This window comes from Notechis scutatus, chromosome 2 (genome assembly GCF_049901735.1).
Source record: "Notechis scutatus isolate UNSWTSFEM ecotype Mainland chromosome 2, rNotScu1.2, whole genome shotgun sequence".
In the NCBI taxonomy this organism is placed as follows: domain Eukaryota; kingdom Metazoa; phylum Chordata; class Lepidosauria; order Squamata; family Elapidae; genus Notechis; species Notechis scutatus.
In genome coordinates, this window is record NC_142010.1 from 109,689,166 (window position 1) to 109,809,689 (window position 120,524).

A 120,524-nucleotide genomic window follows, 5' to 3' on the forward strand; every position below is an offset into this window, starting at 1 on the left:
AGTTAGTACCCACCCCTCTCCTAAAAGAATGAAATATTCTAGGAAATATTAAAAAGGCAGAATATTATATCTCCCTGGATGAGAAAAGGAGAAACATGCTCTTGGAAAGCAGCCCCCATCTTTGTTAATAGCCCCAGAAAGACTGGGCCATCTTATCTACAAGCCTTCAGTTCCAGGGTGATAGGATTAGCCTTCACTCAAGATCCAAATCAGGACAAAGCCATTGAGCCATAATAGGAATTGCCCAAAGCCCCTTCATTACATCACCCAGCATGATTCAACCAAGTTTGGGACACAGACAACCTCAGCTATGACTGCAAAGCCCCATGGAAGTCTGACTGCAGCCAATAGGAAACATTTCTTGCAAGGCCCAAGGAGGGTATAAATATATCTCACTCTCTACTCCATGTGGCCAGCTACCCAGGACTTCAAACCCATGTGGTCCTGTTCACCATTAAACCATCCTTCCAAGTAGTCTCTGTGTTTCCGGTGTCTTTCTCCCCACTTGGAATTGAACCCAGAAGGACATTTCTTCCAACGGAACTAATTATACATTACCCCAATCTGAATGGACAGTGTTCATGAACAATTCAACGATGGATTTCTCTGTACATTAAAACATTCCAAGCTGAGCATAATGGTAAGAGAAAACAATTACAGGGAAAAAATGTGTAGAACCACACTATGGTCCAAAGTGTTGCTTAAATAAAAATTATTTTGAAAGCCTTCTTGAATGCAACTTATCAGCAATGTTCCAGTATCTTTTCTAACTATTAGCAAACTCAAGTATAGAAATTGTGCTTGCTTCATCCTGGAGGTTTTTAAGAAGAGACTATCTGAAATGGCAGAGGGGCTTGAGCAGGGGGTTGGACTAGAAGACCTCCAAGGTCCCTTCCAGCTCTATTCTGATTGAGTTCATAGGCAACTTTTCTTCTAGTATCGCATCATTTCTTAGAAACATTTAGCTGCAGTCAGTATAGAACAAGCCAACCTGAATGCAATAAATAAATAAATAAATCAAAAGATACAAATCTGATTCCAGAGGTGGCAATATCCAAAAACCTGGAGGATGGGGTGGGAATTGGGACTTTCAATTCCTTGTTTTTATGTAAAAAAAAAAAAAAAGACAAGACCACTTTAATGATAAAATACTTGATCTCTAATACAGCAGCTTGCTTGCATTATTACACAGATTAAACATAATTCTAATTCTCAGAAATTCTGATTTTAAAAAAGTGCAGTTAGCCAGGTTTCCTAGAGAGAGCACCCTGGAGTCATGCATCTTGTTGGGTTGTGGTTTCCACTTATTTAGCATTGTAGTAGGAAGTGGTGACCCCTTTGGGGAAAGGATCTTTTGCTTTTTAATCAGGGCTATTATCAGCCTAATTATTACCACCTAATGAGAAGGAAGGACTCAGTGGGGAGGAACCTAATGCTGTGAAAGATTGAGGACAATAGAAGAAGGGGAGGACAGAGAATAAGGTGGCTGGATGGAGTCACTGAAGCAGTAGGTGTGAGCTTAAATGGACTTCAGAAGATGGTAGAGGACAGGAAGGCCTGGAGAACGTCCACGGGGTTGCGATGGGTTGGACACAACTTCGCAACTAACAATAAAATTATCAGCCTGAAAGGTATATTCCCAACACTTTGTTTTTTTTTGTGTTGAGCCCGTTCTAATTGTAATTTTTAATGTCCTGATTTTGGAATAGATTACGGTGAGAGGAAGACTGGGGGAGGGGGAGGGCTTGATTTCCTTCCCATAATACCAATGCTAAAATGCCTACCTAGATCATTCCCAATTGTTTTAAACATGATTGTTATCAATAGGTAACTATCACCATTTTCTGAATTTCATTTTCATCTTTTTATTCTAGTCTCTCCCACCTCCTCATTCTTGGGTCAACATATCAACATGGTTGCATTGTAGTAGACAGGACTCTTGATAACAACTTCCAGTTTCAGCAACTTTATTAGGGCACAAGCTTATGAGAGTTCACACATCATTTGAATGGGTTCAGTATGCTTGACGGGAAACATCTGAGAGAAAGAAGGGAAAGGGATAAGGAGATGAATGGCTAAAATTCTGTCTCCTTGATTGTTAATAACCTTCACTTTTCAACATTTGGAGCTTTGGACAGAAGAGATCAATTAAAAGCAGGCTTGATTGACACAGCGACACCCCAGGTTCAAAGGCATACAATATGAGCCTTGCCCAAGCTGCCTGTCCTAAACTTTGGAAAACCAAAAAGTATATGAAAAGCCAAGCTTAAAATTCTTCTAAAGATTTGTTTGGCTTTTAAGATACAAATCAATGAATCTTTATGGGCACATCAGGTGCACGATCTGCATCTAAAATGGGTGCCTGCTTTGAACCTCAGCTAGGATCTTTGACAGCAAGCACGTCAAGTACCATGAAGAAACGCAGAACGACATGAATATGGTTATTAGCCACCTGCCACCTTGAGATTGCATTCAGTTTCAGTGGGAGGGAAACACGCATACACAGCTCGGTGAAAAGTGTCAGCTTGTTGCCTATCCTTTTCTCCCCAAAGTTTTAAAAAATTGGAAGGGGCATTTTTTATTTATTTATTATCAATTTCAAGCAGCCGGGCTGGAACAACAACAGGATCCAGCTATCAAGTGATCTGATACATTGTGGTGGAGGAGATAAGAAAATAGCTAACTCCCTGCAGTTGCCCTCCTGCCTTCCTCTTCTCTCTTTTCTCCCTTTCATCTAGTTAGGTTTGTTCTTTATCATAATCGAGGAGGTATTCTGTGAAACTGGAACTAAAGTGTGGTGGGGGGATGGGGAGGTATGCCTGTTATCTACTGGAAAGAGAGGAAAGGTTGAAAACAAACTTTAAAAGTGCACTGGATTTCTGGCCAATTTGGAAAGTAAGAATAAAGCAACATTAATTCAATGCATGGTTGAAATGACTGACCAAATAATCAGACCTAAATTAGTATACCCCTCTTGATGGGAGTACCAGAGTTTCCCAATAAACATGTTTTAATATATAAAGGTCTGGCATTTTTATTTTCATCAGGAAAGGTCTCATTAAAGCTTTCCGCACAAGCGAAACTGCATGGCTTTTGAAGCCAAACTTTGGGATTCTGGATTGCACAACCTTGCTCACTTCTGTTTGTGACAGATAGATGCAAAGCTCTTTCAAGGTGAGCCGAAAAGCTAAGTTTGTCCAGCTGGACAAATTCAGCCAGGCAATGGGGAGAGTTAGAGAACTCACCCCATCTTTTACCCGAGAGAATTTGGAACAGAAAGTCTGCCAATCAGATTTTAAACTGCCACTCCCAGCTCCTAATGTCATCCATCTTTGCCAGAAAAACAGATTTCTGAAGGGGTCAGCCAATACAGCTTTTCCTTATCTGTGGTATTTCTTGAATTTGCTCCACTACTGTGACAGGCCCAAAACAACTGGCAGCCTTCAAAACATCCCAAGAGAAAGAAGGAAAAAGGCACGGGAGGAGGAGGGAGGAATAGGAAAAACTAAAGCTTCCATTCCTGTGGAAAAGGGATGAATCAAAAGGACACGTCAGAAATCAGGGAGCAAGAGATTCTCGTAATTAGAAGCTCAGTCACTTCTGCCCACAGATCATTTCAGCGCCTCCTGAGCATTGCGAATAAAAATGGAGGCTGGCCCTCCATGCACTTGATCTTTTCAAAAGCTGTAGGAAAGTAGAAGGAGCTCCTTCTGCCTCCAAAGCTGTCTGAAACTGACAACACTCTGATCCCTTTGCTCTCTGACAAGCAGAAGGTCAGGCTCCTGTCATTTTCCATCTTCTCCAGGGACAGCCGCTGCACAGGGCACACACTCAGGCTGCTTCTAAAAGGGATTAAAAAAAAACAAGGAAGCCACAGACAAAAAACAGGCGGGTAGGCAGGCAGAGCGGAGGAATACACAGGAACAGAGATGAGAGGCGAGAGGAATGGAGGGTGACAGATACGGACAAGGTCCTTAATTAAAAATCTACAGCAGGGAGCAAGTCAGTCAAACAGAGAAGGAAGATAAATTATGCGGGAAGCGGAATGGAACAAAACTAAGGGGAAACAGGCAGTGGCAGGGGATAGGAAAACGCTTGGGAGAAAAAGAGGTAGAGGATAAGATTAGCAACTATTGGCTTTAGTCTAGATGCCCACAGATTGAAGGTGGCCTCCCTGAGCGTGTAAAAATCCTGATTTGGTAAACGGAAAGCTACCGCTCTTGAGAATCTGTGCATAAGTTTAAGCTGAGGCTTAACAGTCAGTGGAAAAGGCCGCAAAAGGCCCTGGAAAGGAATTGGGAAGCCATTGTTTAAGTAGGACGGGGAGGACCTGTATCCTTTCAAACACAGATCGACAGCTCCCGTTGTCCTTACCATTGGCCAGCAGTCTATGGGTGCTAGGACTTCAGCAGCAGCAGCTGGAGGCTTCCTGTAAATCAGCCTAATTGCAATAAACACAAGGATCCCAGTCCCCAGCCATCAGGGAGTCTTTCACTTCTTAACATACAGGTTTTTATTTGCAGTACTGAGGATCAACATGGTGGTTCAGGATTTCAGCTGGATAATCTGGAGGTCTGAGCAAAGGCATCCATTGTGTGGAGGTAGCCAAGAAGGTAGCTACAGCCATGCAGTTGAAACCCTGCCTCTTTTTTTATGTCCACATATATGCAGTAGATACAAAAAAGGGACAGAGATGCAGGTGTGTTGTTGTAGATGCTACCTTGATTTATTTTCATCCCTTCCACAACCGCACCTGTTTCTGAAATTGCAAGAAACCCCCTCCTTGTAATCCTTAAAGCCTTCTCTTATCTCCCCACTAATCTTCATTGATTTAGTTGCCATAAATCAGCAGCAATGTTTCCAGACATTTTAGAAAAAACACAGTAAAACAACTGTGCCATGCTTGGGATCTGGAAAAAAAACCTCCTCAAAATTTTTATTTATTTGTTTGTTTGTTTGTTTGTTTGTTTATTGAATTTTTATTGCTGCCTATTCAAAAATAATCCCAGTCAAAAGAAAACAAGTAAAAGCCCATGTACTGTAGCTCTATATCCCAATCGCTTGCTATTACTCGCCTCTTTTTAGTGTCTCTTCCCCACTATGGCTCATAGATGTCAAAACATATGATTAATACAGCATTTCCTCAAGAAGCAGGGCAAGATAGAAAAGATCTAACTGCACATTTGTTTACAGACTCCAGATATTTCTTTGGCTCTGTGCAAATAATATGCTATTTCCAAGACAGCAACCAATTGCACAAGGTATTCTCAGATTGCAATCCTGAAAGGAAGCCTTCTGAGCATCAAAACACTACTCTTGCTATCTGGCAGTTTCTGCTCATTGAGAACCAAATGCCTGATGTGGCCATGGGAAAGAGAGAGAGGGGGGGGGAAGAGTGTTCAAAACCTCTGACACCAAAGCCTGTGTTAAGTGCCACAATATCTTTCTCTTTATCACCACTGACTCTAAGTGGCATACAAATTCAGAACAAATACTATGCCTAAAAATGAATTATACAAATTATATCAATTTACTGTACCCAAAAGAGAGAGAAATTTAAATTGGTCCAATGCTTCTCCGATTCAGCAAATTTAAAAAATGTGGACTTCAGCTCTCAGAATTCTCCAGCCAGCATGCTGGGAAACACCACACTAAGAAAACTAAGGGTGCATTCCTGCACAATGCCTAAAACATGGGCACATCACCAACTTATACCACACCCTGAGGGGAAAAGACAGATTTTGAAAGATCATTTCTAGGCCTGCAGACAGTGGTGGGATTCAAATAATTTAACAACCGGTTCTCTGCCTACACCCTGTTCTTCCAACAACCAGTTCACCAAACTGCTCAGAAACTTAACAACCGGTTCTCCCGAAGTGGTGTGAACTGGCTGAATCCCAGAGTCATGGCAGTCTGAGCGTCCAGGGAAAGAGTATTCCATAGGGCAGGAACCACAGCACTTCCTATCAGATTATGTTACTTATCTTTTTTGTTGGATTTAAAGGGACAGGCAGTAATGATGAAAGAAATTTGGCTCCTCAGATTTACAGATCCTATGGCATGAAAAGCTGTATAGGATAACCCACACCTTGAACTGCACACAGAAGCTCACTGACATAGCAGAGCTCTTGCATGAGCATATCAAGGTGCACACAAAACTGCTTGCATTGCTGCATTCTGGACCAAGCGAAGTTTCAAGCAGCCTTCAAGGCAGCCCCATATAGACATAACAATTAATATTTAAGATGATTAGAGCATGAATGACCATGAGTAAGAACTTGTGATCTCGGGAAAGGGTGATATTGCCAAACCAGATGAATCTTTGCAACCCCTTTCTGGTAGCTGTGATCCCCAAATGATACACCGGTTCTTTCTTGTCTCAGGTAATCTTATAATCCCAAAATTCCTAGGATAAGCAGCTCAACACTACAAAGGCATCCATACAAAGTTACTTTATTGGATTATATCAGGCATCCTCAAAGTATAACTCACAGTTATGCTGAGATTCATCTAATGTCCAATCTTTGCATTGTCATCTTCATAGTGTGAAAAGATAGTTATCTTCATCCCATAATGATACAGCAAGGGAAGACTCCAGCATGATGCTGGGGTCCAGGTAAGAATAACCAAAACTCCCCCAGCCCAACCAGAAGTCAATTCAGTGACCAATCAGAATTATAGATGTGACCACATGACATGAACTACATCTCCCATGAGGTATTAACTACATTTCCCATGAGGAATTCCCTTAAGGGGACAGCTCTCATTCCCAAACTAACTATATACTGCCTAACTAGCATACTGTCTAACCAGCACAGGTTCTGTATGGGAATGTAGCACTTATTAAGAACTAAAAATGGAAAATCACCAGGATCAGACTGATGCACCTATATCTGTTCATTCATGTCAAGGTTGAGCCTATTCCTCCTTGTACAGATATGAATAGCCTCCAATCATTAAAACTCCAGCTTGATAAATAGGATAGCAATCTATAAAAGTTCTCCCTTTTGATTTATCAGTTTCCCCAAAGTCTGAATTTCAAATAATAGAGATTATTATGCAAAGGCTAGGTTCTATCTCCAAAATATTTTCATAATGGAGATAATTGAGAATAGGAGCAAGGGCAGAGGGCAAATGAGTTAAAACCAAAAAGGAAGAATAATTCTTTCTTCAAAATCACATGCCTAGAACATCCTTTCCCATTCTTTGCACCACGGGCAAGCTTGACAATAGTTAATGGCACATTTGAAGAAACAAAATATAGAAATTTTTTGTCGGAAGACAAAAATCTCTTGTCCCAGTGACTAACACAGATTGGATCTTGCAACATTAGCCTGGGACACATATATTCGCCTTCATTCATGAAACAAAATATAGCTGGTAATTTTTGTCAAAGAGGTAAATTCCTATTTCCTTCAAGAGAAGACTGTTTTTTTTCCTGTTAGTATGAATTAACTTGCTGGATTGGATGGGGGAGAGGTCTAATGAAAACCAATTAATATTAAAACTTCTCATCTATCTTATTGTTACACTTGATCCATGGCTGATCAGGATAATACTTTTTCATATCATTCTTCCTCTTTTTCAGACATTGCCCTGATTTGATTGCAGTACACTTCTTCCTTCTTCTGGCAAGATACCCAACATACTTTGAAAAATAATTATTTTGCCATAGACCTCAGAGTTTCTAAAATATGCTATATTGCTATGGTGGTTGATAGCAAGGATTTCCTCTATTATTTCCAATTACTCTGAACTTTCTGAGGCTTTCGTAGACAGCCCGATGTATGTTATTATAAAGCATCCCAGCCTCTGAGATAATATTTCCTCCTGTGCTGAATAAAGTTTGTTGGCTGGGAATAATCAGACTCATTTGTTAAACTCTGTGTTTCCAAGAAGTCATTTATTTCTTCAACTCTATAATTGAGAGAGATATCTTTTTGTTTGTGTATGTGAGAGAGTAAACTTTCATATATTTATCAATTTCATTCACAGTTCATCTACCTTTGATAGTTATTTATACTCATCTAAATATATATGGCATATATGGAAAGGAATTCTAAACACTTTCTGAGGGGCTTCTCCCATTTATTCCTTGCTTATTTCATTATATTTACATCCAATTTTACTTTCAAAGAGTATAAGGCAAAACCATTTCCTCTGTCTTCCTTTTTATCTTCATAGCAACCCTATGATATAAGTTAGACCAGCATTTCTCAATGTTGGCAACTTTACAATGTGTGGACTTGAACTCTGAGAATTCTCCAGTCATCCTTGCTGAGAACTAAAGTCTCCACATCTTAAAGTTGCCAACATTGAGAAACACTGTGTTAGTCTGTTCAATGGTAACTAGATAAGTTTCCTGGTTGAACTTCTCACTATGCCAAGTCTTCTAAGGACAAAGTCTTCTTTAGCTGTGTCCGGAAGTAACAAAAACTTATTTAGCATGAGAAAAAACCCTTCCAAAGCAGCGTTTTGTGAGGTTTTTTTTTTTGTTAATACTATTTTATTACTATAACAACAGTTGCAATTGTACAATTGTGCTTCACTTGGTTTTTCAAGATAATTCAACATATCATTGCATGTGTTCACAAGTATTTGTTGATCTATTTATTGCACCTTGCTGATCAATTTTGAGCTACGCTATTAGTCTCTGACATCAGTCTGTGTTGCTAAGCCAATTCTATAGTATATTCAGCCTAAAAACCACTCCCATTTTACTGAAATTTGTTCTAACAGATTAAGTCAACTAGAATAGGTGATTTGACATGTAAAGTATATTCTAATTATTGTGAAAACAGCATGTTGACAGATATGCCAGACTATAGATCCATATTTCCATAAGGGAGAGGTGGATGTTTTGGGTCATATACTAAGCCAATTCGTCTGCTAAAAAAGGAAAATGTATGATCCTTTAAAAATTAGGAGAGAAAACTTCAGAGAAGTTTGTGGTTGAATGCTAGAATAAATTGGGATTTACCATGTCCCCAAGACCTCTCAATAGTTCAAGAAGTGGTAAGTCCAGGGAAATTGAAACTGATGTACTCTTATTTCAAAGAACAAGGCAAAAGTCTAACCAGGAGCTTTGGTGTTTTTTATGTTCTGCTTAATTCTAATGTTGTTATTACTTTATACAAGATAGTAAATTGAGTTTCCTATCAGTTCTCATTCAAACATTCAAATCTCAGATTGTACATGAAGATATTTTCTTTCTTTTAAATTTAGTGTAATGTGGACTATACAATATTTAGGACTCTTTTTAATTTCTTGCCAGAAAATCCAAGAAATTTGTAGCAGACTACTACCATCTTATGGAGCATTGCAATTTTTGTCAATTCTTTTAAGCCATTGCTTCCCCATGTTCTGGACAGCTATTAAAATTTATTTATTTTCTATACTGAATTCTTGCCTCTTAAATATTTTACATTTCATGATTTTTATATTTTCTTCTTTTAAAAAAGGTTTGTTTTGATCTCAGCTGTGTGGTGTATCTCTAAAGGAGGGACAGAAGGACTGAATCAGAGGGAGATTTCATTATCTTGCAGGGTGTTGTAAGTTACTGTAAGTGGTACTGCCCGGGATCATCCACTCTATCAAATGAGGAGCGTTAGATCTGGGTTTTCAGCTGCACCCAGTGATTTCAACAGCTTTAGACTGTTATGATGCATTCAGAAATCATCCTTGGACATGTCTATGGAGATTCTCAATCATCCAGATCATGGCTGTCCCAAAGGTGCTTTTCCAAAAAGCAGTTGGACTTTCTTGATTTTTCCTTGAAAATGTTTCACTTTTCATCCAAGAACTTCAGAATTGAAGAAGTTTCTTGGATGAGAAGTGAAACATTCAAAGGAAAAACCCAAGAAAGTCTAGTTGCCTTGGAAAAGCACCTTTGGGACATTCCTGGACATCATATTTAAAAATGAACATAATACAAAAAAAGAAAACAAAAATTAGAAATATAAAAAGCTAGCTACCTTATATGGAGTTAAGCCACTGATCCATCTAGCTCGGTAAAAACAAATGAGAAAATAAAGGGTCTGGATCAGACTTCTAACCAGGCCTGCTGATTTAGTCTAGATCCTAGCCAAATCTGGAAAGCAGGTGAGAATTCTGTCACCATCTTTTTCCACCAGCTGCTGTTCCATTAACTTGTCTAGTACCTTTTGAAAAATCATTTTATCTGGTGGAAATCACCAGATCTGATAATAGCTAGTTCTATAGTTTAGCTACATATTTTGCAAAGAAATATTTATATTTATCAGAAGAAACAATCAGACAAAAGAGGCAGGAGCATCCAACAGCTTAGCAGTTAAAAGAAGAAACTTAGGAAGGACCTGCCCCAATGAATCAAACAGTGAAAAGTGGCAACAGAAAATTTGTACCTTCAAACTTGCAAGATTCTGTTCATGTACATTTACAATAAAATGGATTTAGCTCATTTGGTTGTGTTTCCTGTCTGGTTTACCTGGGTGAGTTGACAATGACTTGTAAAAGCTTTGAAAAATGTTATAAGAAGACATTTTTTAAAAATGAAAAGAAAACAAATTCTAAGTCATTATCTAAAGAGATTAAATAATATTGCTAAAAATAAAAGGAAGGAATATAAAGTTGGTGTGTTTTATTTTATTTTAACATAAAATAACTGTGTTGTTGTTTTTGATAACCCTTAACAAACTTTTGCTGGTAGGATTGAAATGATGAAGTTTGTTTAAAGGTAAAAGATGATATAGGGAAAGAAAAAAATCATGTGTTGTATTTTAAGAGAAGGTGATAAATTACTAAAATTGTTTAAACTTCTTTGGAATTTGCCTTCTTGCAGCAGCCCCACTTTTTTTCCTATCAAATTTCATGGAGCAATCACTCTAAAATCTTTTCGCATTACCTTGTATTTATTTACATTAAATTGCATTTGCCATTTAAATCCTTTTCTGCCAAAGAGAATTTTGACAAAGGCTCTTTGAAAGTCCAAACATTCACTATCTTTTGAACTCTTGACACCCTATTGTATCTATGAGTATGTATGTCTCTCTGTGTGTATGTATGTATTTCTGTGTGTATGCACATGTACACCTATGCACATGTACACATAGACACAGTAAGCTACATGACTTATCATTTTGTTTCTCTCCTCAGTCCCTCTTCAAAATGTAGAGTTACATTGATTTTTCAGGTTTTGGATCAGATGCAGATCTAAAACAGAAGTCCTTTCTTTTAAAATCAGCATTTTATATTTAAGTGTTTGGAAATCCTTTGGGAGAAAGGATCTTTTGCTATTTAATCAGGGCTTTGTGATTTTAATCACCTTGGAAGGAATGTTCCCAGTACTTTTATTTCTTTGTGTTAAGCCCATTCTAATTGTAAATTTTAATGTCCTGTTTCTGGGGAAGACTAGGGTGGAAGGAAGACTTGTGGAGAGAAGGGGGGGGGGTTGATTTCCTCCCCACAATATCATTTAAGTATTGTGGGAAAGGAATCAAATATGGAGGTTTAATTCATCAATTTGATTCATCAATTCAACTCTTGTTACTTCTGGGTTTTTTACCCCTTTGATTCCTGTCCCATGATATCTGATGGCAATGGTTGTTCCTGTTTTGAGGCACAGTTGCTTATTTAGGGCTACCACACCTAGTCTAAAAATGTGGACAATCATGAAATGCAGAAAGTTTTGCAGAAGGTGCTACATTTTCGTGGCCCTCTACTGGTTGTGTGTATTTGTGCACCTCAGATAGACATGGAAGAGTAGCATCTAGAACTTTTGTTCCAGATGTAATCTGTTAGATAAAAGATCATTATGATTAGGCATGCCATAACTGGATGACAAGGAAGAATTTAGTTTTTCTGAATCTTTTTGCTGCCATTTAGTGACCCTCCTGATTTTGCAGTCCAGGTATCATATACTTATTTGTGATCCTGAGTTAAGTTACATTTTCAACTGGCAAGTTCTGGGAACTTCCATCCCAGCTGCCCCCCTTCAGCCCTGGGAAAAGTAAAAGTAAAATGCTTAAGCATTTACTTCCTTCTCAGAGCTCAGAAATACAGAACTTAAGAAATCTTGCCCAGGTCCTGAAACACAAGAAGGACCAGTGCAACCTTGCACTCTTGGGAAAGTCCCTTACTGAGGTCAAATCTCAGAAGTAAAAATGTAGGAGAACAGAGAACTCAACAATAGCAAAGACATCCAAATAGACAATAGCTAAATTAGATATTTACTACCTGCTTTCAGGACATGTTCAGAATACGTTTTATCTTTGATTTTGATTTTGATTTTGCACTAATCTCAGTTTTTATAGAAAGTGGAGGATAACTATAAAGCAGCCTCTTTGGGGAGACCAACTGTTGCTTTCTCCTACTAAGCAAAGTTCTCCATTTCGGATTCCTGAATCAGGGGTGGGATTCTACCAGTTCGCACCTATTTGGTAGAACCGGTTGTTAACATTCTAAGCAGTTTGGAGAACCGGTTGTTAGAAGAAATTACTGGCCTAATCCTGTAAGGAAAGCAGGAAGGAAACATTCTGGTGTTGCTTACAGAAACTGCCTCTCCGTTAACCCTTATTAATTCATGGCAGGACTAGACTTCCTGTCTCAGGAACTTCTCTGGAGGTTTTTTCCCCTCCTTTGCTGGTACTTTGCTTGTGTGGAGTGACCATTCAAAGTTACAATGGCACTGAAAAAAGTGACTTATGACTATTTTTCACACTTACAACTGTTGCAGGATCCCCGCAGTTATGAGAGGCCAGGCGAGGAGATGCGTGCCTCGATGTGAGTGATACTGAGTTGGCCATGCCCAGCCAATAACATGACCACCAAGCCACACCCACCAACTAAGCCATGCCCACAGAACCGGTTGTTAAAAAATTTGAATCTCACCCCTGTCCTGAATCTAGCTACAAATCAGAAATTATCCAGCAGTGAAGGTTTTTTGGGGGGGGAACAAAAGCTGAATTCTGTCTATTCAGGCCTTCCAGAATGAGATCCCCAGATTACAGAAGAAAGACAGTGTATATATTTTGATTGATGGGCAACCTGAATTTAGATAGATTCAGTTAGGGGCTCCTATAGTATGCTATATAGATGTTTCATCTGGGCAAGTGATCTGTTTTTCATTGAAAGGTCATTATGTGGAAGTTTAAAGAGATCAGGAATGTGTAAATTCATCTCTGTTCTGCTGCTCCCTCACACAAAGAATAGCAACATAGCCACCAGTTACATTGCTGATAAAATCCCCTCCCCAGGGAATTCAGAAGATTTGTGCTCAAAGGCACATGCCTTCCGAAAAGATAAGCACATATCATCTGCAACCTAGCAACACCCAAAAGGTTACCTAGGTAGAGTGATGACTATAAATCATCTTTGGAAATGGGGGTGAGGACGGCAGGGAGAGAGAACTGTTTTCATTCAAATTGTAGGAGTCAATGATCCTTTGGTTAATCACCTGGTCTTGTTGATCAAATGTTTACCATTTGAGTACCTTCTGCTGTTTACAAAGGTTAATCTAATCATGTGCTGTAGCAGACTTTCACCTTGATTCTCCTTCGTCCAGGGGTTTATAACTAACTCTTCAGCCTGCAGAATCGTCCGTTTCTAGACTAGAATGCTGTTTCCAAAGAACTGTACAACTGATCTAGAATTCATTTTGGTTCTTGAGATTCCTACTTAGCACTAGCTCGTATTTTTTTTCCTAGAGCTTCCCTCATGTTTTAAGATCCAGAGTTCTTGTCTCTTTGGCACTCTTGGTTGCTTTGTTACTGCAAGATATAAAGTATTTTCCATTGCTTTTCCTTGAAGAAGAGCCATTTAGTCTCAAAGCCAGATTTAATGGACCTAGGTCTAAGGTCTAAAGTACCTAAGGGGAAGGAAATATTACTACCTAAGAGTTAAGAGTGAATCTCAAGTTAAATGTAACTACTGGATAATTGCAGCTCTATTTTTATCAAAATGTTTGACCTTGCATAAGATTTGATTCTGAATTCAAGATTCTACTTGCACACAAGTAATCTTGCCCAACAGCTACTGGGAAATTTAATTTCTTTTGCAATCCATCTTTTTTAGGACAGGTAAGTAGATTTTATTCTTGTTCTCTTTCTTTGAAAATATTTAGTTTTATCTATTTGTACTCTTTCATTTTGGACTTGCTATATGTTTTCCTTGGTACTGAACAAAATATCAAACTGGTTTTTTTTAGGGCTACCTTCCCAGCCAAATTTGGCATCTATCATTCTCTCCAACGTTTCTTTCTTGGGTTATTTATAATTATCATGTCTATCCATGTGCTATCTATGAGCCTATAAAGAAGCCTCCCTCCCCTGTTTCTTGAGGTGTTGCTTCTCCATTTCATGTAATCCTGAGTCTATGAAAATCAAGCTAATGCTGTTGTGCCATATATAGGTGTGGTTGTATGTGGGAAATAAACCAATTTCCCTTTAAAATAAACATATGTATGGAGTGGGTGAACTTGTCATTGCAACGTTCAGTTTCCTTTGCACTCCCGTCTCTGAAAGTTTGCTGGTGAAGCCAAGTACCTAGGAAGCTTGCTCAGAAATAGCTTTGAGAGCATTTGTACCATAGAAAACAAGACAAGAATGTAATAAATGAACAGCGATTTCCTCATGTTGTGCAGATGTTTGGAACCATTCAGAGGTGGGCTTCACATAATTTAATTACCTAGCGCAGAACCAAAAATGTGAGCACATGCATGCATGCACACTTTGCATGCATGCACGCAGCTTTAAACACACGTTAATTTCCAACACACCTTCTCAGGCAGCCACGGTGAGTAGAATGGGCGAGGCGTGGAAATCAGAGCTGCGTGGGTGGGGTGTGCAAGCCAGAGAGTGAGATATATAGGATGGGACAGCACCGGAGCAAGGGGGCAGGCCCTGCTGGTGGTCGGAACTACTAGTACAGATGAAACGATTCGAATTGGCACCAGCCCATCTCTGGAACTATTATCCTGTCACTCAGAATGGAAACAATGGGAGTTTTCTTTCAATGCATCCAGAAGCTACCAAGTAACTATGGGGTTGGATAGGCCCTCCTTTCTTCATTTTCTTGAAGGAGTACAGGGACTCAGATGGAGAAGATATAATGATGTAGAGAGAAAGGATAAGGAAGACATTTCTTCAAAGATGCCTTCAGCTGAGTTCTAGAGTTACCAACTCTGGACAACAAAATCCAGGATAATAATGAAGTAACAGCAAAGAGGTTTAATGGCATTTAATGGCTATCTAATGGTGGTCCAGAGTTTTGCAACCTGGCTATTATATCCTATCTTGGCATTCCTTTGAAGGAAAAGTACACACTCTGCTAATTTGAGGGGGGAAAGCCCTAGAAAAATCAAAATAATCCTATTAGTTTCCCTAAATATTGAACTAGGGTTGGGGGAATCATTTTATCTCACAATAAGTAACAACATGTCACCCATAGCATGTGTCCTTTTGCCTTGTTTTTTTAATTGTATATTATAATTGTTCAGTACAGGTAGTCCTTGACTTACAACAGTTCGTTTAGGGATCATTCAAAGTTACAACATCACTTTAAAAAAAGTGACTTATGACCAGTTCTCACACTTACAACTGTTGCAGCATCCCCATGGTCATGTGATAAAAATTGAGACCCTTGGCAACTGACTCATATTTATGACGATTGCAGTGTCCTGGGATCACGTGATCCCTTTTTATGACCTTCTGACAAGCAAAGTCAATGGGGAAGCCAGAGTCACTTTACAGCCATGTTACTAACTTAACAACCACAGTGATTAACTTAGCAAAAAAGGGTCAAAATGGGGCAAAACAAATGTCTCACTTAGCAACAGACATTTTGGGCCCAATTGTGATCGTAAGTCGTAATTATAGCTCCAAAGAGGTGTTGCCAATCTGATTGTTTTTTGCTGCTGCTGTTGCTGTCTTGCAAAAGAAACCCGAGGAACGTGGAACTTGGCTTCTACTACTGGATGTTTGTTCTGTGGTCAAAGCCAGATTTTTTTTTCTTGCCCTCTCAGTATTCCAATCTGTTGTATCTTGAGTGTCATTTCAGAATCAGATTTCTCCTTTGGAAAAAAATATAAATAAAGCCTCCTCTCTTGTTCTGTACCAGCGTGATCGAAACTAGAAACTGACAGCCCATATTCAGCTTCTTAACAAATACATTCCATAGCACCCAAAGAAAAAGTATGAAAACAGGTCAGCGTCCAAAGCCTGAAGTAAACATACATTCATTGTAATTTTTTTCTATACCATCCCATTTGTTTTTATTGTTTTATTGTTCATTAAGAAGTAACGTTTATAATCTGTCACATAGGTATATTATAGCTTTATTCATAAATAGGTTACTGGAAATGAGCATCGGAAGGAACACAATATGCAAATATTATGCTTGAATTAAAATGAGCTGTGTTGGCACTCGATACTTGACGAGTGAGGCAGCTTATTCCACAAACATCTGAGTCCGTTTTTTGCTCATGACAATGAGAACTATTGAGCTAATGCACGCTATCACATGTTCAATTCATTCTGAAACCATAGTTCACATTCACATTCCCGCTTTTCCATGGGCTTCTAAGTCCTGGTGGGAAAACCTATTTGATTGGATCTCTTGAAATATCAAGGCTGTAATAAAGTAATTCTGACTCACAATGAAAGTTGGATATGTAAAAGATTTGACTTTAAATACAGCTTGATTTAAGTGTGATTACCGCACTTTATCCACAGAATGACTCTGAAAAGTGGGATGTACAATGAAACTGAAACAGGCTTTAGACTCAATAGTAATACGATAGTAATACGAAGCTACTTTATTCACCCAGCAATTTTGGTGCATTGAATATTTATTGGTAGCGATTGTTCTAAACATGAGCAAGTTTTCAGATTTTGCTCAATGGGTTCCTATCTGTTTTCTATTCCATTGGTTTCACCCAGCCTCCTATTTACTCTTTTAAAATGGATCCTTTGTAACTCAAGCAACACACCTCTTGGTAACTTATTTGGTATCTGGAAATGCAGCCCTTCCTTCTGTATAGAGATTCTGTATAGAATCTCAGATCTAAATGTCAGAAAGAGATGCAATGCTGGTCCTTAAACCACCCTGTAAACTTTTATTTTGATTTCAGTATTATTTAAGGATTAAAAATAATACTTTACATAAAACTATTTTTCCTTGAAATGCTTGGACTGGATCAGTTCCAGTTTGGAAATCATCCAGACCATTTGGATTTTTTTCTGGACACTCATGGAGTTGTTAAAATCATACAAGTATGATCCTGGATTACATCCCAATTGGAAACTTTTCATAAGTTTGACTTAAGAGTGCACAACTGCCCCCATTCCTACCCACCCCCACAAGTCTTGAGCCAAGAAGCCAAAAAGCAAATAGTAATCTTGAAGGGTGAGATGATTAAATACATAGGAAGTAATCATATCAACCATATTTAATTTTAATTATATTTAATCAGACCCAGCTTTTATCCTGCAGTGTTTTTTTTATCATGGCCTCCTTGACTTTGGAATGCAATCTTAGCATATCACTCAAAAGCTAAGGGCAGCCCTTCTCGGTCAGTGATTTGCTAATGAGATAAAATCTAGTTTTCAGTCCTGTACCTGATATAAATGTGTACAGTGCTTCCTAAATTTTGCTGTCCCTTTTTACAGTCATTCAGTCACAAGTCTGCCAAATGCCCTCCCTGTGCAAACTAATCTCCCTATAGTTTTTATTCTTACTACAGGCACATGTCTTTTTGGGGAAATTGCATTTTCCAGTTGTCAGGCACATAATCAGGCTCTCTCTGTGTTAAATTCATCACATAGGCATGTCATAAGCAAAACCACTAATATTTTAACCTTTTACTGTTTACACAATTTACATCTGACAATTTTTCAACATTCTGAAAACATGTTTGACTTCCTATACATCACTTTTTCATGAATACTTCCAGCACCATTCTTTGAGATGCTACTATATTCCCATGCAAATATCTCAAAATTTCTCTAGCAATCTCTCATTTCCACACCTTTGTTCTTAATTCTAGTCATTCTACTGAGCCCACTTCCTCTAATCCAAAAACATTTTTTTAAAAATATTTAAAACAACCTACCCTTTTCTGTTCTTTTAACAGTAGTCTGTGTTGACTACATTGTTTGCATCTATCTTTTCCTCTATGAAGAATTATACTGTACAACCTCTTTCTCTCTTCCTAATATTTTGCAGCAGTGTCTCTTTTATATGCATTTTCACATGTATCTTTTAATATGTATGGTTGCCACAATATAAAAAAGATGTTGAGGCTTTAGAAAGAGTGCAAACAAGAGCAACAAAGACAATTAAGGGACTGGGGGCTAAAACATATAAATAACAGTTGCAGGAATTGGATATGTCTAGTTTAATAAAAAGAAGGACTAGGGGTAACATGATAACCACATTAATATTTAAGGGTCTGCCACAAAGAAGACGGGGTCAACAACCTATTATCCAAAGCACCTGAAGACAGGACAAGAAGCAACTGATGGAAACTAATCAAGGAACAACTTGTCTCCAGAAATTATGAATTCTCCAGCACTGGAAACTTTAAGAAGAGATTGGATAACCATTTGAAATGATACAGGATTTCTTATCTGAGCAGGGGCTTGGACTAGAAGACCTCCAACATCCCTTGCAACTCTGTTATTTTTGTCATCCAAATAATGGATTACGTTTCCATATTTACTACTTACTATTACCATGGTTTACTATTCTACCAAATATTCTTTCTCATATTTTCATATTACTTGGTGACATTGGGTCCCAATAAGTGTTCCATGCCGCTCCCACATTTTCTTTCTCTACCTCTATTTTCTATTCATTCCAATGAGAGTTTAACTTAATATTTTTCCATATGACACTGGTTTTCTCCTCTTGCAGTGATTCTACTTTCAGCTAATTTTCCTTACTTCTTCCTCTTTACTCCTTGTACATTCTAAGTCACACTCTCCCATATTCCATGGTTATCTTCAAAGACAACCCAATAGATTTTGGAGACCTCTCACCTTCCACCATAGCTTTTGGTCAATCAAACTTTCAGGTAATATTTTTCAGTAACGTTGAGGGGACATAGACTACATTATCAGCCTCACCTGCATCTGCGCCACATGCATTATTCCCTGCTAATACGAAGATCAAAATATTCATATGAGTTCGATATCTCTCTGTTATTGGCAGCTCTTCAAATGGTGCAAATGCTAATACTACTTTTATTACCTCTGTTACAGCAACAGACTCTTACAAATCTGAATGTACTTCTCCCTTCCCTCCCTTTATTTTCCTGAGAATTTGGGAGAGTCTTGCCTGAGATGGTTACACAGGTTAAAGTTCTAGCTGTGACTCACTTGACTGTTATCTTGATAGCGGGTCTTCCTTCTGTTCCTCAAGGCTATTCCTTCTCCCCATTACAGTTATTCGTTAAAGTCAACTGATTTGGAGGAATTTGGGTGAAAAAAAATATTTGAATATTTTTTTTAATTAAAGCATTACCCAGTCAAAATATAAGGTGAAATTAGTCTTGTAACAAATCTATACTGACTTAATAATTATTGTGTTTTCAAGTCCCTGCAGATGAATCTCTACATCTAGAACCTTTCTAAATGTTGGTATCAGATTAACTGGCCATAATTCATCAGGTCCTTCTTTCCTGCCCCCCTTTAAATTTGTGATAATTTGTTATTATCATCATTGTTATTATCATAATTAGTCATCCTATCACTTTGTTCTTCCAATACCCTAGGATGCTATTCATCTAGCCTTGGAGGTTCAAACTCATTGAGTAAATAGTTATTACTATTTATCATGTTTCTTTGCAACTTCAAGCTTCAATGTGCCCCTTCAATCACCCTTATCTTCCCAATTTCATACAAAACATGCTGTGTTGTTTAAGAAGATTGAAACATCTGAATTATATTTATGATACAGATCTGTATCATTTTTTCTGCTAGTTTGGGCTGAATTTTTTGCTTCACTATTTAAATCCTTTGGGATCAGTTGAATTCTAGTGATGCAGTTCTTTATTAAGGCTGCATTAAGCGGCCTGCTAGTCCACTAGCCTATTTCTCCCAGAAGATTAATAAATGGGTAAGAATTTTCTTAGGAGCCAAAATGTGCTTTCAGTGCTTTGAGGGAAGAAACTATAACAAAATCTTAACAACCAGAATTTTTACATGTAACCCACAATATAACCAAAGGGTTGCCTCTTTTGAAAAAGTAGTGTATTTCATTTAAATACAGCAACACATCGTGTCCTTTGAGGTAAACTTTCTTGTAGTTTTCACAGTAATAGGATTTGTGTTTTGGAATGGATAGACATTTCAATGACTTCCAAGGGGAATAAGAACAAACAGAACTTGACAGAGTATTGATGAGAAATATTGGTGCTTCCTTGGAATAATCATGCCTGCAGTTTGGAAGGTGATGGTTCACCCATGCCTGCCCTCTTTGAAGAACAACATACAGAATGTCAATCCTGACACTCTTGCTGCCTAGACACTTAGCGAGGAACAGCCCTAGGAATAAAAAAAATAATTACTTTCAGGTTAGAAGGGGAGCTGTCCAGCAGGAAGCTCATTGGGGAAATTAATTTTATAAGGGCTTGATTCCCACTGAGCAAATTTTGTTCCTTCCCAGCTTGACACAAGGGCTCTGATCCACAACATTGTTTCTTTTGAAAGTAAGTTTCAAAGGTAGCATCTGCTGAAATGGTGGAATTCTTGGGCAGGATCAATGTTTTCCAACTCCTTTTGGTCCTCCTCCAACAGATGATTTGGCCAGGACTGTAACATATATAGCCTAATATTTATAAATGCAGAACTTATTTATTGGTCCTAGCCAAAAGCAAGTTTTGGTAATGCTGGCATGGAGTTCTGCGAGTTATAATCCCAAAACCTAGAAGGCATCAATTCTTGGAAAGCTAAATTAGGTCTGCATGTGCTTACACAAAAAGAGAGAAAGAAAAGGAGGGAGGGAGGGAGAGAAAAATGAATTACATTTCAGTATTTCTAATCCAAGTTGGAATAACAAACAAACACATTGAGCCAGCCAAAAATCTACTAGTATTCCCACAAAGCAACAATATTTGCTTTTAATCTATTCCTTCATTCTTGACTGAAAAAAACTATTTTATTTCCAATCTAAAAACCCAAAGGAGAGTTTTTAGCTAATACATTTCTTTCACAAGTGCTTTCAACCAGATTATTCCTCTAATATCTGATTTACAGATAAGGAAGTAAAAAACAAAACAAAACCAAGCCTTGTATAATTAGAAACATTCCTTCAGAGGAAAGATATAATTCAGATGGTGCAAAAGATAAACATTGATTCAAGAGTGTCTTTTTCCTCCCAGTTCTCCCTCCCTCAAAAATAAAAAGGAGGGGGGACCATGAAAGATAAGGATTTTTTTTTATTTTTATTTTTTGCTGCTGTTGATAAAAACAATCTAAGCAGATGTTGGCGGGTGGGAAGCCATAAAAAGATCATCTCAGCTAAGCCAGCTGTTGGGATAAGTTTAACTGTTCACTTCAGATGCTGCATTTTCTCCAACCCATTTGCAGATGCAGAAAACAGGGAAAGCACACAAGGCATAAAATAGTCAAAGCAGGAGCTTTTGACACTCATTTTCTCCCTCTCCCCCTCTCACTCACTCACCCACAAATGCACACACAGGAGAAGGAGGAGGAGGGAGGGGAGGAGAATGAAAAGTGAGCTCACATTCTCACATTGGTAAAGAGGCTGGTCTTGCAGTGCCTTTGAATATTCTACTTTTTGCCAGTTTCTCTTCCGAGTCATGCAGACACACACATGCTGAGCTGAAGGAAACCACAGCAATGGACTGCTCCAGAAGATCTGAAATCTGATCACACACCATCTCCCTCCCTAATTACCTCTATTACATATCTCGGTCTGTCTATATAGGAAGCCACTCAGACCTAAGGAACAAGGCAAGGGCAAGTATCAGCTACCCCATCACAACCCAACAGAGCACCTTCTCTCTTCTTGCTGGAAACACACACACACATACACACACACATACATACAGAAACAGACAAAACCCACAAAGCAACAGACTCACACATCTTTTTAATCTCTTGGCTTCCTTGGAAGATTTTGCTGGCTGTTTTTCATGGAGAAAGTCCAAGGAGAAAGGGAGATTGAGAGATGGGAAAGAAGCGAAGAGCTGTCAGATGCCGAAAGGAAGGTGATTCAAGAGACGTGGAACAGAGTCTATGCGAACTGCGAGGATGTTGGGGTCTCCATTCTGATCAGGTATTTACAATGACCACAAGAAGCCAAATTTTGGTTCAAGGGACCGGGTGGGAAGCCAGTAACTGTTTCCTTCGGTGGATTAGCTGTGATTGGGAATTATTGCATTGCATTTCGATTTTCAACAGTTTGAGTAGCAAAGAGAGGGGAAAATATGCTCTGTGTAGCTTAGTTGGTGGCAATCAATATTTCAGCCAGAAAGGTCATCTCATTCTTTGTGTACAACTGGGGGGATTTAGCAGGAAGGGATGGTTTTGGCTTAGCTCTTTGCTGATAGAAAAAGATATACATCATACTCCTGGATGAAACACTGCAACTTGCGAGCCAAGATAAATCCAAACAGGGCTGCTGAAGCTTGTCGGCACCATCTGCTCCTCAGCTGGGTGGCTGTATCAATGTAAAATAGGAGACTGAAGTTGTCTCCTGAGTCTGCCGTGAAGGTTAATAGCCAGGGGGTTGGTGTAAGGGAGGCAAACGGTGTCAGGTAAAGGATAATTGGATGCTTCACTCTGTTGGAAAGCTCTTGGCAAAATTGCCAGAGGGCAGTGGGTGGAGAGGGTTATGTAGGAATCTTAAGAAGGAAGTCAATGGCTAAGTTTACACAGGGCACTAAGCAATAATGTGGCTTGTTTAGCTTTGACATAGTTTGGAGTACAAGCCCAGCCTTCATGGCTTGAAAACCATGATTTCCAGCTTTGCATGTTGCATGGCTTCCTTACAAAAAAAAAAAAACATGATTCAAACCATGGATTACTGTGATGTGTGAATGTAGCCTATAGAATATGTCACCAGATAAGTGAAATGGAAAGCTAGTTTAAACTGAGCTGGCCTATGAGTAGGATGATTCTCCAGACTAATTTATTTTTCTATAGCCTACCGATCCTAAGTACTTTACTGGGCTCCACACACTACCAATAATCCTTTGAAGTACCCTGTGTAGAATGGCCATGTCTCTGTCAAAATTACCTTGAGAACTCAGAATCTTTTGGAGATGTGTGGAAGAGGTTCTTTTTACATTGGTAAAAGGAGTTTTTTGTTTTCCCCCCTAAATCAGAGTAAAAAGAGCTATGCAAAGAGAAAAAGACCAGGCTTTAAAAAAAATAGTCACTGAACTGATCTGGATTTGAAATGATTCCCAATTATAAATTAGGTTTGATTTGGTGGAGTGGGATTTGGACAGGAAAAATACATTTCCAATGTTATTGCTCCAATTTAATCCAAGACCTTTCACAATTCCCATTTTTAAGTTTAATAAACCTTAGTAACTCTAGCCATAGCTTTCAGCTATTATACAAAGTTTGACTTAGAGACTATCTAAACTGACATTCAAAGAGAAGTAAGATTCTTTCATTTATTTAACAAGCATATTCTCCAACAAACTGTTAGGTCAGTTTATAGCAACTTCTCAGAGTTCTGAGCAGGGAAAAATACCCTGCAGTCAGTCCAAGAATATCCAATTTAACTAGAGAGTAGAGAAGACTTTGGATTTTGCAAAAATGAGGACACCCACAAATGTAGTATGGTGGTATCTTCCCAGTTTTTCTTAAAGTTTTCCATCAGTTTTTCTGTGGAAAATTATACTGGTTTTGTTTTTCAGAAATTTTCCAAAAACTAATTGTTTGAAAGCTGTATAATGCAAATCTCATTGTCCGGTTGGGACAACGGCAGGATTGTCAGTCACATCTTTAGATATGTTTCAAGTAGATCCTTTCTGGGTAGGGAGAGTGGAATTGGAAGAATTCATTTTCTTACAAATCTTCTGCTTTCTGGGAAAAAAAATCTGAAGAATTTAACTTAAACCTAACATGTTTCATTCTCAGCTATTTTAAAACATGTTCTTTGGGTGGGGGGGAGAGATCTATTCCTCTTTTTAAATGCTTCTTGTATTCATTCCACAAAACATATTGAGCATCCCTTTTGATAGCGCTAAGATTTGCGTTTTAACCATGGCAAGGTAAGGCACATGTATCCCAGGATATTCCCTCAAACTTTAAGCAGCTGATCAAAATACTCAGAAAAGGAACCAACAGCCCATATGTGAACCTCTTGAATTCACACCAAAAGACTTTTTTCCCAATTGAATGGAACTTTTTATTTTTGAGTAGGGAATTGGGGTAAATAATCTATCAGGATCATTTTGTAGTGATTTTAATTTTAATTCCCCCGTGCTGAGTGATGCAGATCATGCAAGGGCATAATTTTCCCTTGATATGGCCCTAAATTTCAGGTCATGGTTCCATTTGTTTTTCTTGACTTAAATGTACAAAACTGTAATTTTTTCCATTTCTGTACTATGTTCCTCAATAAACCCTGATTGTCTAAATGGTTCTTTTCATAAGAATCACTTTATTGTTATTTGGAAATGTATTTTAACTATTATACATAGCTGCACAGAGAGAGAGAGAGAGAGAGAGAGAGAGAGAGAGAGAGAGAGAGAGAGAGAGAGAGAGAGAGAGAGAGGCTTACAATGTATTTACCAGGTAGAAGTACCCATTCAACTGGTTCTAAAAGTCAAAATATGTTATACGATAAAGATCCAGGATGTTATCTGATACTTTTCTTTATAAAATATCAATTTTAGGACGCTGGAACATAATTAACTTTCTTACACAGAGATATACTACATAATCACAGAAAAATTACAAAGATAAATTTGTACAGTTATCTATTTTTTAAAAATTTCCTAGACCATGACAATGTCCCATGATTGTCTTTTGATCCAAAAAGTACCAGGTTTCTGATCTCTATATTTCTGTCAAACATTCAGTTTCCACTGGACCAAAGGTCAACACAGATTATACAAAATGGAACTGGCAGGTCATCTTCAGACTATGGCATGACAGGCCAAAGTTAAAGACAGAGGAGAATGAATAAAACTAAACTATACTGAATGCTCTCTAGAGATGGGTATATATATATGTTCAGATTACTTCTTTGCTATGTGTCTTGAACAATAAGAGAGAATGAACTTTGCTGCCCTGTTAACATGGCCATCAATTCAGTTTTAAGGTTCTAAATCAGGGGTGTCCAACTTGAGCAACTTTAAAAACTTGTGGACTTCAACTCCCAGAATTCCTCACCCAGCCAGACATTTATATTCTAAATGAATAGTGGAAAGAACACAACAGAAGTAGGAAACCTGTCTTTCTGTTTTCAGACTTTTCTGTATGAGAAAGCAGATCTCAAGAAAAATGTCCACAGGGAATCAGAAATCTCTGCTCTTCTGAATTATTTTTGCCCTCACAGAAATATCTTGCATTAATTCCCCCCCCCACACACACACTTTTTTTCTGCAAATGACTAGGGTAGCATATGTGTCAACCCTTTACATATGCAAATATGTATGCTGATATTCTGCCTGTATCACTACTGCCATTCAATTTTGCTGCCTTGGTGTTAAATATAAGTTCATTTGGAGAAAGGGAAGAAAAACAAAGTTATTTCACCCAGTACATGCACCTAGTTTGTTCTGGAAAGGGCCAATTATACCTCAGAAGAAATTTATTGTTTTGCTTGATTGTGATATGTATTAAGCTTTGCCTATATATGGCTCAATTCAGTTCTGACCACATGTAGATACATTGGACAAACTTAGCTATTTGTGCATCAGTGAAACAAAATCTCCCTGGGACTAATACAGTGATGAACATCTGTATTCAAATCCCTAATTGCCTTTGGTTTTATTCCTTCTCTTTTGACTTCTCTTGAACAAGACTTCGTACCTCAGTCCGGCTTCTACTTATCTCCCTTCCCTACCCCACTCCCACCTGAAACCAGATATAAAGAATATTTGGATTGGGATAAGTACCCATTCCAGCAGCTAAAAAAATATCTTGATTTTTAAAAAGCTGGCAAATTTCTGTGGCATCGGTGACATGATTTGTCTGCCAAGCCAAGCCAACATAATAGAATATATGGATAGATTACAGTGCACAGTTATGAAGAACTGGCCCTGAATTCATTCTGTGCATGTACACAGTGACTGCAAAGTCATTACTCAGTGAAGGATGTCAAGGGCGGGCAGGAGGGAAAATGATAGAATCACTCCAGGGGAAGCAAAGAAGCCAGTACATAGAAAAACACCAGAGATTACCCTGTTTCTTACAGCCTGCAAGCCATGCTGAAATTAATTTCCAAGCAGGGCTCCAGAGTAGCCTGGAAAGATAAATGCTGTTTGGATTTTGCTCACCACATCTAAGCATGACGGATAAGCAGGGAAAAGTGGGAGGGAAAAAAGAAAAACTGAATCCGAATAAGCTGCCCTTCGTTTAGATTTCTGAAATACAAATTAGACATTTTTAAAAATAAACCTTCCCTCACACACACACACACACACACACCCATAGGAGTCAAGCAGCTCAATGGTATCTTTACCTTTAGCTCACACACAAACACACATGCATGCAAACACACTAAAAATAATTTTGAAAGTTAGCCATGCTATCTCTGGCTTTTTGTGCCAACAAGAAAACAGTTGCTAACCAGATTTCAGTACTGAAGAAAGTATAAAGTATTCAAAAAAGAATATTCTGCTTCCAAGGGGAAATTGTAAGAGCAACATGACAAAATAAGATCAATATTTTGGCCTTTCATTCAACTTCCTCCTCAGCCCCAATTTGAACCATAATTTGTTTTATCATCAGCTTTACCTCACGGATTTGTTGTGAGAAGAAAATGGGATAAGAGTTTGCTGTGGTCTGACGGCTGCTACAGAAATGCTACTGTGAATAATAAACCTTATCTTTGTTCAAACAGAGAAGTTTAGCTAATCCCGATTCCAAATACGTTTGTTCGAAATAGGAGTCAACAATAGCCGAAGAATAAAATACCAAGGAATTAAATATGTATGCTTCTCACAACAACCATTTTATCAGTTGTAAGAGTAGGTTTTTGCATTTAGCCATTTCAGAATAATATGCCATCCCACACTGGCTGTATATTATGTGAATAATATATAACTGAAGATAAAGTATGAAAAAAGCAATATATAGTGGATGATTAACAATCCAAGTTCAACTATGTAATGGACAGGGTGGGGAAAGAGAAAGAGAGAAAGAGAGGAGTCTGAGACTAATTATTAGTGAAAATTTGCTATTAAATCAATGATACCTAAAAGGCAGGAATTCCATCTCCAAAACATCATGTGGGCAAATAGATAGTCTTGCTACGCTGTACAGAGAAGAAACCTTGACAGGAAGGCAGAAATTGTTTTTGGATTAATATACATAAGAGTTTTGTTTTGTTTTTTTAAAAAAAGATTGCCTTTAGCAGAGAATGTGTTGGTCCAATATGTTGAGGTGGTACTGGGCAAGACAACTGCAGTGTTACCTTGGTATTCAGCTGCTTTGAAACTGATCAGATTTGATACTTGATGTATTTTGACATAAAAAAATTTGTCCCGGTACTCATCGTTTGTTTGGTACCCAACATACAAGCTAGAACTTGTAGATGTGTCAACTGCCTTGTGATTCCCTATATTATTCCTTATAGGAAAAAATTGTTTGTACTCAATGTTTTTGATACTAATCATGTCTCCCAGAACCAATTAACGAGTATCGAGGTATCACTGAAATTAGCTGTGTAGCAGTTTTCATGTTTTCCTTTCTTCATGTCTCTTTCACAAGAATATTAAGTATATTTATTTCAGACTAAATAATCTTAATAAAGTAATGTTTTGGAAGAAGATATAAGGTTAATTGTTCTGAGGTAAACTCCAAACTTTATTCCATACTTCAGTGACCACATAGATTGCAATTATTTCTTTAAAACTCTGCGGTCAGATAATGAAAATATGTCAAAAATTATTGTCTTATCAGATAACTTTTAAATAATTGTTGGATAGTTAAAGAAAAAATATCTGTCTTTAATCAATCATCTCTAGAACATATAACTAATAGCTTGAGAAAAGATGTTGTAATGAATTAAAAAACTGAAAAGTCTTAGCTGTAATTTTTCTACTTGCATTGTATTCATGGAAGCTCTTGACTTTAGCTATCTCTAACTGCCTTTCTAATGGGCTTTAGATGGCTAAACTAGCTTAGGAATTACTTATTTAATTAAATCCAATGCGGTTTGCTTTTCCTTGTAGTTCTACAGTCAGGAGAGATGGGGAATGAACACTAATTTCATAGAATGGGTTTTGGCTCTTAATTTTCTTCAGCAGCATAAATACTTTAGAATACATTCAAGTAACACAAATTTGCCTGCCAACCTTTCTTTAGAAAATCAGAGAGAGCCGGTTTTTGTTTAACTTTTCCTGAAGAATTGGATGTTATGCATCCTCATTCTCACATATAAAGTTAAAAACTTTTTTTTAAAATTAGAATGATATTTCTCAAACTGAAAATTCAGTAATTATCTCCTGTTACAAATATTTTAATGTCTTTGGGCTACAGTGAGTATAGAAGCAATTACATCGAAGCAGGAAGAACACCAAGGAGAGGAGCCAATTCAGCAGAGAGATTACCATAGTTTCCAAAAATGCATTGAGCTGCTGATCAGTATAATCCAAGTATTCAAATTGTTTTCAAAGGAATATTACAGTGCTTGAATCAGTAATTTATCTATGAGTTTCCCCTAAGCCGGTGCTTTCTAGATATGCTGAAGTTCGACGTCTATCATTCATAAGAATTCTTGTTATTGAAGTCTAACACAGATAGCTGGCTGTGGAAGACTGCTTCATGATACATAAAAGACAGTAGTAATGGGGTGTTAGTGTTTGTGTTTTAATTGGGTGTACAAATGTCTTGCAATAAGCACTGAAATATAAATAGAAACTTAAGCATGTCGACAGGGTGCCAATGAATTTTCTTCAAGAAAGGCAAGCTTGTAATGCTTTCCACATTATTAACAGAAAATAGAGTTGAGAAGGACCTTGGACGCCTTCTAGTCCAACTCTCTGCTCAAGCAGGAGATACAATTCAGACAAATGGTTGTCCAATCTCTTCTTTAAAGCCTCCAGTGATGGAGCACCCACAACTTCTGAAGGCAAGCCATTCCACTGATTAATTGTTCTAACTGTCAGGAAATTCCTCCTTAGTTCTAGGTTGGATCTCTCTTTGATTAATTTCCATCCATTGCTTCTTGTGCGTTAGAGCAGGGGTCTCCAACCTTGGCAACTTTAAGCCTGGAGGACTTCAACTTCCAGAATTCCCCACCGGGCTTAAAGTTGCCAAGGTTGGAGACCCCTGCTTTAGAGGATAGGTTAACTCCCTCTTCTCTGTGGCAGCCCTTTAGGTATTGGAAGATCACTATCATGTCAGTCCTAGTCCTTCTCTTCATATCAAACAGAAGCCTTTGACCCCACATCCATTAGTAACAGCGTGAAATACAAAATGTTTGAAAGCATATAACATCCATCAACATTTGCTTTTGGTTACTAAAGTGGCTAAAGTTAGGACAGTTTTGTAGTGCTTGATTTTTTATTTCTTTATTCAAAGTTGCCATTTTATTAAAACATGAAAAAAGCTTCCTCTCTTTTAACCCATTTCTTCATATCTGTTCACAGACATATTTCCATGACTAGCACCTTTTTGAACAGTAAAAGAAAATCCAACTTGGAAGGAATAGTTACTAGAAAATCCCAGTTCAACCCAGATCAGAGAGTGCAACTTCCCCTAATAATGTCAAGTATGATCAACAAACATACAGGTTATTCTTCACATTTTACTATGTAAATCAGTTTTACTATGTCAAACTGTTGGCCCACAGGAGTCAGATGCGTCACACGCAGGCCATAGCCACCCAGGCTTCGCAAAGGCAAAAAAATGTTGTGGTACGTCACGATACATCACATGACGTGATTGAGTTTGACACACCCGTGATGTAGCTTATAGGACCTGGCACAATGATGACATCACAGAAAGAGACCTTGAGTTGTATTGATTCTGCAAATCTTACCAGAAGTTTCATTCCTGCTTCTGTTGCTGTATAAAAGGACTTTTGCTATCATCTGCATTGATAGTAGCAGATTTGAACAGTGTTTGGATTCAGAGACCTTGCTAAATAGGATTTTATTAACAGAAGTAAAACATTAGCACATACACACGTGTGTGTGTGTGTGTGTGTGTGTGTGTGTGTGTGTGTGAGAGAGAGAGAGAGAGAGAGAGAGAGAGAGAGAGAGAGAGAGAGAGAGAGAGAGAGAGAGAGAGAGAGAGATCTGGCCAAATAAAGAGTTCTAACTCCATATTATCTTCTGAAAATTAAACCAGATGGTTTCCATACTGTTAAGGTATAACCATATGTTAAAGAATTAGAAGGAAGGACAAACCAATATTATATTAATAATTACAATAAGAAGTAAATCAGGACTATATCCAGGACATTAACAAACCACTTCTCCCAGCTAGTTTGGTAGAATGCATGATTAAAAATATGGAAATATTAAATAAATGAAAGAACACACACTTTGCAGAAGAACAAGTATAGTTTCTCTAAATGACCTTTAACATCTTGAGTGTAGCTTCTCTAACTTTATTTTGCTTTAGTTTTGGATTTCAGTCTAACCTTACCTTAGTTTTACATTCACTTCAAGACTTAAACTACTGTACCTATGAAAGAGTTCATACAACACACTAAGTCATAGTTTGTTTACTCATTATTTATTTGAACCAGAATAATTTAAATTCACACATCAAATTCAGTATGTGTTAATGTATTATATGAATCATAACAAAGCATAGAGTTAAATGGAATTAATGTTAAATTTAACATTCATGCATAGGATGTTTTTAAACATAAGGTAATGGGAGATGGCTGTGAACCTCATAACCTGTTCTTTATTACTTCTTCTCTTTCTTCTCCTTTTCCTTCATCTTCTTTTCATTTTCTACAAGCAGTTGGCTGTCCCCTATTGGAAAAAATGGCAGAGCAGATTGACCTTTGGCTCTGAACAGTTTGGGCTCTTTTTTGCTCATTTGATTAATTATGTGCCATCAAGTCAGCGTCAAATTTATCTGTTTCAGTGTCAAAGCAATTACAGATTTCTCTCCATGGCAATTTTTCCCTCACCTGGTCTTTCAGCTGTTCAAGTGTGTGTGTACTCATTGCTACTGTGACTTCATTTACCTTGCTGCTGATTGTCTTCTTCTCTCTCCTTCTAACTTTCATAGCATTATAGCAGGGGTGTCAAACTGGCAGCCTGCGGGCCAGATGCGTCACACGCAGGCCACACCCACCCCAGCTCCGTGAAGGGAAAAGAACGTTGTGACACGTCATGTGACACCACGAGTTTGACACCCGAGCATTATAGCCTTCTCCAGAAAGCTAGGTCCTTACATAACGTGTCTGAAGTAGGATAAATTGAGCTTGGTCATTTGTGTTTCAAATGAGAACTCTGGGTTGATTTGTTCAATAATGTGTTGGTTTTCTTGCGTTTTCATGGTACCCTCATAATCTACCATTATGCTCATAACCTACCATTAACTACATCAGGGGTCCCCAACCACCGGGCCGCGGACCAGTACCGGTCCGTGGAGCACTCTGTACTGGGCCGCAAAGGAAAAAAAATTAAAAAAATGGCGGCTTTCTTCGCCTTCGGTGAATGCTGCTGGGATCGGGGATCAAGGACACAAATGAGAGAAGGGGAGGGAGGAAGCAACCGAAGCCTGTCCTGCTCTCTGGCTCAGTGGCTTCGGCTTCCTCCCGCCTCATTCCTCTCTCAGTCGGTCTCTCGCTCCTCCACCAGCCCAGGAAGAAACTGCTTCAAAGAAGCGGGGGGGGGGGTGGCTTTTCCTGTCGGCGCAGCTCCTCCGAAGCGCCCGTTCACCCCCACCCCGCCGCCAATCAATCCAGGTTCAATCCAGTGCTCTGTTCTGCCTGCCTGCCTGCCTTCGTTTCTGGTAGTTTCGGAGCAGCTTCGGCTGAGAATAATAACTATTCGCCTCTTTTTCTCAGCCGAAGCTGCTCCGAAACTACCAGAAACCAAGGCAGGCAGGCAGGCAGGCAGAACGGAACACTGGATTGAACCACGGGCGGCGGGGCGGGGTGGGGCGGGGGTGAACGGGCGCTTCGGAGGATCCGAAACCACCAGAAACGAAGGCAGGCAGGCAGAACGGAGCACTGGATTGAACCGCGGGCGGCGGGGCGGGGCGGGGGTGAACGGGCGCTTCGGAGAAGCTGCGCTCCGAAACCACCAGAAACGAAGGCAGGCATGCAGAACGGAGGATTGAACCATGGGCGGCGGGGTGGGGGTGAACGGGCGCTTTGGGGAAGCTGCGCCGACAGGAAAAGCCACCCTGTCGGCTTCTTTGAAGCAGTTTCTTCCTGGGCTGGTGGAGGAGTGAGAGAGCGACTGAGAGAGGAATGAGGCAGACACCTGAGGGATGAGGCTGAGGGAGGGAGGGAGACACCTGAGGGATGGGGCTGATGAAGGCAGGGCCAAGAGGCGAGGCTTCTCAGCCGTCCTGCAGGGACTATCTGTCGCTCAGGGTTGCAATGAGGAGGCATTGGCGTTCCCTGAACTTGGTGGTTTGCTGGCAGACGTTTTATTACCCGACTAGGTAACAACATCAGATGTTACCTAGTCAGATAATGAAACATCTGCAAGCAAACCACCAAACTCGGACACACACACACACACACCCCTACCCCCGGTCCTTGAAAAAGTGTTTCTGAGTGAAACTGGTCCCTGGCACAAAAAAGGTTGGGGACCACTGAACTACATGCACTATGTACTTATCTATGTCTTACCCTTTTTCTAGAGAGCTGAGATTGGCATAAATAGCTACTCTGCACATTGATATGAAATAATATAACTGTATTACAATCCGATAAGAACAGGCTGGTGGGAAGATGATAGAGAAACATTAGGAGGGAAGGAAGAAGCACACAAAGACATTTTAATTAGAAATACTCTTTTATCACTCCCTTTGCTGAGTATCAGTTTGAAGCTACTCTAGCAAATGTCTCCACACCCTCATATTACAGCAGTTGTGGTTTAAAACGAACAGTACCTGTGATCACAGCTCTTACGCAGCTGGCCCCCTCCCTGTATTTCACAGCTGGATAATAGATCATCACTCCATCCTGGAGAACTAGGTCATTTAAAGAAACTATTGTGAGGTATAGTGAGAGGAAAAGCAGTCCAAATTGCATCTACCCTGCCTTTGCACAATTTGCTTCTCTAGATGATCAAGAAACCCCATTCCTATAATTTTGGGAAATATTTTTGTCTCTATTACTAAATCACTTCATATTTCTGAGAGCCAAAAATGACCTGACAAGAAGTTGTGTAAACTCCACTGCCCAAATCCTACCTTGGGTGCAGCGGCCTATCAAGATACTGTTTGTCAGGCCCATTTCCTTTTTCAGAAAATGGAGCCTGAACGTAACAGTCCAGCTCTTGTAACAGAAACTAGGGAAAGAAAGGACACTTCTTGAGTGAATGTGTGAGTGAAAAGCATTGGGAACATTTAGAAGAAACTAAAACAGCATTCCAATCTCAGAAAACGTTGAAAAATTATGATTCAGATAGCAGGCATTTCTGAAATCAAATTCTTGGACTTAGCTTCTATTCTTTCCACACTCACAAAGTCACATTGACAGTTATACTATTTCCTATTTAGACCCCCGCTAGTTTAAAAGAGAAATGGAACTTTATGGAACATATTATTATCATGGTTGGCTGTACAATCAGACAGATGTTTGGATTAGATTTGGCATTTTTGCTCACCTAGTGAGTCCTTCCCGAGGGCCTAGGATAAACAGATGTTGTTGTAAAAGGTATTATTGCAGGATGTAAGCTGTTCCAAGGAAAACTGCATTTTGCAATTGATTGATGGTAATGTTATCAATGCTTATGTGTTCAAGTGGTGCTCCAGATGTTTTGGGATTGTATATAAGGCACCTATTACTATTGGTACTACATTTGCTTTCTTTTGCCCCAGTCATTCTATTCCTATTTTCAGGTCTTGTTCAGTGGTGGGATTCAATTTTTTTTTACTACCAGTTCTGTGGGCATGGCTTGGTGGGCGTAGCAGGGGGAAGGATACTGTAGAATCTCCAGTCAGAGGTGGTATTTGCTGGTTCTCCAAACTACTCAAAATTTCCACTGCCGGTTCTCCAGAACTGGTCAGAACCTGCTGAATACCACCTCTGGTCTTGTTGCTGCTTTGTAGTGCCATTGCTATTTTATGAGCGGGCGGGTGTATGTGTGTGAAATCACAGCTGTCAGTTCTTTAGCTAGCACTGACCTTCATATGCATACATTCTTCCTAAGCTAAGATGTTATGATGGATCAACATAGTATGTGTGTGGAAGCAGTGTGATCTTTTGTAAATAATAAATGAAAATTTTGTCAATGAACAGATTTTCTAAGTGCCGTTCAAGATTGTTGGTATACACCCAACATTTTGATAATCCCTGGGATCACCATTTATGCCATAATCTTTTAATCTGATTTTCAAATGTGGTGTTTTGTGATCTTTTCCAATTCCTTATCTTCTATTATTTCCTGGGTTTGCCACATCAATTATCCACACTTTTTTCTTTTCAACCCCATCTGGTCTGGTTATGAGCCAAGACTTTATCAGTCGGTGTTTGGAAATCCAAATATTACTAGCCACGTTCTTTGTATATTGCAAAGTTACCATGAAACAGACCGAAGGGACTTGAACATCTTTATATAGTTAGTTATCATCATGACAAATATGTGATATGCAGTGATATAATTAGCACAAATGTTCAAAAACAGGGGTTCCCCAACTACTGGTCCATGGACCGGCACCGGGCCTTGGTGTGCCAGAAACTGGTTCACGCAAACAACTGAAGCCCCATCTGCAGAATGCAGGCAGCATGCGAAATCATGCCCTCTCCGGTCCACGTAAAAACCTCTCTCCACAGAATCGGTCCCTAGTGCCCAAATGGTTAGGGGGCCACTGTTTGAAATAATAGGTGGTTTCCATGAAAGTCTCTAGAGAATGTTATGAAGAATGGAAATGTCAACAGTTATTACTTTATAAATAGCCAATACAGAAGCCCTCTATCATCAACAAAGTGAACTGGGAACTGATGAAAAGGGTATCTGTTTTGTTGCTGTTCACTTGCCCCTGCAGAAATGACACATGTTAAGTTACAGATGAGATAGTAGAAAAATGTGATAATTTGGTTTGTTTTGATAACAAATACTTGAGAAATTGTCATGCTTCTAACACACTTCTTAGTATATGATTGCCTTTAATAGAGGAAACTCACAGGAATCCGTTTCTGTTAATAATCTGCTGAAATCAAGCAGACTTCCTTATACAAGATTCTGCCAGTCGTATTTTCCAACTATCAGTTCAAAATCTGTAAAAGTTGAGAGCAGTACAGTCAATTGGATTCGTCTAACTATGTTGCAAGACCTTGTGGAAGTGTTTGCATATTGACATGTCCTGGTCATATCCTAGAGTTATAAAATTTTCTTAAAAGAAAGGATGTGTTAAATGTCCATCTTTTCGCTTGGCATCCCAAATATTACAACATTTTTATTTTTCTATCCTTTAAGGGTTTTAAGATGCAGTCTTTCTTTCCCCATTTAATTTGGTGACAAACTTGTCATACACTTTTAATAAAGTTTTATTTGGGTTTTCACACACAAAATACAAGTAAAACATCTTTTTTGAAAATAGCATGGTCCCGTGTTGAACTTCTTTATACAGACACAAAACTCAATTTCATGCTCCTTTTTGTGTTCTATTCCATATCTTATATTATTATACATTTTCTATATAGTTTTTCCCCTCTTTTAATTTTCTCAATTTTATTTTGATTATCTCATCTCAGTTCAAATCATTATATTTATACTTTTGTCTGTTCTGTTTCAATTTCATATTATCTTTTCTCATTAAACAGATTTTCTCCTGTAGTTACTAATTGGAGTATGACACCTTTATATCTTTTAATTACATCCATTCAACTCTTATTTAAACTTCAATATATACCTTAAGTTTATGACCTTCAATATAATACATAATACATAACTTCCAATTGAATTCTGCTTGGTACATTCTTATAATACACACTATATTCTTTAAAAAAAAGGATTATAAATATATGTAATTATAAACCCTCATTCCATTCCAATTCAGTTCTATCATTAATAATCATTAAAATCTTGACATCTTTAACACTTCTTTTCAATTAAATATCATACTTCCTTAAAAACACATATAATCTCCATAATTAAATTTTCCCTTATTTCTCTTCACATATGTTTTGTAAATCATTAAATATTCATTTTGTTACATTTATTTATTGACAAGCATTCCACTGAATTACGATAGCTATTTTATGAAACATATACATTTATCATACATTGTTTCATATTTTCTAAAATTATTTCTGTTTCTAATATAACAATACTATCTTATGTACCTTTGCAGAATCCCTTTTTCCCTTCAATTTTCACCCATTATCTCTAAATGGGCCCTGTTTCTCTATATTTTGTTTCTGTCCTTTATAACTTGTTTTCCTTTCTTTCTTCCCTCTCATCTTCTCCCTCCCCTTTTTACCCCTTTGTCTCTCTAGTTCTAATTCTCTCTTCTGCATTTCCCTCTTCTGTTGCTTTCTGATTTTATACTTATTTTTCACTCTATTTTTTTTTTTTTGGAGTTGTTTTTCCCAATCTTAAACTTTCCATTCTCTTTCCCCCTTTCCTTCCCCCCACCTAAAATTACTTGTTCATTAAAGATGGCTTCTTCTTTGTCGCAATCTTCTTGTTCTGCAGGCATTTCTTGTTGTTTCTCATAATTCCAAATCTCCATTTCTAAAAACTGAAATACGAAGCCAAAAGAACCTCTCCTTCTTGTGCATCTTCTTTGTACTTTTTAAGTTCCATTTTCAGTTCTTCTAAAAGTGGAGCCATTTTAAACAGTTTTAAACAACCACCCGATTGATTTTAGTCATTCAAATACAATAACCAAGAATCCAGAAATCATCAAGTAATCCAAATAGTCCCGAGTTATATCTTCTTATTTCTTTTTCCACTTTCTCTTTCTGGGGTTTTTGTTGCGATATTTCAATTAAAATGTATCTTTTGGAAGTCTTGTTGAGATTTTGCTGTAAGTTCTTTTTAATTCCAGGCAGTCTCCTCCCTTCCAGATCCTGCCCTTTTATTCTTTTTCTCTCCTTTCCTGTTTTCAAAAGCTTTTGATTATCCAGAAATCTTTATTATCCCTTTGACTTTTTATTTTCAGCATTAAATGCCTATTAATGTCAAAGTGGAGCTTTTTCCAATTTCTTGCTTAACTCTCTTAGCTGTCAGTATAGGAAAAGAAGAAAAAAAAACCCAAATCTTTTCCCTTTTCTCTCTCCTTCGCAGCTTAAAAATCTTCTTAGGGAACAATGTTATTGGTTTTTTTAATAGTTTCAATTCCAGGGTACCTTATTTGTTGCTTTTGCTGTTTGACCCAGTCAACCAAAACTTTCTCTTCTTATCTTCCTCCTGCACATTCTTTTCTGGTTGAGTTCTTCTTTGTGGTGGCCATTTCTGACCACCGCTACAACTGCCTTCGGGAAAAGGAGTAATGGCCAGCTGGGGAAGAGAGATGCGGCTCTCCTCAATCCTGCAGACAGTCTCCCCCCTCTTCACCACCTCTACGGGGTGGCTTAGCCCTGAAACCAGCCGGCTCGGGGCGCTCCAGCAGCGAGCACAGACCAAAGCCTTGCAGAAACGAGGTTTCGGTCTGTCGCCGAAGAAGCTCAAACCGGAAGTCCAACTTTAATGTTTATAGATGAAAATACAGATTTATAAGGAACCTTCTCTCAGCCAAATGCTTCATTTTTGAATATGTTGGAAGTTAAAATCAACCCCTCTCCTAGAAAAATAAAATATTTTAGGATATATTAAAAAGGCAGAATATTTCCCCTAAAAGAGAAGTAGAAACTCAGAGAGGTAGAAACTCACCTTCCCCCCACCCCACTTTGTTAATGGGCCATTAAGGCCTCTGACAGTCTATTCTACATAACAAAGATCTACCTCCTTCAGGCAGAACCATTTAATTGCCCTTCATTGCACCACCCACCAAGTTTCAACCAAACTTGCACACAGACAACCTAAAAAGCTAGCTATGACCTCTGACAGCAACCAATCAGGATACTCTTCCTGTGCCTCAGGAAGTTCAAAGCCAGAGAAGGTTTCAGGGACTCTCAGCATCTCTTCTGTTTTTTTCTTCACCCAAGATCTCCAAGGCACGTGATCCTGTTCATCAATAAACCTTTCCAAGCAACTTCCATGAATCCAGTGTCTTTTTCCCCACTTGGAACTGAACCCAGAAGGATATTTCTTTCAACAATTAGTACAATTCAATAGTTGTTTAGGATCTGTTTCAATTGACTTCTGTTCTATGAACCCTCTGATTCAGAGAGGCGTGTATATTAGTTTTTGCAGATGGAAAGGCAACCTTGCATACTTGGAGGTCCTCTTGTTCATTCTGTTGAAAGAAGCCTTAGACTTCTACCCAGCTTCAAGTCCAGTCTGGATTCCTTTCTTTTTTTAAACATATCTTTGAATGTTCTTCCCAGTCAGGTGTTATATTCAATTATTTCACAGCACTCTGTCCTCCATTGTTTTGTTTTGTTTTAAATCACAATTTCATTGGGAAAGATATACTAAAAATAATTGTTAGTTCTAGTTCAAAATATTCTCAGTAGGTGTAGGTTTGTAGAAAGGCAGGCTGTCTACTGCACAACAACTTGGTCTTCAAGCACATAGTTTTATCTACATATGCAAGATTTTATTTCTGGGGATGCATCTGGGGAAGGAAAAATGGCAATGCTGGCAAATCATAACAACAGTGTCTCAGCCTATCAAAATATAAGAGCAGAACAGGGACAAATATTCAAAAATAGAAACCATCCCTCCGGCAAATAGACTAGACTAGCTAAGATATTTGATCAGCTGCTATTCTCCCACATGCTTCGTGGTTGGGGTCCAGTATTCCCCCTTCTCACCCCAATTTTCTATTTGCAAATACACTTACCCAGTAGGGATGCAGCTCTCAGGAATGATTATTAGATTTTATCACATCGTAGGGAAAATACAATTATGTTGAACAAAGTGATAATGAATTGGAACCTTTTTTTTCCCCTGCAAAACAGACTTCCACACTCCACATTCCTGTTGGTGGAAAGGAGGGGGAAGACCTTTGCCAATCTCTACCTTCCCCCCCCCCCACCCGCCTTCTCTCCCTCCCTCCCTCCCTCCCTCCCTCCCTCCCTCTCTCTCTATTTTTTTCTGCAGACCCTTGCATTATTTCCCCCATGTTACTACGGAGCTCTTGAGTAATTAAGAGAGAACAGCAGACTGCCTTCAAAGTATGTGGGAGAATTGATGAAAATCATCTTAATTCATTTAAGGGATCATCATCAGCCCCATGAGGATGGAAGGAATTCTTCCATCTGGGGCTGAAAGTTTTGGGCCTAGTTCAGTGCAACTTGAATTTTGCCATCCCCAGGAAAACATTTGAAATATTTGAAATCAGAGGGGAAACAACTGTTTGTCCCTTGTTGGACCAGGCATTTCAAGCAACCAGTTTAAATTTAAAAGGAGATAGTTTATATTTATGCAGCAGGAAAATAATTGGTGCCGTCCCTATTACTGTAATAGCAGTTCAGTACTGAAAAGAGCTCCTTGAGAAGATTTGAAACTTAGAATGAGAAATGGAAAAGTTTGAATACGTGCCACCCATTCACTGAAAACCCAATTGCAAGGCTATCTGACCTATACTGCTAAAACTTAAGCTGTCGTTTATTTGTGCATGCTCAGATGCAAAAGAGATGGCTTGTTCTAGTTATATATTCGTTATGTCATATTTAAGAAACTTTTTAGAGCGGTGGTTCCCAAAGTGGGCGGTACCGCCCCCTGGAGGGGGTGTGATGCCTTAGGGGTGCACTGAGAGGCAAGGGGGCCGTCAGGAGGGCGCTAAGAGGCGGCAGGGGGGCGCTGGAGGTGAGCGGCAGGGCACAATTCAGGGGTGAGAAAAAATCCCGCCGCCGCCGTGTTCGAGGCAAGGCCCCGCAGGATCATCCCATTAACTTGCATGCGCTGGTGCAAGGATCTCAATGGGGTGATCCTGGGGGCCTTGCCCCGAATGCAGCGTTGGAAAAGGAAAGGAAAGCCACAGTAGCTTTGAGTGGCATTGAGACCCTTGCACCAGCAGCACCTGCCCAAGCAAGTCTGAACGGAGCGGTGCATGAAGTCAATGGGGTGAGCCTGAGAGAGGGAAAGAGAGAGAGAGAGAGAGAAAGAGAGAAGGAAGAAGAGAAAAAGAAAAGGGAAAGAAAGAAAAAGGGACAAAGAAAGGGGGTGGAAGGGAGAGACAGAAAGAAAAAGAAATAAAGAAAGAGGGACAAAGAAAGAGGGGGGTGGAAGGAAGGGACAGAAAGAAAAAGAAATAAAGAAGAAGGGAGGGAGGGAGAAGAAAGATAATGAGATATCTATTCTAGTCCAATCACCTGCTCCAGCAGGGTTAGAAGGGCGTGTGTGTGTGTGTGTGTGTTCTCCTTGTAATTTACCAATACATATTGGTTTTGCCTTCTTCAGAATTGGCACTGTAATACATTGGGGAAAAGTAATTTTTTAGGGTGGAGGTCTGGTCCAATGGATCCTGTTAAAGCCTCAACAAAATGTGACAGCTTCCTGATAGTCTTGGCCATGTTTCGTCCACAAAACCTTTAATTAATAGAAGCCAAAGATGTTTCAATGTGCTGGCAAAGATGCTGGCAAAGTTGTTTCAATGTGGAAAAGGGCCTCTAAACTAGGAGTCATTTCAATCTGATGCATCAGGTCTCTCTCTCCCTCTCTCCCCCTCCCCCCTCCATCCCTCCATGCCCCCCTTTCTTTGTCCCTTTTTCTTTCTTTCCCTTTTCTCTTTCTTTTCTTCCTTCTCTCTTTCTCTCTTTTCTCTCTCTCTCTTTTCCTCTCCCAGGCTCACCCCATTGATTTGGTGCACCGCTCCGACTTGCTTGGGCAGGTCCCTCCAGTGCAGCGGGCTCAATGGGGTGGACCTGCAGGGCCGGCACCTAGAACGCGGCAGTGCCGTCACATTTGAAAAGTAGAGCAAAGCCAGAGGTCAGTAATTTTTGCTGCAAAGAATCACAAAAGCTTCTGGGTTGTGCACAAGAAGGGACACACATGTCAGTACAATTCAGCAACATAAAATAAAGAAATACAAATAAAACAAATCAACAAGAATCGGCAAAGCATCTCTGATTAGATTTTATTCACTACTAGAATCTAATCAGAGATGCGTTGCCAATTCTAGTCCAATGACCTGCTCCAGCAGGGTTGGAAGGGAGTATGTGTATATGTGTGTGCATGTCTGTCAAAACTCCCAAAACAGGTCAAATAGTTCTGGGGAAGCCAGTCATAAATTAGAATACTTGCTAAGCAACTGGCCATTAAGTGAGGACCACTTGTATTTGGTTTGCCAGTCACCAAACCATGCCCACCCTGTCACACGACCAGCAAGCCACGCCCACCCAGTCATGTGACCAGCAAGCCACACCCAGCCAGTCACGTTACCAGCAAACCACACCCTCAAATTAGGCCACGCCCACAGAAATTTGAATCCCGCCCCTGGGTGGGGGGCATTGAGGATGAGTTTGTAGCACCAAGGGGGCGGTGGACTGAAAAAGTTTGGGAACCACTGTTTTAGAGTGTCAAAGGATTTCGATCGTGTCAGGGAATTTCAGCATTCCTTAACAGAAGCGGCTCAGCAATATATGGCTTCCATGGCAACCATAGGCTTGCCTTGGTTCATTTTGGGACTTATATGTATAGTAGGGCATATGGATAAAGAGGTTTTTGCTATTCTGGATAAAGATCCCAAAAATCCTGCTGTCATGGAGAGAATATTATATAGTGTCATTTACAATTTTGGTGCTTTTATGTTATACAGTAGTGGGGATTTTATAACAGGAGTAACTTCAGGGACTAATTTGCAGGGGATTCTCTACCCACAAGATCTGGCAATCCTGTTAATTAAGGAAGGGGGTGAGGGGGAGGTGACCCAGACAACTCACAGTTCCTCCTTAAATCCTCTGCTTGGTACACAGCTCAGGCATATGGCTACAAAACGTCAGGAAAAACAGAAAGCTGAATTTAAGCAAATTTAACAAAATCTATTCTGTAGATTGGTGGGATTCAAATATTTTTACTACCGGTTCTGTGGGGGTGGCTTGGTGGGCGTGGCAGGGGAAGGATACTGTAAAATCTCCAGTCTGAGGTGGGATTTGCTGGTTCTCTGAACTACTCAAATTTTCCTCTACCGGTTCTCAGAACCTGCTGAATACCAACTCTGTCCATAGTGTTTCTTAACCTTCTGCCTTTGTTATATAAGCACAGTTTCATCCTGCAATATAGCGAGGAAGAATTTCATACAACTTGTTGTAAGAAGCTTGCAAAATACTTGTGTCCTTTTGGACTTTGACTTCACTATGAAAATCAAACTATCGAGGCAGCCTGTTGACCAGCTTTGATAGCTGTGTTTTAATTTGCTCTGTCCAAATACAGAAACAAATCGTTTGAAGGGTGGAGGCCAATAACATGATCTTTAAACCCATTTCCATTCTGGGTTTGAAAAGCTGCCAGTGGGGAATTGACTAACTGGATGTTAGAAACTATGAACACTTCTTTGAAGAATGCTTATTTTATAACTCTTCTAAAGGAAGCAGCTGTAAGACCCTTGATCATTATTATTCAATTTTCAAGCTTCCTTTTCTAAATAAAAAGAAAGTGGGCAGTGACATCTCTGAGTTTTCCTGAATGAAGCTGATTATTTGGATCTTTTCCAATCTGCTTTCAGACCTTGGTTTTGTAATCGGAATAGCTGAGGGCACTTTGGTGAAAGATTTATAAGGAAAATTGGATAGAGAAAAGAACACTTATTTGACAATATCCTTTACAGGCCATACAGTACTGATATTGGATCAGTTTCCAATGTCAAGGTTCCAAGTAATAACTCCATAGAAAGCAGAACTTTGAGGCAGACAAGTTCCTCAAAGAACAGTTTTATTGGAGATATCATATTGGCACAAGCTGGTGAAAAATTCCCACAGTTTTCATCTGATTAAAAAGTGAAAGTTCCCCTTTCCCCAAACAATCAGTCACATTGTCCAACCAAGGTGCTGGCTGGTTGCCTGGATATGGTGCTCCTCCTCTTTCCAGCCACCTGTTGAAATGTCCTTGGTTCCCACAGGAAACTATTTTGTTTTAGCTACAAACCGCCAACTAACTATGTTCCCCCTCCTTATCCCTGCTTCGCACTGTGGCAACCCTGAAGCCTCCAAAATGGCCCCAGCCAGGTACGCTTCAGAGTTGGCTTGTGTCCAGGTCCAAAACAAAATGACAACACATCATTGTGATGTCATCACACAATGTAAGTTATAGGGTTTGCCTCTATTACATAATTCATATCATATGTGCATGATGTCACTTGCCTCCTTTTGTCTTCTGTGCAGATGCCCATAGACCAGAACATCTGAAAAGTACCTCTTACTATTCTCACAGGCTTGTAGTTTGCAAATGACATCAGATATCTAGTTACATCTCCCATGATCTAGAAACATAGTTTGAAATACGGTATTTTTTAATAACGGCAACTTAAATATGGACCTCTCTTTCTAGGAAGGATGGTCTTAATAACCCTTAATTATTATGCTCAAGCTGCAAAGACTATATCCTTCCATTGAGATTTGAAGCTTGCTTCTTCCTTCCCTGAGATCTGTTCTACATTCCTTTATACTCTCCCACTGCCCCAAAGGATGCCTGTGGCAAATGTTCTGCATTCTTATCACAACATATAATTAAGCCTTTAATAATCTAGTGTTTTATTGAGACTTCCGGTTTGTTGGCTTCGGCAGCGGCAGGGATTCACGATACTGCGCGATCCCTGCGGCGCTAGCCGTCTTGGTGCCTCCGATCCGGATGGGTTTGGAGGCTGGGGCTGCCCTGTAGAAGCAGCCGAAGACAGGGGGATCCGGAGAGGGGTTTGGGGGTGTTGCAGACCCCCTCCCCAGCCGGCAAAACCCCCTTTTCTCAAGACGGTGGAGCGGCGGTCTGTAATGGCCGCCACAAAGAAAACGGCAGCTGGGTAAGACTGTGCAGGAGGAAGAGGGAGAAAGTTTGTGAAGAGAAAGTTTTTCTTGGCTGACCCAGGACTTTAAGACGTACCTAACATCCTGAAAGCTATGACTTTTTGAATGATATTCTGTTTCCAGAGGAGAATTTTAAGCGGCAAATTTGAGGTGCTGAAAGGAAAGTTTACTCTCCTTCCCTATGGAATCAAAAAATTTGGCTTCTTGTGATAAGTGGGAAGGGAGAGGACAAAAAAAAAATATTGAGATTTTGTTGGATGAGATGCCTTGAAGATTTTGAGACTAGAAATTAATTGCAACAAGGCTTTAAAATACAGATTGGGCTTTTCTTTTCCTTTTATTGATATTACCCCAGGAAGAGAAAGTGAGAACTTTGTGCTTTGCTTGGACTGATTGATGACTCTGGGACTTTGGGACTGTTCTAACTTTTGAAACATCTTGGTTGTTTTAAGAAGAAGGAAAAAAAAGAAAAGATTTACAATGGCTTTACTTGTTGATGAACTTAGAAAGGAATATGAAAAAATAAAGAAAGAAGGCAAGGACGCTGTGAAAGAAGCCTTTTTTTTTTTAGAAATGGCGCTTGCTATTTACCAGCAAACACAACAACAGATGGAGAAAGAAGAAGAAGAAGAAGAAGAAGAAGAAGAAGAAGAAGAAGAAGAAGAAGAAGAAGAAGAAGAAGAAGAAGAAGAAGAAGAAGAAGAAGAAGAAGAAGAAGAAGAAATCTTTAATGAATCCAAAAATTTAATTAAGAAAGAAAGGAGAAAGAGAGGAAGGAAAATGAAGGACTTAAGACTTAAAAAAACACCCAAGAAAGAGAAAAATAAGATGCAAAATCAACACAATGTTGGAAAGCAAAAGAAAAAAGGAATACAACAGAGAGGGGAAGCTAACAAGGCAGAGGTTAGGAGAGGGGGGGTAAAAAGGTCAGGTGGGATAAGAAAGGAAGGGAAAAGGGGGGGAAAAGCCACAAAGATTTGAAACAAGATGGGAAAAAAGGAATTTTTTTTAGGGATTCTGCAAGGTACATAAGATGGTATTGTAGTATTTGTATTAGAAATAGAAAACTAGAATGTTATAAGAATTAATAAAAGATTAAAATATTGGACTTCCAGTTTGTCGGCTTCGCGAGCGGCAGGGATTCGCGAAGCTGCGCGATCCCTGCTGCGCTAGCCGTTTTTGGGGCTCCGATCCGGACGAGTATGGAGCTAGGCTGCCCTGCAGGGGCAGCTGAAGGTAGGGGATCCGGAGAGGGGTTTGGGGGTGTTGCAGACCCCCTCCCGGCTGGCAGAACCCCTTTTCCCAAGACGGTGCAGCGGCGGTCCGTAATGGCCGCCACAAAGAAGCTGGCAGCCGGGTAAGAATGCGCAGGAGGAAGTGGAGAAAGTTTTTCAAAGGAGAAAGTTTTTCTTGGTTCCTAGGACTCTAAGACATATTTAATAAAATTCCTGAAAAGTATGATTTTCTGAATGATACCTTCTAGAAGAGGAAAAAAGCGGCAGTTTGGTGGTGCTGAAAGAAAAGCTTACCCTCTTTTCCTACGGAATAAATAAGTGGATATTAAGAAACCTATTTCTTTTAGGTGAAAACTGGCTTTAAGCGATGAGTGGGAAGAGAGAGGACTAAAAAAAATATATTTGTATGCTAAGACTTTGTTGGAGGAGATGTCTTAAGGATTTGAAGACTAAAATATATTGCAATAAGATTTTAAGAAACAGATTTGGACTTTCTTTTTCTTTGATTGATACTACCCCAGGAGGAGAAAGTGAGATCTCTGCCTTGGTTTGGACTGATTGATAACTTTGGGACTGTTTTAATTTTTCTTTGGAATATTCTGGTTGTTGTAAGAAGAAAGAAGGGGAAAAGAAAAGATTTATAATGGCTCTTTCTATTGAGGAACTGAGAAAAGATTATGAACAAGCAAAAAAAAATGGTAAATCTGGTTTGAAAGAAGCCTTCCTTTTTTTAGAAATGGCGCTTATTAACTATCAACAAACATTACAACAGATGAAGACAGCAGAAAAAGAAGAAGGAGAGGAAAGGAAGAGAAATAAAGGACTTAAGATTTAAAAAAAACACTTAAGAAAGGGAAAAATAAGGTGCAAAATCAATATAATGATAGTAAACAAAAGGGAAAAGGAACACGACAGAGAAGGGAAGCCAGTAAGGCAGAGGCTAGAAGAAGGGGGGGTAGAAAGGTTTGTTGGGAGAAGAAAGAAAGGGAAAAGGTGGAGAAAAGTTACAAAGTTTTGAAATTAAATGGGAAAAAAGGAATCTTTTTTAGGGATAAAGGATAAAGTATAATTTCTTCAAAAAGATTTTGCAAGGTACATAAGATGATATTGTAGTATGGTATTAGAAATAGAAAACTTAAATGGTTTAAGAGTTGATAAGAGATTAAAATGTTGAAATGTTTAATAATGATTGGTTTTAAAATTTAATAATATGATGGGAGGTTTAGAATATTGAGTTTTAATTAAAGAGTTTAATAAGATTATGGTATTGATGTTATTATAAAATTTCTATTATAGTATTTGTTTTTAATATTTAGATTTATTGTTTAACTATGTATTTAATTACTTTGGATGTACTATTTAGATAGAATGTACCAAGCAAAATCGGATTGGGTATTGGGCGTTATTTTAAAGGTTAATTTGATTAATTTAGGGGGGAGATAGAAAGGCATCATACTCTGATTAGTGATTTCAGGAGAAACTTCTTTTTTTTATAAGGAATGAGACAAAGGGACAATAAAGAATGGACAAAAGATACAAATATAATGACTCAAATTAAGATGATTAATTAAGATAGAATTAAGAAGAGTGAAATATGTGGAGAAGTTAATATAGAAAGCTTAGAATGGTAAATAAAATAAGTAATGATATGTAAAATGAACATGAATATAATTGAAGTCCATGAAGAGAGAGATACCTGGGTCCAAGTTACTTTCCAAAAAGATTTTTTTTTATGTTTTATGTGTTGTGTGTATATGTTTTTTTTTTTTTTGGGAGAATTAATAAAACCTTGCAGAAATATAGAATGAGAATAATGGTAACTAAGTCAGAAAGAAATAGATGAAATAATAATAATGAAATTGAATAAGAGTAAAGAGAAGTAAAGAGAAATTGGACAAGAGGTTTTTGTATGTTTATATGGAAATGGTTTAAAACAGAATTATAGTTTATCTGACTTGTTAAATTTATAATGGAAAAAGGTTTAAACATGTAATGGATAATGATGATTTGTGTGTTTTGAAAATTAATAAAACTTGTTTTTTTTAAAAAAAGATTAAAATATTGAAATGTTTAGTAATTATAGACTTTAAAATTTAATAAAATATTAAAGGGAATGTTTAGAATATTGAGTTTAATTAAAGAGTTTAATTGACTATTGTGTTGATGTTATTATAAATTTATTATTGTAGCATTTGTTTTTAAAATAGATAATTGGAATGTTACAAGATTCAATATTTAGATTCATTATTTAATTATGTATTCAATCATTTTGGATTTATTATTTTTTCTTCTTTTTAAAAGTTAGTAAGTAGAATGTACTAAGCAGAATCAGATTGGATACTAGACGTTATTTTAAATGTTAATTTAAGGGGACGATAGAAAGGCATCATACTCTGATTAGTGATTCCAGGAGAAATTCTTTTTTTTTTTTTTTTCACTATAGGGAATGAGATAAATGGATAATTTGGGAATGGACAAAAGATACAAGTATAATGACTTAAATTAAAATGAATTAAATAAAATAGAATTAAGAAGAGTGAAAAGCGGTGAAGCTATATAGAAGATATAGAATGGTAAATAAGATAGGTAATGGTATATAAGATGAGCATGAATTTAATTGAAGTCCATATAGAGAGAGGTAATCTGGGGCCAAGTTACTTTCTTAAAAGAAGTTTTATGTTTTTGTGTTTTGTGTGTTTATGTCTGTGTGAGAATTAATAAAACCTTGGAGGAATGTTGGATGAGAATAACGGTAATCAAGTCAGAGAGAAATGAAGATGATAACTATAAATTGGATAAATATAGGAAAAAATAATAATAATAATGAAATTGAATAAGAGTAAAGAGAAATAATGAGAAATTTGCTAAGAGATATTTATATGTTCATATGGAAATGGTGTAAAATAGAATTATGTTGTATAAAATAATGTTTTATTTGACTTGTAAAATTTATAATGGAAAGAGGTTTTATGTATTCAATGGTTAATGATGGTTTGTTTGTCTTTAAAATTAATAAAATTTGTTTCAAAAAAAATAATAATAATCTAGTGTTTTATTGTTGTTCTTTAAGTTATCCCAAATGACCAGTGGGAAAAGACTAGAGATAATCATAAGTATATGAAGGAGATAAATGTCCTATTTTATCTACGTCTCCATGCATTTTCTTCACCAAATTAACTAGATTGTCCTCATTTTTGCCTGTTGTGGTAAGAGATGTTTCAAATATGGTGACATCTGAGAGGCTCGCGTTTCACTGTTCTAGGAAAGAGAGACAAGTTTTACCATTGAGTGTACTCCTTCACTAAAAACACTTCACTCTGGAGAAAAGGGTAGATTAAACTCAAAGACGCTAGGCATTAACTAGAATCATTATTGTCTTGCATGGAGAACTTCCATCAACAAGTTGATAAGCAACCTGTATGCAGATTAAATAGAACGGCAGATTTTCTCAGCTTTGTGACTAAGTAAAATTTGCCTATTTTTCCCTAATATGTCCCTACTGATTACACAGCCTGACTCCTGAACAATAATCCTGAAATAATATGGAAGATATAGATAATTTGAACGCAAGATCCTTGAGCAGTGCTAGTTTGGGATTTGACTAGGTATCCAGAAAGACACTCAATTTTAATTTTACTTGTGAAAACTACAGGCTGGAAGCCAAAAACAACCAAGCAACATTCCCTTCATAGCCCACAGAACCTTTCAAAATAAATTAGACTACAAATGACAATTTTCCCCTATTTTTTTTCCGGGGGGTGGGGGAGGGAATGAAACCCCCAAACACCCCCTAATACTTCTGAGTTCATATTCCAAATATGCTATGCCACCCAAATCCTGTGCAATCCAACTGGGTGTAGGTGCACTTCTGCTATACTGGAGCCAAAATGAAAATGGCAGCATTAGTTCGACCCAATAAGTGCTCAATCTTTCCACATTCTTTTTTGCTATGTTTCATCAAGAAAAAAAGACCAGCTATTGCCTTCTGGAATGACAGCATCGACGTGTTGTGGAAACGATGCTATCCCTGCTATCATCCAAGGGACAGGAGCTACATGAGACAAGCCTCCTAATACCCACCTCTTTCAAGCTCTCCAAGGTGGTTTAGAGATTTCATTGGGTTCAAGACAGAATGGTTGGTAGCTGCATCCAGACGGTTTTCAATGCACATCCCTCTAGTCCTGATGCTGAAGCTGAGATTTCAGCTGGATCTGTTCAGCCATACAGCTGATTTTAAAGGGGAGGGGGTATTTTTCTGGTATCTATGCTTCAAAAGAGTTATTAATTAGCCTGAGTTCAGTAGAATAGCAAGTGACTCATTTAATAGATATATGGATAAATATATTAGCAAAGAATAAATAGCATTTCTGGCAAAATAAACAAGATCTGAATAAGTGATAACTTCCTTTTGTAGGAGAAACCTTCATGCGAAACAGAATATCTCCTCCCATGGGGAAATGCTTGATTTACATTGTTTTCTTTTACTAAAATAGTGAAAAAACAGCCCAACCAAAACAGGCCAGATAATATGAGAATTTATACAAATTATAAGTGAGGACTATGGAGACGAAGCACAAAAGACTTGTAACCAACCGACACACTGTATGTAACTGGAAGATGGTTTTGTTTTATGTTTTGTTTGTGTATGTTTGTTTAAAAAATAAAAAATTCTTTTAAAAAAACAGGCCAGCCTCATATTTGGCAATGTGTTCAAAGATTGGTGTCACTGACAAGGTGATACAGAAAGCAAGGGATTGTTAACTTCCATAACTGAAGTTTGATCAGAATTTGTCATTAAAAATAGCAACAAAGTTGTTTGCTTTTAACTATTACAGGAAATTTAGTATTGGGAAGTGCTCATTTACTTAATAAGAAATAGCCAGTTTTGTTATTGTCTTAGTGTAAATACTGTTAAGGCAAGCATATGCAGCTGACTTGGAGGCAGACTAAGTCACACTTTAGTCTAATTCAAATCATCGGGATATTACTCATGGCTAGGTTCTCCCCTGATATAAATGGAACCTAATTTCAAGTAGTGTTAAGAATATTCCTCACTATGTGGAAATTAAGCAGTGGATCGTCTGCTACTTCCAAAATCCTGCCAATTTATCAAATGAGGTAGCATACAAGGCACATTTTCTCTTATTTTTCTAATGATTAAAACAAACAAATGAATAAACAAAACTCTCCCATTGAAAACCAGAAGAATTCAACATGCGAGCCCAAGGTGAGTTGGCTGTGGCAAATTGTCCCATTTAGACTGACTCACCTATGATCACATCCTCTTGGGGGAACGGACAAGCTTTGAAACCAGTGGATCCAAGCCTCTCAGTTTTGAGCCCACTGGTGGGAATGCAACTAGTAGCAAAATTAATGCTGGTGGAGTTTTTCACAAGCACAACTAGTGCTTTCAATGAGGACATTAGCCTAGTGCAAGATTTTCTCTGCTAGTAGAAATTTCTCTTCCAGCTCATAATGCTGTTACTTAGCAGATTATGAGGGTATTAATAATTCTGTTATTCTGGATTGATTTTAGTTTCTTAAAAACAGTTGTAAGAAAGGAACATATTTCTCTGTTAATTGATGTGGCATTAATTCTGATTACCATAAACCACATGCAACTCTTCAGTGAATAACGATAGAAGAATTATTATCCAGTCAGGACGGCAGATAATTTTATGTATTGATTACTAAGAAACAACATATAGAGTAATTGTTTTATAAAAGGTTAAATATTTTGAACCTAGTCATTTTAGATTATGTAAGCTCCATGTGTTTAAATACCAGGCAGTTCTAGTAATGTTTCAATATGATAAGCTTCAATTTCTTCTCTCCCTCTCTTTGGCTTAAATTCATACTTATTATGAGGTTTTTCTTTGCCGTAACTGTGCAGAAACCCTTTAGAAAACAAATCACTGGTAAATGATCAGGAAAGGAATGAACTAATATTTTAAATATGCAAATATCTAACCATCAGTATGGCCTCTCAACCAGTCTAACATTCCCAAACTGGCTTTAGATCAGTTTTTCACAGATCAAAGCTGATTTGTATTCAGTAAACATGTAGTGAGAGAAACATGTGACTCGAGGTTTCAGACACCAAATGCTTACATAAAGGAATTGGTGCAAGGGGGCAAAGAGCAGAAGGAAAACTGAAATTCTTTTTGAATTATTTAATTTGTACCCTTTGGTGATTATGTATCTTATTCACTTTAATGATTTCACAGTGTCTGGGAAGTCCTATAATGCAGTACTGTATAATGATTATGCTATTAATATACCAATAGGGAGATCTCACTTGGCAATAGCTCTCAATGAATAATTTGGGTCCAGTCACTTTATTTTTGTTCAACCAAATTCACATAAGAGCCATTTCGATGTAGTGGTTAAGATACCAGGCTAGAAACTGGGAGGCCATCAGTGGTGGGATTCAAAAATTTTTACTACCAGTTCTATGGGCGTGGCTTTATGGGCATGGCTTGGTGGGCGTGACAGGGGATACTGTAAAATCTCCATTCCCACCCTACTCCAGAGGGAAGGTTACTGCAAAATCTCCATTCCTTCCCCACCCCACTAACCTGCTTTCCAGCTCCGTTCTCCTGTGCAGGGCAACAAAAGAAGACCCAGCCAATCAGCTGGGACTTGGGAGGCAGAGAATAGATGGGAGTAGGGCAGTCAGGGATGATATTTGCTGGTTCTCTGAACTACTCAAAATTTCTGCTACCAGTTCTCCAGAACTGGTCAGAACCTGCTTAATACCACATCTGGTTCATGTCTTGCCTTAGACACAAAGCCAGCTGGGTGACCTTGGCCAGTCACTTTCTCTCAGCCTTAGGAAGAAGGCAATTACAAGCCACTTCTGGACAACCTTGCCAAGAAAACTGCAGAGACTTATCCAGGCATTGTTCAGTCATTGAACAATGACTGGAAGGCACAGAAGAAGGGGGGAAATCATATGATGGTTGAGATAAAGATAAAATGAGAGGTGTTGAAGGAAAGATGTAATAATAAACAAATCATACTATTTCCAGATTGTTTCCTGGCCTAGACTAAAGGTATGCTGTATCTCACACTATTCACATCTATTGAAGCTAAAGAGATGGCCTGTGGAACCACAGAATGAAAAGTCAGATTTATGAAACAAGGGATATTTCAATTTCTGGCCATAGCCACAGGAATAATGAAAACAGAGTGAATCTGATGGTCATTACCTGGGTTTCATGGAATAGATTGCCTATGATAGTTAAAGGGTTATTGAGCACAAGATTCTGTAAGATTGGTAATTACTTCGGATCACAGCAGTGGCTTCTGCTCTTTGAGGTGAATATCTTTGAAAGCTTTTGATCAATCAAAGCAGGGCTGCTAAAATCAAGATAACAGAATTATGGAAAGGACAAGCAGTTGCCTACATAAGGTCAAGAGCAAGGGCTTAGTGCTCAGAAAAAGACAAACAGCAGCCTTACTAGGTCTCCATGTTTTCTCTACCATTTGGAGACTGGCATAAGAATCTAGGGGAGGAGGAGGAGGAGGAGGAGGAGGAGGAGGAGGAGGAGGAGAAGGAGGAGGAGGAGGAGGAGGAGGAGGAGGAGGAGGAGGAGGAGGAGGAGGAGGAGGAGGAGGAAACAATGGAAGGAAAGAGAGAATCTATAGCATGTTTACCTGTATGTCTAGATAGGCTAGTAGATCAAATAAGAGTAATAAATATTTTAATTTGCCAGCAAGAAATAGAGTTATAGATCTTGTCAACAGATTACATGAAAAAAACAAGAGATGCTATATGTTTGGCTTTCACCAGCTTCCCAAAATCAGTGGGTTTTCTCAATATTACTCCAGTGCTCCCCAAAATTGGCTAGTTTGTTCACCAGATATTGAACCCAAGGGACCTGAGATGTCTTCTTCTGGGACAATAACATTAACCACAGTGTTTACAATTGGCTAATGCCTAGTCAGCTGGATTTCTACTGCCACTTACAATGCAGTGTTAATCTTTGGTTTGTTCAGACACCTAACAAAGAAGTTTCACTGTGATTTATTTGTCAGTTACTTATTACTGGAAACCATACTATTATAGTTCTGATAATCAAACATTGGGAAACCAGCATTTTCCCACTTTTGATATGCATGTTCCATCATGTCAGGGAGTATGATTCAGTCCAGATTGTCAAATTAAACTATGGCTTAGAATATGAGCATCAGATCTAAACATATTAACTGTTTTCCTCCTTTATATAACTCTAGAGACTGAGAATTTTTACTTGCCTTCCGACCAAACTTTTGTGTCATGCATAGAATTAGAAATCAGCCAACTAGTCAATGAGGCAGTGGAAAATGGGAAAGGACTCCAGAATGAAAAGCCACATGTTGTGCTATGACTTATATTATCATCCATCACTTCTGCTTCATTGGAGTATAGTGGCATCTATGGGGGGGGGAGGCAGATGATAAAGCCTCACATCAATGCAATGCAGGTTCCACATTTTTATAATGTGTCATGATGTCACACACATGTATAAAAGGGCAGATTTTACTTTGCAACAGTACAATCCTATAGATGCCTTTGTTGTGACATCATGGAGGGCCTTGATGACTAATTGTTTTTTCCTGTTAATTTATATACAAGAAACCCCTATAAATTAGAACACTGAATTAAAAACAGCTAAGCAGGTTAGATCTCATCTTGAAATTCATGGAATTTGTGGAAGTAGAAATCTTCACACTCCTCCTATGTACCCCCAACAGGGAAGACTAATACCCAAGTCCAAGGCTTAAAATGCCTGAAAAATAGTTTATTCACACTGAAAACAATTCATCCTCTCACCTAGATTAATCTGATCAGCAATACTTTTTCTTAACTTACCCTAAACTTGTTTTATGTCTACCCGATTTTATGGTTAAAGATTTTTCCTTATAAAAAAAAAAAAGATAAACAGAAAGCTATTGGGTAGCAATCTTTTTCCTAAAAAAAAAATGCCTTTGTCTTGGTATAGACATTTCTGAATAATAAAAAAGTGGCTTCTGATAGCCAAGTCCTTTCCCCAGAAATATCCTCCCCATCTTCTCCATCCCAAAATATAAAAGTGAGCTGAGGGGGCAGGAATGATGAGGAAAACTGCACCACTTTGTTCTTTGGCAAAATATGTATTACAATTTGGTGACAGTCCTCCTGACTAATAACCATTTTATGAAATAACTTCTTATAGGTTCTCAAAATCCCAAGCATACCTATGGTTTAAGAATCCTGGGAGCTGAGCTGGGTGTGATTTTTTAAAATTGCTATCTTAAAGGAATGATTAAATTTCAAATAGGGCTTACTAACTCTTGTCAAGTTATATTGTCCCTGAAGCCTCCTTTACTTATTTTCCTGATCAGACGTTAGAACTTTTGCTGGTAACAAAAATAGTGGCTGTTCTACAATTCCGTAACAGTATTTATTTAAAGAACAGGCACAACCCAAAAATGTTCCATAAATACAAGCTAAGTGGCGTGTGTATTATCTGAGAAATTTATTTGTTATTATGCTGAACGGTATCCACTGTGCACATTTAAATAAAATACTAAGCATCATAGTTACTGAATAGTTGGAGCCGTCTGTTGTTCTCAGGCCATTAGTCATTTACGAGGAAAATTATTTTCTTTCAATTATAAAAGGCAACAATTGCATAGGGGTTGACCAGCGCAGGATAGTTGTGGATAATATTTTGACTTCATAAGAAAATTCTCCCGCTCTCTCTTAATTGATGTAACTGTGGAAACAGAGACCCCTTTTTATTAACAAACAAGCAAGCAAATGAAAGACAACTCTTTCCTCATTTGAAATAAGGCTTTCTCCTCATTAGCAAAGCTTTTATAAATATTTTTCATCCAACTGTTCCACAATTACTTAAAAACAATGATATTTTATTGATCCTTATTATCCTATTTATCTTGATGTCATTGTGTCAAAGTAAGTGTTCCCTTAGGCAGGAAGCCAACTGGGTGACTTTGAGCCAGTGATTTTTTTTTCCTCTGGCCTCTGAAGAAGGTATTGGCAAATTATTTCTAAAAAGGTTATCAAAAGGAGATTTGTCCATGTAGGCATCAGGAATGATGATTGATTTGAAGAATCATCAACAAAACACACATATACAGAGAGAATGAGGATACTCCAAAGGGCATAATTTTATACACAATGGCTTTAGTATAATATGCATACAGACATGACTTTAAGGTCTTATTTGTGGTTAAAGATTCTTGTTTAAAGGTGTTCATGGATTAAAATTTGCTTCATTTGCTCCAAACTCCAGATTTACTAGGTTCCATTCTAAATTATCTTATCAGATTGGCAAATGTATTAATGAACCTCTAAAAACATTCCCACCAATATTGACAGGCAAACCACCAGTATACAAGAATAAGAGCAAACCCAACTCCTTCCTCGCGCTGATTATGTTACCTAGTTTGATAATGAAATGTCTACAAGAAGATCACCAAGCTCAGAGAGAACCAAGAATTTCGCATGCCAAATATATTTCAGAAGTAATATTGGAAAGATTACAAGGATAATAAATATATTACCACATTGTTTAATATTGAGATCACTTTTCCAGCAGAAGAGATTTATATTTCAAAGACATACAAACTGAAAACATATTCTCAGCCCTACTAGAAATCTTTCCTCTGAATACAACAATTTCTCAAATTCTGCTGTTAAGGAAGGACACAACAATCCATAAATTTATGATATCTTTCTTTAGCAATACCTCCTTGTCCAACTGCACAGTTTTTATCTTGGGTTCTATTTCTTTCAGTCTGGATTTCCCAATAATAATAACTTGGATCCTGAAACAAATTAACAACATTCATGAGCAGAATATTATTTTGTTTGCCCCACTCACAGTTCTTAAGAAACAAATCAGATTTAGAAGTGCTCTCCAATTTTGAGAACACTCATATTTTTTATTCAGGAAGGCCTCTAACTTTTAAGGAGACACTAATCATTACCAATAGGACCAAGGAGGAGATACGGAACATGTTTTCTGTGTACTACATTCAACAAAGATATCTGATAGAATTGGTTTCATATTTTTTTACAGCATAGAATAGAATAGAATAGAATAGAATAGAATAGAATAGAATAGAATAGAATAGAATAGAATAGAATAGAATAGAATAGAATAGAATAGAATAGAATAGAATACTTTATTGACCAAGTATGATTGGACACACAAGGAATTTGGTGTAAATACTCTCAGTATACATAAAGAAAAGGTACATTTGTTAAAAATCAAGAATCATAACGTACAACACTTAATGACAGTCATAGGGTACAATCAACAATCAAATCGTATTAGGAAACAGTCAAGTGGGAGGGGAGGGGTGATAAGGAGTGGTGAGAAGATTAACAGTAATAGTAGTGTACACTTTGTAAATAGTTGAACAGTGTTGAGAGAATTATTTGTTTAGCAGAGTGATGGCTTTCGGGGAAAAACTATTCTTATGTCTAGTTGTTCTGGTGTACAGTGCTATATAGCGTTGTTTTGAGGGAAGGAGTTGAAACAGTTTATGTCTGAGATGTGAGGGGTCTGTAAATATTTTCACAGCCCTCTTCTTGACTCGTGCAGTATACAGGTCCTCAATTGAAGGCAGGTGGGTAGTAATTGTTTTTTCTGCAGTCCTAATTATCCTCTGAAGTCTGTGTCTGTCCTGTTGGGTTGCAGAACCAAACCAGACAGTTATAGAGGTGCAGATGATAGACTCAATAATTCCTCTGTAGAACTGTATCAGCAGCTTCTTGGGCAGTTTGAGCTTTCTGAGTTGGCGCAGAAAGAACATTCTTTCTTGTGCTTTTTTGATGATGTTTTTGATGTTAGGTGTCCATTTTAGGTCATGTGATATGGTAGAACCTAGAAATTTGAAGGTCTCTACTGTTGAAACTGTGTTGTTTAGTATTGTAAGAGGTGGTAGTATAGGAGGGTTTCTTCTAAAGTCTACCACCATTTCTATGGTTTTGAGTGTGTTCAGTTCCAGATTGTTCCGGTTACACCACGAGGCAAGTTATATAACCTCCTGTCTGTATGCAGATTCATCATTGTCTCGAATGAGACCAATCACTGTTGTGTCATCAGCAAACTTCAGTATTTTAACAGATGGATCGTTTGAGATGCAGTCATTGGTATATAAAGAGAAGAGAAGTGGAGATAACATACAGTCTTGAGACGGGGGCTGTGCTGATTGTACAGATATCGGATGTGATTCCACCTAGCTTCACCTGCTGCTTCCTGTCTGTTAGGAAGCTTATGATCCTTGAATGCCTTATTGGTAGAAAAGCAATAGATAAGAAATAAGAGAGTACTGTAAATAAGTAATGAGCAAATGAAATAGCTATTTATCATTACCTCACATCATTTAAAAAAATATTTATTATTGTATTTCTTTATTCTGTAAGACACAATGGACAACTGTTCATCTTTCAAAGAATATATTTCATGTTAATAATCTTTTTAAAAAAATATTTTTAGCAACTGGCCAAGAATGTGAGAGAAGTTGCATTTAATAATTTAGGCAGAAAGTCTGAAGACCTGGTCACTGTCCACTGTCATCTCCTTTTGCCTCTTTTAGATGTTAGAGAGCTTCAGAAGAACACATTGCAGGAGTTCACATTGGCTACTAAAACAGATTTCTCTAAAATTGTGTCAGAATTCTGTCACTAGGGTCAGAATTCTTCACTGTCAAGGAAGCAACTATCAAAATTTATATCAGCCCTGAGATATCCTTCCAGGAGCGGAATGGGACAATTTGCCACAGCCAACTTGCTGTGGTCAACTAACCATAGTCAAGTTGCCAAGGGACAACTTGCTGTGGGATAATTTAACCATTCAATTTAATTATTTAAAATAAATTTAAAATTATTTTATTTTTTGTCACTCACAATTCATTCTATCCCTCCTTTCGCATCCTTTCTTTAATGATTCTATCCCACCATTTCTTTGATATTAGTGTAACTCTTGTCCCACAGTGAGTTGTCCCCAGGTAAGTTGGCTGTGGTGAGTTGTCCCATGGTTAGTTGGCTGCAGCAAGTTGGCTGTATTGAGTTGGCTGTGGCGAATTGTCATAGACCCTTCCAGGAACCACAGAATTGCACTCTTAACCGTAAGGTTATAATCTCAGGAACAAAACCTATATCTTCAAAGGGCCAAAGGAAAAGAGGTCTTTTTGAAAAGACATCTTGTACACATTTATCAACCATTTGTCAGAAGATTCTTAAAAGGAATTCATAAGATAAGCAGTTCCATAGAATTCATACTTTGACAGCGCCTTTTATCAATTTTATTTGTCCATGTTGTGCAATAGAAGTGTTAGATCTGCAAAGCCTTCCAGAAGCCTCTTAAAAGTGAAAACCTCAAAAATATTTTAAGGAGGATGGAAAGTGGAATGTAGTCCTAATGGACAGTATAGGAGGAAAGGCTACTGTAGAGATGGGGAAAGGGCTGGAGGTGGGACAGGAGAAATGTAACAGAGCATTAGAATTTAAAATGTTTCATACAGAACTGCAAAATGTTGTTGCAGCTCCTACTTTTCTATACTTTTCTGTATCTTTATGCATTCCTCATAATCGCCATGTGCTGGCTGGTTTCTTTCCTATTTAAAGAGCAAATATCAATAACCCAACATAACTTATTTAGTTTTATATTACATGCTTTTTGGAGGGAGGGCAATATTCTATAAAACAATGCTAAATTAAATTAGGGGTCTTAAGTCGGTTCTCAGCTTTTTTCACTGTGCCCTCTGCTTTCTTTTTAAAACTTTTTAACACCAACCCTGCAATATAGCACCAGTCAAGGAACAAATGAAGCTCTGATTTATATGGATGCATTCATATAAATTAGCATAACCAGTTAGGAAACCATTATCAATAAGGATTTATATAAAATTTATTTCTACTTATTTATATGTATAAAATTCTTAAAGATCCATCTCATCTAGGGCACCCTTTTTTTTTTTAACTATTACCATCTGGTAGGCGGTATAGGACAATAAAGACAAGGACAATTAGGCTGAAAAACAGCTTCTACCCCAGAGCAGCAACTATATTGAATTCTACTGTGTAGTGCAATATTAAAGCAATATGAGGGGTTTTCCATTCAATTGTATAGAATGTGAAGGATATGTATTTGTGTTTTATTTTTTTATGTATAATGCACACTGAAGATGGCATTTAATTTCATTGTATGAGGTGCAATGACAATAAACTAAAAAAGCCATAATTAAATAATAACCATACTTTACAGAAGGAAAAGCACAGCTCTTATCACAATAACTTAGGTGACCTGTGTGCCAGCTTTGTCCAGATCTTAATTGTCAAGTGTCAGGTCCAGAACACACACACACCCTTCTCCCTTTTCTCAAGGCCTTTTAATTAGACTTACATTGCACACTCATTCAGACAGAAAACAACTTCAAAGGGAGGATCATTTAGGGAAATTCGACACATAGTTTCTGCAATGTATAGACAGAAGTAAACATATATGTTAGATTTGCTATCCTGATAGTAAGGAAAGAACAACAGGGACAAATATATTATTGAGCTAATCCTCACTTAGCAACCATGGGGCGGGCAAGTCGGTTATTGAGCAAAATAGTTGCTGACTGAATTGTGCTAATGATCTTACTGCAGCTTTCATTTGCTTTTAAAACCTGCAAGGGTCAGAAATGCAAGGATAGGTTGCAAAGTTACTTTTGCAATTGAGTAACCTAGCTGAATTCTGTATCTCTAGTGAGCAGTACATTAATCTAGGCAGCTTGCTTTTTGTAACATCTTGCTTGCAAAGCTTTTCCAAAGATTTCATACTTTTTCTGACATTTTGGCTCATCCTAATATTAGGGGTGGCAACAATCCTTTGGCTTTGACTCTTCATCTGCCTCCTTTCCTCTTTCGTAATACAACAGTTATTTTCTACTAAGACACCAATCTGGCATCCACTTTGTCTCACTTGCTTGGCTATCTTTTTCCCAGAAAGGGGCAGGCTGCTTTGGAACCATCTATCAGACAGCTGTTTTTTTGATCCTGGGGGGGAAAAATGGGCAGGACCTATTGTTGCTGGCAGAAATAACCATTGGACAGGCCTGTACCTGAGTATTTTGCAGAGCAACCTGAGAGTGAGACTTAATTAACAGCAGCCTTCACACACATTTCAATCAGAATAGAGCTGGAAGGGACCTTGGAGGTCTTCTAGTCCACCTCCTGCTCAAGCAAAAGACCCTATACCATTTCAGACTAGTGGCTGTCCAGTCTCTTGATAGCCCCTAGTGATGAAGCGCCCACAACTTCTGAAGGCAAACTGTTCCACTGATTAATTGTCCTCAGTGTCAAGAAGTTTCTCCTTAATTCCAGGTTGCTTCTTCTCCTTGAGAGAAGCAACCTTCCTTCTATCAACAACAACTCGAGAGACAGGTATTTGGACTGGATCAGAAAGAAAATGAATGAATATTCAAAAGGCGAAATAAAGCACTTTATCCTTCCCTTCCCTGCCCCCCTCCTGCCCTCTGTCTCTCATCTTTCCTGTCCTCTTGCTTTCCACGCAGTCTTCTCACTTCAGAACTTATTTCAGGCAGGCTGATGAATCCCAGACGTCTAAGGGAAGGCAGCAGGAGATACGGTTATTCCATTTGCAGCTTCACACGGCTCCCCTGACAATCTCTTGTGTGAGACCGGCCAAGTGGGAACAACCTAATCAAGGGGAACCAAAAGAGTCGGCTGTACTGTCATGATGTGTGGGTGGAGGAATCAGTCAGGGTCAAAAACAGCCAGGTGGTTGTTCCCTCCCACCTGTCTCTGGAGTGAAATTGGCCTACTAGGAATTTGCTTGAAGAGCAAACTGTGTAAACATCAGGAAGTAACTCTCAAAGCCATGGCTGCCATTCTGTGCCACATGGTTCTAGGCTTTTCAACCTTTCTGAGGACAAGATACATTTGGGAGTAGAAGGGGAGACCTTAACTGAAATTCTGATTTGTTCACATGCTAATCTTTTTCCAAGTCTTCAGCAATGAAGTACTCTTGGTGACTGTAGTCCTTATCCTATCTCTCCAGAATTGTTGGGAAGGATAGAAATGTGCCCCCTTCCTCAGCATGAGTTTCTTGCGGGGGGGAAACAGAATATGACTGCAATTAGTACATAAACCCCCAATATTTGTGTTAAATTTATATTTTACCGACAAAGAAATAAAGGAAGACTAGTATAGATCTATTTCAAGCTATTTAGCTCTCATCAGCTAGCCATGCCCTTTGAACACCCTGATTATCCACTAAATAGCTAAATAGCTTGATGAGAGCTAAATTGCTTGAAATAGATCTATACCAGTCTCCCTTTATTTCTTTGTTGGTAAAACATAAATTTAACACAAAAGTAGTTTTTCGCAAAAGCGACTGCCTGCAAAAGCTCCCAGATTGGGGCTGAAAGGCGAAAACGGAAGCAATATGCTCCACCCCATAATTCGGTAGACCAGGTTGCCCTGATAGACCAGTCCCACCAGGGAAAAAAAACACTTAAAGTTTGTTAAGAAAGTGAACTAGACTAGTGTTTCAACCAGTTCAACAGTACTGCATCTCCTATACACACATCACTGAAAAAAATTGGAATCAAACAGAACAAAGGGTTGCGGGGGGTTGCCTCACAAAGCACAGTTTTGCACGAACCAAAAGTTCTCATCATTAAATTGTGATATATTGGCCCACCGCCCTTGTCCTCAGACTGGATGACTTAATCATTTATATTGTTTATACCATTTTTATTGCTTACACTGTTTTTATTGTAAGTTAATATGAGGCTAATATGAAAATGTAACAACACATCAAATAAAATAAGTGAACAAATGAATGCTTGGTAGAGTTTTATGCATTGACTTAAAAGTGAGCTAAAGGGATAATCATCTCTACAGAAACTTAAAGTATCATCCTGGGGAATATATTGGCTGAAATAAAAGCACTAGGCTTGGTTCAAACTAGCTGCAACAGACAGGCCATTTTTTTCTTGATGATACTCGGTGAAATAAAATGATAAATATGGGAGATAGGCATTCACCCTAACAGCTCTTCCACATAAAATTAAATTTACTTTTATTTTTTACTTCCACAGTAAAATCACTTGAAGTTCAGGCTTCTTCCAGTTTTAAAATGCTCCGATATGTAATATTGCTTCATTGGCTTCCCAAAATTCCTTAAAAACAATTGACTTTTCTGCTGGCATGATTACAATTCATCGGAAAGCTAACGTTGTAGTAGAAGCTGCCCTAATGCTGTGAGGAAAAATGGCGTCTGGGTCTCCCTCTTGAAGTGCTTACTTTAAGGATTTCACTTCACTTCCACTACTCTCTCCTCCCCAACCACCTCAAAATACATTGTGACATATTGTTTTCCAAACTAACTCATCACTCTTCTCTTTTCGGTATTGTGCAGATTCTTTGTCAACTTCCCATCTGCCAAGCAGTACTTCAGCCAATTCAAGCACATGGAAGATCCACTAGAGATGGAAAGGAGCCTGCAGCTGCGTAAACATGCCGGGAGGGTCATGGGGGCTATTAATAGTGTGGTGGAGAACATATACGATTCGGAAAAGGTCTCCTCTGTGTTAGCTCTGGTGGGCAAGGCACACGCTGTCAAGCACAAAGTGGACCCTGTCTACTTTAAGGTAAGGGCAAAATCATGTCCTTGAACACTGATAAGAAAACCCCAAGCCAAATGACATAGACATAAAACAGTAATACTGACTGGCTAGTAGGTCCTTGCAATTTCCAATTTGGTGATTTATTATATCAAAATATTTAAGTGATGTAGAATCTCCATCTAATTCATGGGTGTCAAACACGCAGGGTCATTTTGCCATCATGTGACGTTTTGCCATGTTTTTCCCATTTGCAGAGCTGGGGTGGGCGTGGCCTGTGCGTGATGCATCCAGCCCACGGCCCTCCAGATTGACACCCCTGATCTAATTCTAATAACAAAATCTATATATTATTTTGTTGTGCGATCATCAATATTCAGTTTATTTGTAAGATTCACAAACTATTAAATGTGTATATTAAAGTCTTCTGTTTACAATCATTCCCATTTGTTTTAGCATGAGGATTGAGTGGAGTTTGTTTGCAATATCCTAAGAGTATGTATAAGGCAAGGGCATAGACCAGCAAACACATATACATTTTTTCCATCATTCACTCTACAGGGAGGCAATAAACTCAGACTTGAATTAATTGCTATTTTTCCAAAACATTTTTTTTTAAATCATGGGTTAAGGGCTTTTTGAAAGATTACTCAGATTGTCATTTTTAGATGGAGAAGACTAGAATGTCTTCCTGTCCTTCAGAGTAGAGGTGGGCTTCACATGATTTAACAACAGGTTCACCAAATGCAGAACCGAAAATGTGAGCATCAATATAGTTCTAGGGAACCATATTCTTTCTGCTAAAGAATCTCAAGCCAATGAACTCTTATTTGCTCATCTCATGCTATTGACTTCATTGTAAATAGAGCACTTAGAGTAACTTCACCTTACTGCAGATCTGTTTCTATTGATTTTGAACTCAAGAACTGTCATTGGTTCTAGTTGATGACTGATTCTAGTTGATGACCAATGGATGATATCACAATTGTCCTTCAGTATAGACAAATTTTTATGTCACCCACTACTAGTTCTTATAAATACCTATGAATTTAGTTCAAAGTGTGCCCAAAACAGAGGGAAGGTGCCCTACAGAGCAAAGAGCACCAAATGAATTGCCCACAAATTTGGATGCATGATAGGTTATACAGTTTCATCCTTAAACACTATGCCCTTCAATAATTATGAAGAACTGAAATAAACTAAATTGTTAATAGTATCGCAAGAATTATTTCAGTGTTTTGAATTTGCCTGTACACCTGATGGAGAATCACAATGGGGAATATGTTACCCTACAATAGGATCTGTTGATAAGAGAGGGGATTCAAATAAAAATGTTGTCCTGCAATCTCGCGAGACATTAAAAACCGCTGCACAAAGCACTTCCCCTTGAATCAGAAAAACCACACCAAGAAATTGACTTGACTGAAATGATTCTCCAATTCCACTAAGAATTCTAAAAATTGTAACTATATTATAGAACAAGTAATACTTTGTTAATGGTTTCTACAATCATTATGATTCACATACTTTTTTAGAAAGTTCAATATCAAAAAGGTTTGATATTGATTTGTCATAGAGAAATGCATAATATGTACCTAATGATCAAAAACATTAAATGTCGGGAACAAACCCTTGTAAATGCAGTGTCCTAATGGTGCTTTGGGCCCATAAGAATACCTGCTTACACTGAGCTTGGTTGTTTTCCTGCAGACATTCTATGATTATGCTAAGTAACATCATAAGCTATATAGCAGCTTGGTTGTAGTATGGTTTCTTCTTTAACGGTGCCTTGATTTTAGTATTGTTTCTTCCATGTTTATCTGGTGTTGCTTCTTACTAATCCTAGATATTGGGTGCCCTGGGGCTGTTTCTTTCTTCCCTTGACTTTTGGTTGTATCTTTTTAAAAGTGGTATGTAAATAGCGTTTATCCAACCTATTCTGCCAGTTTGGGCCAGTTCGTGCGAACCGGATGTTAAATTTACATCTGGTTTGCTGAACCGGTAATTGAACCAACTGGCTGACCCCGCCCACCCTGCCCTACCCCTCCCAGGAGTTTCCACCCATCCTGTTTTGGATATAGGTAAGTGCACGGTCTGCACAGAGGCTCTGGGAGGGCAAAAAACGCCCCTCCTGGAAGTTTTGGAAGTCCAGAAACGGGCCTATTTCTGGCTTCCTAAGGGCCTCTGGAGCCCGCCGGAAGCTGTTTTTGCCTCCCAGAGGCCCAAGGGAAGCCTCCAGACTCTAGGAAGGCAAAAACAGTCATCCTGAAAGTTCTGGTAGGCCACACCTACTATGGCAATGCCCACCCAGCAATCGGGCAGAGAACCAGTTGTTGGGATTTTTGAATCCCACCCCTGGGTTTATCTCTATGTGTCTGCAGGTGGCTGATTTGTCAGAATGCCAACTTTCCAGGAATTCCCTAGCATTTTTGAATTTGGCTTGATTTATTCTAAAATATCAACAGTTTCCCAGCTGAGACACTAAAGATGATAGCAGTCACAGTGTAGAACAGACAGGAAGACTGGCAGAACACATTTCAGAATATCAGCTAACAATCAGATATAAAGTACCCTGTTCTGGTCTGCCCCGCTGATTTAAAGATGAAACAGTTCTCAGCCTTTTGCAGTTGAATAGAATAGAATAACAGAGTTGGAAAGGACCACTTCAGACAAATGGTTATCCAACCACTTCTTAAAAACCAGTGTTGGAACATTCACAACTTTTAGAGGCAAGTTGTTCCACTGATTAATTGTTCTAACTGTCAGGAAATTTCTCCTTAGTTCTAAGTTGCTTCTCTCCTTGATTAGTTTCCACCCATTGCTTCTTGTCCTGCCCTCAGGTGCTTTGGAGAATAGCTTGACTCAATAATGAATATTTGCCACGTAGTTTTAAAATATCCGATCTGCCCACTATTCTGACAAGATTGATGCCTTTTGAAATATGCCTTGTGATGTTTGAAACTTCCAATTTGACTTTCAGACACAAACATGAAGACACCAGTATAAGTTATATATTATGAATGCTCTCAATTATTTGATTTTTCATCTCTTTTATGCTGAGGTTCTATTACTTCTAATCTATAGCAAACTGGGGGTTGGGGGCTAGTTGCAGCCTCTCTATCCTGTCTCTCCTTTGGTTAGAATTATTCATGCAATAGGAATCTTCAACCAGGATCGCTATAGTGAGCCTCAAGTGAACTATCTCTGAAGACAGACCAGAAGTAGCAGGTGGGAGGTTGTGCATATTTTAACAGCGATTCAGGAGTGCTTTAGACATGGTGTGAATGCAGCACTTCTCTGCAGTTTATTCAAACACACCAGTCTTTTTTTCAGGCTTCTGTACTAGCCCATTGCTTAAGAGTCAGATTCCTTTTGATTCGTTAAAGAAAAATGTATTTTTTAAGCTTGTGAAGAAGCGGGGGGTGGGGTGGTGGGGAGCTGTTTTCATAGATAGCAAAATAAAATAAAATACTACACTCACATGAAGTCTGAAGCACATGCCGAATCATTTTTCAGTTCAAGGGATTAGCACAAAATGTAGCTGCTAAAGTACTAATTAGAACTAGTAATTGAAACACATCTCACTTGTGTGGGAAATAGCCTCTGTCCAATTTAAATACAAATATTTAATCGTAAGGTAGCTACTGAAAAAAAAAAATCTGCTTCTAGATTACCTGTCCCATGACTCATAAAGACTAAAGGAGCTGTTTTCTTAATAACGTTAGGTATTGAGGATAGTTTTTGGGGCTCCTGCTTGCAGAATTCTCTTGGCACATAGACCAATGTTTTTCTAACATCAAGAAAACACTTTTCTAATCTCCTTGCTTTTATTAAGTATTTGGTCATCTAATTTTATTGTTGATTTTGTTCTATTGATTTGATTTTGGAATTATGTTGTGTTACAAGTCTGTAGAGATTCCTAGTTATCCAGGTCATGGTTGTCCCAAAGGTGTTTTTCAGGAGGCAACTGGGCTTTCTTGTTTTTTCTTTTGAAGATGTTTCGCTTCTCATCCAAGAAGCTTCTTCAGCTCTGACAGGATAGTGGGGAATGGAAGTATATTCCTTGCAGACAGCTGGTAATCTGCATTCTTTTAGAGGGCCGTTGAAGCACTTGGAGGTTTATCTGTGTCCTCAGGGTCACCTGAGTAGCTCCTGGTTCCTGTAGTCTGCAATTTTTGCTCTGGAAATCTGTTCCTACTCCCACACCATTCAAAGGGTGTTCTTCCCAAATTGTACAGCTAAAAGTCTGTATATTGTGTTACCAACCAAATAGTCTGCTTTACAATTCCCTCAGTGCAAGCTGTGGTGCAGCCTTGGGGCTGAAATTCAGAGTCCCACAGGCTGCTGAAATGGCCACATAGGACATGTCAGATGATGAGGAAAATAGTAAACAAGCCCAACTTTAATATAACTAAAGGCTTATTTTTCACGTTATAAGCACTGAATCATTAAAATGAGTAACTCATAAAACAGTCACAACTTTTTATCATATTAACCTGAATTTTTCAGTCTGCCTTATTGAATAGCAGAAATCTGTTGTGCTCGAGGTTGAATGTCTGAAATGTTTCTTCTGTATCATTTTCAAAGGGTGCATAGTCTTACTATACATGCTCAGAGCATCAAGGACAAGCAATTGTGAAGCATAAAATGGCTCTAAAGTAAAGGAAAACATCTAGTTTCATGCCTCTGAATTGAAATAACCTACTCATCTAAGATGATTAGGAAAGATCAGGAAATTAAGACCCTTATACCCAAGGCGTAAAATTATTTAGCCCAAAACAGCCTGCCAAGGAATGAAAGAGCTATAGTCTATAATCCCAGGGAAGCACAATATTAAGGAAGCCTGATTTTATGTTATTATTAATCATCTTCATCTAGTGAGTATTGTACAGAAACTAAGAATAATCTTCCATTATGGCAGCACACAGCCAAGATAGCAGTTTCAAAATGGGGCTGTTAATGGTCATGCTTTGTTTTGAAACTATGAAGGAGACTGAGAAATTCTGTTCCCTTAACTTTTCGTCTTTGTTCTTCTTCCAGATTCTGACTGGTGTCATACTGGAAGTGCTTGCAGAACAATACACCAAGGAGTTCAGTGTTCCAGAGGTTCAGAGAGCCTGGGCCAAGATGAGGAGCCTCATCTACACTCATGTGACCGCTGCATACAAGGAGGTGGGCTGGATGCACTTTCCAAACTCAATAATGGGAGTGTAATGTGGCAGGGTAGGCTTGGGATTCCTGCACAATTTCACCCTGATTCTCATCACCCCTTCACTCTACTTGCAATAGGCTCATAGGCATCACTCTGTAGGTATTTAAGAAGTCTGGTTTGGCCTTTTAGAGAGCTAGGCAATTGTCTGTACTGTCCTACAGCGGCCCCCAATTTTTTCAGCTTTGTGGACTGGCAGGGGAGGAAGAGGGGATGGTTCCGCATGAGCAGCGGGTGAACACACACAGGTCCATTTGTGCCAGCAGCGGGCACATGCACCCATCGCTCACACAAATGGAGCTTTGTGCATGTGCATACTCGCTGCTTCTGTGGCCCAGTAAGGGCCATGGACCAGGCATTGGGAGCTCACTGCTGCATTGTATTAGCATTAATAATCATGTTAGAATGGAAAGCCAGCATAAAGAAGATGAAAATTTTTCAGTTGCGACTTTTAGAATTACCAGATTTGTCAATAATACAGTGCTAGGATGTATAAAGTCATGCTATATGGATCTTGTAAAGAATCTTGTAGCACCTTTAATAGTAGTTGGTAATTGTATAAACCTTTGTGGATCTGAGTCCTTTTTCAGCAGATAAAGTGGACAATGATCCACAAATGATGCAATAAAACTTTTATTTTAAAGTATTGCAAGAGTCTTTATTTGCTTCAGCAGAAACCAGTTACCATTTTAAAAGCTATTACTTTATGGTAATAGCTTTCAGAATGTATTTATTTCAGATTTACTTATTTCAGCTTGATGTTAACAGAGGTATTTAATACACAATCCATCAAGAAAACAGTGTAATTCTGCAAATCTTCCACTGATGGATGGTCACGATGTCTTACCAGGCTGGCAATTTTCACTACCACACACATGACTCGTCCGCAGTCTTTCTACAGCCCAGGAAATTCAATTCATACTTAGTGGAATTATAAAATAGCTTAATCTTTCTTAGAGCAATCCCTAGCTCAAAAAAATCCTCCCAGGTTATAAATAAAAAGAAATCAGGTGATCTCTGCCCACTGAATCATCCCACTTCATCTTTCTCCAAACTCACTTATATTTTTATTCCTTCACTGATACTGATTCGTTTACAGCTTTTGAAAGCTGTGATTCACCTCAGTGATCTACTTAGGTGGCAAAGCATGTCAGTTTTGGCCTATTTTCAGAGATATTAGATGAGCACATTGGGATTCCCCTTCCAGTATTGATTCATACTGGGTTAGACAGAACAAAGAATTAGTCAGCTAGGCTGATGTAGAAAGGAATCTGCCAAGGCTCTGGATGCTCTCCCAGAGGCAACGCTGCTTCCACAATGACTCAGCACATGGTAGGCAGTGCCATCTTTAAAGTGGCACGTACGGAAAGCAGTAACTGGAAGGGAGACAGGGAAAATATAATGAGGGTGTGATATTGTTTGACTTTTCCTGAAAAAACTGGTTTACCTTGATAGAATAAGCTTGCTATATATATATGTACAGGTACACTGTCTCCTGCATGGAAGGATCACTGCTAACTAGGGTGGCTAGTGCTTCATATTGGATTACAAGAGGTAGCACAAATGGGGTACATGGCTGCAAGATTTCAGCTCAGCTGCATCTTTTCCATACTACAGTGTTGCCCTGAAAATAAGACCCAACTGGAAAATAAGCCCTAGTGTGATTTTTCAGGGTGCTTGTAATATAAGCTCTACCTCAAAAATAAGCCCCAGTTAAGATCGTCAGCCAGACAGATGCATGTAATACCATATTTCCCCGAAAATAAGATCTAACCAAAAAATGTGTCTAAGACCCGATCTTATGTTTGGGGAAACACAGGTACTAAGAATTAGAAGGAAGGATTCTTTCATTCAATACTGTTGATAGTTTGCTCATTTGGATTCTGTTTTAGTCATCTCCAGCCTGATATAAAAATGAAGGGATGTAATAGCTTTACCCTACTGAGGATGATACCGGTAGTCTTTGACTTACAGCAGTTCATTTAGTGACCATTTGAAGTTACAACAGCACTGAAAAAAGCAACTTATGGCCATTTTTCACATTTATGACCATTGTAGCATGCCCATGGTCACATGATCAAAATTCATACGCTTGAGAGCTGACTCATATTTATTACCGTTGCAGTGTCCCGGGGTCATGTAATCATCTTTTGTAACTTTCTGACAGGCAAAGTCAATGGGGAAGCCGGATTCACTTAACAACCATATTTAGTAATTTAACAACTGCAATGACTCGCTTAGCAACTGTGGTAAAAAAAGTCATAAAATGGGGCAAAACTCACTTAACAGATGTTTCACTTAGGAACAACTTTGCCTCAAAACTCAGGCACCGCAAGTTTTGTGGAATTGGAGAGACACACTTTTACCTTTGCAAAGGGGCTTCTTTGTCCACCCAAAAATATGAATTACCAAGTCATTCAGAAAGCGAATGATTATTTTTATAAGGTACAGAAACAAATGATACATATATTTGGTATATGTGATACATCAGAAAGTAAGTAGTCAAGCAATAAAGATATGTGAGTCTTGAACAATAGAAAATATTGATTCTAGATATCAGAGCAATAGCAATTAGACTTATATAGTGCTTCATAATGCTTTACAGCCATCTCTAAGCAGTTTACAGAGTCAGCATATTGCCCCCAGCAATCTGGGTCCTCATTTTATTTTTTTTTATTTATTTATTTTGTCAAGCAATTATAAGATAACAGGTATAAGTATAAACATAGTTATGAATACATGAAATGGATACATATAAGAAAAATAAAAAGAAACAATAGGACAGGGGCGGTAGGCACGTTGATGCACTTATGCACGCCCCCTACAGACTTCTTAGGAAAGGGGTGAGGTCAATTAGTAGACAGTCTAAGGTTTAAGTTTTTGGAGTTTTGAGGTTTACCCACCTCGAAAAAATGGAAGTCTGAGTCCAACCTTGAGCCAGTGGGACTTGAACTGCCAAACTGATGGCAGCCGGTGATCAGCAGAATGTTCAATTAAAATTGAGTGTTTACTCCAGGGCAGAATGAAATGTATGTTTAAGACAAATGGAATTACACACCATTCTTTGAATCAGACAGCCAGAAATTCCTAACACCATTAAACACACACATACAATGTCTGATTTCAAACGGTAATTATCAAGACTTTTTTCAGTTTATGTTTTGCCTCTCCCAGTTCAAGCAAGGATAGACAAAAGGTTGCCATCAATGCATTTGTATGTGCTGTCAGACCATTTAAAAAAATAAATTACATTTCTCTTATTATTTTTAAATTAAAATGACTGTATTGGTGAAGAAAGTCATGGAAATTGAATGGCCTATGCTTTAAAATATCAGAAGAAACCAAGGATTATGTTCAGGAATAGAGTATGAGCAAAAACAAAACAAAACCTGACTCAGAATTCAAATGTGAGCTCTTACCGATTAGGAAGGAAAATAATGCCAACCTTTCTCCAGCAGATCAAACACACCCCTTTTCTTTTTGTCACAAGGATTCTGTAGCGATAAATACTTCTGACAGTAGTCAGGCTGAACTTCCAGAGTCTCCTTGACTGCCTTCAGCTGTGGAATTCTTAGCTTTTTAAAACCAGATTCTCTTTTCAGCCCATCTACAGAGAACGCCCCCCGGGGGGAGAATACCTTTGTATTTTTCTCCCCCCAAATCTAGAATTACAATGCTTGGCATACCATTGGGTCCATTCTGAAATGCAACTGATAGCTGTGAACCTTTGCATGTGGGTAAGGTTTAAAAAGGATATCTCTTATTAAACCAATGAAGCCAAAACTATCTATCTATCTATCTATCTATCTATCTATCTATCTATCTATCTATCTATTTTCTTAAGTTTTCGCGGGTATTTATATGTATGGTATTCAGCTTTGTTCGGGTATTTTCCCACGTCATTATAGTTGTGCTTTTAAAGTTGTAGCAATGTTTCAGCAGAATCTCATCTGCCATCATCAGGCTTCTGTACTGTGTTCGTCTGTGAGTCATAACGGCTGTGAAAATCTGACTCACAGACGAACACAATACAGAAGCCTGATGAAGACAGATGAGATTCTGCCGAAACGTTGCTACAACTTTAAAAGCACAACTATAATGATGAGGGAAAATGCCCAAACAAAGCTGAATACCATACATACATACATACATACATACATACATACATACATACATACATACCCGACTCTGTAGTTTCTTCCCCAAACCCCAAAAACTTTAACCTTAGACTGTCTACTATTGACCTCACCCCTTTCCTAAGAGGTCTGTAGGGGGCGTGCATAAGCGCACCAACGTGCCTACCGTCCCTGTCCTATTGTTTCTCTTATTCTTTTATTTTTCTTATATGTACCCATTTCATGTATTCACAACTATGTATACATTTATACTTATTATCTTGTAAACAATTGGCAAATCAAATAAATAAATAAATAAATAAAATAAATAAAATAAACATTTAGGCTGCAGTCACACATATGGAATTGAATCAAGTCAATACAATCAGCCAAAGTAAACTATATTAGAAATAGAAATGTAGAAAACCGATGGCAGAAAAAGACCTAATGGCCCATTGAGTCTGCCCTGGGGGGGGGGTTGTCATTAATTAATTTTAATTATTATTTCTATATTTTATTTATGTTTATTTTATTTTTAAATTTCATGTCAGACAAGGGACATGTGTTTATCCTAAACATGTTTAAACTCAGTTACTGATGATTTAACCCACTACCTCCGCTGGAAGTTGGTTTCAAGCTTCAACTACTCTTTCTATGAAGCAATAAATTCTAAAATTACTTTTGAACTTCCCTCCTATCAGTATTAAAAACTTGATTTTGGGAATCCTTAATACCATGAAATTTGCATGGATGGGACCACATTTCTTTGGTAATTTTAAATGCTGCAGTAATGAGATTTCGTAACAGCAGGCATTCTTAAACAAGTGACACCCGTCAACTCAATTAAGCCATTAAAATCTGGGTTTGCCTGAAATGTTGATTTCCGCACGTGTTCAGAATATACTACCAAGAAATTGTTCAAGAAAATGGATCTGGACTTCCAATTGCACATTAATAGGCAACCTGTCCTTCTCTTCTTCCTTTCCCCCTTTCTTCTTTTTCCTGAGTAGTAACCTCAATTTTATACAACATGCAGAATAACTGAAAACCAGCCATTCTAAGAGAGTCTTGCTTTCCCAGGTTAAAGAAAAATATCCATCTCTGGGTCTAGCCAGGAAATCATGAATTACCTACTTTGCTAGCACACCTTTGATGAAACAATAAACACAGTAAGAATGCCATAAGTCAGTCATTGCTCATCATCCAGTTGAGCAGTAAGAAAGTGCAAAGTCTTTTCACCAGTTGTTTGTTGTATAAATGAGATTATAGGGGAGAATCTTTGTAGGGAAGCAAAATCTGAAATTGATCTATTAGGTCAATTTATTACATGGTTTAGGAGTCACTTAGCTGAGTCATTCAAACATTAGTGTTGTCACTTCTACAATCTCAAGATATTAAATACAGGTAGTGTTCAACTTATAACAGTCCATTTAGTGACCATTTGAAGTTACAATGGCATTGAAAAAAGTGACTTATGGTTGTTTTTCACACAACCGATGTAGCATTCCCAGATCAAAATTCAGATGCTTGGCAACTGACTCATATTTGTTTTCAATAGAGCCCTGGGGAATTTCAGTAGGGTTCCAAAATTCAAGAGTATCTCATTCAAGCAACTTTTTGATGTTGTCTCAGCCATCGGTCTCCAAGCAGTTATTCCATGGAAGGAATTGTATTTAAATCACTCAACTATGTATGAGGGAACTGATTTTTCATGTTTTCCCCATGAAATTAGCATTTCTACAGAAAGAGAATGCCAATTATGTAGTAATTGGATCATTTAGACATGCTCTCCACCACACAAAAAATAATCATGTTTAAGTAGTTCTCAAATAACTGATATGACATCGGAAAGAGGCTTGAATCTTCCAACATGCCAACACAGCTTTTATCATCAGCTTTGTGGCCCATGTTGTGTGGTGCTCTCACAGTCAGAGATGAGAAACTGAAATGGTATGTGGGAATGACCTTGGGAGGCAGGAGGAAGAGTCACAGCCAGGGGAGTAGTCAGACAAGAAGCAGCTTAGCTCATAAAAGAAATTTAGGTGTGTCAAAGAAGGGATGCTTTCTAGTTTCTTGGACTATAAAGGTGACAGTGAAGAAATATATTTTCAGACTAGCAAGATTCCTCAGCCTTAGATACCTTGGCAAAAGAACTAAATAAATTTGTTAGGAAAACATTTGTAATATACAATCAACATTTTGGGCTATTTTGTTTCTGGCTGCGAGCTATAATAAATCTATATCTTCAAAAAGCATATTATTAAAACATTTGATATACTTGTTTATTGCTACTGCTATTTTTGGAGAAATAATGTTTACTAAACATTATTCAGTTGTGCACAGCATTTGGTATCAACGACCTTAAAAATTGCCACCCATGAAGAAGATGTTCAGAAATATGTTTACAGTTCATTATATTAAAAAATCTGTCTTATTTTAATATAAAGAGAATATATAACTCAAATTTAAAATCTGCCGAATAAATAATTTAAAAAAAACAAGGAAATTAAAGGGGAAGAGAAAAAGGAAGGAAGATTGAACTGTGACTTTGGGTTGGTGAAATATATTTTGAGCCAGCTGCACTATGTTTCATCAGATCTCCTATCTACATTCCAAGTCTTTCCTGCCTCTCTCTTGACCTCAGAAGCAACAAATATTTCAGAATGAAAATTCTTGGAAATCAGAGTTCATTTATCTCTTCTGTTTGCTCTGTGCCCAGTAGATATGTCATAGATTGCATCATACCATGTTTACTCTGCTGAATGCCTTGCATAGTTCTAGTGGCTTCATTGTGCTTTGGGTGGAATTAGTTGGACTGTCTGAGAACCCTCAAGAAAATCATAGCACTCTAAAGGTCAGGGAACACCCTTGTTTGTGGTGGGACAGAAAACTGGAATTCAACTCATCCAGTGATTATCAAATAAGGGGCAACCTTCCATGTACAGATATCTAGGAGATGCATTAGAAGCAACTCCTTGAAATGACTGAAGGTCTTACAAGATACCAGCTTCAGCGAAGTTCATTAAGGAAAGCTGTCTATCAGAAGGGGAAGCAGAGGGTTGCCTTTAACTCATCCCTTCACCTTCCAGTCAGTTTATAGATACAATTATCTGATAGAGCTACTCTACATGTGTACAGACTCAGTCCCCAAAGATACTTTCACGAGGCCTGAATATCACTTAAATAAATCATTCTTGCACAGATAGATGAAATTCCCATCACATGCTCCAGTGCATATTAAAAAGTGTAAAAGATGTGAGCAGCGTATAAATTTCCTAAATAAAATAAAACAGAACAAAACAATACTCTTAGATTCAGTTGTATTCTGCCAGTTTCACATCTGTCGTGTTAGCATTTAAAATTTAGAACAATGCAGAGCCTTTAAGGTGGCTGTTTTGATCAATTTTTTGCCTGGCATTTCAACCTGGTTTGGAGGAACTTGCCTGAGTGCCGTAACTCACCACCCAGGTGGGAAAGTAAAAAAGGGAGCATGGCTTTCAATCAAACCCACACTGATCTTTTTCTGGACTGTCCTAGGAATTGCTACATTAAAAAACTATTTTGTAAAAGCTCTATTCCTATATTGGAAGGGAAGACTCTAAAAGTGATGGTGGCAGGTTGCGGCTTTTCCCCATAACAGCCATCCTGCAAGTTTCTTCATCCATTTCAGCCTGATCCATTTCTAGCAAAGAATTCCCTAAACAAATCTTTGTAGTTGATGATGAGTTAAGGGAGGATTAATAAATGCAAGTTCAACATAAGAATGGATAACTGTTGGCTGTAAGGCCAAAGTACGCCCTTGATCATTGGGACAGATGATGAACAAAATAATGATTTTGGGCGTACATTGTTCATTGGGCCAATGCCTCTAAATGCTATAAAATTATTATTATGTTTACATTTGAGATACTCAGCTTCCAAAACAAGCTGCCAAAATAATAATTTTCAACTTTTGCTCTTTGATTTACAAGTAGGAGCCATGACCTAAAATGTTTCATAAGTTTCATCGGTATGTTCATTGTGCTTTGAACTTAGGATACTTAGTAGTAATAACTTGATGAGGCTGTTCTTGTTGTTGTGTACTCTATGTAAGTCTGAGCTTGAAGATAAAAACTTCCAAAACTTTGCTGATACCCAGAGTGTCACATTTAATTATTGATGAGCACCAGCAGGTGTTATTATTTTAATATATTTGCTCTGGCCTCTACATGATTTCTTAAAACAAACAGCCTATGATCTTGCTTCTAGAACACTGATATTGGCAAATAGCACTTGACTCCAGATGCCCTAAATTTTCTTCCATGGGATTTCAAATAGCAGTCTTGGATTGCCTTCACCCTGATATGCTTGCCAATTTTCCTCTCCTTTCATTTTTAGGGCTGTTAAAGAATTTTGTATTTCAACATCTCTTTTTGGTCAAGTATTTTAGCATGGATTGTATTACTATTTTTTTCACATTGTTTAATTTACTGTTGTTGCTGCTTTGTATCAGTAAGTTTCAGAAATGTTAGATGCTGGTGCTGTCTTTAAATTCTTTTTTAACCTGTCTTTCAAAACCCTTTGGACTGAAAAGTAAATATAAACATACTAAAAAAGTTTTAAAAACACATATTCATAATCAAAAAATAAATTGAACAGTAGCCATAAAAATATTCTAAATCTAAAATTCAAATGTTTATTAACTCTGTGCTATGGCTATGATAAGCTTGAGAGAACCTGAATGTTCCCAGTCATTCATTGTTAGACTTTTTTGAGTGAGCATTGCTTAGCCATTGTTATTATTGAAAACTAAAAGCAGGTTCTAATTATAGTTTTTCCTTGTTGATATGCAGAGCTGACTGATACATCAATCACTCAGTATGAATTCCCTAATTGCAAAGCTGCTTCCAGATCAACTTTCAGTCAGTACTGTCATTGCTGAACAGGTGTTTAGTGCTACAGATGTATTTAAGCAATGCACTGAAAATTATTTTTCCTTGAAATGTTCTGTTTGGGCAAATCTTCTTAAGCCACAATAACTATAACAACAACAACAATAACAACAATAATAATAATAAAAGTTAAACCTTACTTTAAGCAGATCCCTAAAAGGCAAGGAATCAGCATTTCCAGAAAGTGAATGTGCTTTGGAGAAGTAATCCTGTGGGTTTTCACCACATCCTTCGTGCAGTTCAAACACATTAACATCAAATGTTTTCACAACTGGCCAGGGGTAGGATTTTTGCTTGAATGAGACTAAAAGACTCCAGGGAACCTAGGATTTGATTTTTTAAAAAGTTGCTACATATAACTAAAAGACAATATTCATATCACATCCTACAATGTGGTTATCATCTTATCAGCTGCCCAGAGTCACCTTATCAGAGAGATGGGGGGGCCTATAAATTTAATACAGGTAGTCCTTGAAATATAGCCATTTGTTTAGTGGCCATTCAAATTTACAACAGCAGTTTAAAGAAGTGATAGCATCATTTTTCACACTTACGACCAGTGTAGCATTTCCTGTGATCATGTGACCAAAATTCAGAAGCTTGGCAGTATTTAGGACAGCTGCAGTTTCCCGTGGTCATGTGATCAACTTTTGCACCCGTCTGACAAGCAAACTCAATGGGGAAGCCCAATTCAACCGTGTTACTAACTTAACAACTGCAGTGATCCACTTAACACCACAGAGAAGACATTACAATCCATGTTCCTTTGGTACAAAAGGGGCAGGCCTTGGACTGTGATGTTGCATCCTCCGTCTTAGCTGTTTTGGCCCCTCATTTCCATCCAGATACCAATGAAGCCAAATTTTCCTGTTTCAAATCAACCAATAGTGCATCATAATGGAACTTGGGAATTGGTTTTAGTAGGCATATTATTCTATTAATGTGGGATTTTATCCAGGGGTGGGTTTCTACCGGTTCTGTCTACCTCTGTAGAACTGGTAGCTCTGAAGAGCAGCAGACATAGAACCGGTTCTATGTCTGCTGATGTTTTTGCCCACCCCGGCTCTTACCTGACCTTTATTTCCTGATTTTTTTCAACTTCAGCTGCCGTGCGAGGTACAACTGCAGTTAAAAAAGCAGGAAAAGAGGGCTGTTTCAAAGGCTGCTTCTCTGCACGCAGCGTGCTGATGACGATTTACAGGCACGCATAAATCACCAAACCTTGTAAATGACTGAACTGGTAGTTAACCCTGTCGGATCCCAGCCCTGATATTATCCCAAAAACATCCATGCTCACAGAAAAATGAACACTCTGATACATCAGGATCTTTCAGCAACTTTGTACAAGTAGTCCTCCACTTATGACAACAATTGAGCCCAAAATTTATGTTGTTAAGTGATATATTTGGTAAGTGAGTTTTGCCCCATTTTTTGACCTTTCTTGCCACAGTTGTGAAGTGAATCACTGCAGCTGATAAGTTAGTAACCTGGTTGTTATGTGAATCTGGCTTTCCCATTGATTTTGTTGTCGAAAGAATGCAAAAGATGATCATATGATCTTGGGACACAGCAATGGTCATAAGTATGAACCAGTTGCCAAGCATCTGAATTTTGATCACATGATTATGGGGATGTTGCAAGAGTCATAAGTGTGAAAAATGGTCATAAGTAATTTTCAGTGCTGTTGTAACTTTGAATGGTCACTAAATGAATTGTTTTGAGTCGAGTTATCTTAGCGTGCTGATCTTATTTTCTAACCTAATCGTCTTTTTTTGTAGTGCACTGTTTGTTTTTGTTTGTTTGTTGATTTTGCATTAAAAATATTCAGTTATAGCTGCACCCACGTTGCGCAGTAGTTGGTTTGTTTCTTGCAGTGAGCTGGTAGTTTTATTTGCGATTACAGTATTAGCATCTGTTAATATTTATGCTACCTGTTTATTTGGACCAAACTTCAATACAGGCAATCTTATTATGTTGTTTTTGTGCCGTTGTAGTTGTCCAGTTATTCTCTGTTTAAATTTTCTTGTTTTTCTTTAGTGACAAGATTTTGTTCTTTCTGAAGAGAAGGCAGAGGAGAGAGTGCTTGGTTTGGGAATGAAAACTATTCGGTAGCTATGCTGGTTTCCTCTACTGCCAAAACCACCCACTCATCCACACACACACACACACCCAGTCAGGCACAAGAAACCAGGAGCCAGGATAGAACTAAAAAGCTCTGTGAGTTTATTCCATGCAAGCTATACACAAGAATCTGATCTACTAACAATCAAGTGAAATTGGCAACAGATAAGAGTCAACAGACTTCAAGGGGGTGGGGGGAATTAGCCTTAGGACTCTTTTGAGGTGTGGGGACACCAGACTGATGATGCATTTGACCCTGGTCTCAGGGTCAGTGTGTTCATTTTCTATGCCCCCTCCCCTGTGGTTTGCCAATATGATCGGAACTACTTTTGGGAAGGCTTCTATTTCATTGCCCTGGGTAGATTCTACTTTTATAAATACTTTATTTCATAGTTGGATGTTCTAGCCTCTGCTCTGTTATTTCTGATTCTGCTTGTTGTCCTTTTTCAGAACTGGTGTATTCTTTTCAGATATCCTCTTCTAGTTGGATCTGATTTGTAATAACAGATCATTAATTCCTCATTTCCACTTTTTGTAGATTTTCAAAGGGTAAACAACTTTTCTTCCAGTAATCCTGCAGCTGCTGGTCCTGGTTGCTCAGCCAACATTTCTGAAATCTATTGCCCATTTGTCACTGGAAGTCAGGAACTCCAAGAAAGCAGTAATGAGGAAGCTAAGAAACTTAATTTACTTCAGGAAGCCTCCTGCTGTCACTTAATTTAAGTAGCCTTTAAAAAAAAAAAAAAAAGCCCAGCTTCCTTTCAGGCAAATGCAGGAAAAAGTGTGGTAGACCAAAGATCTATTCAAGCATTCACCTGAATGTGCAAGAACTAAACCAGTCCTAGGTATATGACTGCAATCTTTAGCCAACTTGCTCCCATAAGCAGATCCTCTATGGATTTTTGTGCAGTTACCAGATTCTAAAAGGAACTTACAGGTTTCGGAATGAAGGCTTCTAATTGGGTTAAGTTGAATCTGGTAAAATCTTTTTAAAAAAATTTTTTTTAAACCCTTATATGACAGTTTTCCAAACTGTCATTTGCTCTGAAGGTCTAAAGACAAAAATCATTTGTAGGAGACTTGAGGCATATATACATTCACCCCCTATATATACTTTGTCCTTGCGTATTGAACACGAGATGTAATATTTGCATCACACACACACACACACAGCGCAGCTGCAGGAATGTTGAATGCTTCATGTAGGCTTCTTACTTGCCAGAAATCTTTCCCCCCCTCTTTTTAACCTGCCTGCAGGTGTGCTTCGTGACTTTGTTTGATTTTGGTAACGTACACAGTTGTGTAAGAACAAAAGCAAACGGAAAAGTGAAAGTCAAGATGAATTGCCTCCAAGAGAGGGGGGTTTCAGCATCCTTGAGAATTTCGTGTTTCCCTGCCTCGGGCTTGGACTTAGAATTTGATGCTAAAAATACACCTTTCTATCTGACCTGCAAATCCAAATTCTGTGAATGAGACAAGCAGGCACATCATGTTGCATGCATAATCATTAGGAGGCTTTAGTTAGGTGCCAAAACGTTTTGCCAAGGACAGAAAGTGGCAGGCTGATAAAGAGGATATTATGAGCCAAACCATACATAAGAAGGATGTTCTTGCTCTTCCCTGCAAGAAAGACTATCTATTTCCCTTTGAAACTCTCCAGGCTCTTCCACCCCCCTTCAAGCAGCCCTGCATAGATTTTGCAAAGCTGGTCTGGATATCTGGGGCAAAGAATTTAGTAGGGGGATTTCAGAGAAAGACAGGCTGCCCAGAGATGGCTGCAACTACTTTCTCTCATCTCCTATTTGGTCAGCAAACTCCCTTTGCTGAAAGTCTTTGGAGATTCTCAATCATCCAGGTCATGGCTGTCCGAAATCTGCTTTTCCAAAAGGTAACTTGACTTTTTTTTTTTTTTTTTTAAAGTGTTTCATTTCTCATCCAAGAAGTTTATTTATTTATTTATTTATTTATTTGATTTGCCAATTGTTTACAAGATAATAAGTATAAATGTATACATAGTTGTGAATACATGAAATGGTTACATATAAGAAAAATAAAAGAATAAGAGAAACAATAGGACAGGGACGGTAGGCACGTTGGTGCGCTTATGCACACCCCCTACAGACCTCTTAGGAAAGGGGTGAGGTCAATAGTAGACAGTCTAAGGTTAAAGTTTTTGGGGTTTGGGGAAGAAACTACAGAGTCGGGTAGAGTATTCCAGAGACATTGACCACTCTATTGCTGAAGTCGTATTTCCTGCAATCAAGTTTGGTGCGGTTTACTTTGAGTTTGTATCTATTGTGTGCTCTTGTGTTGTTATGGTTGAAGCTGAAGTATTCATTGACAGGTAGGACATTGCAATGTATGATTTTGTATACCATGCTTAAGTCAGACCGAAGACGGCGTAATTCAAGGTTTTCTAGTTCTAGAATTTCAAGTCTGGTGGCATAAGGTATTCTACAGCGAGTAGAGGAGTGGAGAACTCTTCTTGTGAAATATTTCTGGACTTTCTCAATTGTGCTAATATCAGATACGTAGTGTGGGTTCCAGACTGATGAACTGTATTCGAGTATTGGTCTAGCAAATGTTTTGTATGCTCTGGTTAGTAGTGTGATATTACCAGAGAAAAAGCTACGTAGGATTAGGTTAACAACTCTTAATGCCTTTTTGGCTATGTAGTTGCAGTGTGCTCTAGCACTTAGATCATTAGAGGTGAGTATTCCAAGGTCCTTTACAGAGCTTGGGTCATCAACAAGATCTTGACTATTCAGCTTGTATTTTATTTTCTGATTTTTTTGCCAATATGTAAGACAGAGCATTTATTTGTTGAGATTTGAAGTTGCCATTTGTTTGACCATTCGGATACATAGTCAAGATCTTTTTGTAGGGTAGCAGTATTGTCTGTGGTATTGAACAGCTTTACATCATCAGCGAAGAGAACGCAATTGCTCTTAATATGATCACAGAGGTCGTTTATGTAGAGTATGAAGAGAGTTGGTCCTAGAACACTGCCTTGGGGAACACCACTATTGACAGGTACTGGATTTGATAGGACGCTCCCGATTTTGACCATTTGTTGTCTGTTTGACAGGAATGCTTCTATCCAGTTATTCAGTTGTCCAGAGATACCATAGGATTTTATTTTTAGGAGTAGTTTGTCATGTACCACTGAATCAAAGGCTTTACAGAAGTCTATGTAGATTGCGTCTATTGTTTTGCCCTGGTCGAGTTGTGTCGTCCATATGTTTTTGCAGTGTAAGAGTTGCAGATTACAGGATAGTTTTTCCTGAAACCAAATTGTTTATTGGAGAGTAGGTTATTTGTCTCTAAGTGAAGGATGATGGATTGGTTAATAATTGATTCCATGACTTTACAGGTGACGCAGCATAAGGAGATTGGCCTGTAGTTTTCAACTAGGCTTGGGTCTCCCTTTTTGAAGATGGGGATGACTGTGGCTTGTGACCATAGGTTAGGCAAGGAGCTGGTTCTGAAAGATTTTTCAAAGATTATGCTTAGAGGTTTGGCTATGGCAGTGGATAGCTTTCTTAAGAAGTAGGCACATATTCCATCCGGTCCAATAGATAGAGATGGTTTGAGGTTGCGTATTGCTTTTTCAACATTGTCTTCTGTGAAATCGATATGTATTAGATCATTGTTGTTATCTGTGGTACGGCTAGGAAATATTGGGCATGATCCATTGCTGTTTACAAATACTGAGCCGAAGAATGTGTTAAAGATGTTGGCTTTAATGGTGTCGTCGTTGCAGTCTTTACCATCAGGTCCTATCAAGGGAGGGATGGACCTTGAGTCTTTTAGTTTGTTGTTTACAAAATTGTAAAAAGCGCGGGTGGAATTGGTGCTTAGAAGGTTTTCCTCTTGTTTAATGTGATAATTGGTGCATTCGGTCTTTATCTGGTGGCATAGATTTTTGTATCGGTTTTTGAAATTGGCAACGTGACCAGATTTGTTTTTCCGCCAGAGTGATCTCTTTTTGGATTGAAGTTTCCTTATTGATATGGGTAATCTGCTTTTTGTTTTGTTTTGGGAGTTGTTGTTGGTACATATAGTTTGATGACTCTTTTGACTTCAAGTAAAAATATGTTATAATGGTCTTCAACGGTATTGCATCCAGTGAATAGAGATTGCCAATCAAGGGATGAGAGATCGTTGTCTATAAGATCATAGTTGCCTTTTTGAAGTTACAATAGGGGATTACATCATTGTGGTGATTTTTGTGTGGATGTATGTTGAGACAAAAGTCGATCATATTGTGGTCACTACTGGAAAAGGGTTCTTTAGATTGTATTCCGTAGATTAGGTTCAAACTGTTGCAGAAGATGAGATCGAGGCAGTTGTTTAGTCTAGTGTTGTTGGTTACTAGTTGTTCCAGTCCCAGATTTGTAATAGCATTGTAGAAGGTTGTGTGTATGATTTCAGTTGTACAATCATTTAGGGTCCAGTTAATATGAGGTAGATTGAAATCACCAAGAAGGATAAAAGGGTATGGGCAGGATGCAGCCCATGTTAGTAATGTATTTAGCTTGTTTACATGTTCGATGTCATAATCAGGTGCTCTGTAACATAGTAAGAATCGAATTGTGATATTTGAGGATAGTTCACAGATGATGGTTTCAGGAAGGGCAAACTCCTGGGTAACTTGGATATTTTTAGATGTAAGGATTTTTTATAGAATATAGCAACTCCACCTCCTCGACGATTTTCACGATCTGATCTGTAAACATGATAGTCTCTTACTGTGGTAATGGAGTCGGGAGAGATGCATTGAGCCATGTTTCACAGACAAATATAATGTCGAAGTTAGCCATATTTAGGAGGAAGAGAAATTCAGGTATTTTATTCACGAGGCTTCTTGCATTGAGTAGTTTGCATTTAAGGCCGGCAGTAGTTGGAATTGAGGTAGTTGGGGCGTGCGTGCCTAGTCTTGGGTGATGGTGGATGGGTTGAGGTAGGGTTGTGGTTGAGGGTAAAAGCTGAGTATTGGGTTGAGTGGTTTACTTTTGATACAGTCAGCATGGTAGTCAATGTACAGGTCCTTCTCTCCATTATCTAGACGGTTTTTGAGTTCGATGCGGAGTGCACGGGAGCGGGCACGTTGCTGTATGGTTAGGTCAGGGCGGCAACGGAGGTTCTTATGGATGGTGTTGGTTTTGGCGAGTGAGTTTATAGTATAAATGAATTTACGTTTGCTTGATTCATTTTTGCAAATGACCCTGCACAAGCGTGGGGCCACAGAGCCATCTCTATTTTTGAGCTCTCGGTCAATGCGGGAAATGTCAAGTATTTCATCAGCGGAGATGGTTGATGCTTGATAATTTCTGATGATGTTTCGGACAGTTGTGATGTCATCATTGACATTGATGTCTTCTAGACCAAATAAGATGGCGTTTGGGCGTTTCCGTTCACGCTCAACGGCTTCTCTGATGAGAATTGGGATATCAATATTTGTCTGGGTTGTGTTTATTTGTGGATTGGGTTGTGGATTGGATTGTGGTTGATTGGTAGAGATGTGGTTAGTAGCTATTGGATGTTCAGGTTTTTGCGTTGTGTCCTTTTTTCAAGGTTGGATATTCTTTCTTTTACGGCGTCCAGGGATGCTACTATGATGTTGAGGGATGTTGTAATGGTTTCGATGGTAGGGGATGTTTCAATGGTTTCAATGGTATCAACTCTTTCAGGCAGATCCAGTTTGGAAACTCATTGGATGATTTTAGGTATTGAATCATCTGCTCAGGTAATCCCAAGCAGTCATGATGAGTGTATTTTTTACACAGAGAACATTTGATGGAGTTTTCATTATCCTTTAGATTTTTGTAGCATTTAAGGCATGTGCAGGAGTCTTGTGGTTCATTGGTGGGGATCATCTTCTCTTTAGGTTGTGGTTTGACGTAGGATTTTCTTTTTGGCATGGTAGGATTGTTAAAATAGTACGTTGATTGAATTAATTAGAGGAACAATTTTGGGTAATCTATATAGCCAATATTATATCAAACAATCAATTGCAGTAATCTCTCAAGTCAGATAATATTCCTGAGCAACAATCAGCCTGAATAGTTAATTACTCTAATCATTAATCAATTAATTACACTAATCATTAACCACACTGTTCATTTAAATTCACTAGATCAATGATTTTGCTATTCAATTAAATTACATGAATTTTGATCTTTTAAACTAGTCAGTAATCACACTATTTGCACTAAACACTCTAATCACACTAATCAATTAAAAACAATAAATCAGTTAAACCATTAATAAAATATTTTATAGAAATTGATTATCTAATCGTTGATATAGCTGATGAGGTAGAAAAGTTGTAAGATTTGAGGTAATGAGGTAGTATTAAGAGTCTGCAAGGAACGGGTTAATTGTTTAACTGGCAGAGAGGAATTTATCGCTGTTTGAAAAGCAGATCGTTATTACTCTGTAAACAGGAAGTTGTAACACAATGAAACAAGGGTTTTTATCTGAGTGAAGGAAAGATTGAACAGCTCACAGGAAACTATTTGTTTTTGTTTTCCCTTGATGAATGAGATGGCCCTCGCCCGCTTGCCTTTGCGCCTCCGGGCTGTTTGTTAGCACTCTTTCGCGGGTCGTGAGAACGCTCGCTTTGTGCCACGAACGAATCTTTGTATCTTTTGAAAGGCCAGCAATCCGCCAAACATTTACTCTAAACTAGTTCTATTCGAGTCTGAGTCCCGAGGGCGCCAAGCAGAGATCGCGCCTGCAGTCCTCACTTTCTCTTGGGGGAGATGATTCTGCCAGCCCTTCCCGATCGTTTCCCGGCACTTTCACTTTCCCCTCTGGGGCTGTTTCCTTTCCGCGCCGCGGATGGGCTCAGCGCCGAAGAAATCGCCTCCTTCCCGGGGAGAAGCAGCAAAGAACTCGGAAGTCCAAGAAATGCAAAATCCCCTCGCTGGGAACCCCTCGCGCTTTTCCTCCCCCACGGGTCAGATCGGCTTTTCAGGTGGCCCCGCAAATGGAAGCTCTGTCCTCTGCCTTTAGCAACCGGAAAATGGGACTTCTCCAAGAAAGCCTCGGCGAAGAAAGTTTTTTCGGAGCGTCTCGGGGCTGCAGAGGCTCTTCAAGCGCGCGCCGCCAGGCCGCCGCTAGATCCCAGCCGATCGCTCGATCGCCTTACCCAACAAAAGGAAGCCCGCTCAAGATGGGATTCCCGGACCGCTCGCTCAGGGTCGGCTGCAAAGAGGCTTCATGCCAGGCGGCGCCGTTCTGGTGTTCTGTCTTGTCTTTTTCCCCAAGTTGTTTTACAGACTACTTTCTTTCATTAAAAATGCTGTTTAAACCAGGCGACAAACCAGCCCCTCTCGTTGCGGCCCTTCAAACCTCCCTCCGGCCGCGCTCCTCACCACCTCGCCGCCGCCATCACATATCCCATCTCCTTCAGTTCTCCAAGAAGTTTCTTGGACGAGAAGCGAAACGTTTCCAAAGGGGGAAAAAAAACACAAGAAAACCGAGTTGTCTTTTGGAAAAGCACTTTTTGGGATCCTTTGCTGAAGAATACTTTGCAAGGGACAAGCATATATGTTGGATGTGGTGTGGCTGCATTGTAGCATTTAGCTCCTAGAATCATTATGTTGTTTTAGGAATGAGCTTGAGTTGATGTGATATTCTTACTGTACAGCTAATGAAAATTCTCCCACCTAATGTATTAATAGGGCGTGGGTGACACTTACTGTGTTTAAATTTCCTACTCAAACATATTGGGAAGCTTTTTTTAATTTGTTTACTCCAGTTTTATAAACTCCTCTCACTGAGGAGGTTCTATCTGTGCCAGTGGGTAGGCAAAACATTACTTTCCCTTTGTGGTGACGGTTGTTGTCTAAAAGAAGCTCTGACAGACAATCTATGTCAGGCGAACTGCTCTCAATGGCCAACTCTAGCGTTTACTGATTCACAGCCAATTGTGAATTAGTCAAGTTCAGAGTATAGTACCTCTCTCTATCGTACCTCAAGTCTTGTATCTTTCTTCCTGTTTGAGATATACTATGTTTTTAAAAAAACAAGAATGCCCCGCAACTAAAAGAAAAACAAAACATTTTTAGGGAATTTGTGGAAGCGCCAGCAAGGGTGGCTTGCTAGGATAGGCATAGACAGCCACATTGCACAACTATCACTTCGAATTAGGAGTGGGCATTATTTGCCCCTCCAGACAAACTCCCACAATCCCTGCCTTGGACTAGTTTATGTATTCAATGATCTCAAAAAAAAAAAAAAAATCAGGCTACTTATTTACTGCTGTCCAGCATGAATAGCTCTCTTTCCCTCTGAATACAAACCCACAGGAGTTCCACTTTATTTATCTCTGCTATTTAATGTCAGCATGAAATTGCTGAAAGAGATAATTGGAAAAGAAAGAAAGCAATTGCCATTAGAATATTGGTGATAATCGCAGTTCTACCATTTCAGTTCTGTTATATCTTTCGTCCCATCCAACTGAAGCAACAAAAGAGTTTAACCAATACATGGCTGTGGTAAAGAAATGAATGAAAGATAATTATCTGAATCTCAGGCCAGATAAGAAAAATGCCCTCAGGACAGGTGAAGTTTAAAGCGGGCATTGCAGTCCTTAACTCCCCAATTTTCTCTTAAAAACTTCAGTTTTCATGGCTATTTGTGGGCCATGAGGGTAGTTGCCCATCCTATCAGATTAATTAGAATGGATAAAATCCAGATCTCCTCCCTTAAATGTTGCCTCCTGACGGGACCTGGAAATGCATCTTAATGGCTGCCGTAGCCATTGGAACAGCCTCCCATATGAGATCCCAAGGCAGCCTTCTTGTGGACTGCCTCCTGATATTGTAGATTTGGAGGCTTGGTTATTAATTTTTATTTAAAAAAAAAGAAATTAAAAATTAATTATTTTTAGTTTTATTTTGTTTTTGTAAGCTATAAGAAAAGGTGAGAGTTTGGCTTCAGCTTTAATTGTACTCAATATTTGTTTGTTTGTTTGTTTATTAAATTTACTTGCCACCCACCACCTATTCAAACGATTTCAAATACTGGAATTTGGCCTTTATTAATTTCTTTAAAAAACAGAGCTTGATGTGCATAGCTTAGTTCAATAAGACACATGGTAGAAAATTGTACCATATTATCCCAGTGCTTAGCAGAATTATGAACTGTGAATTTTTGACTGCAAGCAGAAAGACTCTTTAAAATTGCTTGATTATATACCATATCAATAATACTAAAAGTGAGGTTAAATCAGAAAAAAAAATGTCTGTAAACATTCCTACTTTCACCCTCTACATTCAACAGGAATTGTAAGCTTATTCTCCTCATTAAGTAGAGAACCGGGATCCTAATATATAACCTTCTGTTATGATTAAATGTCTCTCAGCTCAGAGGGAATACTTTATATTAAAGAGCTGTCAGTCTCACATTCCAAACTCACTGCATTTCTCAAGACTCTATATTTAATTTTAGATAGCTTGTATTATTTTGAGCAGAATCTTGAATTTTGATGAGAAAAGTCAATTCTGTTTGAAATTTTAGAAAGTTTGCGCACTACGGAGTTTGAGACCCCTTGTTTTATCAATGCTGAATTGACTTACCATGATCTTTATCCTTATAGAAATAATAGAACTTTTTAAAACACAGTACATCCTGCTTATTAACTGCTTTGACACTTCTCATTTTGAAAAGCTAAATCCACTGTGAAATTGGTTGTTGCCTATTTCAGAGAACTTCCTGGGTCTACCTCAAAAGAGAGTTGAGGTGAAGAAGTTTGCCTTGATAGTCTGGCCTGCCTCATGAAGAGCAGTCACCGTACAGAGCAGGCCCTCCCTGCATGCAGAAGACCCTGCTGCCAGATGATGCCAAACAACTGTTTTTTGGGCGTGGGAACCCCTTCTACTTTGATGAAGGCATTTGCAGGAATGCTTTGCTCAAGCCATTCTTGAAGAAAAGCACCTCTGTACAGCCCTGCCGGTCTTAGTCAATAAAACATAGCCCTCAAATTACAACAGTAATGAGGACCAGAATTGCTACTGCTGAGTGATGCAGTCATAAAGCATGTTGTTGTGTGATTGCATTGCTTAGTGACAGCAATCCTGACAGTCCCTGTTACTGACATTAACTGAATCCCACCAGATTGTAGGCCTTCTTGGCTTGGTCCCTTTTAGCACAGATCCTTGGTAAAATAAGGAACTGCCTTCTTTACCTTTCCTTCAACTCCCCCCCTCCCACCTATTTCTGCCCTCATCTTTTCTCTTTTGATCACACTGCCCCGGGGCTTTTCTTTATGGTGGCAGCACTGGGGTAGAGGCCCAGGTGTCAAGCACCATGGAAATCAGGACACTCAGGCAGTCCAAATGGGTATAAAGATTTATTGCAAGCTTAAGGTCTCTACAAGACTCTGAACTACTAACAACCAAGCAAATTGGCAGTAGTTAAGAGTTAGAGGAATTCAAGGTGGACTGAGCTTAGATCTCTTGTGGGTGTGAAGGGACTAATGAATGAAGACAGGTTTGACCCACCCCCTCAGGCTCAGCCTGGTCAACTCTTAAAACAGGACAGTCAGCAGTTTCAGCCAGCTGCCACCATCATTTGGGCTCTATTTTAGTCTTAGCATCACTCAAGCACCACACTGTGGCTAGCCATCCCAATGCCACAGTGCAAAGGCCCAGTCAACCCAGCTGCCCTGCACTCCTCAGGCCTTGCTGTGCCCAGCTGACTTTTACTGTCTTCCTATGTGAGATATCTGCTGGCCATTTCTTCCTGAGGCTGTTCACATTGTTCTCCAAATAACACATCTGTCATCCTCCAAATGGCATGTGCCATTCTCATAATGCTTCAGAAAGCCTTCGGAAAACTTCGGAGGCCTTCCATCACAAAAACAGTGCATGATATTTGGAGAACAGCATGTGCTATTTGGGGAACAGTGCAAGTGGACTTGGGAGGAAAGCTTGGCACAGCCAGCCCACAGGCCAGATGCCACTTATCAGCAGTGGAAAGAAAACAGTGAAGGTTTGTTGGGTGCAACAGGCCCTGCAGAGTGCAGGATGGCACAGTGGCTGGGGCTTTGCACTATGGAGCTGGGGCCGCTGACTGCAATGAGAGTTTCAGGTGGTGCTTCTTGGCTGAAGTAGTAGCCTGCACTGGTGGCATGTGCCTGAGACTGCTAAAGGCCCCAGGTATCTACATCATTAACAGTGCTGCTGTGCAGGACAGCCAAAAGAGCTGAGATGGAGAGGGGAGTTGAAATGCCCCTGTAATCATAAGTGCAAGTGAGCTGCCAAGAGCCAAAATTTTACTCACAGGACACTGGAAATTTGGAGACTAGCATAAGTATTGTTTGTTCAGTGACTTGTAACATCAAGTGGTCTCTCAGAAAATGGTCATACTGTGAGGATGACTATCTGTATTGTTATTGGAAAGCACCAGATCCTTCCCAAATAATATTCCCACACAATCCAACTCAAAATTAGATGGTTTAATATAATGAACACCCCTAAAATGGTCTTGGTTTAACAGTCAAGCTTAGTTGCTTTCATCCAAGGACTTAGATTTTCTTCTAAATTCTTATAGGAAGGAAGGAAGGAAGGAAGGAAAGAAGGAAGGAAGGAAGGAAGGAAGGAAGGAAGGAAGGAAGGAAGGAAGGAAGGAAGGAAGGAAGGAAGGAAGGAAGGAAGGAAGGAAGGAAGGAAGGAAATTTCCTGCTGTGATTCTAAAGCAAGAACTGACTTCATTGTCTCTTTGCCATTTGCTCAAAACAATTTGATTTGAGGAATGCTTAATATAAATTCTGTCAGGACCAAAATTAATTCCCTCAGTGTTTGGCAAGAAAAAGATTAAATATTAGGTGGTGAAGACTGAAGTGGAATATGTGGGATCCAGATATATATTAACATTTTGGGAAAAAACATCTCCAGGGACAGGTTTCAACCCTAACTAAAAAAAGAAAATCCCAACACAAGATAAAAAGGGAGGAGAGAATTTGTCTTTTGCTATTTACTTCCTGTTCTGTTCTCCACACATGGGGAACTGGTTAATGACCAGAAATTACACAGCATCTATCTTCACATTTCACAGAGGGATAGAATATGGAAAATTTCTGTTTCTGTCTTCATGCAAAAATCCTGCCAACAGCCCTCAAGGTACCCCAGAGCCTTTAAGTATAAAATAATTGCCAAGCTGTCATTTTAATTGCCTCAGCTAATTCCTCAGTCTTTCTCTTTCCCTGGACACACAATGCTTCCCTACTCAAAAGGAAGGGTTCTTGACTGTTTTCATAAGATATTGGCCCTTCAAATTGGTAAATATTTAGCAGCTTTATTAAGGTCGTCCTTACAACTCAGCCAAGCTAATCATGCCATTTTATAGATATAGTATGAGAAGATTTAATCAACAGGTACAGAAGGCAAATGAATTATTCAACATCATTTTGATTTGCACTATAAATCTCAGAGATGATATAGGATATTCTGAGTTTTCATCTGCAGAGGGAGAGAGAACTCTGACCCTGGTGGTGGGAAATCTGACATTAAACAAACAAAACACCATTTCCTCCTTCCATTTCTAGGACTGGTTTTTCTGGCAGCAGGATTTCTGCTTTGGGGATGAACCAAAAAGATATATCCTGGGAATCATCTGCTTAGATTCTTTTCCTATCCTGGTTTTAACATAAAGGGCAATTTCACACATTAACCAGATGCTTAAGAGATAACATCAGCAAATAGCTTCTGGCGGATATCTCTATGGACGGCTTACAATTTGCAGCCAGATCCATGGTTTCCAGAGATGGGACAGCACTGGGAGGTAGTCCACCATTAAGCTCTTTTCAGGAAATGAACTAAGAGTCTATTGACACAGTCCTAAGTATTAAACATGGCCAATATTGTATAGAAACCTGAAGGGAGAATAAGTACATGATAAGACCAGCTTCTCTCCTTCAGCCCAACGATAGCAGTCCAATTTTTTTCGGGTAGGAAGCAGTTAGAGAAACAATTAATGGTTCCCAGCCTGCCCAAACAAATGCACTACTGCAGGCAAGGCAAAAGAACCAAAGAAAATATTCCTCAATTTTATGCTGTCATTCACAGGTCAGCAGATGACCTGCATGGTACAGCAGACTCACAGAAGATACGGAATTCATATAAAACCAAGAGAAAGTTTCCTGCCATTCCCCAACTTCAAATACAAAGAGAAGCAGCTCAGAATGAAGGAAGCGTGTGGTGTGCTGGCACTATATCTCGAACGTGCTGTAGAAGGGTGAAAAGCCAATGGCCTATGTCTCCTACAACAGAGTTCCCAATCTTTCCAGGGGGAAGGGGAGGTGGTTCCACGTGAGTGGTGGGCAAGCCCGCGCATGTGTGCGGCTCCATTTGTGCTCGTGCAAATGGAGAGCATGCACACACACTCACCTGTTGCTTCCGCAAGTGGGGATGCACGCATGCACACTCGCCCACCACTTCTGCAGCCCAGTTCCAAACAGCTCAAGGCCCAGTAGTGGGCTGCATCCCGGGGGTTGGGGACCCCTATTTTACAAAACAGCAGGTTATATCATTTATCACCAGCAGGCTGTGTTGCTTTGGCCAGGGACAGCTTCTCTCCAGCAGCACAGCCCATCTCAACAGCTCTAACAAAAGGAATCCCATCGGCAGATGATTGTAGGGCAGATCCACGTATATTTATTAAACATTTTAAGATAAACATGTTTGCCTATACAGAAGGTACTGTAATGGCTACTGTTCCAGTGTGGGAATACTGTTATAGTTCACCCATGATAATACTAACTACTGGCTGTGTTTGCTAAGTGTTCTTCCATTTCCTTCCATTTCTGGTCCACTGGTGGGCTTTTTTTTTTCTGTTGCAATGAATTATTCAATTGAAAAAGAACTTGAAGTGCATTGAGCTAAAGTCAGTGCACTTATCTGAAAGTGAGAGGATTTCTCAATGGGATATGAGAAAGTTAAGCTCTGCCTTCCAGCTGCCATAGATGGAGTTAACTCTTCCCTCTCAGATCCATCTTTCAGCAACCAGAAAGATACTTCATTTTTCAAACTGTGGCCAGCAATTAGGAATCCATAGCCATTTTTAAAAAAATATAGAAAAGGGGCAAGGCTGGTTAGCTGACATTAAAAAGCTCCCAAACCCTAGGAGATATTTGGGGTCATGATGACTTCTCACTTTCTTGTTTAGTTTGGTTTAGTTTAGTTTAGTTTAGTTTAGTTTATTGTCATTGCACCTCGTACAACGAAATCAAACACCATCTTCAGTGCACATCATGACCGTGAAAATAAACATACACACATCCTTCACACTCCACACATTGAGAACACCACACCAACACTGCATTTATACAGTAGAATTCAAAAGAGCTACTGCCCTGGGATAGAAGCTGTTTTTCAACCTATTTGTGCTTGTTTTTATTATTATGTACCATCGGCCAGATGGTAATAGTTCAAAAAACTATTCCCAGAATTCCCAGGTTTCCAGGATGAGATGGGTCTTTGAGAATGTTTTGAACTTTCTTAGGGCAGTGGGAGCTATAAAGCTCTTCCAAAGAAGGGAGAGGGCAACCATACAGAGGTGCAGTAAGTTAAGATGCTCTCTGTGGTGCAGTGGTAGAAGGTCACCAGCAGTTTTTCATTCAGTTGTTGTTTTCTGAGAAGTCTCAGGTAGTATAATCTCTGCTGGGCCCTTTTGACCAGGGCTGCAATGTGAGCACCCCAAGTCAGGTCCTCTTTTATGATAACACCCAGAAACTTAAAACTGGCCACTTGCTCCACTCGGTCTCCATTGATAAGCAAAGGCTGGACGTCTGATCTATTCCTTCTATAGTCCACTATAAGCTCCTTGGTCTTATTGGTGTTGAGGACCAAGTTATTGTCTCCACACCACGAAAGCAGCCTGTCCACCTCAACTCGGAAGGCAGACTCATCCCCCCTGGAGATGTTTGTGTTTTGAGAGCCAGGTAGCAGGAGTTTCCAAATTATTTTTTTAAAGTAACAAGTTCTATGACCAGAAAAAGTTTTTTTTTTGGGGGAATTCCATGAAGATGAAAGGGCAATGGAGGAGATGTTATACCCTCTAGAGTTGTTTGGATAAAAAGGTGTGATAAACATATTATAAATAATAACGTTGAGATCCGTCTTTAAAAATCTGGGTGAGATCAGTGTTTCCTGATGAAGCTCTCTTTAGGCAAATTGGGAGGAGAATATAAACTCTTGAAGAACAAAAAGAAGAAAACCCTAGTAAAAATTTCTTTTCATGTTGTTGATATTCATTTTCAGGATTAGATGGTTAACAGAGCAATCTGTGAATGTCAGAAACAAAGAGCTGCAATTCTATACACACCTGGCTAGGAATAGGCCCCATCAAACATAGTAGAATGTGAGGTCCCTCAGAGCAGGGGTCTCTAACCTTGGCAACTTTAAGACTTGTGGACTTCAAATCCCAGCTTTGCTAGCTGAGGAATTCTGGGAGTTGAAGTCCACAAGTCTTAAAGTTGCCAAGGTTGGAGACCCCTGCCTCAGAGGGACATCACAAGATCATTGTAACCATTGCAGACATCTAGCAAAATCCACTGAGCAGTCAGAAATCCCAGAAGTGAATAACCCAAGCTTCCTTTGATTTTGTTTTCCTCCCTTTTCTCTTTCCCTTTTAGGAACCCCCAGGTGACAGCGGCGGCAGCAGCAGCTGGAGCAGCAGCAAAGTGGCAGAACCCCTCCCACAAACCTGAAATGCCGTCTTACAGAAGACTAAACTGGCACTGGAACAGAATAGCACCCAAGAGAACTACATCTATCTCCTTTAATTATCCTGTGTACATATTAGTCAGTGGAAATGCTTTATAATTTCTATAGCTAAGGCCAGCTAAGCTATAGAAAAACCAGGTGTGCATAAACACTCTCCCTGAAGTTAGCCAGGCAAATTAAAATCATGTACACTGTGACGGGGGGAGGGAATGTATTGAATTTCCCCAGAGGGAAAAAATTATATAGATCATGACTGTTATGATTCATCCACATTGATAACTCTGGAGACTTACCATTTTTGTCTGTCTTGAAGAGGACTTTCCATCTAACGGCACTGAATTTATACGTTTCCATCTTTTGTACTAAGGTGAGAATGTACAAGTTCCAGTATTTGAATTCTGCAAGTACTTCTGTGTCCATATATCGCTGATAAGTCCATGTCCTTGCTTTCCCTCCCACCCAAAACACTAATGATGTGTGCATAAGTGCTTGCAGGATCTCATATCCGCATGATACATTCAGACCATGTCCTTAAAAGAACATTTGATCTCAATACATTTAGTCTAAGATTTCAAAATCTGCACCTTGGGACGAGACTTAGTCTCGTCTTGTCATTTTACACTTTTACCTACTGCTAACTCCTCTGGATTGGAGTTTCTCTGGAATTATATGAATTGTGTTTTCAGTCCTCACTGTTTTGTTCTTAGTTTTGTATTCCATTACAATGTTTCTTTCCCCTTTTACAAAACTAACTTTAGAAGTCTTGAGATAGTAGAAGATTTAGCCAAAGCTTGAATACCTAAAACACCTGAAACCAAAAAAAGTGATGTATTAAAAGAACAAATCAATATATTAATTTCTAGCTGTTTCATGATGCCTAAGATATTCTCTGTGTGGGTTGAGTTGAATCATTTCATCCAGTCCTATATATGTTGGCTTTCTGAGGTCTTACTGGGCTACTTACAATAAGTGGGTGTGGAAGCACATTCTTTCTTAGACCTCATCCCCTGTGAGCAATTATAACAGTAAAAAATCCCTTGTAAGTGAATGAGGTTTATGCAGGTCTAACTGTACATAGGACCACTGCTGTGGAGTTGGCAATACTGTGCCCAGAGATGTTTGGGGTAGCCATCATTTTTTAATTGTTTTCCTTCCAGTTCGCATAATTAGATTTGAAAGGATTTCTGCTAGGATTTTTGTGTTCCTACGACTTACCAATCAACTCCAGCAAGTACCACTGCCACCTAAATGGAAGGGAAAAAATCTGACTGTTGGCTGACTTGGCTGTACATTTAATAGAAAACAGATTTGGAAAAATCAGAAGGGAATCCTTCATGACATGGAAATAAGGAATCAGCCAATCTGCCATTAGAGATGCAAGAATCTAGACTTACAAAATACGCTAGTTCTAATGTTTATAAACACACTTTCTTTTCTGCTAAAAGACACACCATAAACTCTACTATTATTACTACTACTACTAAATTCCACCATGCTTCAAAAAATATGGCCTTAAATTCTGAAATTTATTACAGTAAAACCATGATCCCATGTCACAATCTAAACGTATTTTGAAAATCATTTTCAAAGCAGGATCACATTTTTGAAAGAAAAATATGTACACATTAATTAATTTATCCTTGAAGCAATACATCCACTCTTAAAAATTTGCAGCTATATGTTATTTCAATCCATAACCATTTGTCCTCTCTCCTTCTCCACTCCCCCTCTCTCTCTCTCTCACACACACACACACACACACACACACACACATGATGGTGGGGAAAACCTTGACTGTTACGTTGTATACACAGACTAAATTATTTTAGTCAAAACTGTGTTTGTGTGTGTGTGTGCACAAACACAAACACAGACAGTTTTGAGTAAAGTAATTTTATTATAAATGAAAAAGGGACAGCCACGCAAAAATGCAAAAGAAAAAGCAAAAACACAGCATAACCTTGCCTATAGCAAGCTTGTGATGGAAATGTAAAACGAGCTGAAAAACTAAGAGCTTGCACAGGTCAAAGGCCAAGTAAGAGTAGAGCAGTCTTGGCCAGCCAGGGCCCTACCAATGTGCTGGGTTACAATTCCCCTTGGCTGTGCTGGCAGAGGTGATCAGAGTTGTTGTTTAGTACAGCTGGAGGGTACCTGGCTATGACAGTACTTATAGCTCTTTACTGACTCTCATTCAGTTCATTCCCAATTCTTCCAAACTTTGAATTGTCGGGTCCTTGGGAGCAAAAAGCTGTTTGTCATGGGGATTATCTGTTAAACAGCCATGCACAAGAATACGGCACTGTATAAAATAATAAATATTAATACATATAATTTAATAGTGTATTTTATAAAATGGGCTTCTGGTGCTATGAAAAGTGATTTGTGAATGTTTTCCTCCTTATCGTACTAAATCCTCTCGTTTATTACCCAACGTACTGGCTGAACCCTGTTGTAATTTTCCTCTGTATTATTTGTATGACTTCTGTATGCTGCCAATATATTGTCTTGTGATTTTGTTTAATCTTTATACATTGGTTCCTTGTTATAAGTGTTACCATTCTGTGTTGTCTCCATGTAATAGAAAATCATCTACGGCAGGGTAGGTTAACCGAGAGATAGTCAATATGGAGCCTTCTGGATGTTTTGGATTACAACTCACAGTGTCCTTGCCATTCGCCATGCTACTGAAGCTGACATGAATCGAAGTCCTGTACGTTTGGGGATCAACACACTGTCTCCCTTTGGCCTACCCAAGATTAATTAATACATTACTATTGTTAATTCTACATCAGATCAACCTCAGATTTGTAGATATTCTAATCCTCAATATAAACATATAGATTCAGATTTTAAATTGCCCTAGCTCTTCCCCTATATACTTACATAGAGCTCTGATTTCCCTTATATGCTAAACTCCTACAAAATGTATCTTCATTTCCACAAACTTGCTTTGGGTAGCAAATGTATATTCCACTTTGAGGGCATTAAAAGCAGATGTTAAATGAATGCAAGTTGGACATACCATATGCGTTTTTCTCAAGGCCTGTCCTGCTTTTACTATAGCAATACATGTTGTATCTAAGGAAGGTATAACATGTACCCATTAGTGCATGTTTAAATCTCTTATGCCAAGAAAAGGAGAGTAAAGAGAAGGATCAGCCTGTTTCTAGCTTATGACAAGTAGATGGCAGGCTGATGATGGGCTCTGTTAGTCTAGTCCAGGGTCAGTCCTCCCAGACAGAAAACACAACCAGATGAGCTCGTTCTATTTTATTGTAATGCTACATTAACAATAATGTGCAAGTCTGAAAAGACAACTCTCCCACGGTCACTTTTAACAGTCTGATACATTAGGGCAGATTCTTTTTAATTTGTTTTCTTTGCCCCGTAAGCTGTTGCAGGCTCTTCCCCTTTTTATCTGATCATTGCTTAGGCAGCATCTCTTCCACTCAAAGTCATGCTCCCAAACATTTCCTTCATAATCCAAAAACCCACTTATTAAAAAGTGTTATTGAACTCTGAGAACCAGTCATAAGCCCTCTTCCTTCAGCACCAGCATAATTTCGAACAGTCATTGAACAAATGGCCATAATTCGAGGACTACTTGTATCACAAAAATGTCACTGAATGATTTTGGGTCATTTCAACAAATTACCATTGGTAATTTCATTGATTTTCATCTTAATAGGAAAACTTTGGGAGATTTTCAAATATGTTATGTATGGCAATCTTTAAGTTAATTTACCCTGTTGTGATGAGTAATTTTTTCATGTGCCATTACCCAAAGAAAACCCATTTTTACTCAAAGTGGGGTAATTTATTCAGATTTGGGAAGTACCGGCCGAGTCCTATATGACAGATTTCATCCAGCTAATGCAAATAAGAAAGCATAGGCAATTTGGAGCAAACACACAGGCAGTCCAAGGCTGCAGAAGGTGTGTGTACCTATTCAAATAATTGCTTTTACAGCCCTTTGGACTTTGTTGGAATACAGCAGCCCTAAGATCTCTGATACCATTTATAGATATAAAAACCTGTAAAGCAGTTTTCTAAGGCCCTGCCCACTTTGCATCAGCACATTGCCTACTGTGACTTTTGTGTCTTCAAACAATAATTAGTTTTGCCAGCAGCCATCCAAAGATTCTGTATTTTTAGTCTGGAGCATCTCTATATGGATGAATTGACTCCCTCACTGCAAGGAATTTGTTAGGCATTGTTTTGGATAGAGTGAACAGGGGTCTCCAACCTTGGCCAGACTTGGGGACTTCAACTTCCAGAATTCTCCAGCCAGCTTTGCTGGCTGGAGAATTCTGGAAGTTGAAGTCCCCAAGTCTGGCCAAGGTTGGAGACCCCTGTTTTAGAATGTTTAGTATCCTTACAAAACTACATTTCCCAGGATTCCAAGTTTAGAGCAGGAGAACTGGCATAAAGTGCAAAATAAATAAAAAAAACCCATTAATTCCGCCACTATTATTAATAGAAATTAGTATTAGTGTTATTTGGTGGGAAGAAAAGCCATGACTATTGAATTCTATATGTAGAAATCCCTTTAAGTATGCTTTGCCTTTTTTATTTAGCTCATGACACTTTCACAATCCTCCTTTATTGATATCATAATGGTATCTCCAAGGAGGCAAGGGATGACCATTTTTCAGTTTCTGAGCAAGAATATACTGCCTCTTCCAAGATTAACAAATACATAGAGAAATAATAAGATTAAGCTAGATAGCATGGGTTTTTGAGTCACACAATATTTTGTGTTCTCCAATGTAAAGCCCTCCAAATATGTTGGATTACAGCTTTCATGGGCCATGCTTGCCAAGGATGATGTAATCCAATACATTTAGATGATGTCCAATTGGGAAAAAGTACACTATTGATGCCACGGAGCTGCAATCGCTAAATGAGATATAAATTTAAAATTGTGCTAGCTCTGCTAAAGAAGCTGCGTTGCAATATTTTTTTCTATCCTTTCTTTTTATCCTGGATAAACAAACAAGGAAAATAGATATGACATTAAATATGGTATATCTTTGTCATTTTCCTTCCTACTTTGCAAATGAGTGTAACACTTACATTGCTATTCAGACTTGAATCACGGACCTGTTCCTTCAACACTTCTATGAAATCTTATTTTAATACCTCAATTTCTTTGAGGTCACCATCTAAAAAGATTTTTAAAAAATCAAAATCAACTCCTGATGACTTCCTGGACACTCATCTATGTTAATTCCTTGGCAGTAATGCAAAACTAGATTGCCATTTCTTTCTACTGAGGTAATTATATTACCAAAAACAAATAGAGCAATCTTTGGTTGAATGAGTCAAAAGCTGACAAGCTAACATGCTAGTCAAAATATTCCCACAGGAATCTGTTTCACTTCCTGTCCATTGCCTTTTTGTTGTTCAGTATCTCTGTTGTTTAATATCATTCTTGTTAAAGTTGCAAAAGAATTAAAAACAACAACATCATTGCCAATACGCAGTACCTTTCATTATTAACACTAGTATATACTGTAGAACTGGTATGATGAACAGCCGTGGCGCAGTGGTTAGAAGGCAGTACTGCAGGCTACTTCTGCTGACTGCTGGCTGCCTGCAATTTGGCAGTTCGCCAGGCTCAAGGTTGACTCAGCTTTCCATCCGTCTGGGTAAAATGAGGACCCAGATTGTTTGGGGCAATATGCTGTCTCTGTAAACCACTTAGAGAGGGCTGTAAAGCCCTGTAAAGCAGTATATAAGACTAAGTCTTGATCTCAATGGGCTTACAATCTGGAGAAATGGACCATTGGTGCAAAGCACCTGAGTGATTCAAGCATTCACAGAGTACATTTAAATTCCTCTTATCCTTTCAATGCTCAAGGCAATTGACTTATAACAGTTCATTTAGTGACTGTTCAAAGTTATCATGGCACTGAAAAAAGTAACTTATGACCATTTTTCACACTTACGACCATTGCAGCATCCCCATGGTCACACAATCAAAATTCAGGCGCTTGGCAACTGACTCATATTTTATGATGGTTGCAGTGTCCTGGGATCATGTGAAAGCCTTTGGTGACCTTCTGACCAGCAAAGTCAATGGGGGAAGCCAGATTCACTTAACGAACGTGTTACTAACTTAACAACTGCAGTGTTTCATTTAACAGGTGTAGCAAGAAAGGTCGTAACAAAACTCATTGAACAAATGTCTCACTTAGCAACAGAAATTTTGGGTTCAATTGGGTTTGTAAGTTGAGGACTGCCTATATGTAGTGATTCTCCCTAAATTTTATCACCATAATAAGGCTGGGTTGAGGGAGTGACTCCCAAAGTCCCCAGGGAAATTTATGGGCAGGGATATTTGAAATGAGCCTCTCAATAACAACTCCCACCCCTTAACCACTCTTGAACCCTGGCCACACAATTGACACAGGACTTGACTAACAGATCCCACAGAAAAAAAAAAGAATTAAAGCAAACATTTGGTTGCACAAGGGATAGATGCAGCTTACAGACAGGAAGTAGACTTTTTCTGATCCACCAAACGCTCTGAAACCATTGGAAAATTTAGTACATCTGCTGAAGCTTAAGGGATTGACCTCAGTCAGGTCCGCGCACCCTGAGAGCTGCACATATGAGCTCTTAGCCTGGAGAAACATTTGGAAATTGGAAAGATTCAAAAGTTTCAGGAAATGAATTGGCCTAGACGTTTTGCAGCCTGGGAAAGCCATCGGGTGTTTGACTAGATGGCTGTCTCTTTTTCAGATAGCCAAAGGCTATCTGAAGCCATAAAAGAACAATGTAAGAGAATTCTTGCACAATGCCCCATCACAATGCCGTTTTTTTCTGGACTTCAAAGAAATAATATATATATAACATAATGCTTTCCCTGGGAACCAGATTGTTGAAGATTTAGTCCTCACTATAGGCTGTTCAGCTGCCTGAATCCAATCACAGCTGCCTGACTATGGTTGTTTTAACACAGGGGTCCCCAAACTTGGCAACATTAAGACTTGTGGACTTCAACTCCCAGAATTCCTCAACCAGCTTTGGAGACCACTGTTTAAGAAAGGCTGAAACTCCTCGCTGGCTGTTTTTCTAATAACCTCTATATACTCTGCCCAGCAACCTAAAGGAGCAGAAAGAGAGAAATACCCTGACACATATCCCTCTTTCCTTTCAGCTTTTACATTATTTGCTCCCCAAAAGTTAGCCAGCTATAATTGACTACCTAACGGATAAAAATACTGAAATAAGTACTGGGAAGCCAGTGATGGGGTGGGGGAAAGCCGTATTGTTAAAAGCGTGCTGCCTTTCATCAAGGTAACACAATTTCCTTATAAATTATCAGGGTCCCAGAGGGCAGGTGCTTGGATAGAAAAGGCATCCTTCCAAGGTCACATAAAATGACATTGTTTTATTGAAGGAACCTGGAAGATGCCTTTCCTACTGGACCCAATAGGACAAGTAGAAACAACAGGGAGGGAGAGGCAGTCTTGCCTATATCCTTACCAAGAACTATTAAAAGAATTTGGGTAAGGAAGAGCAGGTTAAGGGGGTGGATATTTTCTCTTGCCCAAGAGTAGAACATGAACCAATGTCCAACAATCTAATGTATTTACAAAGATCCAAACTAATCAATGGAATAGCTTCCCTTACTGGAGGTTTTCAAACCATTGTCAAACCTTACTGGAGGTTTTCAAACAAAAGTTGGATAGCTTTTTATTTGAGGTGGTCTGAGGTGGACTGGGCAGGAATTTGGATTAAAAGATCTCCAAGATCCCTTTGATCCACAAAAGGACTCTCAGAGGAATAGCCCAAGCTCAGCATAAATATAATAATTTATGGCATAGGACCAGAATATTGGTAAGGGGAAGATGATCCTGAGTTATGTGTTACTCTTGGTGACTTCATGAACACATCCATGTATTACAGCTCAGAAATATTTTCCCTTTGCCTTTTCTTGGATGCTTTCCAAATTATAGCCATGGTATTCCCTAATGATATCCCCACCAAGGAGACCTTATTTTGCCGTATCAAGTGCTGCCATCTGCTGAGACACAATATTGGTCAAAGTATTATCAAATGTTTAACTATCAATATTTAAGAGATGGAGAAAAAAATGGACAGAAGGTAAAGAAAAAGACTTTATTTTCTGTTTTATTCACCAAGCTGATTCCCTGATTTTTATGGTACATCTACTTTTTTATTTGCTGAATTTATTTTATTCAATTTATTTAATTTACTGATTCCATAGTAAATTCCTAAGTATGGTTTGCCAGTTACATGGTAAGCATGAATCATTTCCAGTTATTGGTCTCTCTTTGTGTTAAGGCAGCAATTACTAGGGTCCAGTTCTCCTGCCCCTTATTATTTTTGCTTTGGAGACATTTCACTTCTCATCCAAGAAGCTTCTTCAGCTCAAACTGGGAGTGGAGAATGGAAGGATTTATATCCCTTGCAGACAGCTGATTACTTGCATTCTTTTAGAGAGTCATTGAGGCCACTTGAAGGTTTATCTGTGTGCACAGAGTCACCTGAGTACTGGAAATGGGTGTGAAGCCTTCTTGGAACTGCTGAAAGGACTGTGTTGTGGAGCTATGGTTGCTGCAGGATGTTTTCTACCCTCTGTCCCTTCACTGTTGAAGACAGGCACAGGCTGTTGGGGATGAGTCTGCATTGCCTGCATCTCAAACTGAAGCGCAAATGGTTCCTGTAGTCTGCAGTTTTTCTGGAAATCTATTTATACTCCCACACCATTCAAAGGCTGTTCAACCCAAAGTGCATGTCTATGGAGATTCTCTATATGGATATATCAAACATTTTGAACTTAACAAACTTGGGGTGCAAATAAAAAAAACCAATAACTTTGCATTGGGAGAACAAAATTACCATGCCAGGCTTAAAATTCTGAAATGAAGAAAGGTGTTCATGCTCCGCCTTTAGTTGGCATTCTTTGGGCACAGTAAAAAAAAAAAAAGCTGACCAATTAATTCTGGGTGGGCAAGGATTAACTCATGGTTCTAAAATTGAAATCACTTTGCAGACCTATCATGTATATGTTTTGGTTTGTTGGGATTTTCTTTTGCATCTTTGTTTTATTTTTATTTGGGGTTTTGTTTATCTGCACACACACACATGCATGAGCATGTACATGTATATATGTTGTTTTGCAGTCGTTTTTCTTTCATTGGGGTATATTCTAGCAATAAAACAATTTTAAAATGCCACTCTGGGTCTAAAGGAGTGGGCTCTGTGTGCCCCTGACTGTTTCCATTTCCAGCTTTGATTACAATGATTATCTACAACTATCTGTCAACCAAAATTAGATTTCTCCTTTGAGGAAAGGCAGCAAGGGAAATGAACCAGCAAAGAAACTCATGCCTGTGGTACAATTCATTTACCTAATGGTTGTCTATCTTCCCTGCTTCCTGCCTCTTTGGCCCTGCAGCCTGCTTCTGGCAGGAATGGCCTCTGTCCAGAGGAATCAAGACATGCAGAAGGGGAGGTGACCCAATGGTCATGTGGGCATTTTCTGATTAAGCTCGTCACTCATATAAATGATGCGAAGAAGAGGCACAGATGCCCACACTTTCTTTTTTCTGTATCTCCTGTATTTTTTTAAAAAAATCATCTCTTCCATCTCTTTTTTCAGTGAGGATTGGCCAGGATAGATCTGGATCTTGTAATGTTATGAGGTGGAGAAGAACAAAATGGTGAAATAGGAAGAGCAATGAAATGGGTTGGACCTGACATCCGGGTCAGAACTGATGCAGCCTTTCTAATGCAATGGCTGCCTTGCTTTTGATGCACAAATGATGCATTGGTGCTTTAGGAATGGGTCAAATACAAATCAAAGTAGAACCAGCAGTATCTCTTTAGGAAGTCACAGAGTGATCAGATCCTGTTTTCAGCCATACCTTATTTTGTTCACTGAGACTACCAACAAACCCTTCCCTATTTAGTCAGGTATTAGCCACTCATCCCCAGGCTCTGGTATCAGAATTTCAGAACATGAGGGACCATATCTTGTTTCTAAGATAAGGCCTCATTTGATCCCTGAACTGATACTTTGAGCAGACATTCTCCATAGAAAGGCCACACCCTTTGGGGGAAACCAATATTTCCCCCCTTCCCGGATCTTAACCTTGCAAGTGAAGCCAACAGATTTCTAACAGACAAATGGAACCTTCTGGAAGCCACTATCTGATAATAAGCAGAGATTTCCTCCATCCTCATTATGCAACTTTGCCTAATGAAAATTTTGAATAGAATCCTTAGATCCCTGATAACTAGAGATGCTTCTCTAGATGGCCCTTACTGGCTCTATTGGCTTTTGCTGGGTGGTTCTGAAATTTTTGTCAAGGTGTTTGCCTCCCGTTTTCTCCTCTCCCCCAATATTAATCTTAAACTACCTGTCTTGAGTAGGAAGCCTTGTACATCCTCCTTTCTCCTGTAACCAGTTCTCTGCCCATCTGGTTTTGCTCTATTCTCTCTGTCTCTATGAAGAGTTTCAGGTAATTGGATGAGTACTTTGCTCATGACTGTGCTGATTGTAAATACTATTGTAATCTACAATGATAAACACAGCTGAGGGTTTGGCTGTGCACCAGAGCTGAGTTAACATCTGAACATTTCCAGACAGAGATGAAGAACATTTTCAAAGTTGATTCCCTTTTCTTTGATCCTGAAAAAATAATTTTCACAGCAGTCTCACTTGTGAATAAAAGACAGCCATCATCTCCTCTCTGTTACTTAAGCATAGCCTGCCCAAGCAGGTGTTCTCCATGGGCCTGCTGGTAGGGAATAACAGAATTTGTAATCCAGCTCATCTGAGGGCCCTAGGATAAGGGAAAGGCTTGTCGCTGAAGTGGAGTATTTCTCCCTCAAAAGTAGGGAGGGTGGACCGCCAGATGGTCTATAAAAGAACTCTTTCAAGTTTTCAGAGTAGGATAGGCAGACCTTACGGACTCTATGCTTTTCAATTGTATGTATTTTTTTAAAAAAAGAAGTCCATATTGCCTTTCTGTCCCTGTAAGACTTTCAATAAAACATCATTTTTATCTAGGAAACCAAACTTCTTTTAATACTGGTTCTGTTACTCTTTCTTTTCTTTTCCCCTCCTCACTCTTGATCTTTTAAAAAAGCTGGCATGGCAACATTAATGTATAAGCCAAAACTTATTGAAATAAAATGATCTTGAATGCAAAATCCATTGACAAAGAGTCGGGGGGAGGGGGGCAGTGTTGAAACTTTGTGTACCTCCTGAAAAGGCCTTCTGAATTAACCAGATAGTAGGCTTTGCCTTTCCCAAGAGACAATCCGTCTAGTTCAGGGCTGTGGAACTCCTGGCCCATGGGGCGGATGCATCACATGCTGGCCACGCCCATGCCCAGTTTAGCGAAGTGGGGCGGAAAGTCCCTATATGTCACGTGACAATGCCGTGACAGCGATGACTTTGACACCCTGATCAATTGTACAAGCGTTTCTGATATCATCATCCCCATCATCAAATGCTCCTTGGTATAATTCAGACACAACAGAAGATTGATCTTTGAGCCGTAAGCTCAATCACTTTGTGGGCCATAACATTGAGCTGACTAGAAATCGACACATTATTTATAAGAAGAAACCCTTCTGGGCTTGAAGATACTTGATTCCTAGCGAGCACACTGCATGCGCATGACCTGAGATGCAAAATCCATTCCTGGAGCCATTTCACAATTTATATGGTAAATTAGTCTCCATGATATCCATTTAAGGAACATTCACATTGTTGTTCTTGTCTTTCTTTGCTGCCAAGTATCAAAACCTCTAATATGACTTTGCAGAACATGCTATCAAGAGACAACAAACAAGCCTTCCAGCATATGTTTCCGGATAGACATCTCCTTTTCAGATGTTGTAATATATTGTGACAGGAGTGAAAGGTCTGTCTGGAAAATCAATCTGCTTTCTAAAATCCAGAGAGGCTTTCAACTTGGAAGAGGGCAGGCTGCTCAGCCACCCTCTGCGCAGGGCTGTCAGACTTCCTTTGACATGGTATCTCCTTCCTTTTCTGTTTAAAGCCAACGAGTGTGAATTCTCTAATGGCTCTTCCTGCTTTTGGTCATCTCCTCCTGGTCCAGCCCATTGGAACAGCTCTAAAAACTCCCAAGGCTTCGAAGCTATTTCACGCCATCCCCCTTTAATGTCCCGGGGGTTGTGCTTTTTCCATTTATCAGAAGGAGCGGTGGGGCTTTTTAAAAACAGCCCATCTGTTGTGACCAGCCTCCTGGGCACCATCTTCTCCACTTCTCAGTACAGCCCTGATCTTGCAGAACAGGTCTCTAACTTTTGCAGTCCTTATGGAGCTTCAGGCTTCTTCCTGGGACCAGCCCAGAGAGTGCTATTTATAGCCATAATGTTTCACCGGGATGACATTTATGTGGGAATAAAAATCCTAAACCACAATCCAGGAGAAGGGTGCCGGAAGGGAATGGGCTTCTTACTCTGGCTGGGCTGCGTCCTCGTTTGATGAAATCTTGCACTGCTAACATGCCTGGCACACATTTATACTTTGGGAAAGCAATCAAACAAAATATCCCATTGGCCAGTCAATTGTAAGCAGAAATGCTTCTTTGCTGTGTACTGTATACTATAGAAAGACAAATGACCGAAGGACACTCTTCCCTTGGACTCATCTGGTGTTGGGAGAGAAAAAGATATAATGGTTAAAGGCTGGGGTGGAGGGGGGGGGATTGTGAAGAAATCTCTGTGGTTCGGCCCAAAGGAAGGGGCTGCCTCTCGCCTGCCTGCCTGCCTGCCTGCCTGCCTGCACAGACTTTAACTTGGAGATAAGGGGAAAACAAACCCTAAAACTTGGTTTGCATCCAGAAAGTCTCTAGTTAAGTCCTTGGTATGTTCAGCTAAGCATGATGAAAAAGATGCCTCTCTGCCCAAGTCCCTGGAGAGCTGTCACCATGGGACAGAAGGACATAGAGCCAAGGTTTGCCTGTCAAGTGAAGCTAACAAAGTGAAACACTTTGTGCTTGTCATTCTGGTGTATTTTTTTCTAAACAAGGATTCAAATAGCAAAAGAGCAGCTTGTGCACCATATCATTCATCAGTCCAAAAGACAAAAACCCCAATTACAAAGTAGGTGTACCTATGGGATTTGAAAACTATACCAGTGAAATGACTCTTTGATGCCATCTAGGGGGTATCTGGTTCTTTTACCATCTAACTCTGGTAGTCCTACTCAAGACTTTTAGCATTGCTCTTATTTTATTCTTCAAGTCCTAGCCACTGCATCCAGCCTGACTAACGGGGAAGGTGGCTTGGATTTGTAGTTTGGCAACATTGGGGATGGGGACATAGATGGCTTATCAAAGTGTAATAGTCTAGTTCACACATCATACTTTGGTTAATTGATTAAAGTACCACTGGCAGTTTTAGATGGCAGGAAGGAACCACACTGTTATTTTAAGGAAGCCAGGTATAAACTGGGCAGGGCTTACCGCTGCATAAGCAGAGCAGATATTTTTATTTGTTTCCATGGTTGGTGGGATTTGGGGAGAGTCAGGTTTACTCTATCTAACCCATGTCAAACCTCTTTGTAGGTTGGCAGGACAGTATTAGAATTTCCTGTCTCAAATAGCTGAACTCTTTGCAGCTTTCAGCTCATGGTCAAAGGGTGTCAGGTCCAAGCCCAGAAACAATACAAAAAAATCCAATTGAACTCTGTCCTTTATTTGCTTATACCTAATGGACAAATATTGGCAAACTCACCTACCAGATATATCATGATAAATTCTAGGCTGGGGCTACCCTGAACCTTCCCCTCCACCCTCCAGTTCAGGACTGCCCAGCCTCTTAATCTAAGGCTCTCTCTGGCAAGCTCTGTGTTGCTAAAACAATTTGTTTTCCGACAGCTGCACGTTACATGATACAGGGGCTAAAGTGCAGTCCTGTGCTGAAAGTCACCCACCCTGCACTAAATCATCATCATGAACTTCTAAACTTCATCATGAACTTCTAAACTTCATCATGAACTTCTAAACTTCATCATGAACTTCTAAACTTCATCATGAACTTCTAACCTTCATAATGAACTTCTAAACTTCATCATGAACTTCTAAACTTCAGTGGCTAAGACCTCATACACTGAGCCAAAAGTAGGCAAGCTAATCTTTTTACTTAGTTTACTGTTGGAACAAGATTGGAGCTTCCTTCATCCAAGTTTTCTGAGCTGATGAAAACCCTACTTTGACATCAATTCTGCTTCTTTTTTCTCCCTTCCCACCTCCACTGAGCTCCTAGTAGTAAACTGGAGGCGTGGAGCAAATATCCTGCAACTCATCTTGTCAATAAAAAGATCTAATATTATAGTAGCAAGGCGGACTGCTTGCATTTTAGAACTCCAGGCAATAGCCATGATACTCAGCTGGGAATTAAACAGCTTAGATTTCCCAGAATTCCTTGGGCAAGAAAAATGCCAGGTTCTGTGGGGTCAACATGCCTTTAGCTCATATTGGCCTTCCCCCAGTTAAGTTGATAATGAATATTCATAGTACAGCACATCCCATATGGCTTATGATTAGATACTATTGCTGAACACAGAAAAATAAAAACCCTCTGTTTCTCTTTTTCACAGTTACTCACACAAATGCATACTTACTTTCTAGTATTATTTAGAATCTCCACAAATCTCCTGGATTTAAGAAATAACCACAATTCATGCATCAGGTACAGCCCAGTTCTTCTGTGGTGCTCATAATGCTGCTGCCTGACAACCTTTACTCTCAAAGCTCAGCCTCCCCACCACTTACTATAAGAGATTTCAAGTAAATAGCACATTTTCTCCCCTTCTAGAACAGGAACAAAATCAACAAAAAAATAAATCATGCCCAAGATGTCTTCCACGTGAAGGATCAAACCTCTTTTTGCCTCCTCTGTTTTGTGGTGGGTAAGGCTGGGTTTGCAAAACACTGCTGGAATGGAGCCCTGATTTCTTCAATGTTGTCTTTGATCTGCAGTTGGGCTGCTCCTTAAAGGCAGTATGAAAAAAAGAGAGCCACAAGGAGTTAAGAAATAAACAGAAGACCATTTTGCAAGCCAAGGACTGGCTCCCACTCTTTAGTGTAAGATATTTTGCAGGGATATTCTGCAGAGCCACAAAGATTCAGGCCAATCCCCAGGGGTGGGATTCAATTTTTTTAACAACCAGTTCTGTGGGCGTGGCTTAGGTGGTGGGCGTGGCTTAGGTGGTGGGCGTGGCTTGGGTGGTGGGCGTGGCTTGGGTGGTGGGCGTGGCTTGGGTGGTGGGCGTGGCTTGGTGGTCCTGTTATTGGCTGGGTGTGGCCAACTCAATATCACTCACATTGAGGCACGCATCTCCTCGCCTGGCATCTCATGACTGTGGGAATGCTGCAACAGTCGTAAGTGTGAAACATGGTCATAAGTCACTTTTTTCAGTGCCATTGTAACTTTGAATGGTCACTCCACACAAGCAAACTACCAGCAAAGGAAGGGAAAAAAACTCCAGAGAAGTTCCAGAGACAGGAAATCTAGTCCTGCCAAGAATGTAATAAGGGTTAATGGAGAGGCAGTTTCTGTAAGCAAGACCAGAATGTTTCCTTCCTGCTTTCTTTACAGGATTAGGCCAGTAATTTCTTCTAACAACCGGTTCTCCAAACTGCTTAGAAAGTTAACAACCAGTTCTAGCGAATAGGTGTGAATTGGTAGAATCCCACCCCTGCCAATCCCCCCTCCCAAAGCCAATTCAATCAACTATGTAACCAGTACAACATTGTGGGCATCAGAGTTCTGGCCACTGATAGCTATGAATCACTTACTGTTTCAGATTTTAAATTCAAGGGAATTGATTTCCTTGTCACATTAGCCTGACTAGCTCTATAGGCTTTTAAAAATTGAGGAAGCAGAATTTCCTCCTTACTCCCTATCACTGCACAACGTAAAAACAAATTCAGTGAGGTGAGGACCGCAGAGGTAGTCCTCAACTTACAACAGTTCATTTAGTGACCATGCAAAATTATAACAGCACTGAAAATGTGACTTATGACCATTTTTTACAAGTACAACCTTTGCAGCCTCCCCATCCCCAGTTACCAAGCATCTGAATTTTAATCATGGGATCAAAATCCAGATGCTTGGCAACTGGTTCATATTTATGACTGTTGCAGTGTCCTGGAGTCATGTGATCACCTTTTGCGACCTTCTCACTAGCAAAGTCAATGGGGAAGCCAGGTTCATTTAACAACCGGATTACTAATTTATCAACTGCAGTGATTCATTTAACAACCGTGGCAAGAAAAGTCATAAAATGAGCCAAACATCACTTAATAAATCTCTCACATAACAATAGAAATTTTGGGCTCAGTTTATTTTTATTTTATTTTATTTGGTTTGTCAATTGCTTACATGATAATAGGTATAAGTAAAAACATAGTTATGAATACATGGATACATATAAGAAAAAAATATATAAAAGAAACAATAGGACAGGGATGGTAGGCACATTGGTGCACTTATGCATACCCCCTACAGACCTCTTACGAAAGGATCAATAGTAGACAGTCTAAGGTTAAAGTTTTTGGGGTTTGGGGAAATAAAACCACAGAGTCAGGTAGAGTATTCCAGACATTGACCACTCTGTTGCTGAAGTCGTATTTCCTGAAATCAAGTTTGGTGTGATTAACCTTGAGTTTGTGTCTATTGTTTGCTCTTGTGTTGTTATGGTTGAAGCTGAAGTATTCATTGACAGGTAGGACATTGCAATAGAAATTTTGGGCTCAGTTGTGGTCGTAAGTTGAGGACTACCTGTAGGCCGGGGGTTAGGCACTTTGGCTGAAGGCAGGTTTTGGGTCTCCCATTGGCCCACTGGTATGTAATGGAGTGGCCTCGTTGGAAACTCTCAGCATTTGCATGAATGGCCAGCAATGAGGTCCCTCACAAGGCAGAGCCAAAATGTTTTGTTGTGTTCTGTTAAAGAGAAAGTTTTCCCTCTGGTCCGCCAATTAGGCAGGAAAATATTAAGAGCTGATTGGTTGGCCCATCTGACAGCTCCTATAAAAGGAGAACTGTCAGACGGGGCTTTTGCTGGTTGTTGCTGTTACTCGAATAAAGAAGTTGCTTCATTACCTTGGATCCGAGTCTTCCTTTCACCCATGATACATGTTTTGTACTCTAAAACTGATGGCTGTGTAGAAGTGTCTTCACAGTATTCCTTGGAAGGGAAAAGAAGAAGAAGGAAGCCTTCAACCAGTGTTTCTCAAACTTGACAACTTTATGATGTGTAGACTTCAACTTGAAGTTGAGAAATGCTGGTTTAAACCTTTGGAGGAAACAGCTGTTTTGCAGATCCTCCCCTTCCCGTTTGGCCTCAGTTTTTAGAAGGGAGCTTCTAGCAGAACAAAAGGTAATTCTGCTCCTCTGTCTGGTAGCCTCAGACTTTTAAGAAACTGCTATGGGGGGCAGAGCTGGTGTCTCGGCAGTACAGCGTGCGATCTTGAAGCTCCAAGATCGCCGCTGATATCTCCGTTGCAGGATGGTCCCACAAGACTTAAACCATCCCATAGAGACGGTGACTGAGGAAGGCACATCCTGTCGATCCCAGGGACATCGCAAAGTCCCTGGTTGATCCAGGAAAAGCCCTTTTGCCAGTGGCGGAGAGGCAGCCATTCAAGCTACTAAAGCTGGGACTGCTCCGGAACGGAAGAGATTGAAGGAAAGTGTGTCAGGTTGGTGAGATGAACTTTTACTTATTATTACTTGAAGAGAACATCCTGAAAGATTTAAGGTGAAATTAAAAGTGAAGAGGAAAGAGTTTAAGCAAAATTAAACTAGTTAAAGTGAAAGTTTTTTTTCTTTTTCCCTTTTTATTGGAACTTTGAATTTGGTACCTTTTAAATTTTCATCCTTGTTTTTATTTTTATTTTTTTTAATAATTTTTTGAAAGTCCATTTTAATTAAGACTCTTTTTTTGGATTTGAGTTGTATTTGTTTTTTCAAAAAAAAGGAAGGATTCCATTTTCTCTTTTTGTTTCTGGAATTGGATACAAGAGGGGGGAGTGAATGTGAGTGGGGGGAAGTAGCACTGCCATTTAGAGGCTTGGATATATTGTTTCTTTCTTTCACAGTTTGTTTATGTACTTGCCATACTCAAAGTCTCTGAGCTTTGAAATGGAAAAGATAGTGGGATGAGCATGGTAGATTGTTTATACAGGTGCTCATCTGTTAAACTAAATAATTAGAGCTTTGAGCTGAAGTTGAAAGAAAGAAGATTGAAGTGACCTTGAAAATACCGGAACTAGAAACATTGAGTTTGATTTATTAAAGAGCCTTGGATACTTAGTGGCAGCAGCTGGCTTAACTCTAGATTATTTTCCATCTCCTTTTCTACTCCCCCCCCCCCCCGGTTTGGATTTTTATGTTTGGATTTTAACCTTCTATTCCAGAAACTAGAACATAATTTTTTTTTTAAATCTTCTTTCTTTTTTCTTTTTTATTAAGAGAAATAATTGGATTAAGGTACAAAAGTGCCTGAAGATTTTTCTTTTTCCTTTTCTTTTCTTTTTTTGGAGTGGCAACTGCCTGCCTGTACTCCTTTTTTTCTTTTTCCTTTTTCCCTTTTTCTCTCTTCCTCTCTACAGGTAAGCACAACATGAGCAGAAAGACAACAGCACCAGCTTCCTCAATACCAATAGCCTCTTCATCATCTGGAGGACAATGGTCAATACAGACAATTTTACAACAGGAGAAAGAGAAGGAAGTGACATTACAGATGATTATGCAAGGAATCCAGAAGATTGAAAAGAGAATAGAGAATATTGAACAAAGAGCTGAGAATATTGAGCAAAGAACTGAAAATACAGATGAGAAAGTAGAGAACATTCAACAGATGATGATGAAATATGAGGACAGAATTAAGAAAATTGAAGAAGAAGATATACAAAGGGATAAGAAAATTGGAGATATCGACACTCGATTGAGTGATATTGAGAAGCGCAGATGCGAACCATTGGGATGGGAAATTGACAGATCAGAATTCTACCTAAGATTTCAAAATGTAGAAGAAGGAAAAGGTGAAAATCTTGCTGAAATAACGACAGAAACACTGGCAGAAGTGTTAGAGATAACCAAAGAGAAGATGCTGGATGGGAAGGATGAAGTATTCCGTGTATATACAAGATATGCAATAAGAAACAGACTACCAAGAGAAGTTCATATTAGATTCACTAAAAAGATTATTAAGACACAGATACTACAGGTTGCAAGAGAGAAAACCTTAAAGTACAAAGATAAAGAAATTGTGGTGCTGAAACAGGTACCAAGAGAGATGAGAAGAGAATATTTATTTTTGACTAAAGAGTTACTTAAAAGGGGAGTAAATTACAGATGGCTGATGCCAGAAGGCCTCTTGTTCATCTGGCAGGAACAAAGACACAGAATTGACACAGTTGAAAAAGCTGAGCTATTCTACTTAGAATATTTTAGAGGAAAAGAGGAAGAAGCTAGAAAGGAAGAGTCACTAATTGAATTCCAAGAGGACTGTACAGCAGTAATTGAAAAAGAGAAAGAAGAAGGTGCAGTAGGTGGTGTACCCAGAGAGCAACAAGAATTAAGACCTACTAGAGCAATAAAAACCCCACACAAAGCCTAACATGGATGAAAGAAAATTGATTATGATTAACATAAATGGACTTAATTTGGCTACTAAAAGAAGGAAAGTATTTCATAAACTAGAGAAATTGAAATTTGATATAATTTGCTTACCAGAAGTACATATTAAAAAACAACATGAATATATACTTAAACAAAAAAAATAGGCAAATTATTTACATCACTGGCACAATCTAAAAAAGAGGTGTGGTTTTATATATTAGAGACATAATTTTGGCAGAATTAATTTATACAGATGACGATGGAAGGATTTTGATGGTGGAAATAATGAACAATAATGTTAGAACACTTTTAATTGCAATTTATGCTCCGAATGATAACCAAGAAGAATTTTACAGGAAATTACATATGAAAATAATTGAATTGGACTATGTTAATATTTGTATGATGTGAGATCTTAATGGAATAGTTAATGATCGGTTGGATTACAAAACGTAGAAATCAACAAAGAAAGCTAGAAAGATATTACCAAAATCCTTCTTTCAAATAACAGAAGAATTCAACTTAAAAGATGCTTGGAAAGAGAGAAATGTGGAGAGTAAACAATACACCTTTTACTCAAACAGACATGCTTCATGGTCTAGAATAGACATGATATGGATGTCAGCAGAACTACTGGCTAACATACGAGAGATCAAAATAGAAACAAGCACTTGGGCATATCATAATCCAGTGACAGTTACTTGAAGAGGATACAAGAGGAGATCCAGATGGACCTTAAATAATATGATATTAAAAGAAAAAGACCTTAAACAGAAAATAGAGAAAGAACTTGCTTTCTTCTTTAAAGAAAATAGAAAAGAGGATACATCTCTACAGAACCTCTGGGACACAATGAAGGCCTACACAAGAGGCTTGATAATAGACTATACAAGGAAAAGAAACAGAAAACAGAAAAAGACTTTCAAAATATTAGAGGATGATTATAAAAAAATGGAAAAAGACTTACAGAAGTCACTGCAAAAAAAAGACATTAAAAATAAAATGGATATAATTAAACATAAAATGGGACTAATGGAAAAAGAGGAACTAGCAGAAAAAATTAAAAACGCTAAAACAGAATTACTTTGAAGATGCAAATAAACCAGGCAGATGGCTAGCCTATAAATTGAGAAAGGAGAGAATCAAGAAGGATTAGCCAACTAATAAATGAAGGACATACATGTTATGGAAATGAGGAGAAGAAAAAAATTATACAAGATTACTATGGGAAATTGTATTTTCAAGAGAATATTCAAGAAGAAAAAGTTAAGCAATATTTACAGAAAGGGAACTTACCTCAAATACCTAAAGATATTGAACCAATGCTAGAAGGGAATATAACAATGATGGAAACAACAGAAGCTTTAAAAAAACGGAATGTTGGAAAAGCACCAGGTCCAGGTGGCTTACCAGTGGAATTTTACAAGACCTTTCAGGAAATATTGAATCTTCACCTATTAGAAGTTATGAACGAAGTTATGTTAAAGAAAAAAATACCCAAAACATGGACAGAAGCATACATTACACTTATACCGAAGGAGGATACAGACCTGCAGCAAGTTAAAAATTACAGACCTATATCCCTATTAAATTCAGACTATAAAATCTTTGCTTCAATCTTGGCAGAAAGACTAAAAAGATACTTAAATAACTTTATCCATATTGATCAAAATGGATTCCTGCCAAAGAGACAAATCAAAGACAATGTGAGAATTATTTTGGATACTCTGGAATACTATGAGGCACATCCTGAGAAGCAAATGGCTTTGATGTTTTTAGACACACAAAAAGCCTTCGACAATGTGAGTTGGCAATTTATGTTATTGCAATTGGAACAAATGGGTTTTGGTAAAAAAAAATTCATTCAAGCCATTGAAATGATATATTATGAACAAACTGCAAAAGTTATGGTAAATGGAGAACTAACAGAATCTATAGATATAAGAAAATGGACAAGGCAAGGTTGTCCACTGTCGCCCCTGCTGTTTGTGTTAACATTGGAAGTGTTGAATAGGAATATTAGAGAAGATAAAGAAATAAAAGGAATGAAAATCCAAAAGGAAGGGTATAAATTGCAAGCTTTTGCAGATGACCTGGTATTTATATTAGAAGACCCATTGGAAACAGCACCTAAATTAATAGAAAAAATAGAAGAATATGGAAAAGTACCAGGTTTGAAAATAAACAAAGATAAAACAAAGATACTAACAAAGAATATGCTAGTAAGACGAAAGAAAGAGTTAGAAGAAGTTTTAGAAATACAGGTCACAAACAAGGTTAAGTATTTAGAGATATACATTACATCAAGATGTAGTACACTGAAGGAGGATAATTATTTTAAACTCAAACAGCAGATTGCGACAGATTTGACAAAATGGGGAAACTTACAATTATCATTGATTGGGAGAATATCTACAATTAAAATGAATGTATTGCCTAGAACTATATATTTATTCCAGACAATTCCAATCTGACTAGGGAAGGAGTTTTTTGAAGATTTAAATAGAATTGTGTTGAAATATATTTGGCAAGGCAAAAAAGCAAGAATGAAATTAAAATTGTTACAAGATGCAAGAATAAGAGGAGGGTTTGCCTTGCCTAACTGGGAATTGTATTACCATGCAACAAATTTGATGTGGGTAAAGGAATGGATAACATTAAGGAACAATAAACTATTGACCTTAGAAGGGCATGACTTGCTGTTGTGATGGCATGCCATCCTTTGGTAACAAGGAAACTAAAACACAGGGGTATTTTAGAAGACATTATATTCGAGAGGCATTGTTTTTGAATTGGGAGAAGATAAAAAGACAATATTATTTAAAAATTCCACTATGGATATCTACCATTGAAGCTTTTTCTTATCCAATAATATATAAAAAGGAACAAACAGTTAGATATGGTGAGATATTGAATGAAAAGGGTGAACTTAAATCTATGCAAGCGTTGGAAAAACAAGGTGTAAAAATAAATTAGTTTTCATATTTGCAAATACAATCTAGATTTGACAAAGATGTTAAAGCAGAAGGTATTTATGATAAGCTGACTGACTTAGATAAGATTTTGATGGGTACTGATGAAAAGGTAATTAAAAAACTTTATGGACACTTATTAGAATTTAAATTGGAGGAGGAACAAGTTAAAGAAACGATGATTGCTTGGGGGGGAATTTTGGATATGGGATTGATTTAGAAAAATGGCAAAAATTGTGGTCTCAAAATTATAAAATGACAATGTCAACTGCATATAAAGAAAATTTGTATAAGATGTTTTACAGGTGGCATCTACCCCCCGATGATACTTGCGAGAATGTTTAAGAATAAATCAGATAAATGTTGGAAGTGTCATCAGATACCTGGTTCATGTTACCATCTGTGGTGGACATGCTCGGACGCAAAGTGATGTTGGACTAAAATCTACACATGGTAAAACAACATATAGACTTTAAACCAGAGATCTTTTTATTGGGAATTATACCAGAAATATACAACAAGGAGTTGAAATATTTGATTGTAAATGTACTAACAGCGGCTAGGATTGTATTTGCTAAGAATTGGAAAAATGATAAAATACCTATGCAGGAGGAAGTTATTAAGAAAATTATGAAATGAGTAAATTGACATTTGAAATTAGAGAACAAGAAGATAAACAATTTTATATGATATGGGATTTGTTTTATCAATGGCTGGACAAAAAGACATAGTAGTGTAATAGACTAGATAATTTTGTGATAGAAATTTAATAGATTGATATAAGACATAATATAGACATATATAACCATTGGTTCAAAGTATAACATAAATTTTAAGATAAAACTTGGAACATCTTATATAAAATGATGGAATAAATACTTTTGTCATGGATGATTAATAACTGATAAATATACAAGCATATGTTAGTTCGACAATGTGAAAATTGATATAAATTGTGAGTAAATGACTACAAAAGAATAGCACAAAAGATTTGTAACCAACTGACACACTGTATAGATATAAAATGGAAGATGGTTTTATGTTTTTATGTTTTGTATGTGTGTTTGTTTTTAAAAATAAAAATTCTTTTTTTTAAAGAAAGAAACTGCTACAAGCCTCCCCTGCACACTGGTAACGAAAGAGAGGCACCCAATTCTCCCAGTGCCTTAAGAGTTCCTCTAAAGCAGGGCTGTCAAACTCCTGGCCTGTGGGCAGGATGTGTCACACGCTGGCCATGCGTGTGATTAGCAAAGTCCCAATACATCACGTGACGCCACTGTGACAACGTGAGTTTGACACCCCTGCTTTAAAGGCCTAGTTGTTACGATATTGTAAAATTTATATTTTTCTAGTCCGGGGAGAATTGTAAATCTTACTGAAGTTTGAAAGCAGGTTTTTTTTTTTTTCTACTGGTTAGAATTTAACTTATTTTAAAAAAACATACTAAGAAAATCTTCTGGGAAAAGATGGAACATTCATTTCTGTATCAAACCCTGGCTGGAAAAGGTCTGTCTATAGAGCATTTATGTAACATGTCATCACACATAGCAAGAGAAGAGGGCTTAGAAAAACAAGGCTCTCGGCTTCTGAAGATGGAATCACAACAGAGTCACACTGCTCTCTACTGTTCAGAGAAGAAAGAAGCAAAAACATGAGAAGATTTTATGCTGGATGTGAAAATATATAGAGCATTTTGCAACCTGGGGAAATCAGAAACAATAATAGAAGGAACTGGGCTCCTTTGTCTAAGACGGTGATGTATACTGGAACAGCCTTTCCTGCCTGCACAATGGTTTTATTGAATGCATTGTTCCATGAAAAGCATAGAACTCTGACTTTTTTTCTTTTGTTTATAAAATTTGGTTCCTATACTTTTCCTTCTTTGGACAAGTGAAGCAATTGCATTTCCTTGTTCTGTTTCATTCTGCTGTGTCTTCTGTTACTCGTGTGTTAAGTATATGGAGAGAGAGAGATTATACACAGAGAGATCTCTGTTCTAGTTTAAAATAAACAATGAAGAAAACATCATGGAAGGAAGATAGGAGGGCAGAAAAGAAGGACTTCCAGAATAATTCTTTGCATGAGCTAGACCAGTTAATGTGACTCTTCTAGGCCTACCTGGGTAGAGAGTATACTATAACTTCAGAATACGGAGATGGAATGGTCGGGTGCCCCCATTCCTAGGTGTTCCTTCAACCTACCAAGACACTTTTCCACTCTAGTGTAGGACCTCAGGCCTGCTGTTTTAGTGTTCGACTATACAGATAGAATGATTAATTCTCTGGGTATATTGTTCATTCCACAATCTAGGAATCTCCTTACCTGTAACAGCAATGTACAGATGGCCTTGGGAAGTTTTTAGAGAGTTGTGAAGGGAGAAACAAAGAGGGACTTGCAGAAAAGATTACTCAGTCCAGAAATAGAAGGAAGCACAAAAAAGAAACTCAAAGTAACTGTTATATATTTGAATACTTGAAATAATCCCTTTTGATTGGTCCGTCAGACGGCGGGAAATTCGAAGAGCTGTCATTGGCCGCGAGCTGCGGGCAGCCACTATAAAAGAGGCTGCCGCGG

At 38.7% G+C, this 120,524-nt stretch overlaps 1 protein-coding gene across 3 annotated transcripts; it reads left to right on the forward strand.

Annotated features, from left to right (window-relative positions):
- The first annotated feature begins 13,480 nt into the window (after nt 1–13,480).
- Nucleotides 13,481–97,858, forward strand: CYGB (cytoglobin). Of its 3 annotated transcripts, XM_026667522.2 has the most exons (5): nt 13,490–14,054; nt 22,114–22,275; nt 63,014–63,245; nt 68,259–68,390; nt 95,241–97,858. In XM_026667522.2, exons 2-5 carry the CDS (start codon nt 22,133–22,135, stop codon nt 95,313–95,315), a joined length of 582 nt encoding a protein of 193 aa, XP_026523307.1. In that variant the 5' UTR covers nt 13,490–14,054; nt 22,114–22,132; the 3' UTR covers nt 95,316–97,858. The 3 variants fall into 3 exon arrangements, with proteins under 3 accessions (XP_087811854.1, XP_026523307.1, XP_087811853.1); XM_087955728.1 differs by lacking the exon at nt 95,241–97,858 and having other exon boundaries at nt 13,481–14,054; nt 68,259–69,073; XM_087955727.1 differs by lacking the exon at nt 13,490–14,054 and having other exon boundaries at nt 21,750–22,275.
- The last annotated feature ends 22,666 nt before the right edge of the window (nt 97,859–120,524 follow it).

Coding starts and splice junctions, on each gene's coding strand:
- CYGB (XM_026667522.2), top strand. CDS start 22,133: ATGGAGAAAGTCCAAGGAGAAAGGGAGATTGAGAGATGGGAAAGAAGC. Junction 22,276..63,013: donor GGGGTCTCCATTCTGATCAG/GTATTTACAATG, acceptor GGTATTGTGCAG/ATTCTTTGTCAACTTCCCAT. Junction 63,246..68,258: donor TGGACCCTGTCTACTTTAAG/GTAAGGGCAAAA, acceptor TTCTTCTTCCAG/ATTCTGACTGGTGTCATACT.